The 103,329-nt window shown below is 35.8% G+C and overlaps 1 protein-coding gene across 6 annotated transcripts; it reads left to right on the top strand.

Moving 5' to 3' along the window:
• The first annotated feature begins 25,603 nt into the window (after window positions 1-25,603).
• Window positions 25,604-99,385, top strand: CENPE (centromere protein E). 6 transcript variants are annotated; one of them, XM_067735442.1, is made up of 50 exons: window positions 25,604-25,730; window positions 27,227-27,318; window positions 29,378-29,467; window positions 29,584-29,702; window positions 31,060-31,179; window positions 31,611-31,692; window positions 31,850-31,917; window positions 31,995-32,057; window positions 37,692-37,743; window positions 39,243-39,330; window positions 39,676-39,805; window positions 40,761-40,880; window positions 41,755-41,913; window positions 46,188-46,332; window positions 46,999-47,087; window positions 47,696-47,863; window positions 51,646-51,720; window positions 51,945-52,064; window positions 53,935-54,057; window positions 54,139-54,304; window positions 54,693-54,847; window positions 55,343-55,657; window positions 55,771-56,043; window positions 56,198-56,356; window positions 59,399-59,602; window positions 61,551-61,709; window positions 63,553-63,843; window positions 63,969-64,127; window positions 65,030-65,320; window positions 66,560-66,844; window positions 66,994-67,152; window positions 67,378-67,665; window positions 67,768-67,920; window positions 68,097-68,381; window positions 68,953-69,111; window positions 69,278-69,559; window positions 70,242-70,400; window positions 71,084-71,374; window positions 71,987-72,145; window positions 74,595-74,702; window positions 76,662-76,880; window positions 79,065-79,262; window positions 79,927-80,130; window positions 82,222-82,440; window positions 84,515-84,700; window positions 90,442-90,554; window positions 91,994-92,091; window positions 94,019-94,202; window positions 95,838-96,124; window positions 98,844-99,385. In XM_067735442.1, exons 1-50 carry the CDS (start codon window positions 25,669-25,671, stop codon window positions 98,936-98,938), a joined length of 8,268 nt encoding a protein of 2,755 aa, XP_067591543.1. In that variant the 5' UTR covers window positions 25,604-25,668; the 3' UTR covers window positions 98,939-99,385. The 6 variants fall into 6 exon arrangements, with proteins under 6 accessions (XP_067591543.1, XP_067591545.1, XP_067591544.1 ...); XM_067735444.1 differs by having other exon boundaries at window positions 98,847-99,385; XM_067735443.1 differs by having other exon boundaries at window positions 74,598-74,702.
• The last annotated feature ends 3,944 nt before the right edge of the window (window positions 99,386-103,329 follow it).

A 103,329-nucleotide genomic window follows, 5' to 3' on the forward strand; every position in this document is an offset into this window, starting at 1 on the left:
TGTATAAATATATTCTTTATTCTTCTTTACAGGAGCATAGTACTTTATTATGTGGATGCATAATAGTTTATTCAACTATTTCTCATTCATGGATACTTGACTTGTTTGAATCTTTTTCTATTGAAAATAGTTCTACAATGAAAAGTATGTGTTCTTTTTTACTTTTGCAATGTCCATATATCTGAGATGAATTCCGAGAACTGGAGTTGCTGGGTCAAAGAAAAAATACAAATACAACTTTGCTACATATTGCCAATTCCCCTCCATAGAGTTTGTATCTTTCTGCATTTCTACCAGCCAATAGAGTATATTGCCAAAATTTTTACTATTGTTTTTCTGATGGTTGAGAAATTGTATGTCAGTGTAATTTTAATTTGCATTTCTCATTATAGGTGAGGTTGAATATCTTTTAATTTTATTTAGGACAATTAGCATTTATTATTACTTTTATTAGTTAACTTCTGCCAATTTTTCTTAGGGTTACTGGTTTTCTACTGTATGTTTAGAAGCTCTTTTTATATTAGAGATATCAACCCTTTATCTGTAATATAATTCATAAATACTTTTCCCAGTTTGTTTTTTATTTTAATTTTCTTATAGCTTTTTTCGTGCAAGAATTCTTTTTTATTTTGGTGCAAACTTATCTGTCATTACCCTATTTCTTCTAGATTTTTAAAATCTTAACCAAGAAAGTCTCCCATTTACGAATTACAAAGGAATTCTCCCATATTAGTAGTATGATTTCCCTGATACATTTGGAATTCATCCTGGTGTATGCTTTAAGGAAGGATCAAATTTTATCATTTTCCATATAGCTATTTAGCTATGCAAATATCATTTATTAAAATATCCACCTTACAGCACTGCTTTAGATATATTATCTTTATCCTATATCAATTTCTGTATGCATTTGGGACTATTTCTGGATTTTTTATTCTATTCTATTAGTCCAATTACATTAGTTTGTCTATTACATTAGTCTGTGGAATTCATGCAGCAATAATATCTGCTGGGACTAGCTTTCCAGTCATTTCTCTTCTTTCTTAGGGTTTTCCTGGCTATTTTTGCTTAGTGATCTTCCAAATAAAATTTTTAATCAACTAGTATAGCTCCAGTTTTCATCTGGATAACATTAAAGTTATAAATTAACTTAGGAAAAAGTGTCATATATATGATATTCAGTCTTTCTAGACAAGAATATGATGTGTCTTTCCATTTGTTCAAATCTAATTTTGTGCATTTTGGAGATGTCACATAGTTTTCCTCATACAGGTCTGAATATTTCTTGTTAAGTTCATGCCTAGATAATCTACTTAAACTCATTCCATTTTTCATCATAAATAGGATCTTCTTCCTTTCCTATTATGTCCTCCAACAGGTTATTATGTGTAAATATGAATACTATTGATTTTGCCTGTTGATTACATAACCTACTATTTTACTAAATATCAGATGAATTTGAGTTGGTGTGGCTTTCGCTTATAATGGTTGGAACACTCCTTTATTATGTTTGAGAATTCCTATTTTTAGCTTAGATTGATGTAGACTAGGGAAACATAGATTACTGTGAATCAGAAGAGTAAAACAAACACCATCAAGAAAGAATTGAACCCACTAAAAAAAAAAGAAGAAGAAAGAATTGAAGCCCTGTCAGAAAAGGAGATAGTAAAAGCATACCTAGGGGAGCCAGTTTTCTGAAGTGATGGAAATGCTCTGTCTTGGTAGATTTGTGTTTATGCAAGGGACATACATTTGTCAAGATCCATGGAATTCTGAACTTAATATTTTTGCATGTCACTGCATATAAATTGTACCTCATAATCTGTTAAAAAAAAAAAAAAAAGAGTGTCTAGGTTCTTTACTAATTTCTTTTTTTTTTTTTTTGGCTGTACTCAGGCCTCTCACTGTTGTGGCCTCTCCCGTTGCGGAGCACAGGCTCCGGACGCGCAGGCTCAGCGGCCATGGCTCACGGGCCCAGCCGCTCCGCGGCATGTGGGATCCTCCCGGACCAGGGCACGAACCCGTGTTCCCTGCATCGGCAGGCGGACTCTCAACCACTGCGCCACCAGGGAAGCCCTATTTTTTTTATTCTAAATAAATAAACAGCCACTGAAAAACATCAAACCAATAAATATAGACAGTTAAAATTTTCCACCTCCTCCCAAACCCTACTCTTCAGAGGAAATCACTGTTAACACTTTGCTTATTGAGAATAATAACTACTTTGCTGATTAGTGTCAACCTGGAAAGTGTTGTCTATTGATTTGCTGGAGAACTCTATTATTGGCTCTACCCTGTCCAACATTTTTATTGATAATTTGAATAAAGACATAAAAGTATGCTTCTCAAAACTGTGTTTGACACGACTATAAAAGAGATTGTTAACATAATGGGTGACATAATAAGGATTCAAACTATTCCTCATAAATTTAAGTAAGCTAAAAATCAACATGAAAAAATATGAAAGGAAAACATAAAGTCTGAAACATAAGAATAAAACCTTAATAACTCAGGTACAAGATGAAAAAGAGTAACTAATTTCCATAAAAACAACCAAAAAAGTTTTAAATTACCAAAACTACAACATTAAGAAATAATAACTCATGATATCTAAAATACAATTCTTCATTTGCGTTGACAGGAAGTTAACATCCAGACCAAAGAGGGTCACAGTACTCAATACTCACTGTAACCTAACAATGGACAGCCACATTGATTGGTTTAATTCTGGGCACCAGACTTTAGGAAGGCTATTGACGAATAACAGTGACAAGGACAATGAAGTGTATGGAAACTACTTTACATAAGGTATTAGTTCATGCGAACTAAATAACTAAAAGTGATTTACCTGTGGAAGCCATAATTAAATAATTCACATGTCTGAAGGGCTGACATGTGAAAGAAAGACAAAAGAGTACAAAACAATGTATCATCCACAAAGGAAGAGTAGAATCAATGTCCTGAAATTAGTGAAAAGCTGTGCTTATTAGAAATAGCCATACACAACCTTCTACTTGTACCAGCCTTGTATATAGAGAAAGAATAAAGAACAATGTACTTTAATTTTAGGGATAGCACATCTTTTATTTAATGTGTCTTTTTTGCTTTGTTCATCTGAAGGGTGAAAGAAACATTTCCTATCTTTATGTGTTATTGCCAAGTTGTCTATTGTTGCAAACTCTGGTATTATAGCCATCTAACCAACAGTCTGGCAAAAGTCCACTGTGAGTAAAGTTGGTGACACAGAACTGTAGTCTTCAAACCAATGGTTCAGGGTCAGGAGTGGTGATACCACACCACATTTGGAAGGATGCGAAGGTGTTTTGGTTGTCCCAATAACTGGGGATCCTGCTGTCATTTAGTGGGTGGGGCAGGGATGATAAACATCCTGCAAAGCATGTGAGGTTATTCTTACAGCAAAAAATTATTCTTCCCAAAGTCCCAATAGTGGCTATGTTGAGAAACATGTTTAAACAATGACTGTGTTCATAGCACACTTTGGATACTAGAATATTTGGCTGTATATTCAAAGGAATGCAACTGTATCCACCTATTACTACAGAATGCCCTTAAATGACCTTCAGCACTATCTTGCTGTTTGGGTTGAAGTGTTTACTGCCTTGACATCCATCCTATAACCTCACCAGGCCAAATCCTCACTTGTTCTAATAAACACGAGCATTTCCTTTGTGTCAACCTGGTAATATACACCACCTCTCACATGTTCCTTGTGGCAAGTTGTACCCCACTCCTCACCACATCTTATCATACAGCTGCGGGTTCAGTCTGCCAGGCATTTGGTGAAATAGTTTCTATTCTCAGTTGTAACCAAAATTCAATGAGCAAAATCCAGGACCATGTTTGTAGAAGATTTATAGCATGTATGCCCCAGGAAACCAACTGAGAATCAATGGCGTATAGACCATCAAATTTTTTTTACAAATTTATAAGTAATTTTCTCAGCTCTTTCTTTTCATATGCCATGACTTCCTTTCATTTTACCAAAATGAATTAAAAAATTCATAAGAATTATAATTTATCAGAAGTCTTCAAATTACTACTTCTTTTGTTATCCAAATCTTTTTTCCAAATAAGATGCTGTCAATAGTGATACTTATCACTGGTTAGCTATACCTTCTATTTCCTCTTTCCTCTAGTACATCCAGAGCTAAAATGGCTTGATTGCCCCAGGGTGCTAATCAAACTCTTTTTCAATAACAGATGGCTCAACAGCTGTTGACATTTGATAAATTCTTTTGCTCTTATCCTAGAACATTTTGTTTATTCACATTAAATGCAAAAGGAAGAAATGAAAGAAAACACAAGAGAGAGACCTTGGACAAAACTGTTCTTCAGAAAACTTTCTAGCTTAACCTATGAGCCATGAAATTAGTGACTGTGCTAAATAAACTGGAAATTTTACAATTTAAAGAGCCTCACAGTGTAGCATGCCCATGTATATAAAGAAATACATAAGTTATGGACATAAATTGCAATTCATATCAACACTGCAAACAGACCTCCTTCAACAGGGTCTGTCAAACTGAGGCCCACAGGCCAAATCCAGCCTGCCACCCATTTTTGTATGGCCCAGGAACTAAGAATGGTTTTTACATTTTTGAATGGTTAAAAACAAAAAACAAAATAGGAATAATATTTTATGATACATAAAAATTAAATGAATTTGTTTCATTGTCTATAAAGTTTTATTAGAATACCACCACACCTATTCATTTACAAATTGTCTATAACTGCTTTCACACTGATAGCAGAGTTGAGTAATTGCAACAGAGGCCATATGGCCCACAAAGCCTAAATTATATGGCCATGGTCTTTCAGAGAAAAAGTAAAGGGTAAAGAGTGTCCAAAAACAGTTGAAAACAGTACTAGTGGTACAGAAGCACTGGACCTGCATTCCACTTCTGATTCAATGGCAAATAACACAATATTTTAAGTTTAGCTTGGTCAACTGTGAAACAAATGAGAATATTTAACTCACCTTTTTAAAAATAAACTATGTAACTGAAGTATAATATACATAATATACAAACTACAAGGGTCAGCTCAGTGCACATTCACAGAGTGAATGTACATTGAGATTTTGCAATCTCCACAAATATCAAGAAAAAGAAAATTACCAGCACTCTGGAAGTCCCCATCAAGCCCCCTTCCAATTTTAATGCGCCTCTTCCCCAAAAGAAAAAACTGTCCTGATTTCTAACACTATTGATTTGTTTTACCTATTTCTGAATTTTATTTAAAATAGATCAAACAGTGTGTATTCTTTTGTGTCCAGCTTTTTGTGTTCATCATCGAATTTGTTTTACCCACCTCACTGTAAGTAGCAGTACCTCATTCATTTTCATTAGGTATTTCATTATATGAAAATACCATAATTTATTTATTCATTCTACTGGTGGTAAGCATTTGGTTGTTTCTACTTTTTTGGCCATTGAAAATACTTCTGTTATGAACATTTTTATATGTCTCTTTTGATGCACACATGTACACATTTCTGTGTGGTATATACATAACTTAGTCTAATTTATTTATTTGTACCTCAAACTGTTTCCAAAAGTATTATAGGCAGTTTTTAAAATTCCAGTAGTCAGGCTGGAAGTATTATAATAAGTGGCACTCAAGCTCCACTGATGGAGGAATCAGCTTTGTTAGAAATGAAACGTGAAACTGTGGACGGATAAGTTGGAGAAAGACAATGAAATCAAGAAATGGCTCTGCATTTTTTTAATGCAGAAATTTATGGGCAAGAAGGAATATAAAAGAGAGAAGAGTAAAAAGTATGGAGAGAAAGGGATAAGATAACATGGCAGAAGGCTAAAGACTACAAAAATAACTGGCCTATGAGAGAAGGCACCAAAGAACTTTTAAAAAGAGAAATTTTAAATATTCAATATTAAGTTGCATATGTCATGTAAACCATCTTCATTTATTCCCACCTAAAAAATTAGTTGCCCACACAAATGGCTTTGATAGTAAATTGGTCAAATTGTTTTTTTCATGAACATCAAGGAAGAAGGGAGTTGTTATACATCTGGAGTAATACAGTGCAGAACAGGGCAGCAAAATTAAGAAATCAGCAAATATGTTGATTATCTGAAATGATTAATGTGTTTTGTTTGTTACTGCCTGTGGAAGCAAACAAAGATTAATAAGACACAGTCCCACCTTGAAGTCCTACATAACTGGCAATCTTTAAAAATTAAATAAATTATTTTTCCTAAAGCAATGTGGCTTTATTTAAACGAGCAAAAAACCCACCTTTTTTAAAGAAAATCATTTATGACTGTGTTACCTAGAGCATGAAGAGTCCACCGTCTACATTTATGAAAACTTATCTTGTTAAATATTGATTCAGGGCTGCTTTCAAAATTTTTAGCACAAAGGTTAGGATAATCATTTTGAAACTGCTAAACATTGAGTAAATCGCTTTTTTAACTTTTAATTTTGAAATAATTGTAGATTCACCTGAAATTGTAAAAAAAAAAAAAATGTAAAGGGAGCTACCTTGTACTGTACCCTTTATCCAGTTTCTCCCAAGGATAACATCTTTCATAACTTATAGTACAGTACCAAAACCAGGGAAATTACATTGGTACAATCTAGAGAGCTCATTCAGATTTCACTAGTTTATATGTACTCATACGTGGATGGAGTTCCATGCAATTTTATCATGTGTGTAGATTTGTATGGTCACCACCATCAAGATGCAGAACTGTTCCATCACCACGAGTCTCCCCCTCACCTCTGTATATAGCACACCCACTCTACTCCTACCTCCCATTTCTAACACCTGGCAACCACCAATCTGTTTTTTGTCTCTGTAATTGTATTCCACTATAAATAGAATTATACATAAATGGAATCATAAGGTATGTAACCTTTTGAGATTGGCTTTTTTTAACTCAGCATAATTACTCTGAGGTCCATCCAAGTGACTGTATGTATCACTGGTTCCTTTTTATTGCTGAGTAGTACCGAATGGTATGACTGTATCACAATTTGTTTATTCATTTACCTGTTGAAGGACCTTTGAGTTATTCCCAGCTTTTGGCTATTATGAACAAAGCTGCTAAGAACATTCATGTACAGGACTTTGTGTGAACTTGTTTTCATCTCCCTGTGATAAATGTTCAAAAGTGCAATTGCTGGGACATATGGTAAGTACACATTTAATTTTTTTTTAAGGAACTACCAAACTATTGTCCAGAGTTCTTGAACCATTTTACATTCCCACCAGCCATGTATGAGTGATTCAATTTCTTTGATCCTCACCAACATTTGGTGTTATCATTATTTTTAACTTTAGCCATTCTGGTAAATGTATATATCTTTTTGAGGCACATAGTTTTTTAAAAAAATACCACTCATTACCTCTGACAGCTAAAACATTAACCATGATAGAATAGTATTTATAACCTAAATAACAGAAAATGTTTTGTCCCTTGAATTAGAAACCATGCATATACAAAATATTGTTTTAAGTGAGAAAATGTATATTAAGCACATGCTTCTTTACATACAGTAAGTGCTAACGGCTAATGTTAATTCAGCACTTACTGTATGTAAAGCATATGCCTGATATATATTTTCTCATTCAGAAGAACAGAACGATATTTTACTATTTGCCCCTTCACGCACTTGTCATTTCTTCCATTCCACTTCTTCCCTCTAGAACACATGCTCTAGTAGTTTTCTCAATGAATATCTGTAGGTATATAAATTCTCTTATTATCTCTGTATCTGCAGATATCTATATTTTTACCCTTAATCTTGTCATAGATTAACTAGCTATGAAATTCTACATGGTAGCTATTTTACCCCAGCATTTTGAGGATACTCTATTATCTTCAGTCGTATACTATTGCTAGTGAGAAGTCTGTTCTCAGTCTAATTGTTAATCCTCTTCTTCCTTTCTGGAAGATTCTAAGACTTTTCTCTTTATTCATGATATTCCCCCATTTCACAATTTATGGCTAGGTACAGAGTTACTTTTAATTACTTTACTCGCCCTTTGGGGTATATTTACTTTTTTTTTCTTTTTTTTAAATTTTTATTGGAGTATAGTTGATTTACAACGTTGTATTAGTTTCAGGTGTGCAGCAAAGTGAATCTCTTATATATATATATATATATACATATACCCATATAGGTAGATTCTTTTTTAGATTCTTTTCCCATATAGATTCTTTTCCCATATAGGCCATTACAGAGTACTGAGTAGAGTTCCCTGTGCTATACAGTAGGTCCTAATTAGTTATCTATTTTATATATAGTAGTGTGTATATATCAATCCCAATCTTCCAATTTATCCCTCCCTCCCACCTGATGGGGTATATTTTCAATCTAATGAATTCCACCTTTTTCAATTTTTGAAAATTCCTCAGCCATTGCCTCTTTGGATATTTCTTCTTATTTCCTCTACTCACTTCTTCTGGAATTCTTGTTAGATTTCAGTATGAATGTTGGAGCCTCTTTAGCTCCATTTCCTCCACTTCCTTTAATTAATCATATTTTTAAAATTACTTTATCTATCTAGACTGAATTCTGAGAAAATTCCTGAGTATGATCTTAGAGTTCAATGATTCTCTCTTTGACTTTGACCTGTCTAGGGTTTATCCTATGTGCTCATATGGGTTTTATTTCATTTATTTTGATTTTTCATATACTCATATAACTTGACATACAAAGGATTGAACATAATCCTTTCCTCCTTCTACATCACCAGCCTAACCCCATTTCCACTATACTTCCACCATATAGGCCTTCCACCAGTTCGTATAGTTCTTTTCCTTTTTCCCCAAGACTAAATTTTTTTAAATTCAATTACTGCGTTTTCCATTTCCAAAATTTCTATTTTTTTTCATATCCACATGTTCTTACTTCATTTCTTCCTGTATTTTTCCTTTTTCTTGTTCTGCATTATTCCTTTATTCGTATCTTTGAGGATCATAAACATACTTATTTTGAGTGACTTTTTGGATTATTCGTTTTTTTGTTGGTTTTTTTTTTTTGCGGTACGTGGGCCTCTCACTGTTGTGGCCTCTCCCGTTGCGGAGCACAGGCTCCAGACGTGCAGGCTAAGCGGCCATGGCTCACGGGCCCAGCCGCTCCGCAGCATGTGGGATCTTCCCAGACCAGGGCACGAACCCGTGTCCCCTGCATCGGCAGGCGGACTCTCAACCACTGCACCACCAGGGAAGCCCATTGGATTATTCTTTTATTTTCATGCATCTAGGATGAATTCATCTTCCACTTATTGATTTTGATAGATGTGTTTCCTAAAATTAATTTCCCACGTTTTGGAATTTGGATTTTGGAGATTTTTCTCTAGTTGGAGGTTCTTGTTGACTCTCTGTTTTCTCCACTCACCTCTCTTTTGCCCAATAGTTTGGAAGTCCAGAACCAAAGAGCATGCTGGCTGCTCAGAGCTCCTGCCACCTAATAATATTGGGCATACTGAAAATCAATTTGCTGCATAAGAGGGAAGCTTGGCTCCAGACCTCAGTAAACATCACAGAAGGAAGATAGCTAACTCTGCCACTCATATGCCTGGTGCAAATAACAAAACAATTCAGAATTTGATTAAGTTATTTTAGTAACAGTTTCACTAGAGGGAGTGAAACTAAATTCACTCATATTTATTAGTCTCTTAATTTTCTATCAGAAAAGAGTTTTAGAAACAATAGTCTTTAAATCAAATCATGCGAACCCTAAAGAATACGATATCGGAGCCTCCAAATTTACTTGGCTCCTTCATAGAAAACATGATTGCAGAGTTCCCAATTTAATACATTCCCTTTAAGTGAACAACACTTCTTTCAGGATTCTGTATATAACAATGCCAATAAACAATTTAGCATGAGATTACAAACAAACAAACAAACAAAAAAACATGCATCCAGAAACCTCCTCAGACTCAGGCTTTGCATAAGTCACAACCTCAGGCAGGGATCCTAGTAAATATTCAGTCTCCTCTGCTGCTGTTTTAGTCCCTGGATTGAAACCAAACCTGGCTTGGTTTTTTGCTCTCTTCCCTTTACCTCGTAAGAGCTGAACTCCCAGCAGATCCTTGGCTTCATTCTCTTCATTCGTGTATACTGCTGTGTCACTTCTGGTTTGTAGAAATTCTTATTTTATTTTAATTTTCTCTTATGGTGTATTCATCATGAATAATATGCTTGGATGCAGTGGAGTGAAGTAAGAGAATGCCCAAAAGCATGAATTTATAATCCCTGCTCCCTCTATTTATATTTATTAGATAATACTTCTTATAGAATAAGGGAACCATCTTCGTTACTATATAAGACAAAATCCATCTTTATTAATCACTACTTAAAGAAATAAAATAGAGTGTACATAATGCTTCAAAAGCAAAAACATCTTGCTTAAGAGACATAAAATCAAAATCTTATAAATGATCATTTAATTTTTGCTATCTAGTGGCTAAGAACATCTCCTAGAATATAACATCTTAGCTCAAATAAAAATGATAAACAAACCTAACAAAAATTCAAAAAGAATATACTTGATGGCCTTTACCAGAAAAAAAGTAGGAGTGATAGGAAACAATTAAATTAAAAATATATTTGTATTTCAACATTTACCATGAAATAGTTTAAATTTTAAATAGTGTGTGCATTTGGGGGGCAGGGAGAAGAAAAATAGGTCTACAGGCAATGGAAATGTAGTTGGAATTTCAAATCTCTTGAATTTCAAATCTATTTTTATCTATTTTGATCAAGATGTATCCTAAGTTCTTAGTTCCTGGCATAAAGAGATACTCAATTACCGAGGATCAGTCTGGAATACGTGATTGATATAATGTTTCTTGACCTCATCAGTACAGTTGACAAGCAGTCTCCCAAGGCAATAGAAATAAAAACAAAAATAAACAAATGGGACCTAATCAAGTTTACAAGCTTTTGCACAGCAAAGGAAACCACAAACAAAATGAAAAGACAGCCTACAGAATGGGAGAAAATATTTGCAAACAATGCAGCAGGCAAAGGCTTAATTTCCAAAATATACAAACAGCTCATACAACACAATAACAAAAAAAGCCCAATTCAAAAATGGGCAGAAGACCTAAATAGACATTTCTCCAAAGAAGACCTACAGATGGCCAAAAAGCACATGAAAAGATGCACAACATCGCTAATCATCAGAGAAATGCAAATCAAAGCTACAATGCAGTACCACCTCACACCAGTCAGAATGGCCGTCATTAAAAAACCTACAAATAACAAATGCTGGAGACAGTGTGGAGGAAAGGGAACCCTCCTGCACTGTTGGCGGGAATGTAAGTTGGTACAGCCACTGTGGAAAACTGAGGTTCCTCAGAAAACTAAAAACAGAATTACCATATGATCCAGCAATCCCAATCCTGGGCATACACCTGGACAAAACTATAATTCAAAAAGATACATGTACCCCTATGTTCATAGCAGCACTATTCACAATTTCTAAGACATGGAAACAATCTAAATGTCCATCGACAGATGAATGGATAAAGAAGATGTGGTACACATATACAATGGAATACTACTCAGCCATAAAAAAGAATGAAATAATGCCATTTGCAGCAACATGGATGCAACTAGAAATTATCATACTAAGTGAAGTAAGTCAGAAAAAGACAAATACCATGTGATATCACTTATATGTGGAATCTAAAATATGAGACAAATGAACCTATCTATGAAACAGAAACATAATCACGGACATAGAGAACAGACTGGTGGTTGCCAAGGGGAAGGGGGTTGGGGGAAGGGTGGAGTGGAAAGTTGGGGTTAGCAGATGTAAGCTTTTATATATAGAATAGATAAACAACGAGGTTCTACTGTATAGCAGAGAGAACAATATTCAATATCCCATAATAAACCATAACGGGAAAGAATATTTAAAAAAGAATATAGATATATATATGTATAACTGAATCACTTTGCTGTACAGCAGTAATTAACACAACACTGTAAATCAACTATACTTTAAAAAATAAAAATTAAAATACATTTTTAAAAAGAATTTTGGAAGAGAATGAAATATTCTCATGGAAATCAAAGGAGGAGCATATTAGAGCAGGAAGAGTCATTTTGGAAAATGATCCTCAACTTCATTGCCCTCAATTTTGTATATGAAAAGAGGAAGTGAGGATATTCAATGGTGTCAGGAAAGCTCAATCAGGAATCAGCTGGTATGTACTCTGAACCATTTAAAATGGCAAAAAGTAAGGAAGAGTTTTCTGACGATGGTTTCTGACCAGTTTGAATTTGTAGCACACTTGGTAAGCTTGGCTCGAATACTTGCTTTGTGAGCTCTTTGCTGAAGGAAGCCCAAAGACAGAATTCACTGATACTTCTTTCGAGATAATGATCACTATGTATGTACCTATTCATGAAGAGGAAAATTAGTCAATGTCCATTTTGACATGGTGTATTGAGATAGAGCTGGTAATCTTACGTCAATGTGAGCATTATATATAATGGACACTTGTGAGCATTGTATACAATGTACAATATATATTTATACATTTGGTAAAAAGACTTTCTGATTAAATTTGATTAGGCTCTTGACATTTATTTTTAAAGCTTGATACTCTTTGACAGTAAAACAGAATAATGTCACTTAAAAAAAATACAGTTGATAAGGCTCGTGTTACTTTGGGAACAATTAAAGAAATAAAACTGAATAACAAGTACAATTAGGTAAACTAATCATTAGCTCCTGATCTTTCTCAATATTCACTTATTAGTAGGTTGAAGTCATCCTGAATGAAAATGAAAATAAAATAGCTTCAGACAATCTAATTCCAGAAAATACTATCCACAGTCATCATCTGGAAAAGGTGATATAACCCATCTAGAGGCACCTGCTCTAACAGAGGGTCATTAGATCCATGAGTTGCCTTCTGTCTTAACAGCTTGCCCCCCACATCATCCAGAGAAGCCAGCAAAAGTTCTATCTTTCTTTTCCCTTTTACTCTACCTGGAGACTTCCTCTGAGTTGTCTGGCTACCCAAATGGATCTCACTGATGAGAACCCAGAGCTCAATGCCTCCAAAGGCAATGGGCTCATAGCACGCCACACCCAGAAGGTAGGCAAAGGAGGGGGGATTTTATCCTTGTCTCCATTTTTCCCGGCTCTCGTCATAAATCATGAATTCATTCTGGCAACTTTGTCCCCAGCATCAATCATGCTAAGCTGAATGACAAAATCTGGTCAAGGGGCAAAGATTAGTAAGAACGGTAATTTGACCCAGCTAGAGTTATTTTCATTTTATTTTACCATTTCTTCAATTATCAAGCAAAGGAGATCAAGGACATGGATGATGCAACTGGATTCTGCTCTAATGTTTCTCAGAGTAGAGACCAGGGTTTTATGAAGGATACACATGTCTGAAAATCCCAGAAATAGTGGTTTTCTAGTTTCATTCCCCTTTTAGACAGGAAACATCAGTCCATCATACTGGCTTTTGGAAGCAGAGTGGAAAGGACTACATTGGGAAGAACTCTTTCTCTTTGTGGGTGTTTGAGGAATCTCTCACCTGTGGTTCCCTTGATACAAGTAATGACTCCCCCCAGCTGCTTGCTCATGACTGACTCCTGCCCCAGCCACTGATATCCAGGAGGGGCTTTGAGAGAAGCCCCACTCAAGGAGAACCACTCCAGCTTTCTTTCAATGGGTGTATAGCTAGTGTATAAGAAAACACAGGAACTAATGCCCAGGTTTGGGGTTGATAATTTCTTTTTATAAATTTTCTTGTTCTACGTTAAGTTTTATTTTTATTGAAATACTGTGTGCACCGAGTTTACAAATCAAATTGTGTGAAAAAGCTTAAAACAGAAACAGCAGTTTCTACTCCTTATCTATTACCCACTCCTGTTCCTCTGAGGCAGCTGCTTTCAAATATCTTACCTAGGTAATGTGGGCATTGAACTCTGTTTCCAAATAATAGATGCATAAATTCCTACAGGATTGGGTTGTTATCAGTGGGTTTATTTGGGGTTTTTTTTCAGTCTGAAGAAGCCAGGTAAAGGGGGTGAGCTATTTTTTAGGGATTCCTTGGGATTTGCTTCCACTTTCAGTTAACTCTCCAATAGTTTCTCACAAGATGACAGGTTATCTCACAAACAGAAAATTCTAATTACAAACTTGTTTAGAAGAAATTGAAAAATAAACAATCAAGGGTACACTCTGGCAAAGAGGTCAGTGTTTTGCTGTAATGAGCACTACTATTAGGTTTTCAAATAAACATTACTATTCTGCGCACTAAGAAAATTCAGGCTGTTCTCACACATACATTTGCAAAAGAACTTCAAAAATAAATTTTCAAAAACCAAACTAAACAGTTTTCCTCAAAATACTTAGAGAAACATATGAACAATAAAGCGAAACCAGGGCGTTTTACTGTTGAGCAGATCTTACACTTCACCAAATTAAATAATTGTTTTATTATAAAAATTCAGTGTATCCTCTTGTACTGGGATGTATACGTTAATGATTGTAAAAGTCAAAGAAGCAAAAAAACAGATACGTGGAAATCATAATCAAAACAATCACGCTTACCCACCGTGCAAATGTTAATGTATGTGCCCCACTTGTCAATTTGTTCTGCTAATTACATATGCAATGCCCTTCATAGATTCTGGAATAAAATGATGTGGTTCTCAATATTACTGATATATACTGATTTCAGAGATTGCATTTCAGAGATGGCTCTAAGTGTTAAAAAATTATGTATTACGGGACTTCCCTGGCAATCCAGTGGTTGAGACTTTGCCTTCCAATGCAGCAGGTGCAGGTTCGATCCCTGGTCAAGGAGCTAAGATCCCACATGCCTCACAGCCAAAATAACAAAACATAAAACAGAAGCAATATTGTAACAAATTCAATAAAAGGCTTTAAAAATGGTCCACCTCAAAAAAATCTTTAAAAAGATTATGTATTATGGTCCATTCTAGTTGTAGTGTATCAATTAACATTTTTAGGAAGAAACTTACTTCATGGTATTTTCATGCTTCTCTCAGAACAGAAATAACTTCTTTGGGGACAATCATTTTTTACAAGTATTAAAGTATGTGTATTCCACTTCTTATAATATCATGAAGATGTTGAGGGCGTAATAACTGTCATCAACTGATGCTTCAAAAAGATATACATCAAGCATTTAAATAATTTAAAATCTAGGATATAAGGAAAATGAGACTGAGCCCAACTCTCAAAGAGCTTACTGCCTGTTGGGAAGTCATATGATGCGCCAAGTTATAAGTAATACCTATGGTACTACAGGAACACAGAGGATAAGAAACCAGAGGCTTCTTAGAAAATGGTGTTTGAACTGATTCTGGAAAAAAAAATAGGAGTTAGTCACAAAAGGAAGGGGATGCTGAAATATATCAGTGGTATTAGTGATGCACAAGAAGGCAAGGGTTCAAAAAATACTTAGGAAAAAACCCATAGGACTTGTTGATTTGTTAGTTGTGGGTTCTGAGCAAGAGTAGGAGTTAAAAGTGACTTTCAATTTTTTTTCTCTTAGATATTAACTGGGTTGTTGTAAACCAATTGAAAATTACAACAAAGGAGACAGAGCTAGTTTAATGAAAAGTATGAGGCTAGTTTGGGAAATTTTGAGATGTTCATGTGATGTTCAGTAAAGAGTCAGATGTATATTTCTAAAGCTTAGAAAAGATTTTGGTTTAGACATATAGATTTGGGAGTTATCTGCCTACAAATGGTAACTAAAACAATAATGGGGACAGAGAATAAAAACAGCAGAGGACTTTGAATGAAGCCATAGGGAACCGTAACATCTAAGAATAAGGCAAAGATAAGGAGCTTACCAGGGAGACCAAAGAGCAATGGCCAGAAAGAAGGGAACCAGGGAAGGGACATATGTTAGACTCGAAGGGATCAGAGCTATACTGTCCAACAGAGTATCCACCAGTCCCATGTGGCTACTGAGGGCTTGAAATTTCCTAGTGCACCTGAGGAATTAAATTTTCAATTTAATTTAAAAACTGATAATTGATTCAGTTTTTTAAAAACTTTTAAGTATGTTTAAGATAACTTGAGTATGTGAATCTATTTTTTAATGATAAGTTTTATAAACTCTCAACAAGATTAAGTGTGCTGATCAAAATTTAGCATCAGAATTTTGACATACAGTGAATATAAAATACACTCATTTTGAAGATTTTTGTATGAAGAACAAAGTGTAAAAATATTTCATTAAAGCTTTTGTATACTGATTACATGATGAAACGATAATAGTTTGGATATATTTGGTTAACTAAAATATTATTCAAGTTAATTTCACTTGATTTTCTTTTTAACTTTTGAAAGTGGCTAGTAGGTATCATGGCTTTCATTTTGTTTCTGTTGGACATACAATATTTCAGGAAAGAAGTAACCATGAATGTAGGGAGACAATTCTCCATAGATCTCATGTTTCTGTAGATCTTGTAAGTAAAGCACTGTGTACCCTTTATTCCAACATATCTTTTCAAGGATATTTGTATAAGAAAAAGCCTTGGAAAATGAAGATGTCTCACCGCAGAACAAAGAAAAGGCATACTTACTTACTACCCATTATAAAAGATATAGATTTCTTAAGCTCAGGGTTCCTCTTTTGTGATTAAATCCACTGTGTGTGCAAGTGTCACTTGACCCTCTTTGCAATGTCTTGTGGGAACTGGGGTTTAAAAAACCAGTACAGGGGCTTCCCTGGTGGCGCAGTGCTTAAGAATCTGCCTGCCAATGCAGGGGACACGGGTTCGAACCCTGGTCCAGGAAGATACCACACGCCACGGAGCAACTAAGCCCATGAGCCACAACTACTGAGCCTACGTGCCACAACTACTGAAGCCTGTGTGCTTAGAGCCCGTGCACCACAACTACTGATGCCCTCGCACCTAGAACCCATGCTCCGCAACAAGAGAAGCCACTGCAATGAGAATCCCACACACTGTAACAGAGAGTGGCCCCCGCTCGCCACAACTAGAGAAAGCCCAAGCGCAGCAATGAAGATCCAATGCAGCCAAAAATAAATAAATAAAAATTTTTAAAAAACTACAAAAATGCTGATATTCTGGCTACTGTTATTGCAGTAATAAGTAATAAATTTTTGTTTTTTATAAGTAATAAACTTTTCCTCATCCCTGACCCAGAAGTCTTGGGTCTTCTACCCGCATCCATGAAATTGTGGCAGGCTAACTTGTTAGCTTACAAGAAGGGTAAAATCTCAGACATTTCACCATTCTCGACAGTGACTCTGTCAGGTATATACTGCTGTATAACAAACTGCCCTAAAATTTAGTAGCTTAAGACAATAACAATTAAAGATAGACATATATATCAATGGAATGAAATAGAGAGTCCAGGAATAGGCATAAACAAAAAGATCAAATGACTTTTTTAGAAAGGTACAATGGCAATTCAATGTAGTATAGAGAATATTTTCAATGAATGGTGCTGGCACAAATGACTATGCATGTGCCAAAAATGAACATAAATCCATACCTCACATCTTATATAAAAATTAACTCCAAATAGACCATAGACATAATTTAAAATCTAAACCTGTAAAACTTTAAAAGTAAACATAAGAGAAAACCTTTGTGACCCTGGGTTAGGCCAACAGTTCCTAGATATGACACCAAAAGTGCAATACATAAAAGAAAGAAATGATAAATTGGGCTTCATAAAAATTACAAACATTTGTTGTGTGAAAGACATTGTTAAGACAAATCATAAACTGGGAGCATATATATGTAAATAACATCTGGTAAAGGACTTGTATCTAGGATATATAAATAACTCCTAAGACTCAAAAGTAAGAAAACAGCCAAATTTTAAAAAGTAAGCAAAGTATCTGAACAGATATACAATCCATATTTTTAAAAAATGGGCACAGAAGCAAAGGACTATTTAATCCAAATAGAGAATTCAAAAAGTAAGATATAAATATTACTAATAAGCAATAAAAGAACATTCAATCCTATTTGCAGTCAGGGAACTGCAAATTAAAACAATAAAATATCCTTTTTCCCCATAAAATTGAAAAAATTTTATCAGTATCAGAAATACTGATAATATCAAGTGATGGTGAAGGAATGGAGAAATGAACACTCACATACTCTTGGCTGTAATATAAATTATTTAGGAAGCAATTTGGTAGTACTTATTATAATTCAAAACAAGCATATCATTTGAGTCAATATTTCAACTTCTAGCGATCTATTCTATGAAAATAAAATCATGAAAGTGTAAAGATGTATCAATACATAGATGGATTTTGTATTATAAGCTATAATGAAAAAATTGGCAACAATCTAAATTTCCATAAAAGATCGGCTAAATAAACTACAATGTAACCATACAATTGAATATTAGGCAGATAAAAATAAGGAAGATCTACATGCTGGTTTGTTAGTGTAAAAAGCAAACTGCACACCAATAAGTAGAGAATGATTCCATTCTTGAAAATATAAATGTGGCTGCTTCTCTATATAGATTTCTTGCATCTATTCAAAATAAGATTGGAAAGGAACTTAATTAACATAAGCCACTTTAGGGAAGATGAAATTTGATGGGTGGGTGGTAAGGAATATTCACTTGACAGCCCTAGATAATTTTTTAGAGTACTGGAATTACAGATGATTCTTATTTTTGTTGTTTTCTAGCATTTTTCTGAAATACAGAATAATTGCTGAAGCAAAGTCCTGGGAGACTGAGAGGAAAGAATCGAGGGCATAAATGGAAGGATGCATCTCAGAAATGACAGACACCTCATTCTCAGGAAGGGCATGAAAAGTGGCAAGAATTGGTGGGGATATAGATCAGTTGGAGTCCAGGCTGTAGGGGTGGGAGGGCTGGGAGATGAGACATGGCTTGCCTGACAGCTGGGATTTCTCAGTAAGGTTGAAGATGGGACCCAGGGTTGAGGAGAGTGGTCAAGGTTTGGAACAGTCAATGAGGGAAAGAGGAGGGATATTCACCAAGGACAAGGGAGGAAAAGTGCACCTGTGAAGTTTTTATTATCTAGTCCTAGAAGTAGCAGACAAGGTGTAAGACAGGCTGGGAGGGTAGCCTTACTTTCCGGACAGGAAGAGGGGAATGGATTTTGGTGGACTGCCATCAGTCTCTGTGGCACTATGACTACCTTAGATTTTGTCTGTAACCTAGATCGCTTTTCCCACCCCCTCACACGTCCATATTCTACCTGACACTCATCCATACTGGATTTTAACAAGTTTCTTTTTTTATGAAGACATTATACACTTACTGAAGCTGAAAGGAACCTTAGAAATACCAATTTCCCCATTTTGTGGATGAGAAAATGGTGAATCACAGAGATAAATTATTTTCTAGTGAGGCAATAGTTTATAAATGGTGGAATTAGACTGACTCAGGTCAGGGCAGTTTCCAAAATGCCACACAAACCCTGTGTAACCATGATTAAAAAGAAAAGGACACTATGTCTGCGATCATCACAAATAGTTGTCACAAAACTAAAATAAGGCTTGTGCTTTGGAAATTAAACATAGTATCTATCAAACAAAAATTATTCCTGTTGAAGGTGATGGCATAATACAAATATACTGCAATTAATTTTATATGAGATGCATAAAAGAACTGAGTACAAGTAAGTAATTTGAAATGATGCAGGATCTTCTCCAAATCCTAAAATTTACACCACATTCAAGAACTGCAAAGCACTATCCAAGGCTACGTCATGCTTTCGGAAGGATTACAGTGCCCTCTGCAGCTTCAGCAGAAATAAGCCCAAAGTTGATTTAAAAACAAAACAAAACAAAATAAACAAACAAAAAAACCCCAGTAATTTAAATGTCAACATGGAAGTGTATGCAATTAACATGCCTCAGAAATTCAGTTTACTTTTAAACTGAATTAAAATACGTATGTAAAGATCACATTTTAAGCAAAATGCACTACAGCATGTATAGCAGGTATCATTTGTGTAAAAGATATGCAATATAGAAGAAGATACATATATGTGTGTGTCTAGAGATTAATTTGAGGATAGTACTCTAGAACATGGCACAGTTGCCTTTGGGGAGATAAACTAGCACCCTGGGGATCATACGTGGGAAGAAGATTTCTTTTCACTGTGACTCTTCTGGTACTACTTAAATTTTTCATCACATGCATGTATTAATCTTTCAGGTAAGAAGAAAAGTTAATCAATAAAAATTTTGATTACCTTTTAAAGAAACGGTATGCATCCAAATTTTAAGCCTCTCTCTCCAGAAGTTCCTTAACTTCAGACAAGTTCTTTAATCTGTTAAAAACAAAACAACATGCCCAAAATGGAGTCACTTATGCTAAGCCCCATATCCACAAACTGAGATTGAACTTAATTACAGTTTTAGCTCACCCAGAAATGGAATCGTAAGCCAGTCAGTCAGGAATGGCCTAATCAGTTAGGTAATCTGACTGATAGAAACTGGCCATCGCCTAAAGGAAAGTAACTTTTCAATTACCAACCCCCCTTTTTGCCCAGTATAACTTCCTGTCCCCTTGTGCCTATAAAAGTCTTTCATTTTATACTGGTCCTTGGAGCCCCTTTCTGTTAGACTGGATGCTGCCTGATTCAAATCAGCTTTTGATCAAACAGACTCTTAAAATTTTTAATATGCCCTTGTTTATCTTTAACAAATTTCTTTGCCCTCCCTAACCACTTAATTTAAATGAAAACATAGCTTCTTTAACTCTGTGTTATCTTATTAGATATACCCAGCATCTTCACAATTTAGCTGTGAGAAAAGTAGTCTATACTAGCTCACATTTGCTTAACCAAAGCAATATTGAATAGACTACAAAAGAGTAGACTATTTTATTTACAGTTTTTATCTACTAACTAATCTCTTAAATTTGGGAGAAAGTAATCAACATTCACTAAGATATTAATAATTATGAAATAGTATACAATGAAAGGTAGGTTTGTTTTCTAACTCAGTGCTCCCCTCCAAAGGAAATTAAGTGTATTCCATGTATCTTTTCAGAAATTATGTCAATATTATTGAACAATTGAATATTTTAATTTATAGGCAATATTATTGAGTAATAAATATATCAATTTATTGAGTAATTGAATAAGCAATTTTTTAAATTGAATGTTTACTAAACTGCAAGTATCTTTCCAGGGCAGGGTATAAGGAGTAAATAAAAACAAAGTTGCTAGGCTTCCCTGGTGGCGCAGTGGTTAAGAATCCAGCTGCCAATGCTGAGGACACAGAATTTTAATACATTCACCAAATTAAAGGACAAGAACATACTGTAGACACAATTTAAGACAATTTAGAATCATAAACAAAATGTGAGGTAGACTGACTAGTAAAATTCACCAAATTTTGGTTAAGAAAATTTTACAGTAATAAAGTAACACAGGTGCGGGAAGATCCCACATGCCGCAGAGCAACTAAGCCCGTGCGCCACAACTACTGAGCCTGTGCTCTAGAGCCCGAAGCCACCGCAATGAGAAGCCCGCGCACCGCAATGAAGAGTAGCCCCCCGCTCACCGCAACTAGAGAAAGCCCACGCACAGCAATGAAGACCCAACGCAGCCAAAAATAAATAAATAAAATAAATTTATTACAAAAAAAACTAAGTTTCTAACCTCACAGAGATGACACTCTGGTGGGAGAAGACATAAATTAATACATATATATTATATCAGAAAGACATAAGTAATATTTTGAAAGAAGAGTAAAGAAACAGAAGTAGTACACAAGAGAGTTGTTATTTTATACAGACAGAGTTCTGAGAAGGTGACATCTGAGCAGATGCCAGAATTAAATGGAAGAAGAAAACATGGAAATCTGGGGTAAGAGCCCACCAGGCAGAGTAGCCAGTGCAAAGGCCTTAAGAGGGAGCCAGTCCAGTATCCAATAAACTACAAAGAGGCTGCTGTGGCTAGAGGGGAGAGAGCAAAAGGGAGAGTGGCAGCAGGGAAGGCCAGAGGGGCAACAAGGGGCAAGGTCACGTGAGGCTTGGGAGACAGCTGAGACTATAGGTTTTATCCTGAAAAAAATCCAGGTGGGGTGGCACTGGGGGTCTTGAGAGAGGATTAACATCACCTAACTTACATTTTTAAAAGATCATTCAATTTGCTAGGTTGAGAATAGACCAGAGTTGGGGGGTAGCAGGGGGCAACACAAACGTAGAACGTGAAGACCAGGAAGAGATGGTATTTTGGACCAGGCGGATAGCAGAAGTTGTGATAAATGCTCATATTCTGAAATATTCTCTAGGTAGCCCCAACAGACATTCAGACACATTGAATGTAAACTCTGAGAGAAAAGAAGTCAAGCATGATGAGTCCATAGTTTATGACCTGGGTAACTGAAAGAGTGGATTTGCCGCAAAGTAACCTGCAGAGAAAACTGTGGAGCAAGCAGGTTTTGAGGGGAAAACTTGATATTAGAAAGTTCTGATATTAGCAGGTTTTGATATTAGAAAGTTTGTAGTATTTATTAAATATCCAAGATGGGAGAAATAAAGGCATATGTTTGCTGATGAGACCGGTTTATTAAAGCGGGGGAAATGACTATGCGAGACAGACAAGAGTAAGAGGGAAGGGGTAGGATCTAGTGCACACGTGGAGAGACTTTCAGAGTGGAGGACAGACAGTTCTTCATCTATTTAAAATCTGGAAGATGAGGTAAATGGGCACAGACGTTACGTGGGTAGACAGGTTGGCAGGAATCAGTGCAAGGTTTCTTCTGGCTGCTTCTATTTTCGTAATGAAATAGAAAAGAAAATCTTGTTTGAAGGAATTAGTGAATCCCTTTTCACTCCCTTGCATAAAACCTTCTATAGGCTTCCCCTCACTATTAGAATAACATTTTAACATGACAAGATCCCACAGGACATTTCTTCATTGCCCCAAATGCTCAAGCCACGGGGGCCTTCCCTCTGTGCCTCAGACACATGACAAACTTACACAAGCCTTGGGTCCTTTGACTTACTTGTCACTCCATCTGGTAAGCCCTCTCTCCCACCCTCCCAAGTCTGGCTAATTCTTAACATACAAGGCCTCAACCATCCCCCCTAGGCCTTTCTTGAGTACCCTACCTACAGTGGCCCATGCTCTCCTCATAAGTTACTTACACATTTATTATGTATTGTTTGCTTCTTCCCACAAGAACGTTTCATAGAGAATAATAGCTCTACGAAAGCAGGTACTTTTCTAGTCTATTCACTCTGTGCCTCATAAGCCTAGAACCACATCTGGCATATAGTAGGTGCTCAATGAAAATTTCTTCATGACATATTTGAAAAAGTAAATGAAAAAAATGCATGTAGAGCATATAACAGAGCCCCTGGCAATAGTAAATCTTCAATAAACGTCAGCTGTTATCATGGTAACAAAAACAGCCATGGCATCAATCATGAGCACAAATATGAAAGGCTAATCCTCTGTGCTCTTGAATCAATTCCCCTTTTTTTGTTAGAGACTTTCTTTCATTAATTATATGTCCCTTCCTCCTCTTCACAGGCTCCTTTCTTTTAGCTAAAAATGTGCAATATTTGCCCACCGTTTTTTAAAAATCAGTTAAAACACACTTTTTTTAACTCTGTATTATCTTATTAGATACAGCCAAGTATTTTCACAGTTCAGCCTCAAAAAAAGCGTAGTATTTTGGTTAGGCTACTCTTGGTTAACCAAAACAAATCTTGAATGAACAAACTCATTTTTATTTATTTTTTCTACTAGCTAGTTTCTTTAAGTTGAATGAAACTACTTAATATTTGCATGCATAAAATATTAATAATTACAGAATAGTATACAATGAAAAATAGGTATTTTATCTTAGTCCTCCCTCTCTAAGGAAACTAGGTATATTCTGTGTATCTTTCCAGAAATTATGTATGCATAGGCAGACATATAAATATCCTTTGAAAATATCAAATAGCACCATACTGTGCACACAATTCTGCCTCTTGGGTTTCTTCCAGCTAATGAAACATCTTGTATGACTTTCTAAAGTACACATAAAGAGCTGTATCATTCTTTATACTCGCCACATAATGTTTCATTGTAGTGATAAAATGTCATCCATTTCCTATTAATTGACACAATATGTTTCCTGTCATTTGCTAACTATATGTGATGCTGCAACTACAGTAATAGCTATATGGCTATATAGCAAGACTCTTCATACATCTATAAATGAATCCTTAAAAGCAGGATTGCTGGCATAAAGGACAGCAATTCAGTTTTTTATTAATATTGCCAGATTACCTTCCAAAATAGTTTTACTAAATCAATAGTTTTCTAATCCTCTAAATAATGAACAATTATTAGTAACTGCAGGTCATATTTTTGGTGAGGGAAAAGGGGATAATTCTTGATCCTTCTTAAATCAACTAAAACTGAAACTACTCCTAAATAAAATGTTTATACTTTACTATGACACATATTTAAAACAAAGGAAACCAAGCACTATTTCTGGGAAAGAATTATTTAGAATCACTTTCCCATTTCTGCTAAAAAAGTGTTTCACCTCACTACTAAACGAGTTTTTTCCAGTCTTCAATAATTCTTTTCCTAAGTCAACCTCTTAGGAACTCACAGAAAATGGAAAAAAGGAGTTTAAAGAAAAAGAGAGGGGTCTTCCCTGGTGGCACAGTGGTTGAGAGTCCGCCTGCCGATGCAGAGGACACGGGTTCGTGCCCCGGTCCGAGAAGATCCCACACGCTGCGGAGCGGCTGGGCCCGTGAGCCATGGCCGCTGAGCCTGCGCGTCAGGAGCCTGTGCTCCGCAACGGGAGAGGCCACAACAGTGAGAGGCCCGCGTACCGCAAAAAGAGAGGAAAAGAAAAAACTTAAACTCAAGAGTTTCCAAGGAGCACACGAGTCTTCTGTTTCTGGGCTGGGCAGTAACTTTCAACTCTTGGCATTTGAAGTATCTTTTTGTTTTGTTTTGTTTTCGGTACGCGGGCCTCTCACTGTTGTGGCCTCTCCCGCTGCGGAGCACAGGCTCCGGACGCGCAGGCTCAGCGGCCATGGCTCACGGGCCCAGCCGCTCCGCGGCGTGTGGGATCTTCCCGGACCGGGGCACGAACCCGTGTCCCCTGCCTCGGCAGGCGGACTCTCAACCACTGCGCCACCAGGAAAGCCCTGTTTTGTTTTAAATTAAAAAAACAAAACAAAAAAAAAAAAACAGTGTAATTCTTTAAAGGTCCTAATTCTCTTTTGTTAGTGAAGAAAAAATTCTCGGCTTTGTTTTTCCACAGATTGCAAACTCTTGAAGGATGGGGTGGAGGATTGCGTTTGTAAACGGCTGCCAGCACTTCAACGGCGTTTAGCAAACAATAGTTATCTCTGCTATTACCTTGAGAGCCTCTGGCCACAGGCTATCCGGACCCACTCTCTGCGAGCCTCAAGCTTCCTTTTCCTCCAGACCCTTATAACTGCTCCCCCAACCCTTATCCGTGGACACGCCACCGGCCCGGCGTCCCCCGCGCCGCGACGCAAATGGAACGGCCTATGACGTCACGAGGCCGCGGCTCAATCAGACGCGGCGTTTGGGAAATTTTAAATTTAAAGGCGGGGTGGATCTTACGCTCAGAAGCGCCGGGCGCGGAGGTTTTTGTACAGTTTCCTGGGATCCAGCCCGGCAGGATGGCCGATGAAGGAGCCGTCGCCGTCGCCGTCTGCGTGCGGGTTCGGCCGCTCAACAGCAGGTAGGTGGGCCAGACCTTGCCCAGGTTCCCGTTGCGGCCTCCGGCCCGGGCCCGAGCCGCAGGAGTGAGTCCTCGCTGCTCCTTCCTGCTCCGCTGCCTAGAAACTCGGCCATTGACCCGCTTTGTGCCTTGGTTTCTTATGTGTAAAGTGACGGGCCAGGATCGGAGGATCTAGAGGATACTTTCCAGCTGTGGGATTCTCTTAAGTCTATAACTCCGGCTCGCCGACATTAAAAACCCTACTCCCTGCGCTGCTCTGCCGTCCCCCCATCTGCGCTCCCCATCCCTCCCCCAGGAAAGTCGCATAGGAAAAATCCTTACTGGCACTCTTCACAGCTAGTCATTTTACATTTAACTGACGCTCTGTCCCCCTTTACTGTATACTCCTTGAGCGCAAGAACTAGTCAGTCTTCTTCCATTGTATCCGGTAGACCCTCAACACTTCAGTGAGTGAACTCCACGTTCAGGTTGAATGACCGATATTCATCAAAATTGATTTTTTTTTTAGTTCAGTGTACTGTACTAAACACACACTACCATCGTTGCCCAGTGGATCTTACGTTCTAAAGGGGTAGACAGAAAATAAAGTGAAAAATATAGAATATTAAGTGATGATACTGGAGTAATAAATGCTATAGAGAAAAAACAGGAAGGGGCAGAAATGAAAATGAAGTCTGTTTGCTTTGCCTGTCTCGGGCCTTTGCCCCAGAATGCTGACACATTTTGTTTGAGAAACATTTGTTAACCATTACTGGGTGTTTAATAAATAAAAATATCAAATTGAGGAATTTCCTATTTTTAAGAAGCTAATTAATGCATTAGAAGAAATCTACATAAAGCATTATAATACATCCTGACAGGTGTTATGATAGACAGGTGGAGAATGTTTGCTAGAGGAGTCTTTAGTCCTTAAGTGAGACAGTTTAGGGGAGGGACAGGGCTGTGTAGGAAACTCCTGATACTTCTCATGAATGAAAGAACAGTTAAGTTAGTTAATGGAAACATAAGTCAGGGTATTCCAGGCAGAGAGGGGTCGAATCTTATTTTGGAGTGACCTTCAGGCAGTTGATTTGTATGGGGTTAGGGTGTATATAGGAATTTAGAGGAAGATATGGCTCGAAGAGAGAAATTACAATGATCCAGGTGTCATGTGCCAAATTAAGGATTTCAGATGGTTTTTAAAGGCTTTAAGCAGGAGGGACATAACCAGAGTTGCATTTTCAACGTATCTTTTCAGCTGCCAGTACTGCGTTGGAAGGTGGAAGTGAAGAGCTTCACAAAGAAACTCCCATGAAAGTGCAGGAGGTCACAAAGCCCCATTTAAAATCCACCTTTGACCCCTCAAAGGTGGATTTTCCACATTTATCCTATTTATGGTATACGTCATTACCATCTTTTAAAATATTCATCAGAAGATGAGGTCTTTTCAGTTATCTTTCATGTAACACAACTTCTGTGACCAGTTATTCTAAAATGCAGTTTTTTTATTCTTTTAGAGAAGAGGCGCTTGGAAAAGATACTCAAGTTTACTGGAAAACTGACAATAATACAATTTATCAAGTTGATGGGAGTAAATCCTTCAATTTTGGTAAGTTTATAACAGCATCAAAAGTTAACCTGGTATCATTTTTCTGTTATGAGTACAAAAGCCTTATGAATAACACTGGATTTGTCACTAAAGATCAAACTAAGCCTTCAGTAAACTGCTTCAGTGGAAACTTTGAAAAATTGTTCATTCATGTATGCTAAGTAAGATAATAAACTGACACTTAAAACATAGCAATAATAAAAAATAATAATAAGTAAATAAAAAATTAAACACAGTTATAGTCATAGTGCCTTTTAACTGAAATTAACATTTTTCCTCTTATTCGTCAACGTACTTGTGGCGTGAAACTCTGTAAGCCCAAAATATGTTATTTAATGTCAAGTCATCTTTAAGATCTTCCAGTTTGGTTTCTTTGTTGTTGTTGTTTCTTTTTTTGTTGTTTATTTTCTTTTTTTTTTTTCCAGTTGTTTTTCAAAAATTTTTAAAGAATAAATAGTGAAGATATTCCTTCTTTGTCTGGTAGAATACAGTGGGGACCTATCTCTGCTTTTGTGGATCTTATTTGGTGGAAAGAAAGGCTTTAAACAAGTTTTTACACTTATGATGACATAAGCTTTGTGGGAGTTTATAGCAGGGATCTAACTAATCTAGGTGTCTGAAATGGTACCACTTACACTGGGACCTGCAGGATGAGTGAGAGTTAGCTAGGACAAAGGGACTTGGAGGACCTAACTAGGTTAACTAGGTTGATTTGTGTATTGATTTAGCATGTATATAGTGCTGACAATGTGCCAGGCACTGTTCTAAGCACTTCATATATATTAACTCATTTAATCCTCCTAATAAGCTTATATAAATTTGGTACCTTCCCATTTTAATGAGGAATCAGAGAGGCCTGGAGTCACACAGCCAGCAAATGAAAGAGTCAGGCTCCAGATCTGTGTTCCAGCCACACTACCATGCTGCCACTTAGGCACCATAGAGCAACAGTGACGGCCTGTCACCAACCTCAGGAGTAAGTGATTAAGTTGTCCAATTAGTGTTTAACTAGAAAGCCACAAAGATACGCAGAAGAGAAAATGATTCCTGGTAAAGGAATGTTTGGTGGTATTAACATAATTTTTAAAAGGTAATATGTGCCAGAGATTATAAAACCTAAGTACCACAGATTCTCAGTAGCCATATACGCCCATGCAGGTTTTGGACTCATCCAGCTGTCTGAAACAGATAACATTAAAGTTTGAATCACCCTGCCATTTCTCCTTGCTCTAAAATCATGACCCTTAAGCAGCCTACAGAGGGCACTTTGGTTTTCCATATTGTTCTGCCCATAGGGCAGATGTGTGGTCATGGTGCAAGCAGTGTGATCACTGAATTTCTCATTGTAGGTCAGTACATTACCCTCCTGATTTACAAATCCATTTCTTGTGAGCTTTTTAATGTGAGGGCACTGCTAAAAGGGTGGTCTATTTTTAATGTGCTAACAAAAGCAGAGAACCACATCCTGGACTTGTGAATTTATCAGTGCAAATGCTACTCTAAACCCAGCCTTTAGCAGCACTTCAGCTTTGGTCAGTACTTTTCTTCCAAATATCTGCGTTTTTTGGTTTCGTTTGAGCTAGACCTTTTTGCTAGGTATGTTAAAAACATTAACATTTCTCAAAGAATAGTAATAGTTTATACTTCCAAAGTATTAACATATGTTCACAATAATTCTATGAGGAAGATAATATATATCCATTTTACACATTAGGGAACTGAGGCACGGAGACATCAACCACTTTGGCCAAAATAACACTGTAAATGGCAGAACCAAGATTTGCAGGCGGTCTGATTCTGGACCCCCATGTTCAGCCACCATGCCCTACTGCCTCTTGAAAGCACATAGGGTAACAGACTTGTATTTTTTCTGTGTGAGGACCAACACATTTTACCTAAAGAGAAGAGTATTTTCAGAGGACAAATAAGTTGAAGGAAATATTGTGTCTTAAATCTTTTATCATACCATATCCTGACAATTTTATTTCTGTGGGCAACTACTAATTCAGAATGAAAAAAGTTAATTTGTTTGACTTAACTTTTATGTTTTGTTTTTTAGATCGTGTCTTTCATAGTAATGAAACTACTAAAAATGTGTATGAAGAAATAGCAGTACCAATCATAGATTCTGCCATACAAGGCTACAATGGTGTGTATTCACTGCAAAAACATTTCAGTCTTGGGGGTCTGTTTAGCAAGTATTGATAGTTTTATACACTATAGATTCATTTTTAATCTTTGCATGTGTGTGTTTTGTTTTTGCAGGTACTATATTTGCCTATGGGCAGACTGCATCAGGAAAAACATATACTATGTTGGGGTCACAAGATTATTTGGGAGTAATACCAAGGGCAATTCATGACATTTTCCAAAAAATTAAGAAGGTAAATAATTTAGCTAAATTTCTAGTACATGCAGGTAAAAGTGGTGATAATAGGATAGCAACCTTAGTGTTCTCTTGTAATGATGAAGTATATTTATAGTTATCTCTTGATTATCCATAAGGAAAGAAGGAAGGCATAGCATAGATTCATTTTTTTCCCACAAACTTACTAACTACAAAGCTTAAAGTTCTTTCATTCTTTCCTTTGAATCATGAAACAGTACTCCCACCAAAAAGTGGACATTAAGGAACAGGAAAATCTTATCATAATGATTAGGTCCTCATTGCCTTTGTTTAGCTACCAGTGATTATTAAGGAGCAGTAAAAAGTAGACTAGATAAAAGATGAGGGAATCAGAAGGTCAGAATAGGCAAGCTAATTAGTTGAGCTGGTATTAAACTAGTTTTTTCATCATTACTTTATTTTTAATTTCTTGAATATATGTAGGTTTTATTTTGAGGTTAGAGAATTGGACTGGGTATTTTCCTGTTATAATTCTATGATACTATACTTTTCATTATTTCTGAAAAAATGCTTTACTGTTGTTGTTGCTTGTTATCAATATAGAAGCACAGGGGAAGTTTTGTTTTTTGTTTGTTTTACAAAGATAATTTCCTGAAAGACAAGTACCACATGACTTCACTTATATGTGGAATCTAAAAAACAAAACAAATGAACAAACAAAACAGAAACAGACTCATAGATACAGAGAACAAACAGGTGGTTGTCAGAGGGGAGGGAAGTTGGAGGAATGAGAGAAATAGGTGAGGGAGATTAAAGGGTACAAATGTCCAGTTAGAAAATAAATGAGTCACAGGGATGAAATGTGCAGCATGGGGAAAATTGTCAATAATATTGTAACATCTTTGTATGGTGACAGATGGTAACTAGGCTTATCATGTGATCATTTTGACATGTATGGAAATATCGAATCACCATGTTGTGCACCAGGAACTAACATAGTGGAATAGGTCAACTATACATCAACTAAAAAATAAGTAAATATTTTTAGGGCTTCCCTGGTGGCGCAGTGGTTGAGAGTCCGCCTGCCGATGCAGGGGACACGGGTTCGTGCTCCGGTCCGGGAAGATCCCACATGCCGCGGAGCGGCTGGGCCCGTGAGCCATGGCCGCTGAGCCTGCGCGTCCGGAGCCTGTGCTCCGCAACGGGAGAGGCCACAACAGTGAGAGGCCCGCGTACCGCAAAAAATAAATAAATAAATAAAAAGTTTTAAAAGATAGTTTCTCAAAGAATATGTTAATATTTAATATTAGCACATAAGCATTCATTATTAGATTTTCATAATTGGATGATCTCTGATGTTTTCTGATATGTTTTCACATATCTTTTTCTTCTAGTTTCCTGATAGGGAATTTCTTTTACGTGTGTCTTACATGGAGATATACAATGAAACCATTACAGACTTACTCTGTGACACTGAGAAAATGAAGCCTTTAATAATTCGGGAAGACTTCAATGTAAGTAACAGAGTGGCTCAAAAAAGAGTTACTCATTGGGATTATTTTTCTTGAACATTTGCCTTTAATTTCTATATATTTTAAAGTGTCTCCTGTTACGATCATTTGTTTTTTATTTTCTTTCTTAAACATTTATAGAGATTATCTCTTAAGTAACATGTATAGTTTTTAAATATTGACAGCTATAATATTGTGGCATAAGTGCCTAAAAAGAGCAAGCTGGAAGTCTCAGGTTAGAATTCGGTGTATTTTGGTACAGGAAATAAATTGTAAATAGCATAGATTTAGTTGTTATTTTTGTACAGAAGTGCCCATTTTCTACTCTTAACTTCCACAAATGAATTGTATAATACTTTGCACTTTCTTTTTGAAATGCAAAATTTTAAGTGACTTATAGTTCTCTACTTTTCCCATAATTAAACTTGTTTCAGAGGAATGTGTATGTGGCTGATCTCACAGAAGAAGTTGTTTATACATCAGAAATGGCTTTGAAGTGGATCACAAAAGGAGAGAGTAAGACTTTATACTGTATTTCTTCAAAACACGTGTAAAAACTATTTAATTGATGTATTTAGGCTTTAAATCACACTTTTCACTTCTAAACTTAAATACAAGTTAGTGTTTTTCTTTGGATTGTAATATACACAGCTGAAATATGATTCTTTTACAGAGAACAGGCATTATGGAATTACAAAAATGAATCAAAGAAGTAGTCGTTCTCATACCATTTTTAGGATGGTAGGTAATTCTCTCTATATTTGGTCTTTCCAATTAAAAATACACTAATTTTTCTACAAGTTGCCTTTTCTTTCTAGATTTTGGAAAGTAGAGAGAAAGGTGAACCTAATTTTGAAGGATCTGTCAAGGTGTCCCATTTGGTGAGTATTGATGAACCGTGATAAAGTACTAAATGAGCCGAACCAAAATTTAATTTAGCTGCTGTATGTTTGGTTTCATGAGAACTGTTAACTAATTGGCAAAAGCATCTATAAATTGGTAGTTCAGTCTCATCACTAACATGAGATTACTAGCGGAAATGTGAGAAGAGTTCAGAGAATCTTACTTCCTGTGATCTTATAGCTGCCATTTCCTGAACTTTAGATGTAAGAACTGTAGGAGTTGAGGCTTTCCCTAACTAGTAATTGAGGAAGGGTTGATTCCATGCATATTTAAGAGTTAAAGTAATCTTGGAATTTGGTGATTTTTTTGTGTTTGGGGTTTTGAGGGTTTTTTTGGTCTCTGCCAATGGTATTGATACTTATGAGATGAACAAAAACCTGGGTGAGATAGTTAAAAAATAAATCAGATTATTCAAGTTCATAGTTAAGTACAATAAGAAAATAAGCTTTGTATTATAAACAGTGTTTTAGACTATAAATCCCTTGAAAGGAAGAGTGATATCTCCTTCATCTTTGTAACTCCAACGCATTGTACATAGTTTATATTCAATACCTATTTGTTGATAAGTGAATATAAGCATTATGCAAACATTCCTCCATGCTGCACTGTATCATTTCTCTTTTTTGTGCTTCCTTTCTATTCCTTACCATTATTGCTTTATTCTGTCTTCAAGGCCTAAATTCTTTAGTTTGATATGGGATATGATGTAAGATTTCTCGATTTGATTTGAAAACTTCAGGGGAAAAAGTAATAAATCTATAATATGTTTGTTTTTCAGATTTTGAAAAATCAGAGTCTTAAGTATCTAATTCTAGTTCACCTGAGTTATTTTACTATACAAGTATAGCATTTATTTTAGTAGATTAGTCTTTAACAACAACGAAAAACATAAAACCTAACTTCTGTTTTGTTTTCCAAACCTAGCCTGTGATATATCACTACAATTTTAACTTTTCTCTCATAGTTTAGCTTTAATTATAAATTAAGTTTAATTATAATTAAATTTAATTATAATTTAGCTTGACATATTCAGTGATCTGTTTGGTGTCTTTTATTATATTATTTGATGCTCCATCATCTGGGGACCATAGAAACCATCTGGTCCAACACTCCAGACTTCCCACTTACTCTAAGTATCTTCTTGGAAAGAAGTCTTCCCCAAAGAGTCTTTTTCTGGCTCTTTGGAGGTGGTCTTTTTATGAGTGTCTCCTGGCCTTTCTGGAATAATAACATCCAGGTGCTCTTAGCTCTGCTCCTTTATTCCCTTTTGTGGCTTCTTTCCTACTACGCTCCTAGTCAAAGCACAGGAGTGTTCTGTGGCTTTTCTTCCCTTGTTTGCCCTTGTTACCATTTCTGTGTTGACGATGGTCAAATGTTTATTGTTTCTAATGTCTCTGAGTTCTATTTTATTTATTTTTTTATACAGCAGTTTCTTATTAGTTATCCATTTTATACATATTAGTGTATACATGTCAATCCCAATCTCCCAATTCATCCCACCACCACCACTTTCCCCCCTTTGTGTCCATACGTTTGTTCTCTACATCTGTATCTCAATTTCTGCCCTGCAGACCGGTTCATCGGTACCATTTTTCTAGGTTCCACAAATATGCGTTAATATACGATATTTGTTTTTCTCTTTCTGACTTAATTTCACTCTGTATGACAGTCTCTAGATCCATCCATGTCTCTACAAATAACCCAATTTCATTCCTTTTTATGGCTGAGTAATATTCCATTGTATATATGTACCACATCTTCTTTATCCATTCGTGTGTTGATGGGCATTTAGGTTTCTTCCATGTCCTGTCTATTGTAAATAGTGCTGCAATGAACATTGGGGTGCATGTCTTTTTGAGTTATGGTTTTCTCTGGGTATATGCCCAGTAGTGGGATTGCTGGGTCATACGGTAATTCTATTTTTAGTTTTTTAAGGAACCTCCATCCTGTTCTTCATAGTGGCTGTATCAATTTACATTCCCACCAACAGTGCAAGAGAGTTCCTTTTCTCCACACCCTCTCCAGCATTTGTTGTATGTAGATTTTCTGATGATGCCCATTCTAACTGGTGTGAAGTGATACCTCATTGTAGTTTTGATTTGCATTTCTCTAATAATTAGTGATGTTGAGCAGCTTTTCATGTGCTTCTTGGCCAACTGTATGTCTTCTTTGGAGAAATGTCTATTTAGGTCTTCTGCCCATTTTTGGATTGGGTTGTTTGTTTTTTGGATATTGAGCTGCATGAGCTGTTTACATATTTTGGAGATTAATCCTTTGATCGTTGATTCGTTTGCAAATATTTTCTCCCATTCTGAGGGTTGTCTTTTCGTCTTGTTTATAGTTTCCTTTGCTGTGCAAAAACTTTTATGTTTCCTTAAGTCCCATTTGTTTATTTTTGTTTTTATTTCCATTACTTTAGGAGGTGGATCAAAAACAATCTTGCTGTGATTTGTGTCAGTGTTCTTCCTATGTTTTCCTCTAAGAGTTTTATAGTGTACGGTCTTACATTTAGGTCTCTAATCCATTTTGAGTTTATTTTTGTGTATGGTGTTAGGGAGTGTTCTAATTTTATTCTTTTTACATGTAGCTGTCCAGTTTTCCCAGCACCACTTATTGAAGAGGCTCTCTTTTCTCCATTGTATATCCTTGCCTCCTTTGTCATAGATTAATTGACCATAGGTACATGGGTTTATCTCTGGGCTTTCTATCCTGTTCCATTGATCTATATTTCTGTTTTTGTGCCAGTACCATATTGTCTTGATTACTGTAGCTTTGTAATATAGTCTGAAGTCAGGGAGTCTGATTCCTCTAGCTCCGTTTTTTTCCCTCCAGACTGCTTTGGCTATTCAGGGTCTTTTGTGTCTCCATACAAATTTTAAGATTTTTTATTCTAGTTCTGTAAAAAAACTGCCATTGGTAATTTCATAGGGATTGCATTGAATCTGTAGATTGCTTTGGGTAGGATAGTCATTTTCACAATATTGATTCTTCCAATCCAAGAACACGGTATATCTCTCCATCTGTTTGTATCATCTTTAATTTCTTTCATCAGTGTCTTACAGTTTTCTGCATACAGGTCTTTTGTCTCCCTAGGTAGGTTTATTCCTAGGTATTTTATTCTTATTGTTGCAGTGGTAAATGGGAGTGTTTCCTTAATTTCTCCTTCAGATTTTTCATCATTAGTGTATAGGAATGCAAGAGATTTCTGTGCATTAATTTTGTATCCTGAAACTTTACCAGATTCATTGATTAGCTCTAGTAGTTTTCTGGTGGCATCTTTAGGATTCTCTGTGTATAGTATCATGTCATCTGCAAACAGTGACCGTTTTACTTCTTTTCCAATTTGTATTTCTTTTTCTTCTCTGATTGCCGTGGCTAGGACTTCCAAAACTATGTTGAATAGTAGTGGTGAGAGTGTTCATCCTTGTCTTGTTCCTGATCTTAGGGGAAATGCTTTCAGTTTTTCACCTTTGAGTTTGAGTTCTAATTCCTGTCTTTCTAAAGATTGTCCCACTGTTATCTCAAACTTCAGTGGATCTAAAACCAAATTAATTTCTTCCTATTCTAATGAATATTCCTTTTTCCAGTAATACTAGCATTATCCTGGTCACCTAGGCTGGAAACCCAAGTCTATTTTGGCTCATTTTTTCTTTCTTTCCCTTTTCTCCAGTCATCACCATTTCTTCCTGATCCTACCTGTCATCATTCCATTGGGTGTCATACTCATTTAGGTTCTCATCTCTCTTGAATTACTCTGTCATTCTCCTGGGCCTGGCCTCTAGGACTCTAGTCTTCCTTTCTTTGGTCTGTTATGCAGATTTCTAATGTTACTAAGCACTACTTTTGCTGTGGCATTTCCTTGGACAAGATCTGGCTTAACCAGTCTTACTTTGCTTCCTTCTGGTCCACATAAGCTCCTCTCTTATAGATAGACTGAGCTTCTTAGTGCCTTTGAACACTAATGCTTGTCCTCATCTTTTTACTTTAATTCATGCTTTCATCACCACTTTTCCCCTTTATTATGTATCTAGGTCACTTGTACTAGATAGTATATAACAACGATTAGACTTCTTTGAGTATTTTAGAGAAAGCAGTATCTGAGACAGGACTGTAAAGCAGGAGTACATAATTACCTGCCTACTCCTCAAAGAGAGAGATAACTTAAATCTCTGACTTTCTTTTAATGCATTAATAATATTTACTGGGCTCTCAGATTAAAAAACAAAGAGGACATCCCTCCACTACTTACTGTCTCCACTACGACGTCCCTAGCCCAAGCCACCATCATCTCTCACTTATATTCCTGCACTAGCCTCCTAACTGGGCTAACTGCTGCCACTTCTGCCCCTCTCCAGTTCATTCTCTATCTAGGATACCACGGTTGATCTTTCAGAAAGTTAAATCAAGATACGTCACTGTTTTGATTAAAGCCCTCTCTTGGCTTCCCATTGTGCTTGGAAAATCCAACGTTCTTACCCCTACTTACAAAGCTCTGCATAATCTGACTCCTACCTCCTTCTCTTATGCTATGTGTTCCATTGCCACTTCACCAACTCTGCCAGGTTGCCCTTTTTATTTTTTGAGCATACCAAGCTCACTTCTGTTTTGTGACTGAGTGTACTGGCTGCTCTTTTAATCTACACTGTGCTTCCCTTGGTTTTACATGGCTGCCTCCCTCTGTCATTCCAGATCTGAGCTTAATGGGAAGTCTACCCCTACCACTCAGTCCAGAGAACCTACTCTGTCCCTTCTTTCCTCTTCCAGGACTCTCTTTAAATTATCTGTATTACATTTACCAGGTTATGTTTCCTATCTGTCTTCTTCTGTCTTCTCAGCAACTTCCTCCTCTCCTCTTACCACTCCATATAGAATATAAGCTCTATCAGGACAGGGACCTTACTTGTCGAATTCATTGCCATATCCCTAGCACCTAACATACTGCCTGAAGCATGACAGTCACTTTTTTCCAACAATATTTGTGAAATGAAAGAGGTCCGTGCTTTTAAAGATGCTACAGTAGAGTCAGAGACAAATGACTAGCTCCACACAATAAGTGCTGTAAGAATAAGTCATCTATAATGACCTCTGGGTACAGTCAAAAGAACAACTCATTCAAGGTATGGGAGGAGAAAGGATAAAATCAGCAAAGCTACATTGAGCAGGTAACATTTGCCTTTGGTCCTGAATAAAGACTAGGGGCGATCTAGAACTTTAGAAGTAACAAAGAGAATGACAAAAGGTAGCACTTAGGAGTGTAGAAGTACATGAGGCGTTTAGGGTGTAGTGAGTAGTTCAGCTAGAGTTAGGAGTAAGTAATGAATAGATATGATGCTGGGGCCACACAAGTGCCAGACTGCAAAGAATCACATTCATATGATAAGGTTTTGAACTTTGTGTAGTAAATAGAAAACCTATTCTGGTGGCATTATGGAGGATACAAAGAAGGAACAAGGGTTACAGATCGGTTTGACAAGGGAAGGCCTGAACAGTGGGGTGAAAGATGAGGGTACAGATGGGGTGTTCAAGTAAACTATGTGTTTTAAATGTTCTTTCAGTAGTTTGGGTTTTATCTCATTATGCTTCCTAAAGGTTTATTATCATCTGTCTTACAGAATTTGGTTGATCTTGCTGGCAGTGAAAGAGCTGCTCAAACAGGTGCTGAAGGTAATGAAAACTTATGAAATATGTTGGTCTGAGTGTCTTCATGTTCTTTCACAGAATAAAAGTGCTACCATGCATTTTAGAAACTAATAATGACAATAATAATTTTGTGATAAAAGTCCTTCATGTAAAAAGCAGCTTATGTATGTGGCTAATTATCTAATTTGGGCTACTATAGCATCAATTAAAAAACTAGAACTGTACAGTTGATAGGATTGTATAGCTGAAAAGCTCGTGAGAGTACCATGAAAACCATCTAAATTTCCATATCAGGTAAGAAAATTCAGAAGGGAAGTGGGGCACAAAATTAATATACAGACATTAATAATTCTATAATACAAATAACCAGTTAGAATATTTAGTGTGCAAAAAGACTCAATTTACAATGATGGCTTAAAAGGTGTAATACCTAGGAAGAAACTCAACAAAAATTGCACAGGGCCAAAATAAAGAAAACTTCAAAACAGACCTGAAGGACATAACCAAATACTTCAACAAATGGAAAAGCATACTTAGATGGGAAGGTGCAAAATCATAAAGATGTCAAGCCTCTCTCTGTGTTCATTTCCTGCAGCCTGACATAAAGACACCCTGCTGAGCATGGCCTATATCCACCAGACCAGACCCATGAACGGGAAATAAATGCTTATTGTTTTAAGGTGGCTTGTTAAGCAGTGATATTACAGCAATAGCTGAATAATGCACCTGTGAAATAACAGCTATTCAGAGTTATTTATTGCAGTATTTTTTGTATACATGGTAGATTGAAAACCTACATATCCCTCAACAGGGTTCTAGGTAAATAATTTCTGATACATCCATACAATGGAATTCTATGCTATGAAAAAGAATGAAAAAGACCAGTGTTTACTGATATGATGCACAATATACTGCCAAGTGAAAAAAGCAAAGTGCAAAATAGTGTGTATAGTATGCTACTATTTGTCTGAAAAAGAAAGGGGAGAAATGAATATATATGAACTTGTATTTCTACAAATCTAGAAGAATAAATAATAAACATGGTTTACTGGTAGAGGGAACAGGAACTGGTTGGGGCATAAAACTGGAATAGAGCTTTTTCCAGGTACTTTTTTTTAATGTTAGAGTCATGTGAGCATACTCACAATATTAAAATGAGAACTTTTTTTGGTTTTGAGCCTATAGTTGTCTATATTTGAAGGTTTGGAAAAAATAGATTTGAATGGAGGAATTAGAGGAGCTCTTTTAGACAATGGGCTTTCCCTCCCTCTTATTCTTTTCTTAGTCATCTTTTTCATTTTGCCATTTCTCTCAGGTGATAACCTTTCTGATTCACCTAATTGGGGGAGGGTTAGGGAGAGAGCTCCTCCACCAGTGGTATTAAAGGTGAGCTCAAATCTGGTCCAAAGCATGGACTTCAACATCTGTCCCTTTAATTTCTACTTTCTCTCATAATTTACTGATAAGTTCATCATCCAGTACAGGGCTCAATTTTAGTTTTTATATTTGTTTAATAAATGCAGGTTTGCGACTCAAAGAAGGCTGTAATATAAATCGAAGCTTATTTATTTTGGGACAAGTGATCAAGAAACTTAGTGATGGACAAGTTGGGTATGTTTATCCCACTGTACTCTATCTGTTAATGCTTATGTTTTCATTAGGTCGAGAATTGTAATATTTTATTGACACTCAAATAAATGTTCTTATTTCATATATTCAAAAGCTTTCATGACTCTGTGATCATGCTTGGCTTCTTATACATATGATTGTGTCCTACTAAATTTACTTTCTATATTTTAAATATTTTTTAGTTAGTAGTTTTGATCTGCCTCATGTAACCTGTAAATAATTAATTTTTTTAACTGTAGCTATTTTAAGTTTCTACATTAAGAACCAACCACTTTTGTTATATAAAAATTCTTACTCTTTTTCTTCCCAAACTCATTTCTCACTAAGTGGTTTCATAAATTATCGAGATAGCAAATTAACACGAATTCTCCAGAATTCCTTGGGAGGAAATGCAAAAACACGTATTATCTGCACAATTACTCCAGTGTCTTTTGATGAAACTCTTACTACTCTCCAGGTGAGTGTGATTTTTATCTCAGCTTAATAGGAGGGGATATCATCTTTAAGAAGGAAAAATTACCTACTAAAAATAGGTAGAGTTTTTTTAATTCACATAACTACCTGTTAAAATAAAATTACATGTTGTCTGCTAAATAGCATTTCTTAATTTTCCCAAAATTCAATCATTCATATCCCACCTCCACAATTTTTGCCACATCCAACACTATTTTACTGAAATTGACTTGATATTTTTCTTTTACAAACTCACTTTTTTACTTAATTGATTATGAAAGGAAACGTTATATCAGTTCCGTAAATGAAAAACTAGTATCACTTGCAACAAATAGAAGGTGACCCAAAAAACATGTGTATGTGCTTATAATAAAATAATTCCTAAATTCCTGCTAGCTAATTGTTGCCTGCCTTTGCACTGAGCCTAAGGCCTGCATTTTATGTTTAAAAAAGGAGAGGGGCGAGTAGGGGGGAATTGAATTGTCCGTAGAATAGCTGTCTCAATGAAGGATTCAATGTTTTATATAATGGATACCTTCATGTACCCACTTAAAGTAACTTCTGATACTCATACTCTAAGAAACATTGCTTTAAATAGCTACTGAGCACTGAGTCGAGGTACTGTCAGAGAAAACAGATAGAAAATAGAGTCCCTGGCTTCACAGAATGTATAGTCTTATAGGGAAGATAAGACCTGTCTTCCAACATGATTGCCTTGGATTAATACTTAAGTAGCTAGTAAGTAGGATAGCCGTTCAAAGGAAGGAGAGAGGCTTTTGACTGGAGCATTACAGGCATTGTTACAGGGACATAAAATGCACTCTGTACTCAAAAGTATTAAACTACCTGGGAAGAGTACTGATTTTTCTTTACAAAACTTAATTACAGGAAGACCAGATATTATTAATTTACTTAATTTTTGTGTGTGGAGCACATAACACTCTTGTATTTTTTCCCAGTTTGCCAGCACTGCTAAACATATGAAGAATACTCCTTACGTTAACGAGGTATCAAATGATGAAGCTCTCCTGAAAAGATACAGAAAAGAAATAATGGATCTTAAAAAGCAATTAGAGGAGGTATGTGTGAACCATGTATTTCAGTAAAGAGTAGGGACAGATTTAGAATTGAGATCTACCTAATCGCCCAGAGATTCTTAAGTCATCAATATCTGAGTTTTGCAACCTAAATTTAAAACAGCTTTCAACTAAAGAAATCAACTCATAAAAATTTGAGTTTAATTTACTATAAACTGAAAGATTTGGTTTCTTGAAGTTATTTTAGAGTTTGTTTTTCATTTTCAAAGGGGAAAATTTGATACTTTCAAGTGGGCCAAGTGGAGATAATTTTTTTTTTTTAATTGTCACAAATTATACATAGGGAATTAGGTTAAAAAAGAGAGATCATGTATAGGTACCTAAAACTACTTTCTAGTTTCACGTTAACTTGAATTTTTCTTCCAACCCTGAGATAGCAATCTAATAAGATAGCATAATCACTTGTCATTGTTTGTTTTAACTATTATGGTCCTCTATTTTATATAAATCTTGCATTTTAGTGATCTTTTTAGGAATAAGCTAAAATATCAAATGGTAGTCTTATGAAAACATCTCTTCCTTTGCTGTAGGTATTCAAATCTCTGCTTTTATGACTTCTCTGCCTACTATTTATATATTTTTAGGCAACTAATAGAATTGCTTTAAGAGCATTGTAATGGCATATAGAATAGTGACATGAGAAGAAATGTATATTTGACTTTATTTTTAGTTTGAGAAATTACTGATTATGGTAACTGTGTATTGGTGTTCTGCAGGTAGGGTATATTTTATTTCAATAAAATTAAAATTCTCTTAGTTCACATACAAATTTCTATTCTGTTCTTTTAAGCTACTTTCGAAGTTTTAAAATCTAGCTACATTTGTTATTAACATAACCCAATATTACATTCTGTAGGTTTCTTTAGAGACTCGAGCCCAGGCAATGGAAAAAGACCAAATGGCACAACTTTTGGAAGAAAAAGATTTACTTCAAAAAGTGCAGATTGAGAAAATTCAAAACTTAACACGGATGCTGGTGACCTCTTCTTCCCTCACATCACAACAGGAATTAAAGGTAAAATTTAAAAGATGACAACTTAAACTTGGTATACAGAGAATAGAACGGGTATTCCTATGCGTTTATTACATAGTTATGCATTTCTTATCTTTTGATACAGTGTATTCAAGAAACCCAGAACTTTTGTGTTGCTATTTACCTATATAGCAACAAAACACCTAAGAGAAGAGGTTTATTAAAAAATACTGATCCCTAATGTAGAGGTCCTAATTCAAGGATTCAAGCTTACCACCTATGTTTTCTTCTAGGAGTTTTATGGTTTCAGGTGTTAACATTCAAGTCTTTAATCAGTTTGAGTTGATTTTTGTGTATAGTGTAAGATAGTGGCCCAGTTTCGTTCTTTTGCGTATGGCTGTCCAGTTTTTCCAACATCATTTACTGAACAGACTGTCCTTTCCCTATTGTATCTTCCTGGTTCCTTTGTTGTAAATTAATTGATCATATATGTGTAGGGTTTATTTCTGAGCTCTCTGTTCTGTTCCATTTGTCTATGTGTCTGTTTTTATGGCACTATCATACATATTGTTTTGATTGCTATAGCTTTGTAATACAGTTTGAAATCAGGAAGCATGCTGCCTCCAGCTTTGCTCTTCTTTCTCAAGATTGCTTTGGCTATTTGGAGTCTTTCATGGTTTAGAGTCTAGAGTATATTCAAGGAATCTATTTGCAATATGCTTCTTAAGAACTTCAAATAAAATTAATTAGGGATTGGAAACCACAGATGTCTAGAGTATGTGGGAATATTTTCTGTTTAAAGAAACAGAAATATTAGTATCAGGAAATTGATCTAGAATATAGATCAACATACTGATCAAAATTCTGGCTTCCAGTTTTTGTGGTTTTTATTTTTACTAGAGTAGGGATTTATTTATCCAACAAATATTTTCTTAAGAGCACAGCCTCTGGATTTGAACTACCTGGTTTTGAATCCCTGTTCTGTCAGTTCCTAACACTTGACCTTGGGCCATTTCTCAAATACACTTTGCTGCAGTTTCCTTATCTGTGATATATAGCTTGATCCCCACCTCATAGGATTGTTGTGAGAATTAAGTGAAGTAACATACAGTACATGCTTAACACTATAATTTCTGCTCAGCAAATCCTCAATAAATATATACTATTAAGATAATTATTAATAGACATTATGTTCAGGTCACCATTCTAAGTATTTAGAAGATGCTCTAGATCAATTTGTTGACTGAGTGATGAGTAGGAAATAGCCCAGTGGAAGGCATAAGGAATAGTGTTTCAGGAAGACACTTAAATGTACAGAAGCTTAAAATTGGGGGAAAACAGTATATTTCTTGGACTTTCTGGTGGCAGGGGCATTTTAAAACCTCAGTGAAGGACTTGAATGTTGCATTATGCTAAGGACAAGGAAAAGCCTTGTATGGAACATAATCGGAATTGCATTTTGGGAAGGTGAGGCTATTATGTGCATCAGATAGATTGGGCCTCTGCAATGATTGTGGCTCTGGAGGTCGAAGAAATCGGATAAACTGGAGAGCTATTTGGGAGGTAGCCTCAACAGGATTTTGTGATTATGTAGACACAGCGGCAGAGAAAGGGAGAAGGAGGTATCCAAAATGACTTGCTGGCATTACTAGGCTTTCTGGGTAGCTGGTAGCATATTCACTGAGTTGAGGAACACTGAATGAAGAGCAGTGGAGCTGCTCAGTGTTTGATTCAGGACATCTCCATTTTAAGATGTCAGGCAGTCGAAAATGTGAAAGGTCTGACATGGAGGTATCAATTTGGCATTAACTACTGCAGATCCAACTTAGAGTCCTGGGAATGGGTGAGCTTGCTCTGGAAGCATGTTGAAAATGGAAAAAACAGAGGGTCAGGCACAAAACCCCATGAAACAACAACTTTTTAGGTAAAGGCAGTAAAGAAGAATCCCTGAAGGAACCCATGTTTAGCTCAGAATTTAGAAGGAAACCAGCTGAATGTGGTAACCAAGGGAACAGAGTATTTCAGAGTGGTAGTGGTCAGCATTGTCACATTCTGCTGAGAAGTTAAGTAAGATACACATAGACAAAAATGCTTTGGATTTAGAAATAAGAAGCTCATTTGCAAAAGCAATTTTGAGTTATGTGCTGGTAGTGAAAGCCACCTTGCAGTGGGTTGAGATGACTCAAAGGGATGGAATCTTGAATACAGTAGAAGGGTCTGGCCTTAGAAGGAGAAACATCTATTCATGATAACAAGGACAGAGGAAAGGATAGGCATCAGTTCAGGTAATGCTTTTGTAAGTTTAGTCTTTTATTGTCTTTCTGAAGTAAGAAGTTTAATTTTTCTGCTCTGATAGCAGGAGATGGTGGAGACACAAGTTCATAGACAATGCTAAGAGTTTGAAATAGTATAGCCTTTATAGGGAATAGAAAAGAAAGCCAACAAGGAGGAAAAGAGTCTTACCGGGAAGCATTAAGGACCCAGGTGATGGTGGCAGCCAGTCTTCTGACTGTATGCCCTGGCAGTGTTCAGGAGGCTGATAAAGTCTTAAAAGACAGTGTAATTCATCTGTGTGTACACTGTGTTGGAATAGGTTTGGGGAACAGATACTGGGTCAAATAATTTGAGGCTGTTGACCCAAAAACATGGTTGAAGTGATGATCTATGGAATCTAAGATGATAGGAAGAGAAAAACAGGAATAAAGTAAGGTACCTTGTAAGCTAAGTAACTATAATGGGATTAACTGGATAAAGAAAGTGGAGGATAGCCACTGTACTAAGAGCATGTCTGGGTTTATGAGTTTGAGATAATGACAAGGTCCAGGAGTGGCTTTGGGAGCACGTGGAGTTGAGGTGAAGGTCTTTGGAGTCAAACATGTATGTACAGCTAGGTTTTTGCAGAGCAGGCTGTGGAAAGGGCTGGCTATTTCAAGCAAAAGGGTAGTATGTGGTAGAGGCATGAAAGCATGCAGAATATTCTGGGGACAGCAGATAATGTTGACAGGCAATGCAGTAGAATGCTTGGTGGATAGGCTCTGAAGTTAACAGGCATGGGCTCAGCTTCCAGTTGGCTGTATGACTCTACTCAGCTTCTCCAAACTTTCTGGACACCCAGCTCAACTATAAAATGGATGTAGTAATAGAGGATTGTTGAGAGGATCAAATAAGAGGAGATAATGCTTGTACTAGTAGAGACACAAGAGAAGAATGCTAGCTGTGAAATATGGAAAGACACAAACACTTAGGAAGTGGGCAGGGGAAGAGAAACCAGCAAAGCAGAATGAGAGATGAAGACAGCTAGCTGGGTGGGATAAGAATCAGGAGACAGAAATGACCCTGAAGGGATGAGGAAGAAGTAGATAGATGATGAGGAAGAAGACAATGTAGAAACTAAAAGAAAATGGTAGCTAGAGAGAAGTGAGGAGTCAAGGGATTGTTTTTTTAAAACTCAACAGCAGATAAATAAGCTTGAGCATTCGTACAGCTAAGAGGAAGGAGCTAGGGAAGATGATAGATGAACAGATAACTGAGTGGAACAGAACTGGGCACCCAAAAGTGCTTTCGGTAGCTCTAAGGGGGCAGCAACAGTTGTCCCTTCCGTATATCCCCAGGTTACTTGAAGAGTTGAGAGTCAACCGATTCCTTTCAGTTACATTCCAGAGAAGCTTATAAGTAAACCTTCTAATAAAATATGCAATTTAAATAGTAGTTTCATCAAATTTATTATGGGGTTAAATACTGATCTGAAAAGTTTGAATATGTTTTCTTATCTCAGGTTATCCTTAAACTGGTAAGATATTAAAGTAGATTTAGTAAACATTCTGCCAAGTCGATGGGGTTTTTTGTTTGTTTGTTTTGGGTTTTTTTGTTTGTTTGTTTTTATTTATTTATTTTGGCTGCATCGGGTCTTAGTTGCGACACACAGGATCTTCACGGAGGCATGCAGGATCTTTTGTTGCCGCGCGCGCGTGGGCTCTTTGTTGCAGTGCTTCTGTCTAGTGGCCACAGGTTTTCTCTCTCTAGTTGTGGCGTGTGGGCTCCAGAACACGTGGACTCTGTAGTTTGCAGCGTGGGAGCTCTCTAGTTGAGGCGCAGGAGCTCAGTAGTTGTGGCGCAGGCTTAGTTGCCCTGTGGCATGTGGGATCTTAGTTTCCCGACCAGCGATCGAACCTGCGTCCCCTGCATTGGAAGGTGGATTCTTTACCACTGGACCACCAGGGAAGTCCCAATGGTTTTTTAAAATGGAAACTAGTTCCCTTGTTTTAAGATGTTGAGCCCAGATCTGTGTGAGGTAATTTTGATTTCTTTCTCTTCAGGCTAAAAAAAAACGAAGAGTTACTTGGTGCCTTGGCAAAATTAACAAAATGAAGGACTCAAACTATGTAAATGAATTCAGTATGCCAGTGAATGTAACAACAAAAACACATAAGGCTGCTGTAACTTTAGGAGAAATTGATGAATGTGAGTACTTTTTCAATTAGTTTTAATTATAAAAACATCCCTATAAAGAGAGACTTTATTTATAACTCAATTAATGTGATAAACACATTTAAATAAAATGTATGTATTTTAGGTGTAATTACAATGGAGATAATGATAAAAATAAGTAATTTTAAGAAAGTGAACGTTCATGACGTTCTCTATTTCTAGATTTCTTAAGAATAATGCATTATAGTTGAAACACATGTTTTTATTCTAATCATTATCCAGTTAAATTAGTATCCATATAACAAACATCAGCCTTAAACTCTGCTAACCTTGAAAGGATGGCGTTTACACAGGAATCCGTTTCAAAATTATGTCTCCAACATAGTTATAAATATTTTTTAGGGGCATTTTTAAATCTACTTAAAATAATCAAATCTCAAATTTAGAATTTGTCCTTTTTACCTATATTGTATTAAGGACCCCTGTATGTTATCACTCATTCTAACCAGTGATCTTAATTGACATAATAATTTAAATGATCACGTTTGTTGTTAATGTATTCTTGGCTATGATCATACCGTGAGCACGTATTAGCTAATTTGAGTTTATTACCTCTGATCAGATTTTTTTTTTTATCTTTGAGTTTTAAGAAACTTAATAACAAGCTTATGGATAAATTTCTTTTCCCTCTAATTATAGCTGTCTGTTCAGAGTCTGATATTTTCAGTAACACTCTTGATACATTAACTGAGATAGAGTGGAATCCAGCAACAAAGCTACTAAGTCAGGTAACTTAAATGTATTTTACAGAGTATTATCCTTTTACTCTTTTTTAAATTCATTTGTTATCGGGGTTTATTGTTGTTGCTGTAACACATTTCTAGCTCTGACTTAATTTCAGTAACAGTTTTGCTTCTAATTAAGGCCAGTAGAGTTTTAAAGGTCAATAAATAATCCCTCAGTTTCATTTCCTAGATTCAGAGCTACCTGAGAAATAAGATAGTAGTCAGACAGGTGGAGAGTTAAATTATCAGCTTTATTACTAAGGAGCTTAAGGATCTGTATTCCATTATGAGCGCTACCTCCTACTTCTGACTCAGCTTTTCTAGTCAGACACAGACAGAGCATTTGTTTATGATTTATTTTTTTTTAATTTTAACCCTTTCAAAATAGTCGTCTTCTATTCTAAGTTAGCTAATTTACCAAAATGCAGATCCTTTATCTTACTCTGGATCAAGCTAGACCATTAAAAAGTTATTGAAGAAGAAAATGGCCTAAACCACCAAACGATTCAAGGTTAAATTAATTATTTGGTTAATCCAAATTTTGTTAAGGAAACAAACAATATATGATTGGAATTCTCTCTGACTTGAAAATTTGGGTTTGTTTGCAATAGGAAAACTTAGAAAGTGAATTGAGTTCACTTCGTGCAAACTATGATAATCTGGTGTTAGACTATGAACAACTAAGAAGAGAAAATGAAGAAATGGAATTGAAATTAAAAGAAAAGAATGATTTGGATGAATTTGAGGCTCTAGAAAGAAAAGCAGAGAAAGATCAAGAGGTAAAGGATGTGGAAATATGAAACTAAACTAAAACCACACATTTAAATGAGGTATCATTCTCTTAAAGGTATTTCTAAGGTTGAGATATTGGGGATCCAACCATTTTCCATATGTATACACAATTTAGAGAACTTGAGAAATAATTTATTTCTATTTTAAAAGAGTTGAATCATATTTGTTTCACTTGTGCTTATGCACAAGGAGAAGAAATTAAGAACATCTTTAGGAAGGTTTGGTGAATGTGCCTATTGATGGATTTGTCTTGAAGAAGTTATTTCCTTATAATTTGTATATTAAAATATTTAATTTATTAACATATCAGAAGTCCTGCCTAGAACGTAGCCATTTCCTACTGAGACCGATATGAATTTTAATATGTTGCTGAATGTTTTATATATGGATACTACCTATTAATGGATTTTGTTTTCTTTAGAAAATATTTTCCTAAATAGCTAGAACATTAGAATAGCTAGGGAAGCTAATTTTGCACATTTCTTTTTCCATATAAGAAACTTACTGTGAAAATTAGTATAATTAATACTAAATAATTTTAATGGAATTTTTAGAAATGAAATGGATCACTTAAATTTTTCAAGTGTGTAGTATTAGGCTACATGTTAAGAGAATGTAATCCATAAACCATCAGACTTTGGGGACTTGGTAACTGTCCAGAAGAATTCAAGCAATTTCTTAGTGTGGAGAGTCTTTAACCTAGAGTTCATAGACCCTATGAAATTATTCTATAGAATTTTGGAGTGCATATTCAGTTTTGTGGAGTAAGAATCCATAGCTGTTATCAGACTTGTGACGTGATCCACGAATCCCCTCAAAAATAAGAGCTGGTGTTTTGATGTAGGTAAAACATGAGTTAATTTGCAGCTACTTATTTCTGTATGGAGAGCCCAAAGGGACACAGTTCCTTTTCCTCAGTATCAAAGTTTCTCACCTACTTTTCTTTTTTAAAAAGAAAAAAAAATTCTGTGCCAAAACTATTATTTCTGTTCTACCTACAAATTACATTTACTCCTACATTTCATAGGTATTATATCCTGAGAGGCAAAAGTCTATAACTTCTCTACAGACTTTCATTTAATTTGTTTTAAAATTTGTGAATTCGCAGAATGTAAAACTTCATGAAAAGAACAGTAGACTTCATAAACAGTTTTATTGAGAGGGGGTGCTCTAGTGTTGTGGTTAAGAGCACGGTCTCTGGAGCAAACTACCTGGAATGAAGCCCTAGTTCTGCTGTTTATTAGCTCACCACAGATTTGAGCCTGTCACGAATTATTGGCAAGGCTTTGAGCAAGTCATCACGTCTCTCAGGGCTTACGTTTTTGTGTATCTTCCTCCTTGAAGTTAGATCTGGAGCTTGTCAAGTCCCCTTCTAACTCCAAAATCTCACCTAATTTTTTTGTATATATCTTATAAAAAAATACGGTATAAAATTACCTTTGGGCATGTGTGTAGCAGTAATTTCTCTAATTTTTCTTACATCACTTATACATTCAATTAATTATTAAAATCAAAGCTCACTGAATTGACTCACACACGAAAAGATTACAAAATAACACAGAATATATGCCTTGAATCTCACATCTCGATTTTTTTTTTCTTTTTACAGTTAAGGGGGAAAATAATCCTATTCTCTTTACTTTTACTTAGACACACATTGAAATTCTAGGTTCTGTGAGGTAACCTAAAAGTTTCAGTAATATAGACTTACTCTGTTCAAAGACAGTTTTACAATATGCATTTCATGTTAAACTACAAATACAAATGTAGGTGTATGCAACAAAATATGTTCTGAAACCTACATTTTGGGGAAAAGTTTAACCAAAACGGAGTAAAGGTCAAATTACGGCCTTAGAGTATGTGGCCATTGCCCTAGTTTCCTAAGGGTTTTGTCAAAAATCACTAAAGCTGTGGATAATTTTCAAGTGGAGATACAGTAATATAAGATGTTTAAATAGTAATTTTAGAGAAAGGAATAAACAAGGTCAAGTATTGTCACGATCAGGGAACAAGAGAAATTTCATCTCTCTACCTATTTTAACTTGATTTAATTTTATAATTTTCACAACTTGGAGATGTTTAAGAAGTTAATTATTTCATTTCACCTGCTGAAAATTACAGTTGAAATATGCAATATTTTCTTTGTAACAGTGGATTAACCCTATCATATCGTGTACTTTCTCTATGCTCTGCATCTTAAACATCATTGGGAGAGTGTACTCAGCTCTTTTCAAAAGTGACTTAATCTTTTTCTGTTTGTGTGAACCAGTACTTAAAATTAAGAGTGATTGCAAATGAGAAGTGGGGGAACTTTCCTTTCTAGATGTTTTCAAAAATTAAGGTTGATTATTTAGTTCTTCATTTCTGACAAATGTGGTTTTCTTGCACAAAAGTTAGAAACAGAAGAAAAGGTAAAAGATAGAGCCAATTTAAATTATAATCAATACAGATGTCTAAAACTTTGCTGAACAATGGTAACCACTCATCACATATGGCAATTGAGCACTTGGAATGGGGCCAGTCTCAAGTGACTTAAGTATGAAAAAAAGAATATACAATATTACATTAATTTTTTAATACTGATGAAGAAATAATATTTTGCATATATTAGGTTAGATAAATTATATTAAAATTAATTCTGCCTGCTTCTTTTTACTTTTTTTAAAGGTGGCTCTTAGAAAAATTTTAATTATAAATTTGGCTCACATTATATTTCTGTTGACTCATGCCAACCTAAAATACGAATGTCAAACCAGCACTAGTCTAAAATCTAAAACTAGTCAGGACTGAATTAGACATCCAGAAAATATTATTTAAACAAGGTGCTATTTTTGTAAGTCCCTTACATTTGACTAGAATTTGCTTTTACTCTTTAAGAACTCATCTGATAATGATTAAATAATTCTCAGGGTAATTATGTTTATCTTTGTTAAACTGTAGTTTACTTCTTTTGAACACAGAAGTTTCTGGTACTCAAATATTTAATGCTACAGATATTTTGATAAAAAGGAAACTTTAATAGAAGTACTTGTATCTTTAAGTATTCTTTATACTTTTAGACAGTTGAACAATATAAAGCAATAACATCATCTTTCCAGTATTTCCTGTAGAATAAACCAGCAAGGTAATAGTTGATAATGCCATACATATCTCTTTAGCTTTGGTGAAGAAAATATTATTATTTTCTTATAATAATATTGTAAAGGTACCACATGAAACTGTCATAATCCAAACCTAAATTCCAAGTCACAACTCATTAAAAAGTATGCCAGTATAAAGCTAGGTGGATAATTTATGGGAAGAGAAAAAAATCTTATAGAATAAATACATTTCTGCACTTAGCTTACCCAAAACAAAAATCTATTTAAAGTATGTTTTTTATAAAGGTTTGATTACCACTCTATCTTATACAGTGGTGGGTACTAATTTGCTTTTGACCTTATTGTAGCTTTATTAACATGACATAACTGTTTTGGGGTCATGCTTAGGCTTTTTTCTTATTTGCTTGTTTTGTGGGGTTTGGGGATTTTTTTTGTTTGGTTGGTTGAGTTTGGGTTTTAGTTATTTATTTATTTTTAAATAATGAGGTGCTTCATTGCAGTAGCTTGAACGGTTGATCTCTGGTAGTTGAACTAGACTGATCTCCCAGTCTTTCTTATTGTGTTGGGTGATTCTAAAGCGGTGAATGAATGCTATCTTTTTTTTTTTTTTTTTTTTTTGCTTTATTAACTATTGGTTTGCTCTGTTGCCTGTTCACATGCTCTTACAGATGCAACTAATTCATGAAATTTCCAACTTAAAGAATTTAGTTAAGCATGCAGAAGTGTATAATCAAGATCTTGAGGTGAGCATCTATGTTGGTATTTCTATTGATAAGGAACAAAAACTATAAAACATATATCGTATGTAATTGAGCATGATTTCAGAAAATAGAAGGAATTATATTCTTTAAATATCAACGTTTTGAATTTTACTATCTACCAATTTAAACTATTAAATATAATTTCTTTTTAATTCCTTAGAATTAAAACCCAATTAAATTATTTCATTCTCCTTTAATTGTTTTAGGATGTACTAAGTTCAAAAGTAGAGCTGCTTAGAGAAAAGGAAGACCAGATTAAGAAGCTACAGAAATACATAGACTCTCAGAAGTCAGAAAGTATGGAAATGGACTTGCCATACTCATCGGTAAAAATCAGGTTTATTTTGTTGTGTCATCATTTTGGTATTTGTAGTATACTGTCATCATCATCATTGCAAATGTTTATATTGAGCCTACTGTGTGCCAGGCATTGTTCTAATTGTTCTAAATATAGTATTTTATTTAATCCTGTCAGTAACCCTATGAGAGAGGCACTATTAGTATCATTGCCATTTTATGGATAAAGAATCATAGAGAGTTAAGGATATTATCCTTTGATTGAATATAAGTAAGTTAGAGATGAGCTTCCATTAAAAATGAGTAATTCAAAAAATTTTAATGTTTTGCAATTGTTTTATACAAGTGCAGAAGTGTATAGTCAATATCTTCAGGTAAGCACTTGACATTGATTAGTAACTAGAACTGTAAAACATGTAATTGAGCATGATTTCATAAATTTCATTAATTTCATTAATAGATATTAATGCATTCTCATTATAATTATGTAACTATTTTAACAGTTTGATATTTTTCAGAGCTATAGCTGTAGGTGATTTTAGTTGGTATAAGATCATGGCATTAAATAGTATTGAATCTCATGGTGAAATTAACTTTTTTTTCCTATTTGCTTTCAATCCACCTGATTACTTCAAGAAACTATCAGTTGGATTCTAGTTTTTAACTTTTTTAAAAAGGCAACAGTTACTAGCTGGAAAGTTTACAATATTAGTTTCTATTGTTCTTCTTTTGTTTTCATTTGAGTTTTTCAGAGTACTTTTTCTTACCTTCTATTAGTACTCTTTTGCTACCTTCTATTAATGACAAGTGATTCTTTTTAAAAGTGTTCTCATTGTTCTGAGGCCCTGGGAAGAAAGGCACTTTCATATCATCCTGGAGTATCTGTTGATAGAATGGCAAATAGAATTGCCCATTTTTTTAAATTGATGTTTATTTTTTCTCTTTATTCATCCAATTTATTTATTCATTCATGCATGCATGTTTGCATTAATATTTTGCCAAGTACATACGGTTGAATTCGTATATGTGCAAGTCATGTTGAAATGCCACTTCTTTCTAAAAATGAGACTGTGGATTTTTTTTTTTTTTTTTTGCGTTACATGGGCCTTTCTCTGTTGTGGCCTCTCCCATTGCGGAGCACAGGCTCCGGACGCGCAGGCCCAGCAGCCATGGCTCACGGGCCCACCCACTCCGCGGCATGTGGGATCCTCCCGGACCGGGGCACAAACCCACGTCCCCTGCATCGGCAGGCGGACTCTCAACCACTGCGCCACCAGGGAAGCCCGACTGTGGATTTTTTTTCATGTATTTGTCAGTCATTTGCATTTTCTCTTCTGTGAGTTGCCTGTTCATATCTTTTCTCTATTTTTCTGTTGGATTATTTATCTTTTTCTTTTCAATTTGTGATTTAACATCCTTAATTTTAACTATTAGCTAGTCATCTGTCATGTTTTGCAGAGAGTAACTTAAAATAAAAATACATATCAAACTTTAAGAGGCTAGCTGAGCAACAATTGTGTTAACCTTTTTAAACAATAACAGAATTATAGTACTTCTATACAATGCTTTTATCCTTTTGAAAAATATAGCCAGAATTTTTTAAATATTTTTTTTTTGGTCACTCTGTGCCACTTGCAGGATCTTAGTTCCCCGACCAGGGATCGAACGCAGGCCCCAGTGGTGAAAGCACCGAGTCCTAACCGCTAGAATGCAGGGAATTCCCTAAAACATTTTTACTATTTGAAATGTTAATTTTTTAATCTATTCCAAAAATACATTTGGCAATTCGCATATTTTAACCATTTTTGATTTGTTAGGAATAACATACATGTACGTGTTAAGTCTTTTCCAACTCTAACAAAGTTAGATTTCACAAAATCCTTTTTGTCATGTGTATAGGAAAACACTGAAGACTTAAAACAAATGAAACAGACTCTGCTTGATGCTGAAACTGTAGCTCTTGATGCCAAGAGAGAATCAGCCTTTCTCAGAAGTGAAAATCTAAAGGTGAAAGAAAAAATGGTAAGTTATTTTTGTAATATTTGTAAAAACAGTTGCAATGATCAGTACATTTCTGTGAATCTGCAGTGTTTCTCTCAATAGAAAGAACTTGCAAGTACATGCAAGCAAATGGAAAATGATATTGAGTTATATCAAAGCCAGTTGGAGGCGAAAAAGAAAATGCAAGTTGATCTGGAGAAAGAATTACAATCTTCTTTTAATGAAATAACAAAACTCACCTCCCTTATAGATGGCAAAGTTCCAAAAGGTATTTCATCATTTCAGACTTATCTCTTTGCAAATCTGACTTTATACAGAAATGTACCTAAAAGATTTTGCAACTATATTGCAGTAATTAAAAATCCATTATTCTCTGGTGTTTTTAATAGCTTAATGTGAAATTTTAATGTCATTTGGTATCTGTATTTATAAATGTTTCCTTGGACCTCAAACCATAAGGGTTTAAAAGTTATTTTTCAAATAAATTGAACCCAATCTTGGACAAGTTGATTAACAATTGGATGAGTAGTTTACCAACACTGGCTCTTTCTTTAATAAATTTTATATAATCTGGTTAAATAATCTAACTATGTATGTAATTTAGATTTACCCAACAACTGCAAGCTGTTTTATTTAACTTACTAAAAATTTCCTAGATTTACTGTCTAATATGGAATTGGAAAGGAAAATTACCCATCTCCAGAAAGCACTGAATAAGGAAGTCGAAGAAAATGAAGCTTTGCACAAAGAAGTTAATTTGCTCTCAGAACTGAAATCTTTACCTTCAGAAGTAGAAATGCTAAGGAAGGAGGTAAACACTTTTTTAAGCAAACAACTCTTACCTTAAAATAAAAACCTTTGCAATAGTGCCTTAAATATTTTGCCATATTTTATTTTAAAGTACCAGCCAAGAGACTGTAAATGCCTGACTCAATTTGTTAGCAATAGAAATATAAGTCAAATTCTAAGAAAAACCATGAAATGCCTGCTACACCAGAAAGTTAGAAAACACTTTAAAATGATAGGTGAGGAATTAAAGGCACATGCTGATTGTGTTTCTACTGTCCTTCTCCATGCAATCCTTACTAGAACCAGAGATTAGAAATCAAAACTTTGAAGGTAAAGTTAAACAGGATAATATATTGTTAAAGAGATGTCACAATAAAAATATTGCCTTTCCTCAGTCAAACCTTTGCTTAATTTCAATGTCTTGAAATTGAGGTGAGGCAGAGAAAGTTTTTTCCTGAAAATTGCTTAAGTAGATCATATATTGCTAACATAGCTAAGTTTGCTTTCTTTTCCATAGATACATGATAAATCTGAAGAGCTCTGTATAATAACATCGGAAAAAGATAAATTGTTTTCTGAAGTAGCTCATAAGGAAAGTAGAATTCAAGATTTACTTGAAGAAATTGGGAAAACTAAAAATGACCTAGCAACTTCCCAGTTGAATTATGAAAGCACTGATCAAGAATTCCAAGATGTTCAAAATCATCATATTGAATTTGAGCAAAAGTATAAGATGGTCCTTGAAGAGAATGCAAAATTGAAACAGGAAATAGGAAATCTCTCTAAAGAAGCTCAAGAACTTGGTTTAAATTTGGATGCTTTGAAGACAGAGGTTGGTACAAGACACCCTCTAGGGAAATGATCTTTAGTCTTAATGGGGTTTGGCTTCCACGTGTACGTCGCACAATGCTCTGCTTTTCACATTTACTTTTTCTTATCTTAAAGCTCTCTCACAAAACCCAAGAACTTCAGCAGAAAACAACTGAGAATCAAAAAAGGTTAAAAGAAGTGGAAGAGCTGAAGGAACAATTAGAAAGTAGAGATTCTAGGCTGCACACTGTAGAAAAGGAGAAAACGCTGCTTACCGAGAAACTTCAACAAACCTTAGTAGAAGTAAAAACCTTAACCCAAGAAAAGGATGATCAAAAACAACTCCAAGAGAGCCTGCAGATTGAGAGGGACCAACTCAAAAGTGACATTCAGGATACTATAAACATGGTAAGGTTTTGACTGATTAAACTTTGAAATCTCAGAGCCTCTTTAAGAACATTACAGGAGCCATCATTTATTATTTATGATCAAGCAATAGCTATAAAATTATTTTCATTGTTTCACATTCTAATGGAAATTATTTTCTATTTCTCTGACAAAGAATATAGACACCCAGGAACAACTACGAAATGCTCTTGAGTCTTTGAAACAACACCAAGAAACGATTAACACACTAAAAATGAAAATTTCTGAGGAAACTTCCAAGAATTTGCATATAGAGGACAACTTAGGAGAAACTGAGGATGAATTTCAGGAGAAGGTAAAGGGTGTTTCTGTTCAAAGTTTTTATATGCTTGTCTATGCGCTTTCTCCTTAACCTCAAACACTTAAGTGCAGAACAGTCATCTCAATCTTATTTATTATTCACAGTGGTAATAGCTCAGAATAATTTACACGCGTAAGCCTCATGTCTTTGAAATAACTTCAAATATAACTGCTTACAATCAATTTGAAAAGGAAAAGACAAAAAAATACTAGTTCGGACTTTGAGCTGATACTTTTCTAAGGCCTATTGTAATTTACACATCTTTAAAAGCCCCTCTGAATCCTAAGAATGTAAGAAAGATTCAGTGCTTATTATTAATTATGGCTAAAATATTTGTTTTATGTTGGATTTTGTATACTATATTTGTTTAGAGTTTGCTATAGAATCAATGTATGTATCGTATTTGTATCTATTTTTAGGGTTTGGACCGTAATTTTACTATTAGGTGCTTAAATCTTGCCTTAATAATTCATTCTAGGTAAAATGGTTCATTTTGTCCTGAGACCTTAGGAGAAAAACTACTTAACTAGTTATTCAATTATATATAAGAAAAACTAGGATGCTAATGGTGACTTTTTAAAGGGAGGTATATTAGTCTGCTAAGGCTGCCATAACAAAATATCACAGACTGCTTGTAAGCTATATGTTTATCTTCTTTGCAGAAATGTCTGTTCAAGTTTTTCCCATTTTTAAATTGGTTTTTTGTTGTTACTGAGTTGTAAGAGTTCTTTGTATTTTTCTGGTTATTAACCCTTTATCAGTTATACGATTTGCCAGTATTTCCTCCCATTTCATAGGTTGCCTTTTCACTCTGTTGATTTTGTCCTTTTTTGCACAGAAGCTTTAAATTTTGATATAGTCTAATTAGCTTCTTTTTTCCCCCTTTACCCAGGCACACAATATTCCTGCCTTGGAAAATGAGCTTTCTCTTCTCTCTCCCTATTCTTGAGTCCTTCTCTCCTAGAAAAGCATTTTCACTTCCACTATTATCTTGTGTTCTCAGCTTATCTATAATTTGGATCAACCATGGGCCAAAGGTTCTTGACCTTGATTTGAAATTTATAACTTCTACTTTCACAGGGGGAAGGTTTTTTGAACAGTTTTTTTTTAGAATAAGATACAACAATGTATAGCTGCTTTTAAACAAATGAAAAATGCAATCATAGGGCCCCATGAGAAGGAAGCAGTAGAGGAGAAGTGAGGGAAAGGAAGAGTTATACTCACTGGGACCAACTGGCTCCTGTAGTATGTTCATGCTAGAAGTGTCCATGGTGATAAAAGAGTCTGATGGGATTCTCTGGGGCCATTCTGTTCATTAGAGATCTTGAAACCTGGGCTGGAAGTCTGAGATCACCTTGTTCTTGTGATAACCTTGCTCATGCTGGAATCACCCGTGTAGATAAAAGAGTGGGTCTGGGAATTTCCAGGGCCCTCTGTTCATCTGGGTACCACAGAGCTCCATTAAGTAGGTCTATCAGGAATGCCTTGGAGTACCCGTTTTCAGTCCTGCTTGATGTGTTTCTTTGGAAATGCAATTTCTCTAGTGTGTCTCAACAGAAATTAGATTTTACTCATAACCATGGTAGCTGAAATACTTCCTAGGCTGAGTTCAGTTTTGAAATGTGCCTTGGGCTTCATTATAGAATACTTCCTCTCCATCTGTTTTGTCTTTGTGTATATTCCTTTGTTTAGGAGTAAAGATGCAGGCTTCTGAATTATAATATCTGACAAACTGCTCCCAAAGCCTATTTGTTCCCCACCTCGTGTATTGGGTTGGCCAAAAAGTTTGTTTGATTTTAAGTAAAAATAAAAGACATTTTTCATTTTCACCAAGAAATGTATTGAACAATGTATTCATTGACCAAACGAACTTTTTGGCCAACCCAGTAGTTAGCTCTGTGTGCACCATTGTCAGAAGCTCATGAATATTGCCAACACTAAGAGGTTAACTAAACAAAATATGGTTTGTCCGTATCCACTTTAGAGAATAGAGCAACTACTAAAAATACTAATTTGAAGATTACGTAGCAGTATGGGAAACTGCACATGATCTAAGTGAAAAAGAAAAGCTAAATTGAATCCTATATATGTAAATTAATTATGATGGCTATGTTTTAAAAAAAGTTAATGGAAAATACTGGAATGAAATATTTTAGAACTCTAATAGTGGTTGTGTTGGTGACACTGGATGACATTTTTTTCTCTTTATTTTTCAAATTTTTTTCTAATGTTACTTATAGATTACTATAAAAACTTTAAAACATATGTGGCCAGTATGGAACTGAATGTATTTATTGGGCTACTATAAGGTTATATAGTGACACTCTAATTTCATGCCAACAATTGTAATGTCAGTCTTTATCTCCTTTTACCAAGGAGTTCACATTTTAAGTTACCTTTGGTTAAGACTTATTTATGGATAAATGAATTTATATAACATGCTTTTCTTAAGCAGTAAATGAAAATTGTATATTAAGAAAAGATGAATTATGCTATTATAATGTGAGATATATTTCTACCAAAATTATTTTGCCCTCTACATGTAATAAAACTCCAGCTTTGGTGAGTATGACTACCTCTGAAAATAAAGATTAATTGGGAATAGGGGCTAGGGAATGATTTCCAGCTTTTAAGGAAAAAAATAAAGTGATAGAATTCAAGGCGGCTTACTTTTTCATAAAGTCAGGTTAACCCATCATACGTGAAGATAATTGTTAATTATCTATAGCTGTCCAGGTAGTTCTTATCAGTGAACAGGCACAAGAGCACACACTCTGGAGCCAGACTATTGGATTCAAAACCTGGTTATTCTTCCCTGGGTGACCTGGGGCAAGTGACCTATCCTCCCTGGTATTGTTTCCTCATCTGTCAAATGGAGATAATACTAGTACCTACCTCATATGGTTATAGTGATGATTAAACGTGTCAATATATCAAAATAGTGCCTAGTACATAATAAGTAATATATGTTGGCTATTTTTATTATTATTAAAATTATTATTAACTAAGAAATTCTTTAATGTATTTATATTTTAGATGGTTGGCATAGATAAAAAACAAAATTTGGAAGCCAAAAAAACCCAAGCACTGATTGCAGATGTTGAGGATAATGAGCTAATTGAGCAACAGAGAAAGATATCTTCTTTAATACAGGAGAAAAATGAACTGCAACAAATGTTAGAGAGTATTACAGCAGAAAAGGAACAACTGAAGACTGACCTAAGGGAAAGCATTGAAATGGTAGGATTTAGCACTGTATACTTAGCAATACAGTTTTGTCTTTGTACATTTTAGATTTTTCCAACTTTATTGAGGTATAATTTACATGCAATAAATGTATCTGATGCAAGAGCACAGTCTGATGACTTTTGACAAATGTCTCTACTTGTGTACCTTCCACCTCAGTCAAGATATGGAATATTTCCATCACCCCAAAAAGTTCCCTTGAGTTCTGATCTATCTGATCCTAATCTTACCCTCTGCCCAATATAGTCACTGTCCTTTTTTTTTACCTTAATCACTTAATCACATTGTTTTCACCTGCCTTTCCCTTCTAGAACGTCATACAAATAGAATCACACAGCATACACTCTTTTGTGTCTTCTTTCTTCTCCTGCTTATCACTGGGTAGTGTTCCATCATATGAACAGGCCACAATTTGTTTAGACTTTATCCTATTGGTAGAAATTTAAGTTATCTCCACTATTTGGCTATTTTGAATAAAGATGCTATAAACATTCATATACAGATCTTTCTATGAACATATTCTTTTTTTATTTCTCTAGGGTAACTATCTAAATGGAATAGCTGGCTCATAGGTAGATGTATATTTAACTTGATGAAAATTTCCTAGACTGATTTCCAAAGTAGTTGGTACCATTTTACATTCCCATCAGCAAATTAAGAGAATACTGAGGGCTCCACATCCTCACCAACACTTCATAGTATCAGTGTTTTTAATTTTGGCCATTCTTTTGGGTGTGTACCTTATTGTTTTCACTTGCCTTTCCCTAATGACTAAAGATATTGAGCGTCTGTTCATGCTTATTAGCATGAAATGGCTTATTGGCCATTGTGTATCTTTCTATAAATTATCTGTTGTCTCAGTGATGTGTTATAGATTTCAGTGCACAGGTCTTTTCCATATTTTGTTAAAGTTGTTCCTAAATGTTTCTCTTCTATTTACGCTGTTGTAATTTTTTTATTTCACTTTTAATTATTTGTTGTTAATGTTTGCCAATATTTTCAAACCTATTTTATTTTTTGTTTCTAAATTTAGGGACAATATAATGTGTCTAGATTGAAATTGATATTTTGAGAAGTTTGCTATGGATCACAGGAGAACCTGACCTTTTGTGCAGTTTTCCATGTTCTTTGGGATTGTCTGTTTGGTTAAAATTGCTGAATGTAAATAAGAATACAGACAAAAGTCATATTTGTTTCTCAGTCTCTGGCTTGTGATGTTTTTGTGATATTGATACTTGAGAAAGTCACTGTTTAAGCTTAATAACTAGGGTTAACCCACTTTATGCTAGCAAAGGATGCTGCCATTTTGAGCTTGCTATTAAGCAATGTATAAAACCAAAGTCATGGGCTTCCCTAGTGGTGCAGTGGTTGAGAGTCCGCCTGCCGATGCAGGGGACACGGGTTCGTGCCCTGGTCCGGGAAGATCCCACATGCCACGGAGCAGCTGGGCCCGTGAGCCATGGCCGCTGAGCCTGCGCGTCCGGAGCCTGTGCTCCGCAACAGGAGAGGCCACAACAGTGAGAGGCCCGCGTACCGCAAAAAACAAAAAAAAACAAAAAAAAACCAAAGTCATTCCAGCATATGAAAAGCCCGTAACCATATATATATATATGTCTCATATATCATTCTGTTGTCAACAGAAGCTTAGAAAGTCTCTTTTGGCTTAGGGGTAGAAAATGAGCAAACCTCTCATGACAGAATACAAAATACAGTTCTAATTCTCATGATAAGAATGTAAGATGAGCAATAAAGAAACAGTATTAAAAAAGCAGATTCTTGACTTTTATATGATTACGTTAAGACTCTTTTTTAAATTAGTCTTTTCCAGTGTAGTTTGCCATGATTTCGTCTTCATTTTCAGGCTAAGGCAAATGCTGATTTTTACCTGATTTCATAAATGTAAGCTAGTATTTTAATCTCAGCTTTTTTTTTTAAATTCCAGACCATTGAAAACCAGGAAGAATTAAGAATTCTTGGAAATGAACTTAAAAAGCAACAAGAGATAGTTGCACAAGAAAAGAGCCATACCATAAAGAAAGAAGAAGAGCTTTCTAGGACCTGTGAAAAACTGGCAGAAGTTGAAGAAAAGCTGAAGGAAAAGGTGACTTTTTAAAGTTATATTCCTGGTCATTTTTTCTGACTAAAATTTTTCTTTTTTTTTTTTTTTTGATAATAAATTTGATTCCAGCAGACCTAAATTCCAGAAATAATACATACCTTGCCAATGAACAGATCTTAATGCTAATATTTTGGACAATTTCAACTCCTACTGAGATGTTAACTAACATCCTTTGTGAGGATTATATTTTTTTAGTCTTTAAATGAGAGGGGGGGCCTTCATTCATCTAAACGAATCATTTGATATATTCATTCATCAAGTACTGTACATTCATACAGTACCACCATGGGCCAGGCACTGTTCTGGGCTCTTGAGATACATTAGTCAACAAAACAAAGATTCTGCCCTTACAGAGATATATTAGTTATTCTCTAAAATGTAAAATTTATCTCTACAGTTGGCCCTCCATACCTGCACATTCTGCATCCATGGATTCAACCAAACACTGATCAAAAATATTCAGGGGAAAAAAATTCCAGAAAATTCCAAAATGTGTAACTTGAATTTTGCCACACACAGGCAACTATTTACATAGTATTTACAACTATTTGTGTAGCATTTATATTGTATTCAGTATTATAAGTAATCCAGAGATGAGTTAAAGTATACTGGAGGGTGTGCTTAGGTTATATGCAAATACTATGTCATTTTATATAAGGGACTTGAACATCCACCAATTTTGGTATCCACAGGGATTCATGGATACCAGGGGATGACTGTATTACCATCTCTTAGATATTTACAATAAGGTGCTATTGTAAAATTTATAGAAGAGCTAAGACCCTTGTAACAATTGTACTCCCCAAGTAATTCTAAAATGCACCCACCAAGATCTTTCTGTATATTCTAGTAGTAGTGCCACATGCATTATAGATAATATGTTGGGATTTCCATTGTGCTTCTGTATTTTTTTTTCCTAATGTGGGTTCTCTTAATTCTCATCCTTTTTACTATAACTTAACTGAATATATTAAAACTTTACATCTATTTCATATTCCTCCTAAATAAGGGAAATCAGTAAGTTTATGTAAAAGTTAATGCCTCATTGTTTGTTTGGGCCACCCCATATGGACCTTATTGGGAATGAAAGTAAATTATCCAAGTTTTTAGGAGAAGTGGAATTATAGTTACTTGGCAGTTATATCTGCATATTTAGTCTCTTTTTAAATTTTTCTCATTTTCACTTTACTTCTTTGATTAACCTAGTGACACTCTGTTAGTTTCCTAGGGCTTCTGTATCAAATTACCATAAACTTGATGGCTTTAAACAACAGAAATTTATTTTTTCACAATTCTGGCTCTTAGAAGTTCAAAATCAAGATGCTGGCAACCAAGCTCCCTCTGAAGGCTCTAAGGAAGAATCCTTTCTTGCCTCTTCCTGTCCTTGACTCCCAGCTGTCTGTGGTACCCTTGGCTTGTAGCTGCATCTCTCCAATCTCTGCCTCCATCTACCTATGACCTTCTCTGTGTCTCTGTGTGTCATTTTCTGTCTCTTATAAGGACCCTCTCATTGGATTTAGGGCCCACCTTAACCCAGGAATATTTCTTCTCAGTCCTTAAGTAATTACATCTGCAAAAACCCTATTTTCAATGAAGATCACATTCTCAGAGTATGGGCAGACTTGAATTTGGGGTGGGACCCTATTTGACCCACTGTAAGCACTACCTAAAAGGTTACTTTACTTTTAGTGTTACTTGTCTGTTTATACTGGAGTAGTAGGCAGGGCTATGCTAATGATTATTTCAGTTTGGCAAAGTACATTTTACATAAGAATTTTAGGAGGATATAGACAAAATGGTAATTATAAAAACTATATTTCTTAAGAGCCAACAACTCCAAGAAAAACAGCAACAACTTTTTAGTGTACAAGAAGAGATGACCGAGATTCAGAAAAAGATGAATGAAATGGAAAATTTAAAGAATGAACTAAAGAACCAAGAATTAACATTGGAACGTATAAAAATTGAGAGGCTAGAGTTGGTTCAGAAACTTCATGAAAATTCTGAGGAAATGAAATTCATAACCAAAGAAAGAAATGATCTAAAGGAATTACAGGAGTCATTTGAAATAGAAAGAAATAAGCTTAAAGGACACATAAGAGAAATTGAAGCTACAGTAAGTCATACCCTTTTCTTTCATCTATTAAATGTTTCTTTAAAAACTGAGTCAGTTGGAAAGGGGGAGGCAATGTTGGGATGATGTTATTACAATTATTCTTTAAATTTAACTTGCTAATAAAGGGTCTAGAAACAAAAGAAGAACTAAAAGTGGCCCACATGCTTCTAAAAGAGCACCAAGAAACTGTTGAAGAACTAAGAAGAAACATTTGTGAGAAGACAGCTCAAATAATAAATATTCAGAAGAACTTAGAGAAATCCAATACTGAATTGCAAGAAAAGGTTTGTCTTTTCTTCCTTTGCTCCTTGTCCCCTCTTCCTTTCTTTCTCTGAAAGAAAAATAAGCAGTAAGTAGTGACTGAGTTACGGTTCATTCATTTATTGGGTAGTATTTGTTGAGTGTCTAATGTAGCAGGTACAGTCCTGGATTATAGAAATAAAATGGGAACAAGGTGGACAAAGTCTCTGTGATCATAGAACTTACTTTGTAGTGGAAAGAGGTTCTCAATAAATAAGCAATCAAATGAACAGGATAATTTTAGATAATAGCAAATGCTATGGAGAAAATGAAACATTGGGATAACTGGACCAACCTATGTTAAAAGCCTACTGTGTGCCAAGCATTGAGACTGTGGCTATGAATAAGACATTGTTCTTTTTCCCCAATATAGGCATATAAAAAAATCTCTCAATTCCAGTATGATAAATGCAGAAATATGCTATGCAAAGCTACATGGTACCACTAGTGATCATGGAAAGGGGGAATCAATCTGTACACATAACAAATTTGTGAAGTAGCATTAGAATTCATCTGAGAATGGGGGCCATTCATTTATTGAGATAGAATCTGCTCAATTCTGATTTTTCTCCTGTTGCATTTGGGAACTGGTATAGAAATGAAGCATGCAACTGACCAGATTGATAATTTGTTGGTAAAGTGTACTGTGGTTGTAAGCTGGAGAAAAAAAACAATTATGACAGACTATTACTAGCAGAAAAGTCATGAATAATAGCTTGAGTAGGAATCAAGAGAAAATGAATAAATAGGAGTTTGTGGTCCATGGTAGGCCATGAAGGTTCAAAATCACTTCCATTGCTATGGAAAGTAGCCTCATGTTTTCCCTTTAAAAAATTATGATAACACTCTCTAGATAGTAACCTTGGTATTTTATGAATATCATAAGGTCCCAGTGCTTCATGAGGAACAGGAGCTACTTGCTAATGTGAAAGAAGTCAGTGATATTCAGGAAACAATGGATGAACCAGAGCTATTGAAAGAACAATCCAAAACCAAGGATTCAAAAATACTGGCAAGTGCAGAAATGGAAAGTCTCAGGTTGACTGGAAAACTTCAAGAAAGTCACGAAGAAATAAAATCTCTCACTAAGGAAAGAGACGATCTTAAAATGACAAAAGAAGCACTTCAGGTTGAATGTGACCAACTGAAAGAAGAAATTAGAGAAACTTTGACTAAAGTAAGTTTCATCCTTTCCTCCCATTTTAATAAGTGTTTAATAAATAAGTCTTTGGGAAAAATGACATTTGTAATGTTCCTACCAATTTTCTTTAAATGTCTCTTAATTATGAAGTGATTGGAAACAGAACAACTAAAAGTTGCTCATAAATACTAAGAAACTATGGAAAATGAGTTGTTTTCTTAAATATTCAAAATGATTTAGAAAAAGCAGTGTTAAATTACAGGAAAGGATAAAGTCAAAAACACTGTTTTCTTCCCTTGTTTAAACCTATTTCCCCAGCATCCCATAACGCGTTACCATCTTCCTCACTGATCCAGTCAGAAATCTGGGAATCATTCCTACTACTATCCCTCCCTCTCCACTCACTCTGTAATACAAGAACCAAACCTTGTTGATTTTAAGGTGTGTACCTGTGTGTGAAATCCTCCCACTCTTCTCTCCACATTGCTGATACCCTAATCCAAGTCACAATTACCTCTCTCTGGCTTTGTGCAATAGCGTCCTACCTGGTCTCCCCATTCATATCATACTTCTCTTAATTCATTCCCCTTTCTGGCCCAAGTGATCTTTTCTTCTTAAAACCTTTTAATAACTTCTCATTGCTCTTGAAATACACACCAGCGTGCTTCTTCACATGACCTTTGAGACCCTAGATCCCAGACCTTGCGGGTTTCTAGTCCTGTTACATCTCACTCTTCCTCCTGCTTATTGTGCTCCAGCAACTCTAGTCTGTTGCTCTTCTGCATCTCATGGCTTTCATATGTTCTGGTCTCCCTTCCTGTAGTAGTTCCATAGTCCTCTTTGCCTAACAAGTGCTCTCATCTTTTAGATCTCCACTGAAGCTTTCCATCCCCTAGGAAGCCCTTCCTAAGCACTCACAATAGGTTAGGTTTGCCACTGGTAGCCTGAAAGAACCCAGCACCTCTGTTTGGTAAGATCTGGTATAATATGTATCTTTCCTTCTAAAGTGCATAAGTCTCAAAAAGGCAGATCATGTAAAGTGTCATTTCCCGTTTCATCTCCAATCTCTAATAAGATACTGACAACACAATGAGTACTCAATAAATGTGTTAAATATCTGAATAATGGAAGAGTGGGTGAGTGGAAATATTGTTCTGTAAATGAGCTGTTGAATCCCTGACTTAATTGTTTTAGAAAGTATCCTTGTTTCTTTACCCCTAAAATAAAATAAAGTATCTCTGGGCACCAACTGTATTGTTTTATGATCCTCTTAAGATTCAAGCATCTCAAGAGGAACAGTCCTTCCATATGAAAGAAAAAGACAATGAGACTAAGAAAATAATGAGTGAGATGGAGCAATTGAAGGAGCAATTCAAAGTCAAAGACTCAGCACTACTAAGACTAGAAATGGAAAAGCTTGTGTGGTCTGAGAGACTTCAAGAAAGTCATGATGAAGTGAAATCTATAGCTAAGGAGAGAGATGACCTACAGAGGCTACAAGAAGTTCTTCAATCTGAAAGGAACCAACTCCAAGAAAACATAAGAGAAATGGCAGCTAAAGTAGGTTTCATCCTTTTTCGTGTGTGTGTGCTTAGTATTCTGTAAGCAAATATCTTGGTAAAAACTAAACCGTTGGGTAAAGGAATTAGTTACAGGGTAATGGTTATAACGTTTTCATAAATTTTTTGCAATTTCCTTTAATAATGAAGCACCTAGAAACCAAAGAGGAACTTGAAGTTGCTCATTGTCGCCTAAAAGAACAGGAGGAAACTATTGGTAAATTGAGAGTGGATCTTTCAGAGAGGGAAACTGAAATATCAAGCATTCAACAGGAATTAGAAACAACAAATGATGAATTACAGAAAAAGGTAAATTGGGAGTAAAGGAACAGTGGGAGAAAACTTAAGGGAGGTAGCTAACTGGATTACAAACACTACTGTTTACCTCCTAAACTGTTTTAGAAGACATACTGGATTTTTTTCCTTAAAAAATATACATACACGTATATATATACATATATAAACACACTTTTTTTGTGTGTGCGCACATAAGTATATTTTTGGCTATTATCTTATTTTATTATTATTTTTAAGACCCAAGAGCTTCATGAGAAACAGAAACAATTGATTACCATAAAAGAAAGCAGTGAAGCTCAGGAAAAAATGAGTGAACTGGAACAGTTAAAGGAACATCTCAAAGCCAGAGATTCATCACTACAAAGAATAGAAGGCGAGAGGCTCAAGTTGACTGAGAAACTTCAGGCAAGTCAAGAAGAAATAAAAACCATAATTAAGGAAAGAGATGATCTGGAAAGGGTGCAGGAAGTCCTTCAAAAGGAAAGAGACCAACTCAAAGAAAACATTAAAGAAATTGTAGCTGAAGTAAGTTTCCCTCTTATAATGTTTTTGGATATAAAAATAGTGTTCAAGTGATAATGATGATGTTCACTACTAAGTTTCATTAATTTTCCTCCAATCATAAAGGGACAGAAAGTCAAAGAGGAACTAAAAGCTACTTACATTCTTCTGAAGGAGTACCAAGAAACCATTAATACAAGGAATAGTTCAGAGAAGACAGATCAAGGAGCAAATATTCAGAGAGACTTAGAAATTTCAGATACTGAATTACAGGCAAAGGTAGGTCTTGTTAAGTTGGAAAATGACATCTGATTATTGTGTTCGTCATATCCCTTACAGAAGAAAATAATACATATGTTAGACTAAAATGTAAAGATGATTACCTTAATTTTAGAGACAGTTGTTTTTCCTAAAATTTTCTGTCTATGTCATAACTTGTTTTATGATTTTCTCAGATTCAAGAACTTCAAGAAGAACATCAACTTCTTAAGATGAAAGATGTCAGTGAGACTCAGGAAAAAATATGTGAAATGGGAAACTTGAAGAAGCAACTTGAGGCCCAAAAGTCAACCCTGGAAAATACAGAATTGGAGAACATAAGGTTAACTCAGAGACTCGATGAAAATCTTGAAGAAGTAAGATCTGTTACAAAAGAAAGAGATGACCTTAGGAGTGTGGAGGAGACTCTCAAAGTAGAGATAGACCAGCTCAAGGAAAACCTAAGAGAAACCACAATTAGAGTGAGTTACCGTCTTTCCCCCAACTAGTAAATACGACATCGTGTCCTAAAAGAGCCATGGTTGATAGAGTTGGTGAGGTTGTAAAATTGGTCCAATCTTGGGGAAGGCTGGAGGGATGGATATATGATAATATCTTCCAAAGTTTTCAATAAGTGTATGCATTGACCCCAAAACTCCAGTTATTGCTGTTTATCCCACACACATTAGCACAACTGTGCAAAGATATTTGTACAAGTTGCAATAACAAAATAAAGCAAACCCCCAAACAGGAAAAATTCTAACTGTCCATTAGCAGAGACCGGTTGAATCAATACAGCACATTCAGACCATGGAATACCAACCCACAGGTAAAGAACAAGACAGAGCTGATTTGGAAGTATCCTGATAGAGAGAAGGGTTACGTTATACAGAGTAGTGTATCTAGAATATATTGACATCTAAAAGTCATTTAGAGGGTGAGAACTGGGAGGCCTAAGGAGGGGGGAATTTTTACTTCTTACCCTGTACCTTTCTACACACGGTTGAATTGTATTATTCTGAACGTACTATTTTTCTTTCTCTAATGATAAAGGACTTGGAAAAACAAGAGGAACTAAGAATTGCCCAAATGAATCTGAAAGAGCACCAAGAAACCATCGATAAACTCAGAGGAATTGTTTCAGAGAAGACAGATGAAATATCAAATATTCAAAAGGCTTTAGAAAACACAAATACTGCCTTAAAAGCACAGGTATTTCTACTAATATCTAAGTAACTGAGAGTTTGAATCAAGTCTTTTGTGTTATGAAACAGGATATCAGTTAGCCTAATATACATAGAGACTTACGTATTCAATTTAGAAACTATTAGCTTTTTCTCTATATCTATATCCTAACTTATTGTATGATTATCTCAAGATCCAAGAACTTCAGGAGAAGGAACGTCAACTTCTTAAGGTAAAAAATGATCTCAGGGAAAATACATATCAAACAGAGCAGTTGAAGAAGCAATTAGAGGCCCAGAATTCAACCCTGGAAAGCATAGAAACAGAGAAGTTAAGGTTGACTCAGAAACTTCAAGAAAACCTTGAAGAAATAAAATCTGTTACTAAGGAAAGAGATGACCTAAGAAGAATGGAGCGAACCCTCAAAATGGAGCAAGACCAGCTCAGTGAAATCCTCAGAGAAACAAAAGCTAAAGTAAGTTACACTCGTTCCTCTTCCCAGCAAGTTAATGTGATGTTTTCCTTACATCAGTGAACCCTTCTTTGAAATGAGTGGTACTTTTGGTGAGAAGGAACAGGATACAGCCTTTTAGGCAGGTAATTTGGTATTATTTTTGAAAATTTTAAATTCTGTAACCAGCATTTTCTTCATGGACTTTACATGTACACTTACTCAATTTTTAAGGTAAAGAAAAATATGTATGTGTGTGTACATTCATAACACACACACACACACACATATACCATAAGGTTGTTCATTATAGCAATTTGTGATAAAAAATAGGAAATAACCTAAATGTCTATCACAAGGAAACTGGGTAGATATAAGCAATATGTCAGGATACGTGCAACCCTTAAAAAAATGAAATAGATTTGAATGTTCTAATTTGGAAGCTAAAAATAACTCTTAGGGGGAAAATCAAGTTGTAGAATAGTACGTGTATAGCATGTTTACCTCTGCAAAATATGAGTACATTGTGGGGAGGTGAGGACAGGGGAAGGGGAAGCCGTTAACTTTCTAACAACATCAAAGATGTGGAGTAAGAAATAAGAAATGTATTATTTTTACTAAGAAAATGTATCACTTTCATTAAAAAGAAAATACTAGTTAACATTAAGCTGTATCATTGGTTTTTAATTTTTTTCTAATAATAAAGGACCTTGGAAAACAAGAGGAACTAAGAATTGCTCACGTGCGTCTGAAAGATCACCAGGAAATTATTGATAAACTCAGAAGGATTGTTTGTGAGAAGACAGAAGAAATATCAAATATGCAAATGGATTTAGAAAATTCAAATGCTAAATTACAAGAAAAGGTATTGAGGGGGTCATGACGCTTATATGTTTGGATACCTGATTTATTCCTAGAATAAAAAGTAATGCCTAAAATCCCTGAGGGATGTAATATGCTTTAGCCACATTAGAAAACAGCTTGGTAGCTTTTACTAGCACTGAACCATATATACCTGCGTGTGGCCCAGCATTTCCACTCCTTGGCTATGTACCTAAGAGAAGAAAGTGCACACTTCCACGTAAAGACATACAAGAGTGTTCACAGCAACTTCAGTCATAATTGCAAAAAACTGAAAACAACCCAAATGCCTATCAACAGGAGAACGGATAAATACATTGTGATTTATAAGTTTAAAAGCAGGCAAACTGATCTGGGATGAAAAAGGTCAGAATAGTGGTTTGTTCTAGGAAGGGGCACATAGGAACCTTATGGTAAGGTAAGTAAGTGTTCTGTATTAATTCTGAGTTGTATTTTAATCTGAGTTGTAGTTACATAGCTGTATACATATGTCAAGAGTAGTTGAGCCATATACACATAAGATTAGTGTGTAGTTATGTAAATTATACCACAAAAAAAAGTAAATCCTGTATGGAATTACACAGAATATTAATGAGTGACATGGGAAAGCTGTCTTAATCAGCTTAGAAACTATTCTTTATCCTTCCCTAAGAAGCCATCTAATCCTAACGTTACGATTATCTTAAGGTCCAAGAACTTAAAGCAAATGAACATCAACTTTTTAAGTTAAAAGAAGAGGTTAGTGAGACACAGAAAAAAATATGTGGCCTAGAGCGACTGAAGAAAGAATTCAAGGCCCAAAGTTTAACTCTGGATAAAATAGAAATGGAGAACTTAAATTTGGCTCAGAAACTTCATGAAAACCTTGAAGAAATGAAATCTGTAATGAAAGAAAGAGATAACCTAAGGAGAGTAGAAGAGACTCTGAAACTGGAGAGAGACCTACTCAAGGCAGACCTGCAAGAAGCCATAGCTAGAGTGAGTTGTGCTCTTTCTTCCTGTCAAGTAAACATGTTTTTACTGTAAGAAGTTTGAAAATAAGTGATACTGTTGGTGAAAATTTGAATGTTATAACCTTTTAGGGAAGCAGTTTGACAATAGCATTTTAAAAATTATCAACATATACATTTGCTACAGCACTTTTGTAGAAATTCATCCTACCAATATATTCACATATCTGGACAGAAATACAGCAGCATTCACTACAACATTGTTTGTGATGAACAAAATCAGAAACAATCCAAGTATCTACCAGTAAGGCACTGGCTAAGTGGTGTTCGTTTGTATAGTAGAAAACTAAGCATAAGAATGGGACACTCTTTATGTGATACTGATTTAGAAAGATGTCCAAGTGGTATGAAATTTGAAAAATAAGTGGCAGAGTTCAGTGTGTGACAGGACTGCGATGGGTGAGGCTAGGGACAGACACTTGGACTTTATGTCCTTCTGTACTGTTCTAATTTGGGGGTGGCATGGAGGTTGTTTTTAACTATGAACATGTGTTTTTTGAGATTTTGTTTAACTAGTTCATTGTTAAGAAAAGGTAATGTGCCTTTATATCATATTTCTCAATTTCTTCTAATAACAAAGGATCTGGAAACACAAGAGCAACTAAAAATTGCCCATATGCATTTGAAAGAACACCAAGAAACTATTGATAAATTTAGAGAGAAAGTTTCAGAAAAGACACCTCAGATTTCAAATATTCAGAAGGATTTAAATAAATCAAAAGACGAATTACTGAGAAAGGTATGTGTTCTGTTCTTTGGGGGAATAACTGTGCCCAAAATTACTTATGGAATGAGAAAAGACATAGATACAGATATGTCAATATAGATATATACGTACATGTACTATACTATATGTACATATACATAGACACTATTTTCCTTTCTTAAAGGAATTCTGTTCGCATTCTAACTTGTTTTATAATTATGTCAAGATACCAGAACTTAGAGAAAAGAGCTTCAACTTGTTAGAATGGAAGAAGATGTCAATAAAACTCATAAAAAAGTGAATGAAATGGAACAATTGAAGAAGCAATTTGACGCCCAAAATTTATCTGCAAAATGTGGCAATGGATAACTTACATTTGACCAAGAAACTGTATGAAAGACTTGAAGAAATAAGAATTGTAGCTAAGGAAAGAGATGAGCTAAAGAGAATAAAAGAGTCTCTCAAAATGGAAAGAGACCAATTCAGAGAAACATTGAGAGAAATGATAGCTAGAGAGAGTTCAGAATCTTCCCCTATCTAGTAACTATTTATAAGAATCAAGCTTTCTTGGAAAGGGTAACAGTGTTTTGTTTTATATTTCCTGGAAACGTCTACAAACAGTAAAGAATAATGAGGGAAACTATTAATTATAATTTTTCACACAAATAGAAAATACAGTTTTAAAAGAAGCCAAAATGATGTTATTCAGATATTACCACTTTTTTTTTTTTTTGGTAAGAACATTTTTTTTAATTGAAGTATAGTTGATGTACAATATTATATGTTACAGGTGTACAATATAGTGATCCACGATTTTTAAAGGTTATACTCCATTTATAGTTATTATAAAATATTGCCTATTCCTCATGTTGTGCAGTATATCCGGGTAGCTTATTTCATACGTAATAGGTTGGTACCTCTTAATCCCCTACCCCTATATTGTCCCTTCCCACTTCCCTCTCCCCACTGGTAACCACTGGCTTGTTCTCTATATCTGTGAGTCTGCTTCTTTTTTGTTACATTCACTAGTTTGTTATATTTTTTAGATTCCACATGTAAGTGATATCATACAGTATTTGTCTTTCTCTGTCTGACTTATTTCACTTAGCATATTACCCTAGAAGTCCATCCATGTTGTTGCAAATGGGAAATTTTCATTCTTTTTTATGGCTGAGTAGTAGTCCATTGTGTATGTGTATATATATATACACCACATCTTCTTTATCCATTCATCTGTTGATGGACACTTGGGTTGCTTCGATATCTGGGCAATTGTAAATAATGCTGCTATAAACATTAGGGTGCATATATCTTTTCAAATTAATGTTTTTGTTTTTCAGAAAATACCTTTTTTTTTTTTAACTTTTTATTTTCTATTGGAGTCTAGCCGATTAACAATGTTGTGATACTTTCAGGTGCACAGCAAAGGGACTCAGCCATACATGTGCATGTATCCATTCTCCCCCAAACTCCCCTCCCAATTCTTTAGTTTTAAGAAAAAAATTGTTAAATAAAGCAGACTATTTTCTTCAGTGTAATTTTTAAAAGGGTTTTTAAACCAGGAAATAACATTATTGTCAGTGGAGAAATATTTGTAAAAGATTAAATATCTCATTTCTCTACCTCTACATGATAGAGTTTTAAACATAGGCTCTTGTTAGTGAAGTTAGAAGGAAGAAAAGCAAGATGAGTATAAGAAAGGAAGTTCTACTAATATGTCTATTTATAGATATTCAGAATCACATATCTTAAAGAACTGAACTGAATCCCTCTATAAAATTCAGACAAATAAGAAATTGTATGAAATCTATAAAAATCTTATTTTCATATTTCATTCTCATGTCCATCATTATCTCATAGTAAAGAAATAATAAAATGGAAAGCAATACCACTTGTAATCTCAGTAGAAATTTCAGACAGTTGGAAATCACCTTTATGTGGGCTCTAACTAAATTTATAGACTTAATTCATTCAAAAAATATTTATTGAACAGTGTTTTATTTTGCACTTTTAATCAGAAATACAAAATATAAACAGAATCTGAATTTTCTGTTCCAGGGTGCTGGAAAGAATATATGAACAGGGCTTGGAACACCGTAGGTAGTATACTTGGTTTTGCTAGCATATATGAGTTGGCAGCAGTGATTCTAAGACAGAGATTTGGAAGAGTAGGAACCAGAGATATATCTAAAATCCAATTTGCAACTATAGATAGTAAAGCAACAAATCCTATCTTCAAAAAATATGTGAAGGTTTTCCAATGAGTTGAGGTCACTTTTTCCAGTGAGTTGAGGTCACTCAGCATAAGACTTAGTGTTACTGTTATTCATATTCTGAGCATTTTTAACATTGCTTTTGAGTTACATGTGTGATATTTAATTCCATTATTGAAAAGATATAAAAATGTAATCAAAGTATATGATTAGACATTATATGTTACTATAGTTACAGCTGAAGCCTTGCTTATTTCTTTGTATCAAAGCAGAATCAACAGAACCACGGAGAGGTAGTAAAATATGAAAAAAAATTACTTTGTGATGGAAACCAACACCTTATAGAAAGCCTGAGAGAAAAGTGCTTCAGGATAAAAGTAAGTGCTCTCCTGTTAATATTACAAATGATTATTTGTAATACCCTTCCAAAGGCCTAATGTGGAATGAATAGATAATGCTCAATATTTTTCTAAACTTTATAATCTGGTACAAGTATGTATATGTGTACATATATACGTGCATACACCACACACAGAAAACAGAGGAGTTTGTGATTTTCAGGCCTCACTGGAAAGGTGATGTTTGAGCAAATGCCTGAGAAAGGTAAAGGATCAAGCCACACAGGTATACAGGGAAAGAGCAGTATAAGCAGAGGGAACAGCAAGTAGAAAGCTTCTGAGACAGAAGCCTGCCTGGTGGGTTCCAGGAACATCAAGGAGGATAGCCAGTTAGAAGTGAGGTCAGGAGTTAATGGGGAAGAGGCAGGCTGTGGGGCCTTAAGCGGACTTTGGGTTTTACTGTGAGTAAGATGGAGAATCCCTTGGACAATTTTGAGTACAGAGAGACATGATCTGAGTTACATTTTTAAAGGAATGTTATTGAAAATGAGTGGAAGCAGGAGGACCATTTGAAAGACTAATTTCAGTAATCCAGGCAAAGGTGATGGTGGCTCAGCCCAAAGAGGTAGCAGCGGAACTGGTGAGAAGTGTTCGGACTCTGAATACATATTGAGGGTAAAGCCAACAGATTTACTCTCACCCCTATTAGAATGCAAAGTCCCTAAAAACTTTTTTGTGTTGGTTATGGCTATATCACTTAGAAAACTTCCTGACAGGAATCAGCATTCAGTATGTGTTTCTTAAAAGTACAAATGAATGACCATACAGTGCTGCTCCATGCCATAATGTGATTCATTCTAAGACTAAAGGAAGAATCCCCCCTCCAACATCCCACATTGCTGAACATCTATCTAGCTTTTCCTTAAATTATAAAAAAGAGAGCTCGTTCGTGTCAGAAGCCCCTTCTATAATTTAACACCCTGAACTAAACATGTTATTTATTACATGACTGTAGCAACTTGAACTTAATGTGTTCTTCCACCTATACTCTGACCAAGGGGTCACTTGCCTGGCCTCTCGTCATTTGTGTTGATGGGCCTAGGCTCATTGAGTGTCTTCCACATGCAGGCACTGTACTGGGTGCTTTACCTCATGAGATGGGTTTTATTGTTCCATTTATAAACAAACAAACTGAGGCTCAGAGAGGAAGTTTAGTGGTTACCCAAGGTCACATAGGTAGTAAATTAGTAGAATCAGGGTTTGAAACCAGGTCTGACAAAGTGAAACTTGGGCATAGAAGCATTTTTACAAATATAATTTTATTTCCTTTAAACTATAATGTCTATATATTTTATAGATTGCATAGATATAGATATTATTTAATATTTGATCCCCTAGGAAACTGTGGCAATTATTGTAGTCTTCATTTTGTAGTGGTGAAAATGACTCAGTGTTTCCCCAGTCAGCAAGTGGCAGAGCTAGAACCTGAACACAAACTCTGATAAAAGGTTAGAAAACTTGGATTCTAGGCAGATAATAGAAATATGTGAAGAGGCTCCACCAAGTTGACATATAACTAGTTTGATTCTTAGTCACGTATCTGCTCACTTACACTGCCTTCTGTACATAGAGGCCAGCATTCAGCCTTGAGCTACAATACATACTAGATTGAATTCACTCACATTTCTCTTCAGACTTTGTAAATAAATGCTCCTTCAAATCATGGATGTTCAAAAGACCAAAAGAAAATGCAGCAAAATGATAACAATGGTTGCTTCTGGTTTTCTTTGTTATATTTGTTTAAATTTCCACAATAATTTCTATAATCCAAAATCAACAATAAGAGTTCATTTTTGTTTATAAACACAAAGGTCGAAATTTATTTTTCTCCTACAAAAAGTATTAAAGAATTAAGTTTTGTTGCAATCCTAGGGCTGAGACTATTTCTTCTTAAATTAGAATGAATTGGTAAATTGAATAAATTCTAATTTTCTTTAGGAGCTTCTTAAGAGATACTCAGAGATGGATAATCATTATGAGTGCTTAAATAGATTGTCTCTTGACTTGAAGAAGGAAATCGAAACACAAAAAGAGCTTTCAATTAGAGTAAAAGCAAACCTCACACTTCCATGTCCACAAAGCAAGCAAATTCAAAAACTTCTCACTGCAAACCAAAGATGTTCCATGGAATTTCATAGAGTCATGAAGAAACTTCAGGTACCATCTTTTTTAGTAATATCTTTGTAAATATCACTATAAATTTCCATTACAAACTTTAGTGTTTAGGTCCTGCTTTGAGAGTTGACATGTTTGTTATTTAGTGTATTTACTACTGAATTAAAGATTATGTGGGTCTAAGAACAGTGTGTGCAAGATCCTCAATGCACCTAGGACCTGTTTATTCAACAAAACCTGAGCTTTGCCTATGGGCCTAGACACTGTCCAGGTGTTCAGGAGACAAGTATGAATAACATCTCAGGGATCTCATAGTGAGTTAGGCAGACATATAAACAGGTAATAAGTGTAGCAATAGAAGTACGTTTAGATTATATGACATACCAGATAAAAAGTTAAGGAAGATAAGACTGTAGTAGAAGACAGACTCAAACGATAAAGCTTGGAGTTCCTATTGTAAATGAGGCAGAGCCATTGGACAGTTATTTTAAGGTGCTGGCTGTAGCATGATCAGATTATCATTTTAGATACTTCACTGCAGACAGAGAAGAAATGAGTTTGTGGAGGATAAGCCTAGTGGCAGAGAGAAGAGATAAGAGACAGTTACAGTGGTCCAGATGCACTATTATGAGCGACTCTACTGCTAGGGAAGGATTCATAGGAATGGGGAGGACAGACGAGATCAAAGAAACATTTGGCAGCTAACATAGTAGCTGGTGCGATTGGTGGTGGAGGTACAGGAGGGAAGTTTAGATTGAGTCCCAGGATTTGGGCTTAGCCAGGTTTGTGGAGAGTGGTACCATTAACTGAGATAGAGAGGGAAAAGAGATTAGGTGTTTAGTTTGAGATGTTTTGAGGTAGAGAGAGATACCTAAGACAGAACGTCTAAGAAGGGAGACCAAGCAGGCATTTAGTCGAGAGTCTGAGGCTTGTCAGGAGAAAAGTCAGGACTAAAGATAAAGATTTGGGATTCATATAGGTGATAGATTGCACAACATGTGTAAGGTCGCCCAGAAAACATAATAGAGGAATGAGAGTTTGGAGAGATGTTCGGGTAAGATCCAAACTCCAGAAAAGATAGTTCTCCAAGAGACAGTAGCAGAAAAGAGCAACTCATGGGTTCAAGGTTAGGAAAGTCAAAGTGACAGAAAAGAACCAGGCAACAGTGCTATTACTTAAGTCAGTGGAGGAGAGTACGTCAAAGATGAAGTAGTCAAGAGTGGCAGATGCTTCAGTCAGCTAGAATGTGGACTGAAGAGATCTCCTCAACTTGTTGATAATAGAGCTCACTGGTGACATCTGTCAGAGCAGTTTTAGTTGAGTAGTTAAGGAAAAGGCCAAATTATAAGAATTAAGGAATGGTGGATGTTAAGGAAGTAGGGAGCTGGTATCTGCCCTTCCAAGGTAAATTGCCCCTTACGCCCTGATATTCTTCCACAAACCCTGGCAATCAGATATCCAGAACTTATTGAGGAGATCCGTGAAGCATATGGCATTCAAATTATTGTCACCTTGGGCTTCCCTGGTGGCACAGTGGTTGAGAGTCCGCCTGCCGATGCAGGGGACACGGGTTCGTGCCCCGGTCCGGGAGGATCCCACATGCCGCAGAGCGGCTGGGCCCATGAGCCATGGCCGCTGAGCCTGCGCATCCGGAGCCTGTGCTCCGCAACGGGAGAGGCCCATATACCGCAAAAAAAAAAAAAAAAAAACTATTGTCACCTTAAAGCCAAACATCTAAATATGCTTGACAAGTAAATCTTGGGACATGTCATACCCATTTTGGTTACCGAATCAAGGTAGGCAGAGGATGTTGAAAATGAATCTCAGGTATCTAGCTGGGAACTGGGTGATTGATGACATAATTAACCAAAAGGGGGGTAAATAGGCAAAGGTGGGTTTCTAGGGAAAGGAATCATGTGCATTTTATTTATTTATTTATTTATTTCATTTTAAATCTATTGAATTTGAGGTAACTATAGGACATCCATGAGGTATATCCAGGGGCAAGTCAGAAATATGGAACTAGATGGAGGCCTGGAAGTTATTCTCCCAAGTTGCTGAGAAGAGAAAATTGGGGATAGAGAGAGGCTCTTTCCTTCTCCCTCACTTAGCAGAGGATATAGATAATAAGAGATGCCATCCTGCCTCATAGTCTCAGGGGTTTAAAACTTCATCTAAATGTGGTACAAGTTTCATTTCCCAATTTGTTTAATGTTTTTCTGCAAGTATGTGTTAAGCCATGTTACAAAGATAAAGGAAGAACAACATGAATCCATCAATAAACTTGAAGTGGCTTTTATTGATGAAGTGGAAAAGCAAAATGAACTGCTAATTAAAATACAGCACCTTCAACAAGATTATGATGTACCGCCCAGAGAATCAAGAGACCTCAAATTGAGCCAGAGTATGGATCTGCATATTGAGGTACAATTTGTTTAAAATGGGTTTAATTAGATTCCAAGCCTTTTTATCAAGTAGAAAAGTACCTTTTCATATGTTTAGAGTCATTTTTATTTACCAAAAGTTAAAAATCAGTTGCAGAATGACAGCTGGCCAGTTGTAAAGAGTGCCAAGTAATAGTCTAGCCTCCTTTCAGAACCCCAAAGATAGAGAAAATAGATGTAATATTAAGTGGGAATTCATGGAACCCCAGGATAAGTTTCCGAATGCCTTCTAAAACTTCCTAGGTCTGTGACTGGGAGTCAGAAACATTTTTCTTACAACTCTGCATGAAGTGTCCTGCTCTCTCTCAGCAGTAGGAGGCTGGCATTCAATTCCCAAAACCATGTGCAGCCTGTTTTATGCACAGAAAACTACATCCAGAAACAATTCATATTTTGTGATTATTAGTCACAGTTTTATAGTTTTGAGGGATTTTAATTCTAACATGCAGATTTGTAGACATGCCTCCATTATAGGCTACACACCAAAATTTTATTATCAAATAACTAAAGTTTTAAATTAGAATTATATTTACAGTACTTCAAAATATTAAGAATAAGAGTTCAATAAGGCGTTTTCCCCTTTTTATGATATTTAGATTAAAACTTTTCTAATGTTCATGTGATTCAATGCTTATTTTTCTCAGGAAATTCTCAAGGATTTTTCAGAAAGTGATTGCCATAGCATAGAGACTGAATTTCAGCAAGTACTAAGTAATAGAAAAGAAATGACCCGGTTTTTGGAAGAGTGGTTGAATGCTCATTTTGATATAGAAAAGCTTAAAAATGGCATCCAGAAAGAAACTGATAGTATTTTTCAAGTGAATAACTTCTATAATAACAAAATAATTGTAAGTAGTAATTTTCTTGTGCTACCTCATTCTTTTTGTTGTTGTCTGCTTTAATTTTTATACCTCATTTGTAAAAAGACTTAAAGCAACTTAATTTTAAGTATTTTCTTAAAATTTATTTGTATAGGCTTTGTGAAAAAAATTTGACTATGTAAAACATCTTCTGCCTCTAATGTATTACGCTTCCTTAGGATAATTAAATATATATTTATACTTGTAAAGAAGATAACAAAATCTTGGTGTGTGGTAATCAGTTTGTTACACACAGATTTGGAATCTGTGGAATCCGGAATCCTCTTGCAATTCTCCTCTTTCTTTTCTCACTTCTCACTGCTTCTGTAGGAATTGAGCCTTTTCCCCACGTAGGCTCAGACAAGGTGAGACATGAGCCTGTTTCAGGGCTACAGGCAGCAACTGTAGGAAAGCCCTGGACAAGCCTAGCCAGCTGCTTTATTAATAAGGCCTCACATGCTTTTTGTCTCAGTGGTGTCACTGTCACATGCCCTGATCCTTCAACTTTGATGTTCAAAAATGTGGTTTGTAATCATTGTTCCCAAGGTGATCAGTCCTAGTGGACAGATTCATAAGAACCAACATGGCTTACGACCAGTTTATAGATTTGTTTTACTTTCCACTGCTCAGAATATTCATTCTACTTTCTGAAGTAATCCCTATCTAATATACCTAGTAAAATATGCATTAATCAGAAAGTTGCTTGTTATTATATGTAATTGGAACAAAGGGACCTGGATTAATATTACAGCTTTTAATACTAGTTTTATATGCCTACATTTGGGTAGTTATTTCCAGACAAAGACTTTAACTTCATCTGGAAACTAAAATCACATTGAAATATAGATAATGTTTAAAAAAAAATGTTTTCCTGTGGCTGGATTGTTCATCCATTTGCTGAATACTCCAAGCAAAATAGTAAATGAGCTGTTTTTAAAAAAAAAAGTCCACAGTCAATGGAGAAAAGCATAACTGATGTTTGGATAAGATAATTTCCATATAATTCCGTGTTGTTCTGTAATGTTGAAGGCCCAGTTGTGATTAGAAAGTAGGGATTCCTTCAACAAGGTCCTACTGTTTAGCACAGGGAACTATACTCAATATTTTGTAATAACCTATAAGGGAAAAGAATATGAAAAAAAAGATACATATGTATGTATAACTGAATCACTTCGCTGTACACCTGAAACTAACACAACTTTGTAAATCAATTATACTTCAATAAAAAGGAAAAGAAAAGAAAATAGGGATTCCTGCTGTGGGGATCAGCATTGATCAGCATGGATATGTGGCTTCTTCCAGCACCCTGAAAGAAGGAACTGGTAATTCTGTATGGTGGGAGGTCCATAGTCTAGAGCCATGGAGGGTCCAGGATGCCAGCAAGAACACAGCTAATTTAGGATCCAAGTCTGACAGAATTGCCATAAAACCACAAAGAAATTTATAGGTAAGACCAATAAGGCATCCATGATGAGAGCAAAAATGTACATCCCTTAGGAATTAGGAAGTAAAAAGATGATATGAGTAATTTCAGAGTTAGTTAGGCTTTGATGTAAAAGAAGACATTGGTTGATCATTATTCTCTGCACAGAAATACAAGGTTTTCAGATTAATTGCCAAAAGTCAGTGAATGATTTTCCCTGGAACCACTGAGGTTTGGAATGAAAGTAGCTTGTTGTTAAGTTTATTGGTTATGCTCTGCTATTAGATGTCAGTTAATGTTTATATATGACATGATATGTGTCATAACATACATAATAACTTTAACCTGCACAATTCTTCGGATTCTTCTTCATACATTAGTACTGATCTAATAAGGTAAGATTATCATCTTGCAAATCAACACGAATGCTCTCCAGCCTTTATTCTTTTATTCTCATCACCAACATCCAACATCATTTGAAATTTCAGGAACTGACGCAAACCACAAAGAATGTTCACATTCTTTTAAAGTGCTGTCCTGGAATATTCTGAATAATTTTGGCCTATGCCTTGTCCTAGAAATCTATTATTTTCATAGTGGATTTTTTTTAATGTAATTCATCTTAGAGCTATAATGGTGTTTTTACTATCCAATAGGCTATAATGAATGAATCAACAGAATTCGAAGAAAGAAATGCCACCATAGCCAAAGAATGGGAACATGATCTGAAATCAATGAAAGAGAACAATGAAAAACTGTTTAAAAACTACCAAACTTTGAAGATCTCCCTGACCTCTGGTGCCCTTGTTAATCCTACTACACAAGACAATAAGAATCTTCATGTTACATCAAGAACTACACAACAAGCCACAGAGGTATGTTTTTCAATTTGCAGCTTCATCAAAGACTTAAAAATGCATTTAACATCTTATATAACATTTATATATAACATGTCTTATATAACATTTCAGAGCAAAATTATAGTATTGAATGTGTTAAGGAACATGGACCATCTTTGTGCCTGTGTGATGGGCTTGTTTTTTAAATATAGTTCTATCGTGGCTATCACTCAACTAATTATGAAGCTAGACATTATATAAGAACTTCCCTTTGGATTATAAAACAGAAGTAACTCATAGCTTAATTTGATTACTAGATACAGATACTTAAAGTATTATTACCATACAGTGTAAGTTTCCTAAATCATGTGACTTTCTATTAAAATATAATCTGTGTCTGTATACAGAACTAGTTTAGGGGGAAAGAGCAATTTAGTTTTTCTCTAATTATCATCAGTGTCTTTCATACTGGTTAATGTTATAATCAAGATCAAAATGGAAGAGGCCAAAAATATAACAGATTTCTTAAGCAGATTAACCTGTATCCAAGAATCAGTATGTTATTTGAATAATTCAGTTACTTTATTAACTACCCTTACGTGGGACTCTGTAAAGCGAACATGCTATTTTATTTTGTTAGCACACAAAATGACTTAGTAGGGCACCCAAGAGTGTATATAAGTTATACACTTATACACTTATATAACTTATAATCATTTTTACCAAAGTAAATACTTATAATGAAACATCAACCACTAGTTTAATCACTACCAGTGGAAACTAGAAGGTCACTAGTATACAATTGATTGATTTGCTGCACTACAGTACCTCAGTCAGCTGGCAGAGATAAAATAGCAGAAATTTGAAACCCATCTACCAAAGCAATAAGATAACAAAGCAGAGGGAGATTACGTCTTTAGTGACCCAGGAAGTGCCCTATCGGATAAGAAATAATATGCCACTAGTTTGGTAATTAGAGTAGTTTGGTAATGATACAGGAATAGATGACTAGAGTAGTTTGGTAATGATGCAGAAATAGGTAAACAGAGCATTGGAACAGAACAGAGTTCAGCAGCATACTCAGATAAGTATGAGAATTTAGTATATGATAATGGTAACAGTCAGCTCAGTGGGGAAAAGACGATTTACTTAATGTTTGATTCAGAGCAACCACCTAGCTATCTGCAAAAAAAGTCTGGATTTCTACCCCACTCACGAAACAAAAATAAATTCTGAGTAGGTCAAAAAACACATTTTCCAGGAAAACCTGCATATATATGTATGTGAATAACCTTATAAATATGAACAAATTCAGGTATTTAAATTCCAGTATTTTTGTACTTGGAAAAAACTGGAAATAACCTAAGTGTTCATTAGTGGATGATCTCCACTAATGGATGGATGGATGTATCCATGAAAACAAATATGAGAGATCTATGTGTATTGATAATGGAAAGATCTGAAAAATATATTATTAGATTTTTTTTTTAATGCAGAACTATATATTTAGTATACTATATATTTAGTAACTATATATTTATTTCCTACTGTATGTATGACTGTTCTTATGAACTGAATATTCACTTACGCTTAGATACACATAGGAAACTTCTGGAAGGATACACCTGAAAGAGTTTAGTCATTACTTCATTCAGGGTCAGCTAGGGTTCTGAGGTGGGGAAACTTACTCTTCATCAAATGCCTCTGAATTTTTCCATATGCTTGTATTTTTCAAGTTAAAAAGTAGGTAATAAAAATAAAGGAAAAGACATGTATTACTTTAAAGAGCTAATTATCAAATGTACTTTCTCTAAGTGGTAATTTAAAATGTAAGTACCTATTTAATATGCTTGGCACCATGCTAACTAGTAAATAAATCCTAAACCTTATAATGTAAAATGTGGGCATTTTTTTAATCCGAAATACATCAGCTTACAAATAAAAAGAAATACATGTGTAAATTGAGTGACATTGGCTTCTCTTCTTTTCTATCCTTTGTTAGTGAAATCTGTGAAAATTAATTTCTATATATGATTATTTTTGTCTTAAACTTATATACTATGACTCTGTCTATATGGCAGACCTTAAGCATGTGTACTTTTTCTAATAGAAAACTCAAGAGCTGGAAACGTCACTCCATGAAGCCAAAGAAAGCGCTATGCATGAGGAAGGCAAGATTATAAAGATGCAGAAAGAACTTGAGATGGCTAATGACATAATAGCAAAACTTCAAGGGCAAGTTAATGAATCAAATGATTGCCTTGAAAAAACAAAAGAAATGATCCAAATACTTCAGGTAATTTAACAAACTTATTTTATAAGTAAAAGGGTTTGTTTGGTTTTTTTTTTTTTTTTCTTTTACTGTTGAATTTGGCAGATAATCTAGGACTCAGCTATTACTTCAACTTCCTATTATCTATGAAGTTCAGTACTCAAACTTTTAAGAAGCAAGTGACAACTTAGAAATGAAATGCAGGAGTATATTTTCATTCAAGATAATGATTTTTATCTTCCTAGAAAAATTATTTTTAAGAGATATAAATATTATTCTTTATAGTTTAAAATGTCTATTTTTTTATTTTTCAAAAAATGGCTTCCTATCTAAATATTTAACATTCTTTATTAGATAAGTGCATTTTAAAATTCTCTTTTCTTCTGCTTAATCCCTTGTTATTGAGTCCCAGCCTTTCGGCTGACTCTGACCTAGTTTCTTTATAAAGAGCAGTAATATAAATCTTTTTGACCATGAATGCCCCTACACAGTTTGCACCCTCGTTCATCATATCCTTACCACTCCCTTTTTTTTAGCCCAGCCACTTCTCACACTTGTGCTACTTGAGTCCAGCCCTAATAAGTATTTGTGCTATTCCTGCTCCAGTGTCTCTTCATTGCAGTTAAAATTAGGAATAAGTCAAGGATGTCTGTTCTTTCCATTATTTAACATTGTTCTAAAAATTCTGATTCATTCAGTGAGACATGAAACAGAGAGGCAAGAGAAAATAATCTCAGTTTTGTTTTTCAACAATTGTTGGTATAGCTAAAAACCAAGAAAATCAACTGTGAGGCTTTAGAATTTTTGATAGTAATTTTTTAATATTTCAAATAAATGACCACATTTTTATTCTTTCAACAAATATTTTTGGTTACCTGCTGTGTGTTGGTCATTGTTCTAGATGCCATGTATACAGCAGTGGGAAAAAAAATAGAAGTTTCTCCCTTCAAGGAGTTTATGTTCTTGTTCAGGAAGACAGAAAATAATGAAGTATATATATGTGTGTCAAATGGTGAAAAGTGCAATGGAAAAAAATTAAGCCAGACAAGGATACATGGATACTGAGTGAGAGTTGGGGTATAAGGGAAAGAGATGTGACTTTATAAAAGGGCATTGAGGAGAGCCACACCTTTAAGGTGACATGAAGTGATGGGGTGAGTGATGTAGTAGGGAAAGGGCCTTCTAGGCAAAGGAAATAGCAAACACAAAGGCTTCAACACAGAAACAGTCTAGACATGTTTAAGAAACCACAAGAAAGCCATTGTCTCCTGAGCAGAGTGAGCAAGAGAATAGAGGTGGGAAATAAGGTGAGAAGTAGCAGAGAATCAACCCATAAAGGGTCTTGCAGACTACTTTGGTTTTTATTCTGGGTGAGATGGGAAATCATCAGAGGATTTTGGCTAAAGGATATTATGGTCTTACTTAATTTTTTAAAAGTTGCCCTCTGAAGATAGAATACAGAAGGGTGTGTTAGTGTGACATGCTAGCTGCTACAGCAAAGGGAACCAAAAATGCAATGGCTCAAATAAGATGGAAGGTTATTTCTCTAACTCATATAAAAGCCTGAATTCCAGGTTGGGGTATGGCTTCATTCCACATGATCAATCAGAGGCCCACATTTCTCCCATCTTGTTTCTCTGCCACACCCTTGGGTGCTGTTTTCATCTTAGTGATTAAAGCCAGGTTTTAAGCTGTCCATGCTTGGGCTCACAGGAAAGGGACAAGATGGAGAAGCTAAAATATCTTAAAATCTCTACTCTCAAAGGCTCTAGCCCAGAAGTGGCACACATCTCTTCCTCTCATATTTCTTGGAGTCAGAGATGATTTCCCTAGTTTTTGGCCTGAGCAACTGGAAAAAGGACTTGCCATTTATGGAGATAGAAAAGACTGCCAGAAGAGCAAGTTTGAGAACATGGGAGCAGACTCAGAGTTCACTTTGGAGCACGTTGAATTTGAAATGCCTATTGGGGACGCCCAAGCTGAGATATGTCTTAGGCAGTTGGATATGTGAGTCTGAGAGAGAGATCTAAATTTGAGGTGTAAGTTTGGGGAATTGTCAGCATATAAAAGTCATGAGACTAGGTGGGAGCATGAACATATGGAGAAGAGATGCGGAGTAACTAAAAGATACTGAGATGGAGCAGGCGTGAGTAAAAGAGAAAGAGGGGCAGGTGGGGGGCAAGAGAGAGTGGTTCTAATTTCCTCACATAAGTGAAGAAAGGGCATAAAGAAAGAGGGAGTGAGCAGCAAACTTCACATTCAGTATAGATTGAACCTATATTATGGAGAGACAAGTATCTTTCCTGCATACCAGAAGTAACCATTTAGATAATATAGCGGAGTCTGGGGGGTCTTGTACAGCACCCTTGGGGAAAGAAAGCAAAATACAGGATATCCATAAAAATCTTTGTACAGTTTGAATTTTTGAAAAATTTGTTTCTGTGTACTATATAAATATTCTATAAAATACAGTCTTTTGCATGTAACTCAAGAGTTGACATAATAAAAAAATAAAAAACTATTTACCACTATTTGAAAATACCTATCCAATGTAATGTAGGGTTTATTAATGGAATATGGAAGAAAGTAGTTTGAACAAATGAATCATTAACAATTTCATTTAAGTCTTTATATTTTTCCTCTGTTGTATCTTTACAAATTGTTTATGTCAAATAGCAGTGAATTTGTTAAAAATTTAATCTGCACTAGAACTTTATGGACATCCTACACAATAGGAAAAAAATCTTATAATGGCCACAGAATCTAAAATAAAGTATTTGAAGACTAAACAAAAGATGAGGAAAACATATATGAAAGGAACAACAGAACTTCAAAGAGTAATGTAGGAGAAAATGTGGTTTAAGATTTGAAACTTGCCATTTCCTGTTTTGGAACCTAAATACTGTACATCCATCAGTTTTTCCCAAATTAATTTCTAAATTTGATGTAATTTAATTCATACTCAAAGGAATTCTTTTTCTGGTAGAACAAGGAAAGTTTCTTAACAGAATCCATCTAAAATATAGATGATAAATAGATCATGTTAACTAAAAATTGTACTTTCAGTTTATTAGAAAAACTATTTAAGGTGATCGGTATGTCTTGAGTTCAGCTTTCATCACATGCCAAACGTTTGAAATATGGAATTCTTATTGTCTTTCATTTTAAGGCAGTATTTCCAATTTTGATTTTTTTTTACGTAAGAATTATTTTAAACAATGTTATATATGACTAATTTATTTCATTATATTGTGGTAAAAAGTTACTATAACTTCTGCACTTACAGAATATATTTAAAAAATTTTGATATCATAAATGGATAATTGTTTTTGGAGTTCTTTGAATTTTTAAAACAGTATATAGACAAATAGATCAATGGAATAGAATAGAGGGCACAGAAATAGACCCACACAAATATAGTCAACTGATCTTTGACAAAAGAGCAAAGGCAATTCAGTGGTTCAGTGGAAAAGGATAATCTTATCAACTAATGGTGCTGGACCAATTGACATTCACAAGTGAAAAAACAAGGCTTGACACAGACCTTACACCTTTCACAAAAATTAACTCAATTGATCATAAACGTAAATATAAAACACAGAACTAGGAAACTCCTAGAAGATGACATAGGAGAAAAACTAGCAGACCTTGGGTTTGGCGATGACTTTTTTAGACACACCACCAAGAACACGATCCGTGAAAGAAAAAATTGATAAGTTGGACTTCATTTAAATTAAAAACATTTGCCCTGTGAAAGTCAAACCATAGATTGGGAGAAAAATGTTTGCAAAACATATCTGATAAAGGACTGTTATCCAGAATATACAAAGAACTCTTAAAACTAAATATAAGAGAACAAACAACCCGATTAAAAAACAGGCCACAGGGCTTCCCTGGTGACCCAGTGGTTGAGAGTCCGCCTGCCGATGCAGGGGACACGGGTTCGTGCCCCAGTCCGGGAAGATCCCACATGCCGTGGAGCGGCTGGGCCCGTGAGCCATGGCCGCTGGGCCTGCGTGTTCGGAGGCTGTGCTCCGCAACGGGAGAGGCAGCAACAGTGAGAGGCCCGCGTACCCGCAAAAAACAAAACAAAACAAAAACAAACAAAAAACAGGCCACAAATCTGAATAGACACCCCACCAAAGAAGACAGACACATGGCAAATAAACAAGAAAAGATGCTCAACATCATGTTATTACAGAATTGAAAATCAAAATGACAAGAATAACACTACACACCTTTGGTATCTCAAAATACCGTAACAGCCAAAATTCAGAACACTGACAACACTTATTGCTGGTGGGGATGTAGAGCAACAGGAACACTCAGTCATCATGGCAGGATGCAAATAGTACAGCTACTTCGGAGGAAAGTTTGGCAGTTTCTTGGGAAACTGACACCACTTCAGCCAGACACACGCCCAGGGAGTCCCTGATATCAGTGTCTGGTCCAGAAGGCCTGGGTATTGAACTGGTGCTCTGACTGAGCAAACAGTGGCTTCATCTGACCCAGTCATCAACCTCCTTAAGCTGAGCATCTGTCATTTTTAGAAGCTTTGCATCTTTTTAGTCTTTGCTAGTCATTGTGTCTGTACAGATGTTTTGATGGGGGTCGGAGTGGGAAAGCCTAGAGGAATAGAGAGCTCTCTGGGTTCCTAATTTAGATGGGTTTATTTTTGTATTCAATATCTAATAGTATTCCACTGTGTGGCTGTGGTACAGCAATAAAAAGAGCAATTTATTCAGCAGTAATAAGAAGTGAGCTCTCAAGCCACAGAAAGATGTGGAGGAATTTTAAATGCATATTGTTCATTAAAATAAACCAATCCGAAAAGGCTACATACTGGATGATTCCAGCCATATGACATTCTGGAAAAGGCAAAACTAGGGAAACAGTAAAAAGTTCAGGCATTGCCAACAGTTTAAGGGGAGGGAGGGAAGGATGGATAGGTGGATGCAGGGGGGTTTTAGGGCAGTGAAACTACTCTGTATGATAGAGTAATGATGAACACATGTCATTATACAAGTGTTAAAACCCATAGAATATACAATACAAACAATAAACCCTGATGTAAACTATGAACTTGAGTTAATAGTAATGTATCAATATTGGCTCATCATTTGTAACAACTATACCACATTAATATGTTTTATAACAGGAGAGTTGGGGCAGGGGGAGGGCACAGTTTATGGGAACTCTGTGTACTCTCTGCTCAGTTTTTCCATAAGCCTAAAATTACTTTGAAAATGAAATCTATTCATTAAAGAAAAAGATTTATATATGGATTTTTTTTCCTCTGAGTAGAAAGTAGATATATCACTGGATTGAACCATCTTTGACTACAAAATATCCTCAACTATGCTACATAATACTTTGTGCCTTAAATTCAGTTCCAGTTTGATATTTATATTGCTGTTCTGACATCGTTTTCTTTCATTTTCCTGATTAACCTTCGTCTGCCCATTTCATTGTTTTCAACCTTTGTTTCATTTGTTTAGGTAGATTGTTTTTAAATTGGGAAAAAAATTGTTCTAAGAAACAAAAGTCATATGTTCTCTAAGTATGTATTAGCTTCCAAGAGCTTCAGATTATACTTCACATCATATATCTATTTGTTATTCATTTCAGTGTTCATTTGTGCCTTCCCTGCTTTTTATATATTTGAAGATTGCTGTTTTAAAATGTTTCTACCAGATCAAGGCAGTTAACAACTCTTCAGAACTGCTCTAAAATTATTTTATTTTTCTTTTCTCTAAAAAATTTAGGACAAAGTTGCTTTAGGAGCTAAGCCCTATAAAGAAGAAATTGAGGAGCTCAAAACGAAGCTGGTGAAAATAGACCTAGAGAAGATGAAAAACGCCAAGGATTTTGAAAAGGAGTATGTCTTTGCCTCAATTGAACATGACTTTAAAAGCTTAAATTTCCTTTCAAAACTATATAACTTTCTTTGCGTTAGTTAACTTTTTTAAATATGTGAAAATATTGTTATTGCTTTTTAAAAAAATAAATACAAACATTCACAGATTTTAAATCTATTAAATTCTCATTACATATGCAAAGTTTTTAAAATAAGCACAATTCTGATTACTAACACACTATGTCTTTGGATGCTTCTTGCTCAATCATATTTAAATAGCTTTAAAATATCCTTTTTATGCTTGAAGGTAAATGTTAAGAACCTGTGGTGTATTTAGCAGTTTGACTAAGGTCTCTGTTGGTTCTCTTAATTTTATTTGTTCTTCCCATTGTATTTTTATGAAAAAGTTGTATTTCCTTTTAAATTATAATACCTAATGCCCAAGAGCATAGCCTCTTTTTATTGATTTATTTATATATAGTACTATATATGTAATAACGTGCCTCAAGTTCTTTGTGGTATAGCATAATGAAAAGGATATTAGCCAGTGTCAGGGAAACTAAATTAGGAATGTGTTGCCTCTAATGAATATATCACCTTACACAAGCTGTTTAATCTCTCTGGGCCTCACATTCGTAATCAATGAAAGGATAGGTTTATATTAAAGGATTTCTTAAGATCCCTTCTGGCTCCTAACACTTTTAATTCTTCCTATAAATCTTTAATAAATATTTAATGATGATATCTAATTTTGCCTAAAATGTAGCACTCTGAATCTTCATTCGTTCTAACCAGGCTTCTGGTGATAAGAAGTGAAACTTAGGTCTATTAAGATCTTCATTATAAAAAGCAATTCTACTTATAGAATCGAATCAGCAGATACTGTCAGCCTCTAAGAAAAGCAGAGTATCATTGCTGATTTATCATTGCTGATTAATCCTTAAGCAAACAGTTCACAAAATGTCTCTACCAGGGAACAATGAGTAGAATTTGACCTTTGACTGTATCACCTTAGACCAGAGCTGCAGCCAGGGTTTGCTTTCCTGGCAATGTAGAAAGGAAGCTGCTTTTTGCTTTCATGCTCTGGTAATTGTTGTACCTTCAAGGTATTTCTAGGACCTCATGGTAACAGACCAATTATTTATTTTATGGTGCCCCCAGATATAATTTTACACAATATCCGGTTAATAGCTATTGGGCTTCCAGAAATTTTAAAAGAATTGATTTCTCAATGTTAAAAAAAAATTGCTGCTGCAACCAAACAGAATACTTCCAATTTGGTGGTGTTATAGCTGTGAGGTGCATGATACCAGGAGGGTATCATGAGGGCTCATCTACTGCTACCAGGACATTGTGTTTATGTGATGTGTCTTATTAGAAAATTCTTGACAGCAGTTGTGTTTATTCCTTCATTAAAAATTAGTTTCTGGGCTTTTACATATTTCTATTGTTCTTAATAGAATCGCTTCGACAAAAGCCACCGTGGAATATCAAAAAGAAGTTATAAGGCTATTGAGAGAAAATCTTAGAAGAAATCAACAGGCCCAAGATACCTCAAGTAAGTAGAAAATGCTGATATTTCCCAATCTTTCCATTTTACTTCAATACACTTACATATTTTGAAGACTGCTATTACAGGTATGATAGTCAAAAATAAAGCTAAGTTAATCACTGATTTAGAAAGAACTTTTTATTTTTTTAGTTTTTTGGCTGCGTTGGGTCTTTGTTGCTGCATGCAGGTTTTTCTCTGGTTGCAGTACGCAGGCTACTCATTGCAGTGGTTTCTCTTGCTGTGGAGCACAGGCTCTAGGCGCACGGGCTTCAGTAGTTGTGGCACGTGGGCTCAGTAGCTGTGACTCACAGGCTCTAGAGTGCAGGCTCAGTAGTTGTGGTGCACAGGCTTAGTTGCTCCGCAGCATGTGGGATCTTCCCAGACGAGGTCTCGAACCCGTGTCCCCTGCATTGGCAGGCGGATTCTTAACCACTGTGCCACCAAGGAAGCCCCAAGAAAAAACTCTTCTTAAAATGAATTCATTGGGCTCATATTTATCCTGTGACATCTCCTTAGTTTACTGTAATCTTAACTGTCTGTCCATTATAGATTTTTAGAAAATACAAATTTTACTTTTGCATAATCAGATCTTTACCTATTGGTGAAGATATCTTCAGCACTGTAAAAGAATGACTTAACTGTCAGGGTAGAAGTACACTTCCAAATAAAAATACAAGCACATGTCTTAATAGATTGTAACCATGTGCACAGTAAAAATATTATCAGTTCACAGTAAAAATAACTAAATATTATCCTATTTGTTCTTGATACTGAAAATATAGTTGATGCATACTTGCAAACTTTTTGAAATTTATCTTAGGAACAGTCTTCAAGTTTAATGATCAAATTTCTGCATATATATCTCTCAAATTATACCTTCTTCTGTATTTCTATCTCTTATATTTCATTTGAAAAGAGAAAATGCTGAACAGTACTTGGGGCAGCTTTGTATAGTAAGACAAGCATTGAACTAGCAGTCAGGGACAGGCCTCTGAACTGATTGCTCTCACTTAAGGGCTGTGTGAAATCCTGAAGGCAATGTATATAATAAGGATCAAACTAAAAGTTGTGTGTGCAAAGCACACTGAAAATTCTAAAGGTCAAGCAAGTGTAAGATGATATTTGTGTGTATTATTGTCCACTCATTTACAAAAAAGAATTAGAGATAGTGTTAAAGATGATCATAGCTCCTATCTGGAAAACTTCAAGGGATAAAAATAGAACTGAGGATTCCTCGTTGTTACAGAAGGGTCAGGATAATTACTCTTGATTTGTAAGTGACTTTCAGGTACATATTGTCCCTGAATTCAGAAAAATTCAAAAGGAAATGGCCATTGAGTATCTTCCCCACACACACCTTCCCCCCCTTTTATAAATCGTCAATGACCCAGTGGATTATTCTATTTCATAAGCACCTCACACTTGTATGCGGTTTTATCTAAAATTTACAGAACAGTTCCTTACGTTACTTTTACACACACAGTGTAGAATACTTAATAATATATGCTCTAATATCATTCTAAGGTTTATCTTGTGAACAGCTATGTGTTGAATACTTGTGATGCACTGAATGACAGGGGTGGACCCCACACACACTGTAGGAAGAAACCTGCCAGGTGATTCTACTGCTCTAGAAGATAGATCAGTGGAGGATAGCTCTGGGGAGGATTGCCACTACTACAGTGATGGTGAACGATCTCAGCAGGAGTATGAGAGTGGAATTGGTGGGTGGAGAGAAGCAGGAGGATTCGAGAGCTGTTTAGAACTGATGACCAAATAGCCGTGTGAGGTTAAGGGAGAAGGAGGTGGGCAAGGATGACTTCCAGGGAGATGGTGGTGTATTGGTTTTTATAGTGACTTACTACCTTTCATAATGTTTTCTTTATTTGGAACTACTAAAATTATCACCTGTCTGTATTTTTGCCTCCCACAGTGGTATCAGAACATGCTGATCCTCAGCCTTCAAATAAACCCTTCACCTGTGGGGGTGGCAGTGGCATTGTACAAAGCACGAAAGCTCTTATCCTGAAGAGTGAGTATATACGGCTGGAAAAGGAAGTTTCCAAGTTAAAGCAGCAAAATGAACAGCTAATAAAGCAAAAGAATGAGCTGTTAAGGTAGGATCTGCTCACACGATATAGAAATTATACTTACGTCTCACATGTCGGGGAGGATGATATAGACCCATACATAAATAGTTTTTTGCAGTTGACAATGCTTCACACATATGGAGAAAGTAATTTTTAAGTTACATAAAATATGTCTTTTTTAAAAGGCATAAGAATATGGTAGCACCATTCCAGATGTTGGTTATCTGTCAGTTGACCTATTTTTAACTAAGCCAAGAACTAGGAAGTAAAGAAGGATCTCTGAGGGAGCAGCTTAAATACACCACAAGTCCATATACCCAAGTTAGTGAGGCTCTTACTCAAGGAGGAACCCCTTAGGTCCGTTATCGTAGCCTGCTTAGTTTTACTTTAAAAACAGTTCTGACAAATTTAATTATTTGGCTTCTACCAATGACTAGAAACTTGTGCTAACCTCCACCAATGAGACGAGGAAAAAAATAGGCATTAAACAAATAATTCCACAAATAACTAATCCTTTGTAATGAGTGCTATCAAGCAAACAGCAACGACGAAAAATAGGACATTATGAAAGGGTATAACACAGAGGGATCAAACCTTATCTAGGTATGGGGAGGGGTGGTGATCAAGAGATGGACCTTTAAGACTGGATGTGAAAAATGAGTAGAAATTAGGCCAGGTGAAAGGAGAGGTGGGTAAGCCTTCTAGGCTGAGGGGACAGCATGTGCACAGGCTTTGAGTCAGGAAGGGTGACCAGCTGGTGGAACTGAAAGACATCCACTGTGGCCAGGGCATAGAGACTGAGACAGTGAAGTGCAAGATGAGATGCCAGAGGTAACTGGTCCAGGTTACACAGGCCCCAAAGGTCATTGGGAGGACGTTTGGGTGGTATCCTAAAACGCAATGGAAGGATTCATTCCACTGGAGGATTTTAAGCCAAGGCCTGCTGAGATCAGATAGCATCACAGTATAGGAGGCCCCAATTTAGGAATCTGTTTATTGTTGTCCAAGCAAAAGATAATTTTGGCATGGACTGGAATGGTGCCAATGCAGATAAAAATAAGGAAACGAATTTGAGAAGTAAGTATGAGGTTGTATCAACAGACTTGGCTCACGTAAAGGAGAGAAAGGCCTCTAGGATGGTTGCCCAGGTTTCTGTCTGGAGAAATTGGATAAATGCTGGTGGCATTTCCTATGAGAAGCAAGACTGTAACTAATCCAGAAAAGTACCGTGAATTATTTCTTTTAAAATAACAAAGGTACATTAGAATCATCTACCCAGACTGATTTATCGAATTATGGCCACAAATTATCAACAGATAAACCTCTGGACAATATCACTGATTTGTTTAAAAACCTGATGTCATGCTCTGAGCTTTCTTCTCAAAACTCCATGATTTCGGAGGTTTATTACAATTACTTAAACTATACTGACCTCATTTCATTTTCTGAACTGTGGAAACAGTCCAAACAGGAAGCATTAGGTTGAAACTTAACTATAAATATGATTAAATGGTAAATTATAGGTTATGTATATTTTACCACAATTTAAAGCAGTTTTTTTTTTAACTTAAACATGAGTACGTTGCAGGAATTGCAGTCTTATGTTCTCCTTTTTTCTCCACCTCCACCCCACCCGCCCCGCCCTGACCCCTCACGTTTAAGCAATAATCAGCATCTTTACAATGAGGTCAAAACGTGGAAGGAGAGAACCCTTAAAAGAGAGGCTCACAAAGAAGTAACTTGTGAGAATTCTCCAAAGTCTCCTAAAGTGACTGGAACAGCCTCTAAAAAGAGACAACATATGTCATCTCAGTGCAAGGAAAGGAATTTACAAGATCCTGTGCCAAAGGAGTCGCCAAAGTCTTGGTTTTTTGATAGCCGATCAAAGTCTTTGCCAGTACCTTCTCCGGTTCACTATTTTGATAACTCAAGTTTAGGCCTTTGCCCAGGTAGGTAAAAATACTGGTTGCTTGGAAATGGGGCGGGGGTGGGGGGCGGATAACGGTTGGAACCTCTCTTTAATGTGTGATCCCCACAGGGCAAGTGTAGACAAGAGAGGATGGCGTTGATCAGGCTCACAGCGCACAGACTTCATTGCTGTGTCTGTGGGAGAAAGTTTCTCCAAAGCACAGCTCTGAAGTGCAGTAGTCACTTTTTACCCCAAGTGAAGCCTTTTTTTTTTTCTTCCCTTTGGTATGTAAAAATTCTACTTGTGAGTCATTGCTTAGCAAATCAAATCTGAAAATAAGATATTATTTCTTTAGAAATGCAAGAAAACAACCCCAAGTGAAGGTTGCCTCTTAAACCCTCAGCTTTCCCCTGGAATGGACAAGCAACTCTCCCAAGGCCATAAAGATACTACCTTATAAACAAAACCAGTTTTACTGAAAAAGATTTTCTTATCAATTCAATGGGCCAGTATTTCCAATAGTATTATATTCATTTTACACAAGCCAGATCATAGACTTGTATCATTTACTTATTCATTTAATCGATCAGAATTTTTTTATTTCAACTCTGTGTCACACATTAGACCCTAATGGTACATTAATAAGCAAAACCAGATATGGTCCCTGCCCTCTTAGAGCTTACAGTCTAACAGGTATAGACAGTAATCAAGTGACCAAAAAAAGTAAAATTCTAGAGTGCAAAAGGCTATGAGACTTATAATAGGTTGTTGTTTGTTAAATATTACAGAAGTCTTCCTTGAAAAAGGGAACTGAGATCTAGGAGGTTAATGTGAGTTAGCTTAACAAAGCGGGGAGGGAAAAGCATTTCAGGCAGATGGGACAGTGACAGCCGCCGTCAGGGTAGGAGGAACCACAGTCAGGGGAAGGATTGAAAGAAATATGCTGTGACCAGAGCACAAGGAACACAGGCTTCTGTGGATGTAGTCAGTGAAGCCAAAGAGAGAGCTCAGAGCCAGACATGCAGGACTTTGTAGATAGTGTAAAGGAATTTAAACCTGATCCTGTAGGCATATAGAGGAAGCTGTCGGAAGACTTTAAACAATAGCAGGGGAACGTGATGACTTATAAATTTTGAAAACATTACCTCAGATGTTAGGTAACCAACAAATCATAGGAGCAAGAGTTTGACAGTTGCCTGGGCAAGGGTGACAGCATGAACCTGGGCAGGTGCAATGGAGATGGAGAGACGTGGACAGATGGGAGAGATTTGGGGGCAAAATGAGCAGTGCTAGGTGCCTGATCGGATGGACTGGGGTGGAGTCGGGGACCGCCCCCAGCTCTGCGGAGGTGCTATACACAGAGGTGGGGAACATGTCCGGAGAAGCTCTGTAATATGGCGTTTCTCAGTCTTTGTCACCACATAGCATTTATCATGTGCCCACGTGTGTATGGCCACGGCCCTTTGTGACAGTGTATTTGCCTCTCAGAAACACCCTTGTAGAAACCTAAGCAACAAAACTGTACATTAAGAGAGGCAACTGCCAGAGATCATTTAAAACTCTGAGCAAAGGTTTCCAGGGTTTATGAGAACTCTACTTTGTGACAAAGAAGGAATCAGTCTGTTCTCGTCAACTACACGTCAAAACTGGATCACGTCAGCGCTCTGACAGTGCTGTTAGAGATATAGGAAGGAACAAGGCAATTTGGGAAAAATTTTGAACTATTCACTTCATTGAACAGTATGTAACAAACATTTGAGGACCTTCCATTAGCTAACACTTCTATGGAACTTTTGCTGTATACACACACACACACACACACACACACCATTTTAGAAGGGTCTATTCAAACACTGATAAAGTTTTATAATCACCTATTGATTTTTATCTGACAGTGCCAAAGGCACATGCATAATATGAAGTAATCCAACCTCAAATAAAAATGCTTACGTTTTTTAATCAATACATGGGTCTCTCTGGTACAGTTTTTAAGTAAAATAAAAGAATAGTCTGGGGGGATATATAAATCAAGAACTGACCAATTCAGAATTAAAGGACATAGTCTCAGCTTGAATTAGTAAAATGTCAGTCTAAAAAAATTTTAATTATAAAAGGAAATTTATATTATCTCAACACCTAAGATAATTTCCAAGACCAGTTGTTCTAGATTTACCTTCATGAATATAATAATTTGAAAATAGATATTGTTTATAAACAGATGCAGTTGAAGTGCTTTTTAAAGGCTCAAAGAAAACCTTTTAAAGATGCCTAAATATTCTCTAAAATACATAGTATTTGTACAGCTCACCATTTTTTTTCCCCCTAAAAATAGGACAAAAGAAAATCTAACTGAGTTAATCTGTGTTTGGTTCACTTTGAATCTCAAATTGATGAATTCCAAATAAGACTTTATTACTTCTTGGTTTTATGTACAATATGGTTTTTCTAACAATTCATCTTATGAGAAAATGGGGAATAAACTTCTTCAACTCTGAAACTAACACACTATTGTGAAGCAATCATACTCCAATAAAGTTCTATTAAAAAAAAAAAAAACTTCAACTCTGCTGAAGTGAAATATAGTTTTTTAACAAGCAAAATAATGAACCATGTTTAAGTGCTGTGTTCCATTCTTCTTACATCTCTTCTTATATCTCTACTCCAAACATCCTTTTCACTTTAGTTGTATTTGGGATTTGTGTATGTTTTTACTAAGATTACTTTTGTTGTTGATTTTTTTTTTTTTTTCCCCCTCTCAGTAGAACAAATTGCTGGAGCAGAGACTGTGGATCCCCAGCCAGGTCCTTGGCATGCCTCCTCTGGAAAAGATGTGCCCGAGTGCAAGACTCAGTAGATTACCCTCTGTCACTTTTCTGGGGGCCCAGCGTTCCATGTTTGCATATGCCTGCGTTTATCCCTGGCAATGATGTCACAGTCCAACTTAATTTCAGTTCAGTTTTCACTTTGCCGGTAGAATTGGAAGGTGAAGGAACGGGTTCATTCCCGTTATTTAGAATGGTGATAGCAATACCTTCTTCTTGAATGTGGCAATCCTTTAGAAGTTGAATAGTTTTATTTATTTATATGTTTTGTAAAGAATAAAGTTATTGAAGGAAATTTCCAATCTTTCCACGTATACATAAAATGTATACTTTTTCATTAATGTAAAGTTATCCACATGTGACTTAGAGAATTCCAAAGCATGATTCATAAATTAATATGAAACATCATTTAATTAACAAAATTACAGACTCCCTTTTTAGTACCTTGAACATTCAATAAACGTTTGCTTAGTTCTGAATGACGGCACCATGTAATATTAACTGATGGTTTCTCGGTGGGGTACTCAGGGTATGTTTGGCTCTCTTCTCTTCTTGTTTGTTGACTTTCAGAATTTTGCTGTAAAAATACATACATGCATTCCACACTTAGGTTGTTAAGGAATAGCAAGTGATACGACCTCTTCATTTTCTAGTTTTAATCTTCCTTTTGCTGTGATAAGCTACAAAAGTTGTTCCTCACTTTTCAGTGTTTTACCAACCACCCCACTCCCTATGCAAGCACTCTGAATTGGTTGGTTTGTTATTAGACTTAGTACCCGATTGCACATTTATTCCCAAGTGGAAGAACCACATAGATTTATTTTACCCTTTCACTTTAGACATGGGGAAACAGCAACCAGAGTTTCCATCGAAGTTTTCTAAACCTGGGGTCCCCACAGATACGTAAGGCGTTCTAAGGTGGGCTTCTTCATGTAGGCTGTAAAACCTCTGAAATGTAATGTTAACGTGTGTGTGTGGATTCATTTTTCTAGGGTACTAAGGTCCATACTTGCTTTTATCATACTCCCAGAGCGGTCTCTGACCCTACAAGAGGTTATGAACTACGTTTTAGAGAGTATTTGATATTTTATAGCATATAACTTTGAAAGACCACATAGAACAGCAAGATGCTTAAGGTTCAGAACAGAGTTAGTGATTTCAAGGCATTCTTAGCTCTTTGGTAAGAATATTTATTCAAAGGAAGAGATTATGAATTGCATCACAGCCATCATTCTAAAGTCTGGATTGGATATTTTCCCTTATCTTAACATACTGTCACAGGGATTCACTAGGGCTGAGGGGAAAGTGTCCTCTCCTATAATTTCCCCTGGGCCTGTTTCTCCTTTTCACCCTTACCCAAACAGAACACTATAACAGCACTGCAGGTTTGATTCTTTACGACTTCTAGTAGGTACGTTCACCTGAATAATAAAACTAGTTTAAAGGCCATTAAAAATATAATCAGTCGTCAGGTTTCCAGTCTAGCAGAACGTTGCTTAACTCTGAATTTGGATGTCCATTTCCTTCCTTGGATTTGGGAAATTTGGGGCCATTATTGATTTCTTCAAATCAGCTCTTCATCCCCGTCTCTCTTCTTCTGGTCTACTTGCTAGTGTCCCATAAGTACCTTAGGCTCCCTTCACTTTTTTCTTTCTTTTTGCTTCTCTGACTGGATAATTTCAAATGGCCTGTCTTCCACTTTGTTGATTCTTCTGCTTGATCAAGTCTGCTGTTGAACCCCTCTAGTGAACTTTTCAATTCGGTTATTATATTTTTCAGTGCCAGAATTTGTTTGGTTCTTTTTTATAGTTTCTATTTATTTGTTAATATTTTCATTTTGCTTGTGCATCATTTTCCTGATTTCATGTAGTTGTCTGCATTCTCTTGTAGATCACTGAGCTTGTTTAAAACTATTATTTTGAATTCTTTGGTAGGTAATTCTTAGATTGCCATTTCTTTGGAGTTGGTTTCTGGAGATTTATTTTGTTCCTTTGAATGGGCCATGTTTCTTTGTGTGCCTTCTGACTTTTTGCTGGGTTTTATGCATTTGAAAAAACAGCCACCTCTTCTAGCTTCGTACAGGGGAGCACCATCAGTGAGCTCATTTATAGATGCTGGGGTCCTCTGAATCAACCTTTTGGTGCGATTGCAACTTCTCTGGACTTGTGTGTGTGATTTGCCAAGTTGAGAGGGTTGCCAGCGCCTTCTTCAGGAGCTCATAACCTCTTCCTCCTGGTGTCTGTCTGCAGTACTGCAGGTTCTTTGTTGCTACAGCAGGAAGCCACCCCACTGCCCATTTTTCTCATTGGCCCCCAGGCAGCCAAAGTACATCAGCACCCCAAGTCAGGCGAAACACAAACCAGTGACTTGTGCAGCCATCCAAGAAGCTGGAACACCAGACACACACTCTACTCTTCTTCCTCCCTCTCAAGGATGAAGCTTCGAGCTGGGCACGTTGTCCTGACTGTGCAGAGCCACACCAGCCTCTGATGGCACGGCAGGCTCTGGTGCCAAACCATGCCAGTTCCATCAGCACTCCAAGTAGGGGAGCGTGACCAGTCACTCAAGCAGCCCTCGAAAAGCTGGAACTTTGGGTGAATCTTCCACTCTCCTCTTTCCCCCTAGTCCCCATGATGGGGAAACTGAGCCAGGGGCTAAGCTGTGCTAGCCTGGGAGAGGGGTAGTAGCAGGTAAAAAATGGCTCTTCTCACCCGCTTCAGTGTGGCTGTCCTCGGCTTTGCCCTCACCCAGGGTACTGCAATTTCTTAATGGGCTTCTGAAGCTCTCACAAAAGTATTTCAGTCCACATATGGTTGTTAAGTCGGTGTCTGTTGGGGAAAGAGAGCTGGCTCTTCTGTTCCTCCATCAATGTTGGAATGTTGCTAACCTCTAATGATCTGAGTTTCAATATTGTGATGAGTGTTTGTGAAGGAATGGTAGTGAAAATCAGCAATGGAAACTTGCAAGAAGGTTAAAAAGCAGTAATATGGTCAGACAATACTAAAATGATCTGAAAAGCAAAATTAGGACCAGAGAAGACAAAATATATTTACTGTTCATAAGAAACATGTTCTTGAGCCTGGCAGAATTATTACTGAGAGCCTACCATTCATATTCAGTGAATATTAAAAGACCATCTACTATGAACTCATTGGTCTAGGCCCCAAAATGTACTTTTGGGTTGGTTTTTTTTTTTTAATTTTTAAAGGGCAATGTTTGCTATCCATTATAACTGAATATATAATAATCATTAAGTGCAAGTGTAACTTATTGTACTGATGGTTTTACATGCCGAGTCCTTCCTCACAACATCCCTGAGGTAAGTGCTATGACTATTTTAAAGATGAGAAAACTGAGATTTATAGTTAAGTGACTTAGCTAGTGAGGGAAAGACGTGGGACTTACCTTTATCCTTCTGACTTCACAGTCTTTGTTCTGAGCCACTGTGACTATTGTAAATACACTTAGCTCCAAGAGCAAAAAAGTGATCGAAAGAAGTTTATTTTTCTCACACAGGAAATCCAGAGGAGTTAGTCTAGGGCTGTTGTCTTGAGGCTGTCTTCAAGGAACCAGGTCCCTTCTCTCACCCTGCTGTCTTTATGCGTCTGACCTCACACCAAGTCACAACATGGCTGCCATGTCCCTATGCATCACAGATGCATTCCAGGAGAAAAGAAGGGAAGGAGCAAAAGTCAAAAGCCTTTCAGAGAGGCATCATCTTTTTATCCAAGAAGGAAGACCTCAGAGATTGCAGCCTGTGTTTCATTGGCCAGCTCTAGTAGCAAAGAAGGCTAGGAATTTGATAGTTGTTTTCCAGCCTTTACAAAGTAAAAGGCAGGGGAAGTCAGTTGGGTGGGTGTTGAGCAAGCCCTACTTAAATAGCGCATACACAAAATAGCCTACACAGTCTCGGCTCAGTTACACACCTGATAAAGTGGTGAGTTACTAAGCCTCTAGAGAGGGCTCACAGGATCTAGTCCATTCTTTTTGATCTGATATTTCTGTTCTCTTCAGCCAAACCTGATTTTTTGCTCTTACCCAACAATGCACTTTGAAGTTCCCCAGACTCAACCCCCTCAGTATACTCAGGATGCCTGCATTCTGCCACTAAGTATGTATTAGTGATAGAATAGACTGCCTGTGCCAAAATAACTGTACTTATACCTTAAAAAGCACAAGAGGATTTTTATTTCCCTCCCTCTGAACTATCTAGGTCAGGGTCCAGAAAGGAAGGCTCCAGTATCTTCAGTGACCTGCATTCCTTCTATTTTGTTGCTAACTTCCACATGCAATTCCTGGCTCATTCAATCTTTGAGTGCTCCCAGAGCAGCACATAGTAGGTGCTAATAAAAGAGGGGGGGGCTTCCCTGGTGGCGTCAGTGGTTGAGAGTCCGCCTGCGGATGCAGGGGACGCGGGTTCGGG

This window comes from Pseudorca crassidens, chromosome 4 (assembly GCF_039906515.1).
Source record: "Pseudorca crassidens isolate mPseCra1 chromosome 4, mPseCra1.hap1, whole genome shotgun sequence".
In the NCBI taxonomy this organism is placed as follows: Eukaryota; Metazoa; Chordata; class Mammalia; order Artiodactyla; family Delphinidae; genus Pseudorca; species Pseudorca crassidens.

Coding starts and splice junctions, on each gene's coding strand:
- CENPE (XM_067735442.1), top strand. CDS start 25,669: ATGGCCGATGAAGGAGCCGTCGCCGTCGCCGTCTGCGTGCGGGTTCGG. Junction 59,603..61,550: donor TAAGGGAAAGCATTGAAATG/GTAGGATTTAGC, acceptor TTTAAATTCCAG/ACCATTGAAAACCAGGAAGA. Junction 65,321..66,559: donor TTAGAGAAACTTTGACTAAA/GTAAGTTTCATC, acceptor GATCCTCTTAAG/ATTCAAGCATCTCAAGAGGA.